Source organism: Vitis vinifera, chromosome 15 (genome assembly GCF_030704535.1).
Source record: "Vitis vinifera cultivar Pinot Noir 40024 chromosome 15, ASM3070453v1".
Lineage (NCBI taxonomy): Eukaryota > Viridiplantae > Streptophyta > Magnoliopsida > Vitales > Vitaceae > Vitis > Vitis vinifera.
The window spans coordinates 6,118,323-6,228,327 of record NC_081819.1 but is presented as its reverse complement, the minus strand read 5'-3'; the positions used below and the strand labels follow the sequence as shown (position 1 = coordinate 6,228,327).

At 35.6% G+C, this 110,005-nt stretch overlaps 1 protein-coding gene across 5 annotated transcripts; it reads right to left on the bottom strand.

The window, feature by feature from the left end:
- Positions 1–38,518: 38,518 nt before the first annotated feature.
- LOC100265532 (MADS-box protein JOINTLESS) lies at positions 38,519–70,970 on the bottom strand. 5 transcript variants are annotated; one of them, XM_010662992.2, is made up of 9 exons: positions 70,789–70,970; positions 70,100–70,302; positions 45,476–45,554; positions 44,480–44,541; positions 44,241–44,340; positions 44,126–44,167; positions 39,882–39,923; positions 39,661–39,752; positions 38,519–38,833 (listed from the first exon to the last, which is right to left on the bottom strand). In XM_010662992.2, exons 1-9 carry the CDS (start codon positions 70,957–70,959, stop codon positions 38,815–38,817), a joined length of 810 nt encoding a protein of 269 aa, XP_010661294.2. In that variant the 5' UTR covers positions 70,960–70,970; the 3' UTR covers positions 38,519–38,814. The 5 variants fall into 5 exon arrangements, with proteins under 5 accessions (XP_010661294.2, XP_010661297.2, XP_010661295.1 ...); XM_010662995.2 differs by having other exon boundaries at positions 39,661–39,714; XM_010662993.1 differs by lacking the exon at positions 70,789–70,970 and adding an exon at positions 70,597–70,770.
- Between the last annotated feature and the right edge of the window lie 39,035 nt (positions 70,971–110,005).

Sequence of the window (110,005 nt, the reverse complement as noted above, 5' to 3'; positions counted from 1 at the left end):
TCAAAGTATACGAAATAATCAATTATTATATAATTCTTTAAAAAATGTATAAATATGATTACAACAAATGGCAAAGGTGGCAACAAAGATGAGTTTTGAAAAACAGAGAGATTTTATGTAAGGGTTTCACCAACTCTCCAATTGATATACACAAATTTAGCCAAGGATTATCCCATTTACTTAGGATCACTAGCTTGGATTCGTGTCTTACTCAAACCATAGTTTTTATTGAAAATTGATAAAGATGTGAACGGATCAAAACATGGTTGCATATTATTTTAGGAAAATGAGATTTTTTATTCTAAGGACTCTAAATGAATTTTTGAAATGCACTTTAAGGGGGAACATTTTGAGTAAAGGTTTCTTTTTAAAAAGGAAAAGAATAAATTACAAAGGACAATATTCAAGGATCAAACATAGGCCACCCTAAAGAAAACAAAATCACAAAATAAAGTTGTAGACAACCAAACCGACTAAAGTGGTGAGAGTAGGGCCAACCTTCATGGGTTTCCAGTGGCCTTCAAAAAAAAGGATTTGACCAAGGATGACCAAAGTGATAAACCAAAACCTTTTAGATCTTACAAGAACTGGAATTTTAATAACATTTAAACTTAAGATAAAATCAATCAAGAGCTAATATTATTTAACCTTTAAAACAAAACCAACAACACATATCAACTAATATTGACGATTTTGAGTCATAAATCTAATCGACTAAACTCATAAACTAAATAAAATCAGTCAAAAACTAAAATTAACACTTTTTGAACACGAAATGATAACATGGGGATAGATTAAACTAATTGACTATAATTTTAAAGCATAGAATTAATAGAAAATTGAAATTAACAATCTTAAAATATGAACCAAATAGTATGAGACCAATCAAACAAATTAAAATTCTAGAACCAAAGGGGATGAGGTCAATCAAACTAATTAAAATTCTAAAAAAAAAAAAACTATCAACTAAAACAGGATCAATCAAAACTGGAGTCAACAAATTTTATTTTTTAAAAACATAAATACATCAACGCAAAATGAAATAAATTAACCAACTTAAATTCTAAAACTTATAAACTAAAAAAGATGAATCATGAATTAAAATTAACAAACTTAGGATATGAAAATAGCAGCATGGATTGAATTTTAAAAAGTAAAAAAAAAAAAAAAACTATAAATTAATGATTTTTTTTAGAATGAATCAAACTAAGAAAAAAAAATCAACCTAAAGACATCACTTGAATTTAAAAATAAGAACATGAGATGTTAAAGACATGAGACCAATTAAGAACATTAACAACTAAGGCAATTGTGTGGATTAAATTCAGAGCAAAATAATCTGAAACTCAGGGATTGAATAAAATTATCCAAACTAACAAAAAAAAAACCAATTTGGAACATGGCATGGATTTTATCTAAAACTAATAATTATAATTTAGTAATTAATAGGAACCAATTATATCAACAATTAATCAATTTAATGACATGACAAGGATTTTACAAAAATGAAATTCTAAAATTCTGAAAATCTTAAGAATTAAATGGAAGCAACCAAAATAAAATTTATCAACATTATAAAGAACTCATGTACATGAATAGGGCCAAAACCGAAACTAAACTAGAACCAAACTTTTTTTATCTAAACTCAAACTAAGTAAGCCAAACTCTATCAAACTGACACAATAAATTGAAGCTTCAACCCAATGACGATCACCACATTTTTTTTTATGTAATAAATCAAGATTTAAATAAAATGGAATTCCAACTCACCTTTCTTAGCAATGGCATGGGTCGTGGATTTCTAACACGTTTAGGTCATTTGCGTGAATCTTCTTTTGGAGATGCATGCTCAGAAGTGCCACCTATGGAGGCTCAATTGGTGCATGTTTGTTGTGGTGTTCAAGACAGATGGTGTTATGAGGTCTATGCGGAGTGCTCTAGCAGATGGGTCGCTTACAAAAGTTGGTGGTGATGTTCTTGGAGATGGCGTCCTATTCTCCTCCTTCCAGCCGTGATCTCCTTCTATCCAAACTGTTCACCGCCACTTCAAGCTCTCTTAACGTATACGACCATTTAAGTACGCCGCCGCAGCCACTGTCGCCGATGCCAATCCCGACTCCGAACTCCTGCACAAACGAGCACAAGAGCACGCCTTTCTCAATGAACCCCCACTTCCCAAAACCCTACCAATTCAAACAGTTGCTATCATCGACAACCACCGTTCTCCAAAAATAAGAGGTTGAAACTCCGAGGCCGACTGTTTCAAAGTTCGCAGATATAGAGAGAGAGAGAGAACTAGAGAAACGGAGAAAGAGCTGAGTGTGCGTATGTGGATGGAAATCTCCAATGACGGAAGCGCCCTCTCTCTCTTCACCAAACACACACAGTGACAGTCATCATCATCGTCATCTTCAACCAATTCTTCGGGTATCGTAGAGAACCTCTCTCCATCACATCCATCTCCGCACAGATTGTCGTGGTCCCACTCGGTCACCTCATGGTGTCGGTGATTACCAATCAAGAGTTCTTCAAGGGTTGGGTGGGAGTCCACGCTGAATTCAGGGTCCTCCTCTTTGTGTGGCTGCAAATCTCTTCCCTCTAATGGTGTTCCTTCTTCCCTCTCTGATGCGTTTTTTTTTTCTTTCTTCACCGGTACGACTGATCTCTTCAAAGCGTGCCCCCTCCATGCCAAGAATGGTGCGACTTCCAATCTTGCACCCATCTACCCATAGAAGAAACCCACCTTTCCCTCTTTATTCGTCTCATTTTTTTCTTTTCTTTTTTCTTTTTTTTCTGGATACGTGTTTTGTCAACCTTCCTTTTGTACAACTGCCAATCTCTCCCTCTAATGGTGCGATTTTTTTTTTTTTTTAATTTCAGACCACCATCTTCCTTTTCTTCTCAATCCATCTCACTCACACTCCATCTTCCTTTTCTGGCTGAATTTTCCTTTCTCATGCATCCATCAGTCGGCTACCCATAAGAGTCCTCTTGACTCACACTCAGAGTTTTTCTTTTCCATACCTGGACACAGGCCTCCTTCCCATCCAGATACATGTTGCATCATTTTCTTTCCACTTGCCAAAACCGACTATGGAAACTTTTCTTTCATAAGGAAAAGTGTCGCTCTCTCCAATATCAGCCTCGATTTAATTTTTTGAGCCAAAAAAAAAAAATTGTATGGATATCCTCCTCCCCCGATATGGAGCATGTGGAATCCCATGCAAAACAAATAATGTAGAAAAAAAACTAAGGGTTGGAATAATAATAAAAAAAAAAACATGTAACTAAGAATTAAAAATCCAAAATATGTAATTTTAAACGAAATTAAAAATACAGATCACCTACATATCTAGAATGAATTATCGACTAAATTAATTCTCTATCAAAATAGACAAATGAAAATGAAATGAATATAATTATTAAACTCATGTAATTTTCTAAAATGAATAAAACTAACAAATAATAAAATAAAATAAAATAAATAAAGCACATGAAAGCCATATGAGCCATGCAAGCCATGCAAACCATGCATCCATGCAAAAATTATCTAAAAGATGACTTAGGTAAGCTCAGGTAAGCCTAAATAGGTCAGGGTGTGCCTAAATAGGTCAAGTGTACCTAAATGGGCCTAAGGTGCCTAAGTGGGCCTAAGGTGGTGCCTAATGGGCCAAGTGTACCTAAGTGGGCCTAATGCGGTGCTTAATGGGCCAAGTGTATCTAAATGGGCCTAGGGTGCCTAAGTGGGCCTAAAGTGGTGTATAATGGGCCGAGTGTATCTAAATGGGCCTAGAGTACCTAAGTGGGCCTAAGGTGGTGCCTAATGGGCCAAGTGTATCTAAATGGGCCTAGGGTGCCTAAGTGGGCCTAAGGTGGGGCCTAATGGGCCAAGCGAATCTAAATGGTCTAAGGTGCCTAAGTGGGCCTAAAGTGGTGCCTAATGGGCCGAAGTGTATCTAAATGGGCCTAGGGTGCATAAGTGGGCTTAAGGTGGTGCCTAATGGGCCAAGTGTATCTAAATGGTCTAAGGTGCCTAAGTGGGCAACGAGTGTATCTAAATGGGCCTAAGGTGCCAAAGTGGTGGTGCCTAATGGATCGAGTGTATCTAAATGGGCCTAGGGTGCCTAAGTGGGCCTATGGTGCCTAAGTGGGGGCTAAGTCTAAACTAGGGCTGCCTAGAGTCACAATGGAGTTAGATAAATCCCTTAACCAAAGTCCCTAAGGTGGCTTAGAAAAGATAGGCTACACGAGTAGTAATGGGCCACCGGGGAATTGCTGTAAAGTACCGAACAAATACCTAATAGGACATGTGCTAGGAAGACAAAATGGAGGGTCTACACATATGCCCCTCTTCGGTAGAGATCACGAGTGTAGGGAATGTAAGTAAAAATACAAATAATGAGTGGAACAAAATGAACTATACCGAAGAACTAAAAGAAAAAGACTAGAGATTTTGTCCTAGCACATGACGAGAGTAAGCTCGGAACATAAGATCGCAATCACAAAAATGGAACAACTCTATCTCATGAGATCAAGGCTCTACATGGAAATGATGACTCTGAGCCATAGATGAGAAAACGACTCTAGGTTGTGAGCTCAGGGCTCTAAAAGTAAAAAAATAATGACTCTGGGTCATAAATGAAAAACGACTGTAGGTCAAGAGCTCTAGGCTCTAAATAGAAAAGAAACGACTCTGGGTCATAAATGAAAAACAACTCTAGGCTGTGAGCTATGGGCTCTAAATGGAAAAAAAATTACTCTCGGCCATAAATGAAAAATGACTCTAGGTCGACAGCTCCGGACTTTAAATGGAAAAGAAATGACTATAAGTCATAAATGAAAAACGACTCTAGGTCGAGAGCTCTAGGCTCTAAATAAAGAAGAAACGACTCTGGGTCATTAATTAAAAACGACTTTGGGTCATGAGCTCTGTGCTTTAAATGGAAAAGAAATGACTCTGGGTCATAAATGAAAAATGACTCTAGGTCGATAGCTCCAAGCTCTCAATGGAAAAGAAATGACTCTGGGTCGTAAATGAAAATCAACTCTGGGTTGTGAGCTCTGGGCTCTAAATGGAAACTAAACTACTCTAGGTAATAAATGAAAAACGACACTAGGTCGAGAGCTCTACACTCCAAGTGGAAAAGAAATGACTCTAGGTCATAAATGAAAAATGACTCTCGGTCGAGAGCTTCGGGCTCTAAATGGAAAAGAAATCATCATAAGTCATAAATGAAAAATGACTCTAGGTCGAGAGCTCTAGGCTCATAATGGCAAAGAAATGACTTTAGGTCATCAATGAAAAACAACTCAAGGTCGAGAGCTCTGAGCTCTAAATGGAAAAGAAATTACTCTGGGCCATAAATGAAAAACGACTCTAGGTCGAGAGCTCTGGGCTTTAAATGGAAAAGAAATGACTCTGGTTCATAAGCAAAAAATGACTCTGGGTCGAGAGCTCTAAGCTCTAAATGGAAAAGAAATGACTATAGGTCATAAATAAAAAATGACTCTGGGTCGACAGCTCTAGGCTCCAAATGGTAAAGAAATAACTCTAGGTCATAAATGAAAAATGACTCTGGGTCAAGAGCTCTAGGCTCTAAATGGAAAAGAAACAACTCTGGGTCATAAATGAAAAATGACTTTGGGTTGTGAGCTATGGGCTCTAAATGGAAAAGAAACGACATTGGGTCATAAATAAAAAACCACTCTAGGTTAGGAGCACTACGTTCTAAGTGGAAAAGAAATTACTCTGGGTCATAAATGAAAAACTATTCTCAATCGAGACCTCTGAGCTCTAAATGGAAAAGAATTACTCTGAGTAATAAATGAAAAATGACTCTAGGTTGTGAGCTCTGGGCTCTAATTGGAAAAGAAATGATTGTGGGTCATAAATAAAAAAAACGACTCTAGATCGAGAACTCTGGGCTTTAAATGAAAAATAAATGACTCTAGGTCGAGAGCTCTGCGCTCTAAATGGAAAAGAAATGACTCTAGGTCATAAATGAAAAACGACTCTAGGTCGAGAGCTCTATGCTCTAAAAGGAAAAGAAATGAGTATGGGTCAAATGAAAAATGACTCTGGATCGAGAGCTCTGGGTTTTAAATGGAAAAGAAACAACTTTAAGTCATAAATTAAAAACAACTCTGGGTCGTGAGCTCTGGGCTCTAAATGGAAAAGAAACGACATTGGGTCTTAAATAAAAAACCACTCTAGGTCATGAGCTCTGCACTCTAAGTGGAAAAGAAATGACTATGTGTCATAAATGAAAAACGATTCTCGGTTGAGACCTCCGAGCTCTAAATTGAAAAGAAATTACTCTGAGTCATAAATGAAAAACGACTCTAGGTCGACAGCTCTAAGTCATAAATGACAAACGAATCTAGGTCGAGAGCTCTGGGCACAAAATGGAAGAGAAATGACTTTGGTTCATCAATGTAAAACAACTCAGGATCGAGAGCTCAAGGCTTTAAATGGAAAAGAAATGACTCTGGGTCATAAATAAAAAATTACTTTGGGTTGAGAGCTCTGGGCTTCAAATGGAAATGAAATGACTCTGGGTCATAAATGAAAACCGGCTCTAGGTCGACAACTTTAAGCTCTAAATGGAAAAAAGATGACTATGGGTCATAAATGAAAAATAACTCTGGTTCTAGTACTCTAGGCTCTAAATGGAAAAGAAACGACTCTAGGTCATAAATTAAAAACAACTCTGGGTCATAAATGAAAACCGACTTTAGGTCATGAGGTTTCGGCTCTAAATGGAAAAGAATCGACTCTAGGTCATAAATGAAAAATGACTCTAGGTCGAGATCTCTACATTCTAAGTGGAAAAGAAATGACTCTGGGTCATAAATGAAAAATGACTCTAGGTCGAGAGTTTCGGGCTCAAAAAGGAAAAGAAATTACTCTGAGTTATAAATGAAAAACGACTCTAGGTCAAGAGCTCTTGGCTCAAAATCGAGAAGAAATGACTTTGGGTCATCAATGAAAAACGACTCTGGGTCAAGAAATCTAGGCTCTAAATGGAAGAGAAATGACATTAGGCCATAAATGAAAAACGACTCTAGGTCGAGAGCTCTAGGCTCTAAATGGAAAAGAAATGACTTTGGGACATAAATAAAAAAAGACTCTAGGTAAAGAGCTCTACGCTTTAAATAGAAAAGAAATTACTTTGGGTCATCAATAAAAAATGAATCTGGGTCGAGCGCTCTGGGTTCTAAATAGTAAAGAAATGGCTCTAGGACATAAATGAAAAACGAGTCAGAGTTGAAAATGAAAAACGACTCTAGGTTGAGAGCTTTGGGCTCTAAATAGAAAATAAACGACTCTAGGTCGAGAGCTCTAGGCTTTAAATAGAAAAGAAATTACTTTGGATCACCAATAAAAAATGAATCTGGGTCGAGCGCTCTAGGTTCTAAATGGTAAAGAAATGGCTCTAGGCCATAAATGAAAAACGACTCAGGGTCAACAACTTTGGGCTTTAAATGGAAAAGAAACGACTATGGGTCATCAATAAAAAATGACCCTAGGTCAAGAGCTCTAAGCTCTAAATCAAAAGGAAATGACTTGGATCATAAATAAGAAACGAATCTAGGTCGAGAGCTGTGGGCTCTAAATAGAAAAGAAATGACTTTGGGTCATAAATGAAAAACGACTCTAGGTCGAGAGCTTTGGGCTCTAAATAGAAAAGAAATGACTCTGGGTTATAAATAAATAAAAACAATTTGGGTTGAGAGTCTAGGCTCTAAATGGAAAAGAAATTACTTTGGGTAATCAATGAAAAATGAAATGGGTCGAGCGCTCTCGGTTCTAAATGGAAAACAAATGGTTCTAGGCCATAAATGAAAAACGACTTAGGATCGACAGCTCTAGGCTCTAAATGGAAAATAAATGACTCTGGGTCATAAATAAGAAAAGACTCTAGGTCGAGAGCTCTGAGCTCTAAATAGAAAAGAAATGACTCTAGGTCATAAAGGAAAAACGACTCTAGGTCTAGAGCGCTAGGCTCTAAATGGAAAAGAAATGACTTTAGGTCATCAGTGAAAAACGACTCTAGGTCGAGACTTTTGGGCTCTAAATGGAAAAGAAATGACTCTGGGTTATAAATGAGAAAATGAATCTAGGTCGAGAGCTTTTGTCTTTAAATGGAAAATAAATAACTCTACATCATAAATAAAAAATGACTCTAGTTTACTTTGGGTCATACACAAAAAAAAAAAAAAAAATTCTCTAGGTCGAGAGCACTAGGCTCTAAATGGAAAAGAAATGACTCTCGGTCTTAAATGAAAAATGACTAAAGGTCGAGAGCTCTAAGCTATAAATGGAAAAGAAATGACCCTGGGTCATAAATGAATATCGACTCTGGGTCGAGAGCTCTAGGTTCTAAATAGAAAATAAATGACTTTATGGCATAAATGAAAATCAACTCTAGGTCTAGAGCTTTGGGTTCTAATTGGAAAATAAATGACTCTAGGTCATAAATGAGAAATGAATCTAAGTCGAGAGCCCTGGGCTCTATATAGAAAAGTAATGACTCATGTCATGAATGAAAAACGACTCTGGGTCTAGAGCTCTAGGCTCTAAATGGAAAAGAAATGACTCTATGTCATAAGTGAAAAACGACTCTAGGTCGAGAGCTCTGGGCTCTAAATGGAAAAGAAATGACTATGGGTCATAAATGAGAAAACGAATCTAGGTCGAGAGCTTTTGGATCTAAATGGAAAAGAAATAAATCTACGTCATAAATAAAAAACGACTTTAGGTCGAGAACTCTGGGCTCTAAATGGAAAAGAATGACTATGGGTCATAAATGAGAAAACGAATCTAGGTCGAGAGCTTTTGGCTCTAAATGGAAAAGAAATAACTCTACGTCATAAATAAAAAATGACTCTGGTTTGAGAGCTCTGGGCTCTAAATGGAAAAAAAATGACTTTGGGTCATACATAAAAAATAAAAATAAAAAACATACTCTGGGTCGAGAGCTCTTGGCTCTAAATGGAAAAGAAATGAATCTCGATAATAAATGAAAAGTGACTAAAGGTCGAGAGCTATAGACTCTAAATGGAAAAGAAATGACTCTGGGTCATAAATGAAAATCGACTCTAGGTCGAGAGCTCTAGGTTCTAAATAGAAAAGAAATAACTCTGTGGCATAAATGAAAATCGACTCTGGGTCAAGAGCTTTGGGTTATAACTAGAAAAGTAATGACTTTGGGTCATAAATGAGAAACGACTCTGAGTCGAGAGCCCTGGGCTCTAAATGGAAAAGAAATGACTCTGGGCCATAAATTAAAAACGACTTTGGGTCGAGAACTCTGGGCCCTAAATGGAAAAGAAATCACTCTGGGTCATAAATAAAAAATGACTCTAGGTCGAGAGCTCTAGGCTTCAAATGGAAAAGAAATGACTCTTGGTCATAAATTAAAAACGACACTAGGTCGAGAGCTCTAGGCTCGAAGTGGAAAAGAAATGACTCTCGGTCCTGAACAAGAAATGACTTTAGGTCAAGAGCTTTGAGAACTAAATGGAAAAGAAATTAGTCTCGGTCATAAATAAAAAATGACTCTGGGTTGAGAGCTCTAGGCTTTAAATGGAAAAGAAATGACTCTCGATCAGAAATGAAAAGGGACTCAAGGTCGAGACCTCTGGGCTCTAAATGGAAAAGAAATGACTCTTGGTCATAAATTAAAATCAAGTCTTGGTCGAGACTTCTAGGCTCTAAATGGAAAAGAAATGATAGTGGGGCATAAATGAAAATCGACTATGGGCAGAGAGCTCTAAGTTCTAAATGGAAAAGGAATGACTCTTGATCATAAATGAGAATCAACTCTAGGTCAAGAGTCCTGGGCTCTAAATGGAAAAGAAATTACTTTGGCCATAAATGAAAAATGACTTTGGGTCGAGAGCTATGGGCTCTAATGGAAAAGCAATGACTTTGGGTCATAAATAAAAAATGACTCTGTGTCGAGAGCTCTGAGCTCCAAAAGGAAAAGAAATGACTTTGGGTCATAAATGAAAAACTACTCTAGGTCGTGAGCTTTGGGCTCTAAATAAAAAAGAAATGACTCTGGGTCATAAACGAAAAAAGACTGTTGAGAGCTCCGAGCTCTAAATAGAAAAGAAATTACTTTAGGCCACAAATGAAAAACGACTCTAGGTCGAGAGCTCTGGGCTCTAAATGCAAAAGAAATGACTCTGGGTCATAAATGAAAAACGACTCTAGGTGGAGAGCTCTAGGCTCTAAATGGAAAAGAAATGACTATGGGTCATAAATAAAAAAATGAATCTAGGTCAACAGCTCTGAGCACCAAATGGAAAAGAGATTACTTTGGGTCATAAATTAAAAATGACTCTAGGTCAATAGCTCTAGGTCCTAAGTGGAAACGAAATGATTCTGAATCGTAAATGAAAAATGACTCTGGGTCGAGAGCTCCACGCTCTAAATGGAAAAGAAATTACTTTAGGTTATAAATGAAAAATGACTTTGGGTTGAAAGCTTTGGGATCTAAATAGAAAAGAAATAACTCTAAGTCATAAATGAAATATGACTCTAGGTCGAGAGCTTTGGGCTCTAAATGCAAAAGAAATGACTTTGGGTCATAAATGAAAAACGACTCTAGGTCGAGAGCTCTAGGCTCTAAATGGAAAAGAAATTACTCTGGGCCATAAATTAAAAATGACTCTAGGTCGAGAGCTTTAGGCTCTAAATGTAAAAGAAATGACTATGGGTCATAAATAAAAAACGACTTTATGTTGAGAGCTCTGGGCTCTATATGGAAAAGAAATATCTCTTGGTCATAAATAGAAAAGGACTCTAGGTCGAGAGTTGAGGGCTCAAAATGAAAAAGAAATGACTTTGGGTCATAAATGAAAATCGACTATGGGTCGAGAGCTTTGGGCTTTAAATGGAAAAGAAATGACTTTGGGTCATAAATAAAAAAAAAAAGACTCTAGCTCAAGAGCTCTGGGATCTAAATGGCAAGGAAATCAGTCTGGGTCATAAATAAAAAATGACTCTAGGTCATAAATGAAAATTGAGTCTGGGTAAAGAGCTCTAGGCTCCGAATGGAAAAGAAATGACTCTAGGTCATAAATGAAAAACGAATCTAGGTTGAGAGCTCTGGGCTCTAAATGGAAAAGAAATGACTCTAGGTCATAAAAAAAATGACTCTTGGTCATAAATAAAAAAATGACTTTAGGTCGAGAGCTTTGGTCTCTAAATGGAAAAGAAATTACTCTGGGTCATAAATAAAAAAAAAACGACTCTAGGTTGAGAGCTCTAGGCTCTAAATGGAAAATAAATGACTATGGGACATAAATAAAAAGTGATTATGGGTCGAGAGGTTTGGGCTTTAAATGGAAAAGAAATGATTTTGGGTCATAAATGAAAAAAGAATCTGGGTCGAGAGCTTTGAGCTCTGAATGGAAAAGAAATGACTATGGGTCATAAATGAAAATTGACTCTAGGTCGAGAGCTTTAGGCTCTAAATGGAAAAGAAATGACTTCGGGTCAAAAATGAAAATCGACTCTGGGTCGAAAGCTCTAGGCTCTAAATGGAAAGGAAATGCCTTTGGGTCATAAATAAAAAATGACTCTAGGTCGAGAGCTCTAGGCTCTAAACGGAAAAAAATGACTATGGGTCATAAATAAAAAACAACTCTAGGTTGAGAGCTCTGGGCTCTAAATGAAAAAATAAATTACTTTGGGTCATAAATAAAAAACGACTTTGGGTCAAGAGGTCTACGCTCCAAATGGAAAAGAAATGACTCTGGGTCATAAAAGAAAAACGACTCTAGGTCGAGAGCTCTGGGCTTTAGGTGGAAAAGAAATTACTCTAGGTCATAAGTGAAAAATGACTCTGGGTCATAAATGAAAAACGACTCTAGGTTGAGAGCTCTAGGTAGAGCTCTGGGCTCTAAATGGAAAAGAAATGACTCTAGACCATTAATGAAAAATTACTCATGGTCGAGAGCTTTGGGCTTTAAATGGAAAAGAAATGACTCTGGGTGATAAATAAAAAACAACTCTGGGTCGAGAGCTTTAGGCTCTAAATGGAAAAGAAATGACTTTGGGTCATAAATAAAAAATGACTCTTGGGCAAGAGCTCTAGGCTCTAAATAGAAAAGAAATGACTCTGGGTCATAAATGAAAAATGACTCTTGGTCGAGAGCTTTGAGCTCTAAATGGAAAAGAAATGACTTTGGGTCATAAATGAAAAACAACTATGGGTCGAGAACTCTAGGCTCTAATTGGAAAAGAAATGACTCTAGTCATAAATAAAAAATGACTCTATGTTTAGAGCTCTGGGCTCTAAATGGAAAAGAAATATCTCTGGGTCATAAATAGAAAAAGACTCTAGGTCGAGAGGTGAGGGCTCCAAATGGAAAAGAAATGACTTTGGGTCATAAATGAAAAATGACTCCTGGTCGAGAGCTCTAGGCTCTAAATAGAAAAGAAATGACTCTGGGTCATAAATGAAAAACAATTATGGGTCGAGAGCTCTAGGCTCTAAATTGAAAAGAAATGACTCTGGGTCATAAATAAAAAATGACTCTTGGTCGAGAACTCTAGGCTCTAAATAGAAAAGAAATGACTCTAGGTCATAAATAAATAAATAAAAAACGACTCTGGGTTAAGAGCTCTAGGCTTTAAATGGAAAATAAATGACTCTGGATCGAGAGCTTTGGGCTCTAAATGGAAGAAAAATGACTCTAGGTCATAAATGAAAAACGACTCTAGGTCGAGAGCTTTGGGCTCTAAATGGAAAAGAAATGACTTCCGGTCATAAATGAGAAAATGACTCTTGGTTGAGATATTTGGGCTCTAAATGGAAAAAGAAATGACTTTGGGTCATAAATAAAAAACGACTCTAGGTCGAGAGCTTTGGGCTCTAAATTGAAAAGAAATGACTCTGAGTCATAAATGAAAAACGAATCTGAGTCGAGAGCTCTAGGATGTAAATGGAAAAGAAATTACTATGGGTCATAAATGAGAAAACGACTCTGGGTCGAGAGCTCTAGGCTTTAAATGGAAAAGAAATTACTTTAGGTCATAAATAAAAAATGAATCTGGGTCAAGAGCTTTGGGCTCAAAATGGAAAAGAAATGACTCTAGGTCATAAATAAAAAATGAATTTGGGTCGAGAGGTCTATGCTCTAAATGGAAAAGAAATGACTCTGGGTCATAAATGAAAAACAACTCTAAGCTCTAAATGGAAAAGAAATTACTCTGGGTCATAAATGAGAAAAACAACTCTGTGTGAAGAGAGATAATATATCTGAAAATTTCATAGATTGAATCTTCAAGTGTGTACATCCCAACTCATCTGAGAACAAGTCTCAAAGTATATAAGATATTGCTCATCTGGATAACCTGATCTGCAATGTAAATATGATGGATACAAACTATAACATAAACACCCGACTGAAGAACCCATCAATGTTCCTCAGATGAAACCTAATGCGATCCATCTCTATCTCAACAAGACCATATAGAAAGGTCTTGATATCATAAATCATCAGAAGTCCCAGACTAAATGCTCAATCCAAAATGAAGCTGGCAGTCGCCTCAATCCCAAGAATACGTAAAGAAGATGGGCGAAATATGCCCCAATACAAGGTTTGATGTCAAAGTCATGAGGTAAATAACCAACACCTATCATCCATCCTCGTACTACTGCCTAATCAAACCTCATCGATGAAAAAGTGGGAATATGCCCCAGTATGGATATCTGGTACACAACAAAGAACATGACATTGTCAACCAAACATCTATCAATGTCAATCAATCACCTGATAACATCAATCAAACATCTCAATAATCAAGATCAAGGATAACCACACAACCCAACCACGACTAAGGATCTCAGAGCAAAGGGAAAATATGCCCTAGTGTGGATATCTGATGCATAACAAAAGGATGAATCTAATATTCTCAATGGATCTCTAAGCTCAAAAATCCATCAAACATCGATATACCAAGCAGGAGAGAGAAACCAAATGCTTCTAAAGGTATTTCCTATAAGTGACAACATAGTAACGACTATACTTCAACCAATCTACGCAAGCCTGTCCAAGTGAAAACTGTCAAAGATAACGTTTGATCTCGTGGCCTCAGGGTGGTCTTAAGACATGGGACATAACATAGGCCAGGGTGATAGGGTGAAAGAAATGAAGAGAAACTAGGCTCAAATTCCCAATGATCAAACCCGTACCCTCATCTATAGTGTACAACACGTGGAAAAAATCTCACGAGCCTTGGAACTTAAGAGGAGTCCTTGGGAATGTCAGTAGTGAAATGAGAAAGAAGGAAATGTGGTCAAGCCATCAATGGATCGTGAAGAAAGGTGTCTAATTAGGATGGTGTATAAGCGTCAGAATAAGACAAAAAAGGGAATAAATAGCAAGAGATAAATGATGGGAAATCGAATGAAGGTGTGAGAAAGTAAAAAGGAATAATGAGCAACGCATATCAGTACAACAAGGTAAATCATATCACCCATGATGGAGTAGTAGAGAAGACACTGATTCAGAGACCTTAGTGAAAGGTTACTTAACTCTCATACCTATAAAGTACAACAACTCTGATCCAAGAAACAAAGGATCACACAAAACTCAAAAATCTCATGAAAAACTCTCATCCCTTCGACTGCATAATGAAAGTGACTCAAGGAGCGAGAAGTCTTCATGGAAAACTCGCATAAACCCTGAATGATAAACCCAATAAACCGTTAAATCAAGATGACTCTGAGTTTTTTTTTTTTTTTTTTTGCTGCATGTGCCCTAGTCATCAATAAATCTGACTCTAATGAGAAACTAAAAGGAATGAATAAACCCTCCTCAAATTACTGACGAACACATGAAACCCTATCCCATGAAACAAACTCTCAAGCTAAAGTCTCTGAATCAATGTTAAATGATGGAATGAAAGGGGTGATACGACTACTCTCTATGCACCAATATGTGAAAAATCTACATTCCAAGTGAAAAGAATATGAAGTGTACTGACCAATAATGAAAGCCAAGATAGAGATGAAAATATGAAAATAACGGAATGCAGCAGACAGGGTAATGAGGTTATAATATCAAGGATGAGGAAGATAAGCCTATAAGTCCAAAGCTCATGAGACTTTGCTAGCAAAGCAAAACTATACAACAAAGGGTCCCAACCCGGGTATAGAAATGATAAGCAGGGCTACATAAAAGAGAAGGCTATAGCATACCATGTGAGGCTCAATGGGCTAGCAACGATCTAATATATCAATAAAGGTGATAAGGTGTAAGGCTAACCAAAATGATAGCCACCCATCCTGCAACCATAATCTCAAACGTAATACTTCTTCAGCTGATCCACATTGGTAGGCTCTGAAAACTGGTTTCCATCTAGGTCGGTCAACCATGCAGCCCCTTCTGGAGTCAACTCTTGAATAACATAAGGCCCACTCCATCTAGGTTTGAACTTGCCTCTGAGGTCTCCAACTAAACCTCTGAGAATCCTCAAAACCAAATCCCCTTTCTAGAATGGTCTAGGCTTAACTCATTTCCTGAAAGCATGAACCATCTTTCTTTGATAGGCCTGAACATGATCTGCTGCTCTCAACTTTTTCTCATCTAAAAGGTTAAGCTGATCGAATCAAGCCTGAGCCCACTCCGTCTCAGAAATCTGTTTCTCGAGAGTTATTCTCAATGAGCCCATCTCTGTCTCGAGTGGCAAAACAACCTCCATATAATACGTTAGAGAGTAAGGTGTAGCTTCTGCAGAGGTGCGAAAAGAGGTACGGTATGCCCACAACGCAAAATGAAGTTTCTCTGACCAATCTCGAGAAATCTCAACCATTTTCCTCAAAATATTCTTAATGTTCTTATTTGCGGCCTCTATTGCCACATTAGTCTGTGGCCTATATGTAGAAGATCTATGATGTTGGATGCCATATTTCTGCAACAAAGTGTCAACCTTAGCTCGAAAGTGTACCCCTCTGTCTGAAATCAACTCATGCGTCACCCCATAACGACAGATGATGTGTGATATGATGAAACTGGCGACTCTAGCATATGTCAACCTCGCATATGATGCAGCTTCCACCCACTTGGTGAAATAATCTATGGCAACTAAGATAAACTCATGACCACTGGAATATTTCGATGAAATCTTCCCAATAATATCAATACCCCATACTGAAAACGACCATGGTGAGGTCAAAGCATGTAACTCTGATGGCGGTAGATGAATGAGATCACCATGAATTTGACATTCTGGGCATCTTTGAACAAACTGAAAATAATCTCTCTTCATAGTTAACCAAAAGTAACATGTCCTCATAATCTTACGGGCTAGCATGTGTCCTCCCATGTGTGGGTCGCAAACTCCCACATGAACCTTTCTCATCACGTGATCTGTAAAGGCTCGATCTATACATAATAAAAGCATACCATCAGCTGATCGCCTATATAAAGTCTTTCAACAAATCACAAATCTAGTGGCCAACTACCTTAATGCCCTCCGATCCTTGGTTGTGGCAGCCTCTGGGTATGTGCCAAATCTAAGAAGCTAATAAATGTCATGATACCAAGGTAGATCATCCTGGACCTCTGTCTTGCCAATCAAACAACAGTAAGCGGGTGCAAACCTCGACTCAATCAGCAACGGACGTATAACCACACCAATCGAAAAGTCCATAAAAGAAGCTAAGGTAGCTAAGGCATCAGCAAACTGGTTTTGCGCTCTAGGTAGACAAGTGTATCTCAAGTCATCAAATCTCCCAACTAGTAACTCTAAATAAGCATAATACAACCTAAGCTTTACGTCTCTAGTTCTCCAATCACCTTGAATCTGTTTAAGTACCAAATTGGAGTCACCGAATACTTCCATCTGTCTAATGCCAAGCTCCAATGCAGTCTCTAGACCAAGGATACAGGCTTCATACTCAACTATATTGTTCGTGGCAAGATGTCAATCTGAAAACGCCAAACAAACTGACCTCGGAATATGACCAACCTAGGGGGATATCAACAAAATACCTATCCCAAACCCTGAGTGGTTGGCTGCACCATCAGAGTACATGTGTCAACCTGATAAGCTAGTCATAACAATGAACTCCTCATCTAGAAAATCATCACCAACTGGTCTACCCTCAGATATCAGTAATAAGGCTAAGTGATCAGTGACGATGCTTCCCTTAATAGACTTCTGAGAAACATACTGAATATCAAACTCTGTCAAAAGCACAAGCCATCTTATTAATCTACCAGTTAGTGCAGGTTTGTCAAACAAATACCTCAACGGATCTAGTCGAGAAATCAAGTGTACTAAATACTCAATCATAAGTAATGCTTCAATCTCCTGGTGGCCCACACTAACGCTAAGCAGAGGCGCTCAATCATAACATATCTCATCTCATACTCCAACATCCTCTTACTCATATAGTAAATAGCTCGCTCCTTCCCAGAATCATCAAGCTGAGCTAGCATACATCCCAAGGTCATGTATGAAACTGAAAAATACAAAAGAAGTGGACATCCTAGCATAGAAGGCACTAAAACAGGAGAAGAAATCAAGTACCCCTTGATATTCTCGAATGCAATCCGGCAATCATCATTCCAAACTATTAGTTGGTTCTTCCTCAAAAGATAAAAGATGGGCTCACATATGTTTGTCAATCTGGCTATGAAACGACTGATATACTGTAACCTGCCCAGAAAACCCCTGATCTCTTTCTCAGTCCTCAGTACAGGCATGTCAAGTATGGCTTTGATCTTATCTGGGTCGACCTCTATGCCCCGCTCACTAACTATATGCCCCAACAATTTCCCAAAAGTCACTCCAAAGGTGCATTTCTTGGGGTTCAATCTCAATATGAATGTTTGAATCCTCTTAAAGAATCTCTCTAGAGTCGCTAGTTGATCTGCTCTGCCTCGGGATTTCACAATCATATCATCCACATAAACTTCCACATCCATATGCATCATGTCATGAAACAAAGTAGTAACGGCTCTCTGATAAGGAGCTTCTGCATTCTTCAACCCAAATGGCATAACTCTGTAACAATAGGTACCCCACTCGGTAATGAAGGTTGTCTTCTCCATATTCTCTGGAGCCATCAAAATTTGATTATACCTCAAAAATCCATCCATGAAAGACAACATCGAATGACCTATAGTGCTATCGACAAGAAAATCAATATGTGGGAGAGGAAGATCATCCCTAAAGATGGCTTTATTAAGGTCTCTAAAATTAACACAAACTCTAACTTTACCATCCTTTTTGGGAGCAGGGACGACATTAGGCAACCACTCTAGATACTCAACCACTGATATAAATCCAACACTAAGTTGTTTTTTAATCTCCTCTTTCACCTGTAGACTCCAACATGGGTGCAATCGCCTCAGTTTCTACTTAACTAGTCTGACATATGGCAAGATAGGCAAATGGTGCTAGACTATAGAGGGATCGAGACTCGACATGTCCTCATAAGACCATGCAAAGACATCCAAATATGACCTGGTTAAATGAATAAGTCTATCACTCTCATTTGTAGATAGAGGTGAACCAATCTTCAGCTCTCTAGGATAATCCTCTATGCCAAAATCAACAGTCTCAACATCCCCTATAGTAAGTGAAACTCTCTCATCTATGGGATGTGAGTCGTGATCAAAAGAGTCTCTATCTGAATCAGGTTGTGCAATCTCATCATCTATATCAAATATATGTGGAGTAGGTGAGTGGAATACAGATATACAAATACTATCACAAGAGATAGGCAGATTCTCGAAAATACTCAAATCCATATATGCGGAATCATAAACATTGTCAGGACGGGAAATGAATCTCGATAAAATGTCAAATGAAATAGGTGGGTCCACAAAGTCAGACGCTTCCTCAATAGAGCTAAAAGCATCCTCAAACAAATCATCACCAATTGCAATATCCTTTATAAGCTCTAGAGCAAGAACTGTCTGGATCTCCTAGACAACCTCGATAGCAAACACCCCAAACAGGTCGAATGGCGAAGCAGGCTCAAGCTGAACCATCTTGACAATCTGACTCCTACTCATCGTATCCATCTCATCTTGATACTCGTCATGAGGAACAACTCCATTAGTCACCCCAATAGGCTCAACATCTACTCCACAATTAGTAGTCTCCTCTAGAAAGCACAAAGATAAGAAGTTGGCTCGATTTGGTGATGAAGAAGCAATCATCACTGAAATTGGTGCACCAAAAGTCTCATCTCCTAACTGTAAATAGTGAAACTGATGTTGAAGCTCATCCACTCCATCTATATTAGTCACAACACCAAAATCCCCCATATGAGGATAAACCTCTGATCCTCTGACAAAGTAGTCTGCCAAGCTCATCCTATCAGGACGAACAGGATAAATGAATGGTGTGCAAGTCAGACGGGTTCTCACTCTCTTCCTATGCAGTCATGCCATATACCTATAGTCAACCTCTGTGGGAACAAACCCAAGCCCAAATAGGGTATCATGATCGACAGTAGTTACAAACTCCATAGGCCCATGCTATCGTCGTTCTAGTCCCATGCCAAGCATAAAAGACATACCCCTCATCATGTTGAGTACCACTGTACTGCTATGATGACCAAATGACATAGCTACGAAATATGTACAGAAGTCCTCAACCTCAAGAGTTTGCACCTCATCAAATGTAAACCCGGTAAAAAATAGGTCAACTTCACTATGATTAATTTGAAGCACCGGCTCGGAAGAGGTAAACATATCTTTAAGAGACTGTACCGTGATGACCTGCCTGTCATGTATAAACTTCACCTTTTGATGAAGGGAATATTGAATAGCCCTGGCCCTATGAATCTAAGGTCGGCCCAGTAACAGGTTAAAGAACGTGGGAATCCTCAAAACTTGGAATAGTGTGGGGAATGTAGTCGGACCAATCAACAACTCTATCATCAAAGTACCCATGACTTCCCTTTTAGTATTGTCATATGCTCTCACCGTCTATGTAGAGGGACCAAAGTCTGCAGGTGCATGACCAAGGGTGATAGCAGTAACTAATGGGTAGACGTTCAAGGCCAAGCCATTGTCCAGTAAGACAGATGGAACTCTGTGACCTGAACAACCAATTGTAATATATAAAGGCGTGTATGGTTTGAACCCTCAGGTGGCAAGTCATCATCTGAAAACACAATACATGTGGCCCTATCGGCCGTCATCATATGAATCAACCCCTCCGAAGTAGTGGTGCTCTCAGCGGATCTAGCTCAAAGCTCAAATCAATGCATCTCTATGAGTACTAGAAGATGCTAGCAAGCTTCAAATAGATATGCGGGCTTGTGTACTCTGTAACTACCTTAGTAGCTCATCATCCTCTCTCTTGACCTCCTCATGAGAGACTACACCATCAAATGGCTTGGCTACTAGAGGTGGGGCTTGAGCTACTCTTCCACTTCAGGTCACAATCTGTATATCTCTTCCATTTGAATCATCATCCTCTGGGCATAGGATAAATGGGACTGATGGGCCTTGATGTGTCGTAGCCAACTGTGAAGTAGGAGTCAACTCAAATGGTACCCAATCTGAAATCAAACTAAACAATGTAGAAGTCTAAGAACCCACTGTGTCAACCTCATAACCATCATCCAAAACAATCAGCTCTGGTAATCCATCATCAAAACTCAACATGTGTATGTCGTTATCCTCTACAAAATCTATGTGATGGATACCACCCAGGGGTGGTGGAACTACATGCATAGAGTGAGCTGGTAGAGGGTTCGTGGTTACACTTGGCTGCCCCAAGTTAACTAGACCTTGATCTATCAAGTCCTGTATAGCATGTCTCAAGGCAGCGCAATGATCTGTCTCATGCCCTGGACCTTGATGGTAGGAACAATGCAAATCCATCCTGAAGTGAGGTGGCATGGGCTAGGGTACAGGCCTAAGAGCTAACTAAGTCAACAAACCACCCTCCATGAGCTTATGGAAAGCTTGGCTCAAAGGCATATCTAGTTGGGAGAATTCTCGTGTCGGCCTCTATGCAAAAGGAATAGTAGTCTATAGGGCTCAAGGCCGAGGGTATAAGGCAGGAGGTCTCTTTGAGACCTGTGTAGCAAAAACAGGCTCTAGGGTCAAGTGTAGGAATGTAGGAGCCATGGGCGGTCTATACTGAACATAACGTTGTGGGTAATAGACTCATGAAGTCTGCCCAAATGTCTAATAGCGCTTAGGAGATCTCAATCCTACTAAACTGATAGTACTCATATCTCTTGGTATCTGTCCTCTTGAGGGCTTCTTCCCCTTTGAATCAGAAGGGGGAGACTTGGGCCACAATCCTTTAGCAATGCCCTCCTCTATACCATACAAAGCCTGTACCAAGGATCTAAAATCTGTATGAGGAAATCCCATCAAATGTCTGGCAAATTTAGGCTATAAGCTCCTTAAAATCCGGATAGCCTTACCCGCTCTGTGTCATCCAGGAAAGGGGTCCCTACACCTTGCACACGAGGAAGAATTCTATCCGACTGGCATTCCACCTCATCCGGATATCTCACATCCGGATGGGAAAGGAGGGTGTTCCGTGCGCCGACATTTTACATCCGGATGTGAGCCGTGCGTCGACATTTCATATCCGGAATTCCGTGCGCCTACATTTTACAAAAGGAAGATGAATCTATTATGTAATCAAGGGAAGAAAGAAATATATTTCCAAAGCACTTGCTCTGTTTTTCCTTCTTATATTTGTTTTCTCATTAGTTTTCTTACTAGCCAAACAAGCTCTGAGGAAGTTTCCTCAGAGAATGAGTGGCTAGACTTTTAGTTCCTTGGAGTTAAGGTTGCAGGGAAAGGTTCCAAGTGCAAGAATTGGTAGTTTTGTGGTTTCAGTCATTAATGAAGAGAAAGTGTGATCCTTTAATGATTTCTATGTTTTTAGTTAACTTAAAACACCTTCAAGTCACTTGAGCCAACACTTGGTAAGGCACGTGATCTCTGTCTATGGAGATGCACTTGTTTATCTCTTGCGAGCTTTTGGGAAGTGACTTGAAGGTAGGATTTTCTAGAATTGCCAACACTTGGTAAGCTTTTAGACTCCAAGGAGACATCCATTAGTTATCTCTTGCGAGCTTGAGAAGGGAAGTCCAAAGTTAAAGATCACCTTGAATGGAAAATGCTAGGTGAGAGACACGAGCCATTGCAAGTTGCATCAGTGAGAGTGAATTAGAGCTGGAATCCATTTAAAGGTTACATCTATACAACACCGGTTAGAGAATTGACTATATGTTAATTCTCTAATGCGAGGAAATAAACCAAATGATCGGAGCTCTGTTTTTGCATAAGGAACCTCCCCTATGAACCTAAACCTCCAAGGAATGTTTTTCTTCATAAGTAATTTCCATTACTTTCTTTTTGGTTAGTTAAGACCAAACCCTTTTCACTCAAACAACTTTATGTTTTCTTTTAAAGCTAACCTTGAAATGAAAAAGCACCAACTCAGCTTTGAATTGGTATCGGTTGTGAGTTGAAAACCCTTCCCAGTGAACGATCCTAGAGCCACTATGCTATAGTAGCTTTGTCTTTGCTACCCTAGTTCATGGTGTAATAGGTTATAAATTTTGTTGATTACTCCCTCAATCAAGGAGCACCAGCTGGACATGAATCAGCTGATACACCAATTAGGCATGAATCAGGAACCGACTAAAAGGTATTCAAGCATATAGCCCAGGTATAATCTCAAACTGATACTAGTATCTAATCACACCAAAATGAGACTATGGAAAGGGTATCCGAACCCAACTATGACCAAGGTAGCTCTGAAGGTCCATAGATGCACCCACGTGTAAGAATGAAATCCTAATTGGGTCTAGGCTAACCTACAAGGTTGAGGTGGCTCTATAAGATAAAATGGGTGGGTTGAAGGATCCCTAGCAGAAGCGATCGTACCTTCCGATGGTACGCAACCCTCTACACACCTCCAAGGAGACGAGTTGCTTCCATGCAAGGTGGTCATTACCTCCACACATGCACTTCCTCGCGTTCCCAGGGGGTTTCTTAATGGTGAAGACTCTCTCATCTCTCAACACTCAGGGATAATCTAAAGTGCACAGTGAAGGATGTGGGTGCATCCGAAAAACCTAAGATCTAAAGTGAGATAGTGAACAAAGACAAGCAATCATACAATCATGTAAGAGAAAGGGTTGTCATGCAACAAGCAGTCATGCGAAGCAAATAAGTATCATACAAACAAAGTCTTATCTAGCATATGTGAGAGTGAATCATGCTGAAGTAAGCAAGCAATCAAGCGATCATGCAAGGATATCAAACATGTTAAGATAGCAAACCAAACAAGCAAGCAAATCGGATCACTTTGCCTAAAAAAAAATGTACCCTCTAATCGACCAATTAAACGCCACATTTTCCTCAACTGGTGTTCAAGCTTGACCCTAAAGATCCCCAATGGAGACGCCAATTTGTGGACCTGCATTTTTCACATGCATCCCCACTCGATCGGCGAGACTCGCTTTTATTGGTGAAAAATTTAGTTTTGGAAAAGTTGGAGTCACCACTTATTTTATTTTATTTTAGAAGGAAAAATAAAACAAGAAAGAAAACCTTAAAAAAGTGACTCTATAATTTTTGGAAAAACATGTCTTTGAAAAACCCGAGTCTAAGTTCGGGGATCATGTTACTTATTGGGAAGGTACCTCTAAGAGGTTGCACCCCTCTAAGCCCTACAAAGGTCTCTACTAACTAAGTTGAAGGAATTGGGGCAATTAATTGGTTGATTGAGGGTACCTAGGTAGACTAAGGTGATTTCAAAAAATAACATGCTAAACAAGAAAACCAATCACAAATCATAAAAAAGATTTTGGGTACGTACCTGAACTGCTTCTTAAGCGCAATCATAAGACATCAAAGTTAGTTCAAATAGTATATCATCCAACGTGCACTTAATTAGAAATAATCGAACAATGAAACAATATATCCAGACACCCAAGCACTATCAAACATAGGTGCAGTTCATAGTGACAAGCATATTCACAGAATTTAGAAGGTGGGTGTTAGGGGGTGTACCTGGATAGCATAAGTAACTGGTAACGTGCTTCCACAAGACATAAGGGGTCAGAAAACAAATAATAAAATAAAGAAAAAAATGCTAGCATGCTTGTTATCTAATTATCATAGCAAAGATGATCAAAGTATACGAAATAATCAATTATTATATAATTCTTTAAAAAATGTATAAATATGATTACAACAAATGGCAAAGGTGGCAACAAAGATGAGTTTTGAAAAACGGAGAGATTTTATGTAGGGGTTTCACCAACTCTCCAATTGATATACACAAATTTAGCCAAGGATTATCCCATTTATTTAGGATCATTAGCTTGGATTCGTGTCTTACTCAAAATCGTAGTTTTTATTGAAAACTCATAAAAATGCTAACGGATCAAAACATGGTTGCATATTATTTTAGGAAAATGAGATTTTTTATTCTAAGGACTCTAAATGAATTTTTGAACTGCACTTTAAGGAGGAACATTTTGAGAAAAGGTTTCTTTTAAAAAAGGAAAAGAATAATTTACAAAGGACAATATTCAAGGATCAAACATAGGCCACCCAAAAGAAAACAAAATCACAAAATAAAGTTGTAGACAACCAAGCCAACTAAGTGGTGAGAGTAGGGCCAACCTTCATGGGTTTCCAGTGGCCTTCAAAAAAAGGGATTTGACCAAAGTGATAAACCAAAACCTTTTAGATCTTACAAGCACTAGAATTTTAATAACATTTAAATTTAAGATAAAATCAATCAAAAGCTAATATTATTTGACCTTTAAAACAAAACCAACAACACATATCAACTAATATTGATGATTTTGAGTCATAAATCTAATCGACTAAACTCATAAACTAAATAAAATAAGTCAAAAACTAAAATTAACACTTTTTGAACACAAAATGATAACATGGGGATAGATTAAACTAATTGACTACAATTTTAAAGCATGGAATTAATAGAAAATTGAAATTAACAATCTTAAAATATGAACCAAATTGTATGAGACCAATCAAACCAATTAAAATTCTAGAAGCAAAGGGAATGAGGTCAATCAAACTAATTAAAATTCTAAAAAAAAAACTATCAACTAAAACAGGATCAATCAAAACTGGAGTCAACAAATTTTTTTTTTAAACATGAATACATCAATGCAAAATAGAATGGTGTGGCTGCCAATCTTGCACTCATCTACCCACAGAAGAAACCCACATTTCCCTTTTTATTCCTCTCATTTTTTTTATTTTTTTCTTTTTTCCTGGATACATGTTTTGTCAACCTTCCTTCTGTGCAGCTGCCAATCTCTCCCTCTAATGGTGCGTTTTTCTTTTTCTTTCAGATCACCATCTTCCTTTTCTTCTCAATCCATCTCACTCACGTTCCATCTTCCTTTTCTAGCTAAATTTTCCTTTCTCATCCATCCACCAGTCGGCTACCCATAAGAGTCCTCTTGACTCACGCTCAGATTTTTTCTTTTCCATACCTAAACACAGCCCTCCTTCCCATCCAGATACATGTTGCATCCTTTTCTTTCCACTTGCCAAAACCGACTATGGAAACTTTTCTTTCATAAGGAAAAGTGTCGCTCTCTCCAATATCAGCCTCGATTTAATATTTTGAGCCCAAAAAAAAATGGTATGGATATCCTCCTCCCCCGATATGGAGCATGTGGAATCCCATGCAAAACAAATAATGAAAAAAATAAAATAAAATAAAATAAAAACTAAGGGTTAGAATAATAATAATAAAAAACATGTAACTAAGAATTAAAAATCCAAAATATGTGAGTTTAAACAAAATTAAAAATATAGATCACCGGCATATCTAGAATTCATTATCGACTAAATCAATTCTCTATCAAAATAGACAAATGAAAATGAAATGAATATAATTATTAACTCATGTAATTTTCTAAAATGAATAAAACTAACAAATAATAAAAATAAATAAAATAAATAAAGCACATGCAAGCCATATGAGCCATATAAGCCATGAAAACCATGCATCCATGCAAAAATTATCTAGAAAGTGACTTAGGTAAGCTCAAGTAAGCCTAAATAGGTCAAGGTGTGCCTAAATAGGTCAAGTGTACCTAAATGGGCCTAAGGTGGTGCCTAATGGGCCAAGTGTACCAAAATGAGCTTATGGTGCCTAAGTGGGCCTAATGTGGTGCTTAATGGGCCAAGTGTATCTAAATGGGCCTAGGGTGTCTAAGTGGGCCTAAAGTGGTGCCTAATGGGCCGAGTGTATCTAAATGGGCCTAGGGTGCCTAAGTGGGCCTAAGGTGGTGCCTAATGGGCCAAGTGTATCTAAATGGGCCTAGGGTGCCTAAGTGGGCCTAAGGTGGTGCCTAATGGGCCAAGTGTATCTAAATGGTCTAAGGTGCCTAAGTGGGCCTAAAGTGGTGCCTAATGGATTGAGTGTATCTAAATGGGCCTAAAGTGCCTAAGTAGTGGTGCCTAATGGGCCGAGTGCATCTAAATGGGCCTAGGGTGCCTTAGTGGGCCTAAGGTGGTGCCTAATGAGCCAAGTGTATCTAAATGGTCTAAGGTGCCTAAGTGGGCCTAAAGTGGTGTCTAATGGGCCGAGTGTATCTAAATGGGCCTAGGGTGCCTAAGTGGACCTAAGGTGGTGCCTAATGGGCCAAGTGTATCTAAATGGTCTAAGATACCTAAGTGGACCCAAAGTGGTGCCTAATGGGCTAAGTGTATCTAAATGGTCCTAGGGTGCCTAAGTGGGCCTAAGGTGGTGCCTAATGGGCCAAGTGTATCTAAATGGTCTAAGGTGCCTAAGTGGGCGACGAGTGTATCTAAATGGGCCTAAGGTGCCTGAGTGGTCATGCCTAATGGGGCGAGTGTATCTAAATGGGCCTAGGGTGCCTAAGTGGGCCTATGGTGCCTAAGTGGGCCTAAGTCTAAACTAGGGCTGCCTAGAGTCACAATAGAGTTAGATAAATCCCTCAACCAAAGTCCCTAAGGTGGCTTAGAAAAGATAGGCTACACAAGTAGTAATGGGCCATCAGGGAATTGTTGTAAAGTACCGAACAAATACCTAATAGGACATGTGCTAGGAGGACAAAATGGAGGGTCACAAAGTCACTATCTAAAAAGCTTCCTAAGCTAAAAAAATAATTGGAACAAAATTGCCAACATACAATGTAGGCTCATTGTCCTAACAATCTCCCCCTTTGGCAATTTTGTAACAAAACATCATTACATAAACCCTTCCAAACTCTCATAATGGAGTTTACATAACACTTAAGTACACTCATCTAGAAAAGATTCGATGGAAGGCAATGCATCAACTTGTAGTACACATCTCCCAATCCTATATCTTACACACATAGAAACAACTATACCAAAGGTAAAGCATTGTGTGGGATAAAATATAATCAAGAAAGCAAAACAAGATAGTGAGAAGCTATACTTAATGCATTAAAGGAAGCAAAACAGTAATATAAGGAAAAAAAATTTCCCTCTAAAATGAAAATTCTCACCCTTTTTAAACTTATATATATATATATGACTACTTGGGAGTGTCCGAACCTGGATAAAAGGCTTTATGAAGGAATAATGACACTAAAGAATAGTAAAGAAGCAAAAAGACCAAAGAGATAGCAGTTAAAGACATGAAGAGAATTCAAGAGGTCAACTTAGAGCAAGATTAAATCCTAGAGCTAGCTCACAAAATTAGAATGAAAGAGTAATAAAACAAGTAGAATACCCAGAAAATACAATTTAACCAAAACAAGAATGATATCCCAAATCAAAATAACAGAATAAATCCTCATCTCAACTCAGAAACTTGATGCATAACTATAAGAGCATAAGAGGATCAACATAGAAACATAAGCATTGATGTTCAAGGGAAAAATAACTTATTGCCTAATTCTATTATAGACTCTCCATTTTGTCCTCTTAGAACATACCTTTCTAAGTCGTTTTCAAGCCTCCATTAATGGTTCATTGTAACTCACTTTGTCATTGTTTTTGGATCCCTTTTGGAGATATGCCTTGGAGAAGTTTTATGGTTTCCTAATGTGATTTTAGTTACCTTCAAATTTAGTTTAAGATCTTGTTTTTTTTTTTTTTTTAGTGAATTTTCTTTATTTTGTTTTGTTTTTAGCTTGGTCTTTGTTTTTTTAGGATAGTTCTTTCTTTCTTTCTTTCTTTCTTTCTTTCTTTCTTTCTTTTTTTTTGTAGGATTGCCTTTATTTTAGATTAATTCACTTAGTCTTATTTTAGAAGAATTCGTTTGGTATTGTTTTAATTAGATTAATTTTGTTTTAAATTAAATCATTTTAATTTTTTTATTATAAAATTCATTTCATGGTTTTGAGAGTTTTCAGTTGGTCTCATTGTTTCTATTTGGGAGTGCAGGAGGATACCATCAGTGGATGACCATCTTATCAGGACAGAAGAATCACCTGTCTTCTACAGAATTCCCATCACCATGCATCGAGATTCCAGAAAACCGACATATGGAGGACCTCCATGAGCAGTTTCTAAACCATTATCGACTTGGAGAGAGGACTATCTACATTTCTTTTGAAAACTGGAGATCGCCTCAACCTTGGGAATTTTATAGTTCCATGCACCTGATACCTCCATTGGAGAACAGCAGAAGCCTCGCCACTCATCAGTTCGCTCATTACAATCACCCGTTCACCACTAGAACAAGAAGCACCTGTGCACCACACCAATTAGAAACTTCCTTTACTTTGGTGCATCATCTGATCATCAGGAGAGCATTTATTAGTTTTGGACTCTTCCTTGATGGGCAAACACCATACTCCTGAAATTATTTTCTCACGAACAGGACATTAGCAGCATCACACAGGAATTGACTGCATGATCAGCATCATGTCTGATAATCAACTCCTCCATGATCGTCGTCTTCATCACCAATAACTTGAGATCATCCCATCATCACACACGAGAGGTTCCTTTCTGTAATACCCGAGTTTTTTTAAGAACACGTCAGATTCTAGGAGCATAAAGTCTTTCATAAAATTGTGAGTCAAATGGTCAAAAAGAGAGGTAAAGATCCATGTGTTACTATCTAATTGGAAGAGATTTTGGAAAACTTGGTCAAAAGTCAATAGTTTGAAACATTTGCCACGTCAGATGTAAAGAGTAGGAATTTTAGAAATTAAATTTAGACTTAGAGAAAACTTTACCCATCAAATAATTGAGATTAGGTTTTGAAAATTTGAATATTAAGTACATTACGGGAATTAATTTAATTACTATAAGGTAATTATAAAAATAAAAATAAAAAGAAAAAAAAAGTGTTTGGAGAACACGTGTTAATTCAGGATTGGTGAAATTCGATTTATTGTGTTGGTCAATTAGGCGAGTTGAAAATTGATGCCACGTCAGTCTTATGGTAGAAAATTTCTTAAGATTTTAGAAATTGAAAATTTCCGGAAACGAAAAACGAAAACAAAAGTGAAAAGTGAATTAATTAAAATTAATTAAATAAAAATTAAATTAAATTGCTTATCAATAAAATAGAGAAAAATTAAAATTTTGGGTTGGTGTTTAATAAATTAATTTATGTGTTATAAAAAAAATGAAAAATGAAATTGGAAATGGAAAATAACCAAATGAAAATAAAGAAAAGAAAAGAAATAAAAAAATAAAAAAATAAAAAGATTAATTGGAGCCTTTGGATTTGGGCCGTGGGCAGTGGCTGTGAGTGGATGAAAGTGGGCTTTTAAAAACAAAATTAAAAAGGAATTGATTTGGGCTTGATGAGTTGGGTTTTAAAAGAAAAAGAGAATTGATTTGGGCCTTGGATATTGGGTCGTGGACTTGGTGGTGGCTGGTGGATTAAAATAACAAAATGATATGGGCTTTGTAGAAGAAAGGAAAAAAATGGCAGAAGCGGGAAGGAGCTACAGTGACTGTGAGAAGGGTGTTGTCGCCGGAACTTTGACCGGCCATTTGGACAGACAAACGACCTCCGTTTTGACTCAAATTTTGAAGAGGTGCTCTACTCAATGAGAGGAACAATCCTACGATGGTCGATTGTGATTTTAACGGTCGAATCCTTAGACCTGTGGTAGGGAACCTAACCTTAAAACTTAAATTTAATGTGTTTTTTCTTTTTTTAAAAAAAATTGTAAATCTTGTCATTATGAGTTAAGTAGGTAATATTGGTGTTGTATGAATTTTTCTGGATTTTTTGGAATTTTTGTAATTTTGAGAATTTTCTTTTGGTTGATAAATAATTTTTCTAAGTTGTTAAAAATTATTAGAAGTGTTGGAAAATTCTGAAATTAGGGTTTAATTTCAAATCTAGTGATATATGATTTTTTGTTTGGAGTTGGTTGGAATATTTTCGGAATTTGTATGGTGGAAAATCAGTTAATTTCGAATATTGGAAATTATTAGAATGGTTGAAAAATTCTGAAAATGTGGTATATTTTCAAGTTTATTGATATGCGAATTTTTGAAAATTTGTTGGGATATTTTTGGAAATTTTATTTTATTAAATTATTGGGGAATGTTGGAATTGTTGAAATTATTGATAAATTTTGGAATGGTGGCATTCATTAGCATCATGGTTGTATGAAGAAAGGATTAAAATTGTGGAAAGTGTATGAAATGGAAAAAAAAATGAAATAGTGATGAAAAGTAAAAGCCCGTATGAGGCGAATAAAGAAGGGAGAGAGATCCCTAGGGTGAAAGACCCAAAAGTTTACCCCGGGAAGACTCTGAATGGGGAGTGTATTTGGGTGCGAACGTGTATCCTTCGGTGAAAGCCCGAGAACGATAGTGTATTGTATGACTGTGTGTCACACGTTCATGTGCATCCATTTAATTGTTGAATGTTGTGAAATTGTGTATAATATTAGTTATTAAATTATGTGGCTTGATTTATATTGTTAAAATGTTTCGTTGGTGTTCTTTGAAACTTAGTAATTCCCCTTAACCCCTTGGGTGTTAGGCACCCTACTGAGCAATGTGGAAATGCTCACCCCTTCCTTTTTACATCTTTTTAGATGCAGATATCACTCCTGAGGATCCACAAGTGGGGCAGGGAGGACTTGAGGATGCCCCTGGAGCGGCCTAGTGGAGCGTGGCATTTTTTATTGTGTTTGTGGTTTTAGGTTTTGTTTTAGTAACTATGAACTATGGATTTGTAATGAAACCCTATTTTGATTAAGTTGCTTAATTGTGAACATTTATTTTTGGACTTGATTACTACCAAAAAGTGCTATTTTGTAGACCTAATTATAATGGTTTTAAGCACCTTTGAGTAGTAATCATATTCATTTAACCCAATTAATTCATTAAGGTCCTTAGTAATTGGTTTTAACCATTTTGTGGCAAGTTTACATGTTTATATCAGCTTATGAATCAATTCAAGCATGCCAAATGATGGAGGAGCTATTTGGACAAGTTAAAGCAAGCTTTTAGCTACACCAAAGCAAGCCAACAAAAGGAGAAAAGCAAAGAGAAGCAAAGAGAAGCAAAAAGAAGCAAAGAGGAAAACAGGGGTCACAGCTGCAGTCTTTCATTGCACTTTTGGAGCACTTCCTGAAGTTCATTTTCTACATTCTATATACCATTTCAAAGCTCAGAAAGTCAAGAATCCAACGCTTCAAACCGTGTACGATTTGGAGCTGAAATGAGGAAGATATGGCCTTCGGAAGACAACTGCTCCAGGCTTGTGCGAAAATTTCGCACAACACCTTCCAAATTCGCACACCCCCTTGCATGGTGTGAATTTTCCCCTGTTTCTGCCGACTCCATACGAGATCTTTTCTTTTGGATATTTTTGTATAAATTTCCATTCTTCTCCTTGTAATCCACCAATCATAAGATTTCTTAGCTATGAAGGTTGGAAAAACTTCTCTATTTATATCCCCTTGCATCCGTTGTAACAAATAATATTGAGATATTGATATATAGATATAGAATACATATTACGTTTGACACTTAGAATATTTACATAGCTCTCCCGTTTCTATTTTCTTAGTAGCCAAACAGCCTTTGAGGGTTTTTCCTCAAAGGATGATTGGCTAAAACTTTTAGTTTCTCAAAGTATGGATGTTATGTGATGACTTGGATGCAATCCCATGGAAATTTCTCGCACCTGGAAGGTAAGGTAGTCGTTTTTCATTAAAGGTTCATTAATGCAAAGTTTGGTTTTTATTTCCTTTGGACAACTTCCAACGGCCAATACTTGATAAGCTTTTGGATTTCTATCCATTAGTTATCTCCTACGAGCTATTGGAAGGTGAGGTTTTCAATTCCAAGTTTTACATTAATCCATTAGAACCAATTTCAATGGCCATTGAAAGGTGAGTTTATCACCTGGAATGACTTTGAGTTGCCAATATTTGGTAAGCTTTTGGCTTTAGACCATTAGTTATCTCTTACGAGCCATTCAAAGGAAGTCTAAGGTGAATAACCATTGATGAAATTCACTACCATCTGTTTTTCCATTTTAAAGGATTAAAACTTGATTTGCTAAATCCATACCGGTTCGGGAAGCAAGCATCACCATAGTTGCAACCCCAACGCGAGGAGCCTATCCTGAGATTTCCAATTTGCATAAGAGCCAGAGCATAGCTATCCTATCTTTGAGAAACTTGTTTTTACACCCTTTCATTTTAGTCTTTAATGTTAGTTTAGATTAGTTTAGATTTTTCTAAAACATTTACATCTTCTTTTAAAGCTAACATCCATAAGAAAATCACCTATTTTCCTAATTTGAATATCACTTGTGTTTGCGAAAACCCTTCCCAGTGAACGATCCTAGAACCACTATGCTACAGTAGCTTGGCTACTTTAGTAATAGTATTCAAGGTATAAATTTTGTTGATACGCCTTTAAAGCTAAGCTACCATGAGTCGAATCAGGACTATAATGAAAATCATTTAATCTTGTTGTTTATGAGTAATGTTTTGGATATTGTTAGTTGGTGAGAACTCTAGTGGGACGTATGTATGGAAAAAGAAAGACAGAAAAAATTCAGAGTGTTTTGGTTGACTGCCAGCGTGGAATTGGTTGACTACCAGCGTGGAATAGGAGGAGCCCTTAGAGTCAAACCTTTGACCTGGGGTCATGGGCAAAGTTTTGGGTCGCCCAAAATTTGGGTCGTGACAACGTGGTATCAGAGCTCAAGGTTGCAATAATACATGAGCTTGTGTGTTATGTGTGCTTGCTTTCTTATGTTTTCTTTTTTTTTTTAACACTTTGATATGTCCTATTAGTTGTCAGTGGATTTCAATTTATATGTTTAAGAAATAGTATGGGAACAAGTATTGGAAATAAGTTGAGCATGCAAATTACATGTAATGGGTACATAAATTGTTTGTAATTAATATTGTTGATAATGATTGAATAGAGTATGACTTGTTGTTGTTATTACTTGTTGATATTAAATTCCAATCATGTTGTTATGCCTTATTATAATTTTGATTATATTGTGATAGATTGATTGAAATGTTCCATTAACTTTAAGTTGAATGATTAAAGTAAGTGAAGGATTTGGACATGGGATTGAGATATTCTAGAGACTCAGATGAGGTGATATGATGTGGAAAAAAAAGAGGTAGAATTGCACGTCTTAACATTTGTACGATTTTAGACTTTTCCAAATGCGAGTAGTATTGTAATTTCATATATATAGATGTTCTTGGATGATCCAGATCCCAGTGATTACTACTTTAATAATGTTTATGTGGTTAATAGTTATTGAATTCAAAAACGACATGTATTTTGTATTAATTATGAAGCACGTTTGTATATGATTTGAAGAGTTGCCTAGGTTGAAGAGAGATGTGATTAGATTCGAGATAGAGTTGGAGATTGAGTTTCTTTCAGACCCTAAGTGGTCAACTGGCAGGCCAACCAGTTTACCAACTAAGGACTATGAGGCCTTATTTTTGTTTTATCTCATTTATCACATCTCCCTTGCCTTTTCATTGCGAAATTTAGTGTGATTGTTTGTATCATATGCATCTTACTGGGAGATATGATGTGTTCTTGAATGACAAAAATAAATAAATAAATTTAAAAAAAAATGTTGAAGGTGATGTAGGGAAATTAATTCATTAAGAGTACTGAAGAAATATAAGACATTCAAACTAAGGGGTTCTAATAGGAAATAAATAAAATCAAGTGACATTACAATTATTGAGCCTTTTGGGACTGCATAAATGAAATATTTAAAAATATTACTGCATTTGAGTTATAAGATATATGACACTAGTAAATTGTTAGTCTATCAAATCATGAAAAACAAAAAGAAAACAAATAGTGATGAAAAGTAAAAAGCCCATATGAGGCGAATAAAGAAGGGAGAAAGATCCCTAGGGTAAAAGACCCAAAAGTTTACCCCGGGAAGACTCCAAATGGGGAGTGTATTTGGGTGCGAATGCGTATCCTTCGGTGAAATCCTAAGAACGATAGTGCATTGTATGACTGTGTGTCACACGTTCATGTGCATCCATTTAATTGTTGAATGTTGTGAAATTGTGTATAATATTAGTTATTAAATTATGTGGCTTGATTTATATTGTTAAAATGTTCTATTGGTGTTCTTTGAAACTTAGTAATTCCCCTTAACCCCTTGGGTGTTAAGCACCCTATTGAGCAATGTGGAAATGCTCACCCCTTCCTTTTTACATCTTTTTAGATGCATATATCACTTCTGAGGATCCACAAGTGAGGCAGAGAGGACTTTAAGATGCTCCTGGAGCGACCTAGTGGAGCATGGCATTTTTTATTGTGTTTGTGGTTTTGGGTTTTGTTTTAGTAACTATGAACTATGGATTTGTAATGAAACCCTATTTTGCTTAAGTTGCTTAATTGTGAACATTTATTTTTGGACTATAATGAAAATTATTTAATCTTGTTGTTTATGAGTAATGTTTGGGATATTGTTAGTTGGTGAGAACTCTAGTGGGATGTATGTATGGAAAAAGAAAGAAAAAAAAATTCAGAGTGTTTTGGTTTACTGCCAGCGTGGAATTAGTTGACTGCCAGCATGAAATAGGAGCAACCCTTAGGGTCAAACCTTTGACCTAGGGTCATGGGCCAAGTTTTGGGTCACCCAAAATTTGGGTCGTGACACTTTCCACTAGTTTTGCTTGTCACCCATCCTTAACGGTGCATCATTCCTTGACAATTTGCAGGACCTGTAATATCAGTTCATAGGCATGACATCATTTAGATGTCGGATTGATCACTCCATGGATCAGATCATAATGCAACATATCATTTTCACCAAAACAACCTGATTTCCATTTTCTTCTGATGTTACAACACCGACACCATGATTGTTACAGGCACACATTCTCACATAAGCATCACATGATTTAGAAGCTTTGCATCTCCATGGACACACAACACACTGACAATATTCCTCCATTAATTCCAATAGAGCATGCATTAGTTTCTGCTTTTCTCATCAAATCATCATTTACAATACTCACTTGTAGATTGCATCAACTATAGCACGCGCTAATGGCTTCTTTCTCTTCATCAGCACACACTACCAGTTGATTGCCATTACGCCAGCTTCCATACCTCATTCAGAGCACGTGCACTCCAACTTCTGAATTTCCATATTCATCGTGCATTAATGTATGAGAGGAAATTGCCTTGGAGAAGTCTAATGGTCAAGATGATTTAGGAGACATGGTTTCTAATTTCTACATGGATATTGCTCCCTTTGATACATGGCAGGAAATCACCTATGATTAATCTAATGCCCTAGATGATGAGTAGCAGATAACAATGGAATGGGAAGATGTCAGAGAGAATTTGGAATCTTTTAGTATTTCATAGATGGATGATGATGGTAGATTGGAACCAAGTATATAGTCTGCAAGCAATCCATTATCCTTGAAGTAGCTAGAGGTAATTCATGGCTGATTCTCATGGAAATAATGAAGATATAGCAGTTGCATATTGGAAAAATACTTTATCAGCTTTGGAAGAAGATTAAGGTAAGTTTGCTGAACTTTAGTCTTAATTTTGTTTTTCTTCTATTATAAATTTTCATTGATTTCAAATACCTTAGATTAGGTTTGGCTGTGGACAAATTGGGCCACATGAGTGTTGTTAGAATTTGACATTTAGGAAATTACGTGATTGAATGATGATTGTTTGATAAATTAAAGTTGTAGTTAGAGTAATTTTCCTTTAGGAATGAAATTTCGATTTTCCAAACGAAAATGCAACCTTATTTTATTCGGTATGCATACTAAAAAAAGGTTTTAAAATGAATTTTGATCTTGAATGATACATGAATTAAAATTTATAGCTCCAATTAGTGAAGTCACTCTTAACCTTTGTGAACTTATAATGATCATTCAAGGAAAAGAATTATGGATGAATTCGTGGAAATTAAAAAAAGGGATTTGATAGATACCTATATACAAAGTTTTCCAAAAATCGGTTTCCTATTGCCACTGTTGAATGCCCACTACACCATTGATCTTGTAAATTGGAATTCAATAACCTAGAGACCCTAAAATTATTTCAATTCTTGGATATTGCTCTAGACTCATCAAATTTATGAAACATTTGTTTTTTTTTTTAACCTAAAACACTTCTCCAATCAATAAATTTAATTTAGTTTTCCAATAGATATAGTTTAAGCACTATTTTGGATACTCAAAATGCCTTTACAAAATTAAATTATTAAATAATCTCTTTAATTTCTTTAGATCTTTTTATTTGATTCTAGACATCTTCAAATTAATTTTTGACACATAAAATATTGGAAAATATTTTCCCAATTGGAAGATATAATTTTCCTTTTTTTCACCCACTACACTATCCCAATTTTGAACCAAGGGGAAGTCTGGTTGTTTATAAAATTTATACATATGTTTTATTGCCTTACCAATATTTTTATTGTAAAATATACACTCTTAAATTGTCCATGATTTTTTATATGATCTTATCACATTTATGGAGTGGTTAAAAAAATTGATTTATGAATGTTATAGAATTTAGTCTTGTTTTGGACCTTTTAGGATATTTTGGTGAACTAGAATTAATTAGAGCTTTATTAAATTTTTTGGTCACTTGGATAATAAACTAAACATGTATGAGATATTCCCTAAAAAATTTTGTAATTAAATTCACACTATAGGTATTTTTTAAAGATTTATTTTGTGAACCTTTCTATTCTAACTGTATGCTGAAATTCTAGTACAATGCTTGCTTTGTTATTTAATTTGGTGTTGTTTAGCATACCTAAAATTTTTCATGATGAAATATTGCTTTTAGGTATTTATTTATGTTTTTCCTAAAGCAATTGACTATTCAGTCACTTTATTGCATATTTTGACTTAGGCACTAATTTTGGTATTTTTAAGCTCTCTTGTGAATTAGTTTATCTTTGATAATAAATTGTGTGTATATCTCATATGATAGTTGATATTTTTAAAGATTCTTTTCATTTCATTTGAGCCATACATATGCCATGTAATTTAAGGCTAACTATCTTAGTTATTTATTCTCATAATTTATTCTAATCGCTCTAGCTATATGCAAGCATATTAAAAGCTATAAATGTGATCAAGGTATGTCCTTTGTTTCCTTTATTTCTCTAACACTATAAATAGACATGCTGTGTTTGTAAACATCTTTATGCTTTATTATACTTTCCTATGCTTTAATCATTGCTTGGTTTTCTTGAATGATATGAATTGCATGTTGTATTATTTATTAAACTAGCTTTAGTGTTTTCATGAAAGCACTTTGGATTTCAGCTCAGGTACGCTAATATCCTTTTCTTTTACATGTGATTGATTTCCTTTGATATGTTTGATTTGGTGTGAATAGCATCCTATAAAGATTTAGGCATAATCACTTTTATTATCTTTGGTATCCACTGATTTACAAATCAATTATCATAGTTACCTTAACTTATTTAGTAGAGACCTATTTTAAGGCTTAAAGGGGTGCTACTTTCTAGTACCTTCCCAAAGAGTAACCTAACCCCTAGACTTGGACTCGGTTTTCAAAGACATATTTTCCAAAATAAGGAGTCATTTTTAGGGTTTTATTCTTCTTTTGTTTTCACTTTAAAATATGTATAAAATAAGTGACAACTTTAACTTTTTTATAAAAATTAGTTTTTCATTAAAAAGCCAACCTCGACATCAAGTGAGAAAGCATGTGAAAAATGCAGGTCCACATATATATTTCGATATAGAATTTTTAGAAGAAATCAAGTCATGCCTTTGGTTAAATTAAGAACATATTAATCGATTTGTTCTAAGATCGTCAGATTTCTATTGAATACGACATTGTTGATCTACATACAATATAACTTAACTCCCATTTAATTTGATATATTTTTTTTTAAGTGGAGGCATTGTACACCATGATTCTATATATTTTTCTTTATTTGTATTCATGGTTGCCTTTGTATCCTCTTTTAGAGGTGTTTCCAAATGTTGCAAGTGAGCAACATATATTTAAAGATTGAATCTAGGAAAGTATACAAGAGTTAATCTTAGCTAAGAACTCAATTTTGCATTAACTCACTTTGGAAATAGTAATTATAAAAAGGCAATTCTGACACGCGTCTAAAAATATACAACAAGGCAATTCTGACTTCTGAGTAGCATGGGATGAGGTAGTTGCGGATTACATAGAGCATAAATATTAGAAATAGAGATGCAATCAAATTGTATGTCTTTAATTTCAAAATGATTAAGCTCCGCCGTTTATCCCCCATGCCTCTCCACTCTTTATTCTTCGCTTCTCTCAGGCATCCATTCCTCTTGCTTCTCTCCATCCCCTTCAGATTCAGTTGGAGAATGGTAACCTGACAGACAGTGAAAGCAGCTCTTAGGCCAGAAAAGACATAAACCATGTTTGGTTCAGGGAAATTTTGAGGAAAAATTCAAAGGAAAGAAAATAAAGACTAAACTTAAAATCACTAAATTATTTTTATATGTTTCTTCAAATTCGTTTTACTTATTTTAATTCTAAAATTTAGGTTATATTCGGTTTCCAAAAAATACTAAGGAAAGAAAAAAAACATAAAGAAAAATTATTTTTTCATGTTTGATTATACTATAAAAAAATATATAAAAAAATCAAATATAATTAAAGCTGGTTAAAAATTTATGTATTTTAAAATTATTTAATCTTTATATTGGTGAGTTAAAATAAGTAAATTGAGTTTGAATTAATAAATAAAAATAATTTATCGACTTTTAATCTATTTTTTATTTCCCTTTACTTTTTCTTTCCTTTTACTTTTCTTTGTATTTTTTTCCCCTTACATTGTACCTCAAATTTTTCAAGAACCAAACATAGCCTTAGAAATTAAATAATTTAAAAATACATAAGTTTTTAACTGATTTTAATTGTATTTAATTTTTTTCATATTTTTTATAGTATAATCAAACACACAAAAAATCATTTTTTTGGTATTTTTTTTCTTTCCTTGGTAATTTCCTGGAACCAAACATAACATTAATCTCAAAAATTTAAATTTCCAAAGTATTTCACGGTGCAGTCAAGTTACATGCATGGGCACATGTCCCTTTACCTATAAAACATGCATCTGCATAGGTAATACTACTGATTGTTTTGAATTGAAATAAGATCTCAGATTTGACATGCAAATACATCAAATAAACATACCCCAGCTTGAGAGAAGTATCAGAGTTGTGATGGCCTTGATTAGGACCTAATAAGCTGCAAATATTATTTGTGATTGATTCAGATGAGTGGCCCTGTTAAAGAAGAGGTTGTGCTTCAAAAATATTCTCCATCTACAAAAGGAAAGTTTAGCATTCTTGTAAACATGATGCACAAAAGACAAAAAATAAAAAGCAAAAAGAAGGTATAGTTAAAGTTCTTACCTCCTTTCTCAACCTTTCATTCTCTTCCTGCAGTAGGTCTCCCTGCATGAAAATTAAATATAAAGAAAATAAGAGAAATTAACAAGCGTGGAAGAATAAAATTAGGAAAACCATAATTTTGTAATTGATAAGAAAATTAGGCAATTTTAAATCAAAGGGATCTAGTGTAATTAGGTTTAAAAAGTTCCTAATTTTGTAGCTAGGAATTTTTGTATATATGTGGGTCATTGTACAGGCTAAAAATGAAACAAAAGAATTTTATACCTTTTATTCCTTTCATCTCTCTTCTTCTACATAATATTAGAGCCCTAAGCTCGTGAATCTGGGAAGATAAGAATATTTTTTGTTTTGGCCTTCATTGCCAAGTTGGAGATCATAGTCGATATTTATTGTTGACCTTAAGAATTTGCCTCTCGTTTGCATTGTGCCATTGTTGCAAACAAAGCCTTAGAAAAACTTATCGTGAAAATAGTCAGAGACCTCAACAAAACCCTCATTGTCACCCCGTTGTCTCTACCAACAATGAGGATTCTTGTGTGTAACGTCTCCACCTCACACTAAATCTCTTTCTCACTATTGCTGCAAATGAAGATTTTTCCTTCTAAAGGCATTCCTTGCATTGTAAATATAGTCGAAAATCAAGGGTGTTAGACCTTCGACGTACTTTCGTGACCGTCGAGAGTGCTAGACCTCCGACATAGCTGCTGCGGCCACCGATATCCCACATCAACGCCAATGGGATTGCTAACATGGTTCTTTGAGCCCTATGGGTAGTCTTTAGTGAGGTTTTTTTTTTTTTTTTTTTTTTTTTTTTTTTTTTTTTTACCTGAGAGTTCTTTTATATTTTCCCTAATGGAAAGAATTATTTAAAATGACCACCTTCTCAATACAACATGAGCATTTTTGTTCCAAAAACATATGCCTAAATCTTATTATGGTGAAACTGTTCTAACCACCACATTTCATAAACTAATTACCTTCTAGAGTTTTAGGTTTCAAAAGTCTCATGGAAATACTCTCATTATTTTATCCTCATATGAGAACCACGAACCATCTCCTTCTTAAAGTATTTGGGTGTATGTCCTTTGTGCATATTCATAGTTCAAACGAGAGGAAATTAGACCTAAGAGCAATCAAATGTATTTTTATGGGATATTATTCAACTCAAAAAGGATATAAGTGTTACCATCCACTATCTAAAAAGTTTTTTGTCTCAGTTGATGTTACTTTCAATGAAAGTGAGTCTTATTTTCCCCAACCTTATCTTTAGGTGGAGGATTCCATCAAGGAAGACAATCATCGAGATTCCTATTTCATTGATCCCTTTCTCATTGACCCTCCTAAAGTATTTGATTCAATATTTGTACCCTCCTCCGAACCTGAGTCATCGTCCATTGAACCTGCACCTAAGAATCAAATGACTAGCAATGCGTACTCAAGGAAGAAAGTTGCAATCCCTAGACTTATACAAGTCCAAGAATCTAAATCAGCTTCTAGAAATGAGGTAACAGTATCTCATCCTCCCTTACAAACTGAGTTAGAACTTTAGCCTGAAAAACTCATACATCAAAATCTCTTTATTGCCATCAAGAATGGAACAAGGGAATGCACTAAACATCCTTTGTATCTACTTTCCCATATTGTATCATTCGAAAAGTTGTCTCCATCCCCTAAAATTTTTCTTACAAGTTTGAACCATATTCATATTCCTACCACTCTATCCGAGGCTTTATCTAATGAAAATTGGAGATGAACCATGAATGTAGAAATGGAGGCCCTGGAGAAGAATAAAACTTGTAAGATGGTACATTTGCTTGTAGGAAAAAGGCTAATGGGATGTAAATGGGTTTATACTGTTAAGTATAGAGCAGTTGGGACATTAGAGAGGTATAAGGCAAGATTGGTGGTTAAAAGATACACTCAGACATATAACGTGGATTATATGGACATTTGCTTCGATTTCCAAGATGAACACAGTCATAATTTTGTTATCATTGACAACAAATTATAATTGGGATCTACAATAGCTCGACATAAAAAATGCATTTCTCAATGGAGATCTTGAAGAAGAGATTTATATGAAAGTCCTTCTAGGATTTGGATGTAACCTAACCACTGAAAACGTGTATAAACTGAAGAAAGCTCTACACAAGCTGAAACAGTCTCCAATGGTGTAGTTTGGAAGGTTTGCTAAAGTGATGAAAAACATGGGATACAGACAAAGTCAAGAAAATCATACATTGTTCGTAAAGCATTCAAATTTAGGAGTTACAACCCTTCTGGTATATGTAGACAACATCATCATGACAGGAAATGATGGAAATGAGAGACAAACTTTGAGGCAATGCTTGACCAAGGAATTTGTGATTAAAGAGTTAAGAATGTTGAAATACTTTCTAGGAATCGAGATTGTACATTCTAAGTAAAAAATTTTTTTTCCAAATAGGGAGTTTTTATTTTTCAACAAAAATATATAACAGACATTCTCAAGCAAATAGAGAAGTTGGCGTGTAAACCAACAGACACACCAATAGATCTTAATCATAAGCTTGGAGAGGCTAAGATAGAGAGGTGTATCAACATCCAATAAGAAGACTCATTTATCTCTCACACAAGATTGGATATAGCATATGCTATGAGTATGATTAGTCAATTCATACACATCCAAAAAAGGTTCTACAAACTGCTAATCCAATGCTACAGTACCTTAAAGGGAGGGCCTCCAAGAAAGGGCATTCTATTTAAATGAAGATCGGGACTAGTACTTGAAACATTCACATATGCAAATTATGTTGAACTTGTGGTTGAAAAAAGATCAACCACTAGGTATTACACCTTTCTTAGTGGGAATTTGGTGACATGGAGTAAGAAATAGAGTTTGGTGGCAAGGTCAGTGCAGAAACAGAATTTCATGCAATGGCTTAAGGAGTTTGTGAACTACTATGGTTAAAGATCACTTTGGAAGCTTTGAAGATTAAATAGGATGACCCAATGAGATTTTATTGCAACAACAAATCTGCAATTAGTCAATCAACATGACACATAATTTAGTGCAACACAGTCAAACGAAAGACATAGAGATAGATAGACATTTTATTAAAGCAAAACTAGATAGTGGATTGATCTGTACTCCTTATGATCTATCAATCGCCAACTTGCAGATATACTCACAAAAGGCTTAAGAAGTACAATGTTTCAAGTAAGTGTATCCAAGTTGGGAATGAAAAACATCTATTCACCAGCTTTGAGGGGAAGTGTGGAAGAATGAAATTAGGAAAACCATAATTTTGTAATTGAGAAGAAAATTAAGCAATACCCTAATCAAAGAGATCTAGTTTAATTACGTTAGGAAAGTTCCTAATTTTTTTGTTAGGAATTTTTGTATATATGTGGGTCATTTTATAGGCTGAAAACGAAAAAAGAAAAGAAAAGAATTTTATAATTTTTATAATTTTTATTCCTTCCATATCTCTTCTTCTACAAAAAGCACAGTGAAAGCATAAAGCATGCATCTTGACCCTAACTGCATAAAATCTAAAAAAAGTGCAGAAACTTTACCTTGTTTCTTAAGATGTTCATTAACCAAAGCATCTAACTAAATTTTATCAGGTACTTTTCAACAATTATTGTCAACAAATTAAAATTATTAAGGGGAGGCCCTCATGTGCTGATCCCTTTCACTTGGGAACCCTTTGAGGTGTCAAACTAGCAAACCCCGGGCTTGGGAAAGCTTGTGTACACAGACAAGCAAGACATCCCAAAAAAAATGTTTGTGTAATCTAATTACGTCTTGAGCCTTCCTAGAGCTATTGTCAAAACAATCAGAGTGTGCGTAATCCAACAAGTCCCAAGTCCCTCCTGAGTTTTATTGGTCTCATCGTTGTTGAATTTGTCGTAGTTTCCAGGTTCAAACCTTCTTTTTGCAAATTTCCTTGAAATATTTATTTCAAATAGCAAACTTGATCTTTATAGACTTATTGCAACTTGTATTGGCACTACTTCAGTTGCAATTGTAATTAATTTTTTTCCATAAACAAATGCATTGGTTAAGACTTTTAACAAAAGGTTAGAAGAGTCAGGAAGCATCATAAATGGTGGAAATCATTGCTTAAGAACCAATCACAAAGTCAAACTTTTCAATGTAAACCTGATACTAGCTAGTCTCCATTTTCTTTGGTTTTCTCTTTTACTCTAAAAATTTGTATATGGAATGCTTTGGAAAATTTAGAAGTTAGGTTCTTGACCTTTCTCTGGAGATCACTGATCTCTGTTCGAATTCTTTCTTCCTGAAACCAAAAGAAAGTTCAACAAGTTAAAGTATGTCAGAAAATGTCATAATCATAATTCAATAAAACAGACCTTTTCTTCCACGACGTTGCACAGACCAGCTTCAAGTAATTCCTCTAGTTCAGTCAATTCTTCTATTTTTAATACCTGGAGCTCTTCTCCTTTCATTTGCCTGTTGCAGATGGGATTATGTCTCTGAATTACAATGTGGTACGTAATGGACAAAGTGAATGGAAGTATGATAATATCAAATATATCCCCTGCATCTTTTTACTGTACATCCCAGTAATGTAATAGTTGTACTGTTATACCTCAGCCTCTGAGTCTGCTGGGCAATTTCTTTGCTCAAGGCTGCACAGGTGCTGTTCTCCAGCTAGAAAAAGTTCCAATCGAAAATTCTTTAGTATTTATATACACTATGAATATAAATTAGGGTGCATGCAAGTAACTCCCATGAAAAACCAATTCCAAATGGTCTTACGCAAGCTAAAGATCATGTTCCCACTTTAGTTGGTCCAGTACAGAACTTAAAGTTCTTGCAAGTAACCCCCAAGAAAATGACTTTTAATTGATCTTACAAAAGTAGGATCATGTACCACTCCAGTCAAGTTTGGAATGGATGTGTCCCTGTTTAAAGAAAGGCATTACCTGCCGTTAGGAAGAAATTTTAAGGGCTTTTCTGGATGTCACTTGTCATAGAATCAGGGTCTGAAGTTGCAATTTCAGGTGCATTATATTTGCAGTCACTGTTCCTTTCTCACAAGAAAGGCATCTGCAGTACCATGTTGTAATATGATTGCAGGGACAATTAGAAGTCATCTCCCTAAAATTGCTTCAGATATCAATGAACCAAACTTCAGACAAAAAATATTGGTTTGCATTGGACTTTTCAAATCGCCCTGTTAGGTGCATGCATGTATTGGATCATTTTGTTAAGAAAATTGTAAAATGAACTCTTTTATTAGAATTTAATCCAAACACACCAAGACCTAATATTTAGGAAGTAAAACTCAAAAACATTTGAATGAAAAATAACCAAGAAGTGTAAAGATACAAATCAAAGATATGAGATTATGTGAGGTACTATTTACCTGACAAGTATACATATGAGACTAATAAACATTAGGAAAAAGTACTTTTCGAATGCCTTCCATAATGAAATGTTAAAGGGAACACTGTCGATGATATTAGAATTTTTTTTATCCAGAAAGTTAGGTTTCCCTTTGTTTCGGTTCATTTATTTATTTTGTCCAAACACAGAGAACACTTTAATATACACAAGGACTATAGAAGAGGCCACATCTTACCTGCAGCTCCAGAGATGGTGGTTCTGGTTTCCCTGGAGTCTGTGGATGCTGATTGTGCCTTCCAATCACCTGGCTCACACTTCAAAACAAAAAGCATGGCACATTCACTTGATAAATAAAATGAATAGAACATATATGAAGGTGAACTTGCAAGTAATATCGGGAAGTACCCACCACTAGCCATTTTGTATGTCTGCTTATCTCTATCTATTCTTTTGCTTTAAAAACACCATGTGCTGATGTTGTTTTCAATTATAATTTCTATACAATACTTCCATTTCCTTTTTAGTATAAGAAAAGAATACAAAACAGACATTGTCTAAAACTCGAAATGCAGGTGTGAGAGAGCCTGATATTACAGAGCCAAATCTTTGCATGCAGTACCATATTTATCATGGACCAGAGCAAAAGAAGGCTTCTGATGCAACTTCTACATATGGTGGGCAGTGAGAGTTGCATAATCTCTTTCATCACAAGGCTGTTGAGGAAATACAGTTATCGTGTCCAGATCCCATGATCATCAAATTGCTTGGCTGCTTCCCTATAGCCCGATATTGGGTGGGAATACTCTAGTTTGATTTTCTCTACTAGCACCAAGAGTTTTGTTTTCAATTAGATGTTGAAATGGGTGAAGAGATTATTAATTTCGACGATGTTTTTTATGAGACCCTTATATTTGCTACATGCTTATGACCATAGCACAGTAGAGCACAGAGAAAGAAAAAACAGAAGGAGAAAAAAGGTAAATATTAGGCACCCTTTGAAAGATGGTTAATAGTCCAAGTTATTAAGGCTTGGTAAATATCCTTTTTCATGTTTTGCAATTAATCAATCAATTTGGCTTTGAGATAGTAAGTTCCTTAGTTTACCAATAAGAAAACGTCACTGAAACCACATAAAGTAAGCCTATTCCTCATGGGAACGATTAAATTTTCCTCTATAGAATAAGAATCACGCAGCATAACACTATCCACACAACCTCAAGGATTTTGAAAATTGTCTTCCATTAGTCAGATAGTTTGACCCATGATGAATTTCAAAACCAGGAAGACTTAGATCTCTAGAAAGCATGCAAACCTATCATATAATCTCAGAATCAGAAACTATAAACTGTAAAACCGCCTAATTGCACAACTACCACCACAACTATCTTGTTCTTTGCAAAGTTCAAAGTGTCCAAGTCAGATGCAACTTGGCCTTTCTGCACCGAGTATGATACCTAATACCATTTTAAACAAAGATTCAATCAAAAATCAATTAAACTTGGGTAGACTCGGTACTCGGCCAAGTTGACTCGGCCATGCCATCCGAGTGGACTCGGCCAAGTCGTCCGAGTTGCCAAATCATTACTAAAAAATTAAATTTTTCCTTCAAAATAACAGCAAAAGAACACGAGATAACAACCAAAATTGAGAAATATCTGAAAAATCAATGATTCTCTTCAAAAGGGAAAATTTCTCAGAATCCATGATTGAAAACAGGTGATGAAAAAGATGGTCCTATGAAGGCTTTAAAAAGTTTTTCGATCCAACCTATGGTTGTCTTTGAGGTGTATAAGAAGGAAAGGTTGAGAGTGTTTCATCCCTAACCTCACAACGGATGGACTACAATGCCTTCGTGTCAGTGGTGCCATTGTGGTAACTGGCGAGAAATATCATATCCTTCCTCTTCCATTGACAACCTGGTCTCCCATCTCTCTATCTCTTTGCTTCATTGTATGCAGTAGAGGTAGCCCTCTGCCTCTGCCAAGTCGGGGTGCTCCTCTCTCTCTCTCTCTCTCATGTGGGAATGTTGAGAGTACTTCATCGCTAACCTCACAACGAATGGACTGCAATGCCTTCACCTGGTCTCCCATCTCTCCATCTCTTTGCTTCATTGGATGCTGCAGAGGTATCCCTCTGCCTCTGCCAAGCCGGGGTGCTCCTCTCTCTCTCTCTCTCTCTCTCTTATATGGGTTTCACAATTAGGGATTTGAATACATGGACTCTTACCGTTTTAAATGTTGATTGGTGTGATATATATTGAATATTACTAATGTGTTATAAATCCTAATGAATATTTGTGGTATAAAATTCCAACTTTTTCTTTTTTTTTAATTGAATTTTGTAAATGAAGAGTTGGGTTTGTTTTCAATTTTAATATTAAATATTGAACAATTTTAAATTTCATAATATTTTTTATTAATTTTAAAACAATATATATATATATATAATATTTTTTATAATTTTTAAATTTTATTTATCTTATTTTACATATCATCCAATATTCAATTGAGATGATGATACAGATAATGTATCTCAATCTTCCAAATCAATAATCTCCTATCACAACTTTGAATCATGATTATTTGAAAATCTTATACTCTATTAATTGAGTTGATCGTGTTATTTTGCACTCATTTGAAGAATAGACTCATGGAAATCATATCAATTTGATGTTGGATGACTCATATAGGAGGATGCTCGATTGGTAGTTGATGATGTTCCTAAATTCTTACAAAAAAGGCTCTATCTACTCCAGCATGTTCATAGGTTGATCATCTTAATTATTTCAATTTGATGATAAAAACAAGCTACTAGGCAGGCATAGAGTACTACTAGCGATCATCATAGTTAAGAAAAAGAAAGGCTAAAAACCAAAGAAAACCGCACAACTAATTAAATACATGTCATCCAAGAAACAAAAATGTATACGGTGATCTCAATCTACTACAAAATATTGAAATATAAGAAAATCAAAAAGGAAAATCAAATGTGTGTTATATAGGATAAAACTAACAAAAATCACAAAATCATCAACAAAAATGATACGATTTGTCAACACGATTTGAACCCAACATGATTGTTACGAGTTTGAGTTGATTAGAAATGGGTTTTTGTCAAATTCATGTTGACTTGTATAACTCATTTAATAAATAAGTAGTTTTTTTATCAACCTATATGATACAAATTTGACCTGAAATGATCCATTTAATAATCTTATTAATTAACCTAATTATATTTTTAAACTATGTAATTCATATTTACCTCATTTTAAATTTGTTTTTAAATAAATATGTCAATTAAGTTATAAACAAATTTGATTAAGACATAAATCATATAGATATATATGAGACCTAACTTTACCTAATTATTAAATAGGACCTGATTATCAAATGGGTTAAATGAATTATACAAACATGTTACCTGTTTAATAATTAGATAACATTTGGGTCTATATTTTTTATACAATCATTATTCATGTTAGGTTTAGATTGACCTATGTAATAGAATACCTAAGTTTTGACATGACATAAATACAACCCACAAACACGAATCACTACCCCTAGACTAAGACTATATTTGGTTATTGAAAAGTATTAAGAAAAGAAAAAATGATAAAAAAAAAAAAATTTCTCATATTTCCTTTCATTATGAAAAATACGAAAAAAAATCAAATATAATTAAAATTAATTAGAAATTCATATATTTTTAATTATTTAATCTTTATATAATAGAGAAAAATAAGTTAAATGAGTTTGAAAAAACACATAAAAATAATTTATCGACTTTAAATCTATTTTTTCTTTTTCTTTCTTTCTACTTTTCCTCTTTATTTTATTTTTCTTATATTTTACCTCAAATTTTTCAAAACCAAACATATTGTAAAAGTTACTTTTAAAAGAAAATTAAAGAAATGGGTCAATCAAACACATAGATTTCCTTGTTGCATCTTTTTCCCAGAATTCTCCTCATTGCTTGTTGATATAGATATAACAATAGAAGAAAAATAAACATTTATTCTCAATAGAAAATTGGATTCAGATAAAAGATTTTCTCTACTATATTGAGGAGAGAACATGAAGAAGAAGTAGGCGAAAAAACCTTATACATGAAGTGGTTGAGATCACCTAGAACATTTGCTATATGTGCAGTGGCTCCTTTGTTAAGATATCATTCTCCATCAATCAGGTCATTAATTGTTATTAAGGCCAATTCTCAACTTTTCTCCAATTGAATATACATACAAACAATCTAAGTGATTAAAACATACAAGGATACAAAGTATTTCACAATTTTGATATCTTGAATCAATTCCAGAAATGTTCATTAGAATAAGATCCCCTGATTGTTTTTAAAATGAGCTTGAGAAATGATGAATTTCCCTTTTCCCTTTTAGTCTCATTTGAGGAGTTAAAATTTTGGTTGTACCAATTGTGTAGGCTATAGTTTTAATACCAACATATTGATACAAAAAAAAAAAAAAGATAAAATAATATATATGCAAAGATACAGAAGGTTTTTCAACTTTTCCTACATGCATGGATGAAAGTGATAATTCCACTCTATTATAAAGGATAAAAACTAAACAACAATAATATTGGGTTTGAAACATCCCATGTTTTTCTACTCCTTGAATCTACACCTTGAACCATGAGCTCATTGCTTTATAATATAATCTTCATAAATATATCTCCATCTCATAACCTAAAATATTTATATAAATATACCTAATAACTTTATAACATTTTCATACTAATATTTGAGACATTATATAACATTTTCATGCTAATATTTTTCTAGGCAAAAAAAAATAAAAAAAATGATAGGTAAAGTAATTTCATTAAAGGCCAAAAGGCAAAGGAAAGAGTATACACGAAGTATACCAAGATATAAAGAAGTAAAACACCAAAGGGCAAACAAGCCTCACCCTTAATTGGTGGCTAGCCAATCTACAAAATCTATCAAAGAGAAGTGTGTTCCTTTATATATACCCTAGCCCAATTCACAAAAGTGTACAAAAAAATGGACTTAATATCTTGGTCATTCCTCTAAATGTCATCGAAGGCCCTCCTATTCCTTTCTTTCCAAATGGTCCACATCAGGCAAAGGGAGGCCGCTCTCCAAGCTTTCTCTCTTTTCTTGCCCACAAAAGAACCATGCCAACCCAGGAGGTTCCTTTTCACAGAGGAGTGCATCACCCATTGCACCCCAAAGAGGGAGAGAATCAAAAGCCATAACATTCTGGTCTTTTCACAAAACAAAAGAAGGTGATCTATGATTTCCTCCTCATTTTTACACAAAAAGCACCTATTGGGAATGCTCCAACTGAATCTCTTTAGATGGTCATTGGTGAGCGGCCTACTCCAAGCCGCCTCCCAACCAAAGAAGCTAGCTCTAATTGGGACCTAAGGCGTCCAAATAGTTCTGGTCGGGAAGGGGGTTTTGATGCCCCTTGAGAGAGAGCTATAAAATGATTTAACTGAAAAGGTTCCATTCTTGTTCTCTTTCCACTGGAGCGAATCATTCACACCTCTTCTAATGGTCATAGGGAGGAGCTTGCCTAACAAGCTTTCAACTTCTCCCACCTCCCAATCATTAAGGTGTCTATTAAAACGAGGCGCCCAGCTTCCCCCAACTCTGTCTTCCTCCCAAGCCTCAGCAACCCATCTATCTTTGTTGATAGAGAGGTTAAACAAGGTGGGGAAAGCTTCTTCCAAGGATTGGTTTTCACACCACAAGTCTTTCCAAAACTTCACTCTAGTGTCATCCCCTACAATGAAGCGGGAGTGAGAACGGAAGTTCTCCCAACCATTTCTGATGGCCTTCCAAACCCCCACCCCATAATGATCTCTTACACCTTTGGAGCACCATCCCCCATCTTGAAGGTCATACTTACTAGACATAATTTGCTTCCATGGGGACTCATTCTCATTAGCAAATCTCCACAACCACTTCCCAAGAAGGGCCTTGTTAAAAATAGCTAGATTGCAAATGCCCAAGCCTCCATCCTTTTTAGTAGCATAGATAACCTTCCAACTTACTAAGTGAGGCTTGTTCTCTAAGGCACCACTGCCCCATATGAAATCCCTTTGGATCTTTTCAAGCCTTGCACACACCCTCTTAGGGATCACAAATAGGGAGTAGGTTGGGAGGTTGGAGAGGGTGCTTTTTAACAAGGTAAGACGACCACCTTTGGAGAGGTACTACCTTTTCCAGAGAGACAACCTTTTTCTGAATCTTTCTTCCACTGTATCCCATACCCTGGTGGATTTGTAAGGGGCTCCAAGGGGGAAACCCAAATAGGTGGTAGGAAGACTCTCTATCTTGCATCCCAGAACCGAGGCAAGGGTCTCCATAGGAATGCCTTCCCCCACTAGAAAGGCCTCAGTTTTGCTCAGATTGACTTTTAATCCTGAAATCGCCTCAAATCACATGAAGGTCCAGCTAAGATATTACAACTGATCTGCTTCGGCGTCACAAAAGATCAAGGTGTCATCGGCAAACAAGAAATGGGAGACAATCAGTCCCTTTCTTCCTCTTCCTCCCACTCTGAAGCCAGAAATAAAGCCCCCGTTTCTTGCACAAGACAACAGTTGGCTAAGGGCTTCCATGGCGAAAAGGAAAAGATAGGGAGAAAGGGGGTCCTCCTGTCTCAATCCCCTAGAGCTACAAAAGAAGCCCGAAGGGCTCCCATTGATGAGGATCGAGAAGGTTGCCGTAGAGCAGCACCATTTCATCCAATTAATCCATCTATGCCCAAATCCCATCTTGGACATCACCTCCATGAGAAAGTCCCAATTGACATGGTCAAAAGCTTTCTCGATGTCCATCTTAAGGAGACCCGGTTTGTTGTCTTTCAATCTAGAATCAAGGGTTTCGTTAGCAATAAGAACGACGTCTAAAATCTGTCTCCCTTGGACGAAAGCTTGCTAAGAATAAAAAATCACCTCCCCCATCACTGATTTCAGCCTATTTGCTAGGACTTTGGCCAGCAATTTGTACATACTCTCTACCAGGCTGATTGGTCTAAAATCTCTTAGGTCTTCCGCACCCTCCTTTTTAGGAATGAGCAAGAGGAACGTGGAGTTTAAGCTTCTCTGGAAGGTTCCATGGAGGTAAAACTCCCTAAAGAGACCCAAAATTTCTGCTCTAACAACGTCCCAACAATACAACCAGAATGCCATTGAGAAGCCGTCCGAGCTTGGGGATTTGTCCCCACAACAATTGCTAAGGGCTGCAAATATTTCTTCCTCAGAGAACAAAACTTCCAAGCTGCTAACCACTCCTTCTCCTAACTCCTTGAAATTAAGGCCATTGATACTAGGCCTTCAATCCCCAGATTCTGAGATGAGAGACTAGTAGGTTCTGCAAACACTATCTTTTATATCTTCAATGGAAGAGAGAGTCACCCCATTCACTCTAATTTTAGACAGGGAAGTTCCTCCTTGCCCTAGCATTAGCCATTTTGTGGAAATATTTGGTATTTTTGTCACTTTCTCTTAACTAGATTTCTCTTGACTTCTGCCTCTAAGAAGTTTCTTTCATAAGGGCCCATTTCTTATAGTCCTCAAGAGCCAGATTTTTAGCCTCCATATCTCCAAGATTAAGAGGGTTCTCCTTCTCCTTGGCTTCCCAACACTGCAGGCGGGCGAAGTCCTCTGCTCTATTGGAAGAGACGTTGCCTAGCACCTCTTGTGCCAGATTTTCAAGTCCTTCTTAAGTGCTTTGAGTTTCTTAGCAATGCAGTGGCTGCTATAGCCTTCAACAGAATACCCATTCCACTAGCTTCTTACTAGGTCTTTGAATCCATCTATTTTCAACCACATTTTCAAAACGGAATGGGATTTTTCATGAAGAGAAACCTCCAGTTTCTAGGACTATGGGGCTATGATCAGAGACCATACAAGGTAAAGTTGATTGTGTGATGGCTGAAAAGTGGTCCTCCCATTGATCCGAAATCAGGAAATGGTCTAACCTAGAGGCAGCTTGAGAGTTCAAACCCCCTATCCAAGTGAAGGGACCTCCAGTCAGTGGAGAATCCCTTAGCCCCAGCTCCCCTATCACCTCTGAAAATCTCCTCATTTCAGCTGTGAGGCTAGAGGCATTCCTTCTTTCCTCTGGGAATCTTACAGAGTTAAAGTCCCCTCCTACGCACCAAAGGTCATCCCAGAGGCCACGGATGGCTCCAAGTTCCTCCCAAAAATCTTCCTTTTCGCTGCCAATCACTGGCCCATACACTCTAGAGAAAATCCAAGAGAAGCCATTAGCACAATTTCTAAATCGAACAGAGATGGAGTACCCTTCGCTTTCAACCTCCAAATTCTCCAGAACTCTGTTATCCCAGAAGAGAAGGAGGCCTCCTGCCGCACCCCTAGCGTCCACTAACACCCAATTAAGAAATCTTCCTACGCCCACACTTTTAACCATTTGTAGAGACATTTCTTTTACCTTCGTCTCTAAGAGGCAAACCAAATCTGGTTTTTGATTCCTCACCACTCCCTTGATTAGCGTTCTTTTCTCAAAATCATTAAGCCCACGGACATTCCAACAGAGAATTTTGATTCTCATTAATCAACTGGAATCAAAACCCTGGAGCTCTGACCTGATTTTTTGGTTATCCCTGATATCCCCCCATAGCTAACAGAGCATTCCAATATTTTTAACTCTCTTTCGAAGCGGGTGATACAAGATTTTTTTTTCCTTCTCTTGCTAAGGGTGCTACTTCCAGTTCTTAGCTTCAATTTCTTGAGTAGGGCTAGGATTTCAACTTCATGCCCTTCGACAGGCATTCCCAAGACTTTACTGAAGTGGAAAAGTTTGGAAAGCTCCTATTCTGACCATTCTTTTGCACACGGAGGAGCAGCCGATAGGTTTCTTTATTTCGAGCACGTCTTTTTCCAGATCACGGTTTGGGATCTCTGTCAACCCATCCTTCATCGGCGTCACTTCCACCTCTCTAAGCGTCGGCTCCAGTAGACCAAGGCAAGAACCCCTTTCCCTTTCAAGCCCCGAACCCTAGAAAGGAGTAGAAGAAGAGGACTCCCCTCTCGGGGAGATTGGAGGCAGAGAGAGCGTACCTTGAGGGTTGCGAGCTTTGACGGGGGGAAGACCCATTTGTAGGGGGCAGCGCATCCATTTGGGGCGACGCTTCCCTCAGGGGGTTCCTGTCGGGGACGGAAGATGAAGCAGGGGCTGGAGAAGGAGCGGGGGCTCCTCTCCTCCGGCGCGGCGAGCAGATGAGGCTTCCATGCCTTAATTCAATTGAAAGGGTTGGGTCGAGAGGATTAAAAGCTCCCAAAGAGGCAGAGACTTGGGCCTTCCTAAGCCCAGGCCTAAAAGGGAAGGCACAGGCCAAGCCCGAATAGGCCATGGTGTCCTTACGTCGGCCTGTGACCACATCGCAGGCATGAGAGGGGGGGCTGTTGCACCAGTCATGTCCGAGGGAGGGGCACGACTTCCCATGACCAGGGGGAGTAGCTTTTCAAGCTGCGGAGAGACTAAAGGTGAGGGCTGGGCGCCTACGCTCCACTTAGCGCATAACGAGGCCGCCTCGCCTTCCTCGAGCTTCCAAGCATCGACTCCATAAGAGAGGAGCATAGTGGAGATGCAGGCCTCGTCTTCCCACCAGAGCTGCAAGGCGAAGCAAAAGGGACCAGCTACAACCTGCAGCGAACTTGGGTGCTCCCACCCTCTGATTTCAACGAGGATTCTGGCCCACTTAAGGTTCCGACGCTAGGCTGTGTTTTCGTCCACAGCCATGAACCTCCTGCAAGAGTCTCCAAACTTTCTGAAGAGACTTCTTCCCCAAAGATGCAGAGGGAGGCCAAGAATTCTGACCCAAACAAGGCACAGGTTCCCTAAGTCTCCCTCAAAACAACCCACAGAAGGCTTCCACTTTTCTAGGCAGAAGCTTCTTCCTCTGAAGCGTCTCGCTCTTGATTGAAACACCCTCTCTACTTCATCCGCAAATTCGAATTCCAGAAGTAAGAGATTTTCTCTCACATTTGATAGCCAAAGGTCCCTTCCAAGAACCAAGAGCTTTTTGCCCACGACCCGAAGGAAGCAAGGTCAAGGAGATGATCAGAGTCTCCCTCCCAAAAGCCCACAAGGCACCTACCCAACAACTCCTCATTTCTATCGAGTGCTTCTTTCTCAGCTTTTATCCAGACGACGTCACGAGGCGCGGGACAATCCCGCAGAGAAGAAGAGTCTCTGATTATACTACTACTAAGGGCTTGAGCAGGAGTGTGGTTTTCCATCAGAGCTCCATTCCACTGCAAGGGAGAGACTCCCAAGCTTCTCAGCTTACTAGCAAGAACTTTCCATCCTCTTACAAGCTATCTTCCTTCAGGGAAAGCCAAGGAGAATCTCTTGTTCTCTACATCTCTTACAACGCAAAACAAGAATCTCCCTGCATTATTCCTACGGAGCTCCAGACTGTAGCCTCTATTTCCTTTCGACCAAAACTTCCTGAAATGAGTTCTTTCCTTTAGCCCACGACATGACTCAACCCCTTCTAACAATAGGGACAAACCTTTCCCTCCAAATTTGATCCATGAAGAAAACTTAGGGCCTCTTTCACAGATCTTCCCATGCACTTTTTCTTTGTGCTCCTCTATGCTAATCTCAAACGTCTTCAACTCGACACCGAACCAGCACCTACCTTCAAGGGAGGATACCGGCATCCTTGGAACTTCTTACTCACAGTTCTTTCCCAGAATGGGAATGGTTCAAAGATCCTTAGGATGTTTCAATTTTTTCAAACACACAGGGCTGCTTCCAAATCGATATTCCTTTAGCCCACAGCATGACTCAACCCCTTCTAACAATAGGAACAGACCTTTCCCTCAAAATCTGATCCATGAAGAAAACTTAAGGCCTCTTTCACAGATCTTCCCATGCATTTTTCCTTTGTGCTCCTCTATGCTAATAAAAAAGAAAAAATTAATAACAACATTTAGTAAATAAGACAAATACAATGGTGCCAAAAAAAAACCCTACTCCATTTGCTAAGTAACAAATCAATCAACAAAATTTATCATAGACAATAAAGTCTCATCTATAAGCTTTCTTGTACTTTCTTGCCTAGAGTAAAAGGGTAGAAAAAAAATTAGAGTTTGTGAGCTTGGTTCATTGGATCCACACTTTCAAATAATTTGCTTTCTCTCCTTTCAAAATGTCCAAATTAAGCACAAAAATTGCAGCCCTCCATGCCTTCATTTGCTTCTTCCCTAGAAAAGTTCTATACCGATTTAAAAGATCAATCTCTCTTACAAGAGAAGGCAACAACTACTTTCTGCCCAATAAAGAGAATACGAGTTTTCATAAGAATCTTGGTTCAATACATTGAATGAGATTGTGATAAAATGATTTTTCTTCATATTGGCAAAGATAAAACTTATTCTAATTAAGGTCCCTTGTCTTTTATTTTTTTTATTGATCCTAGGTCACAATCTTCCCCCAAGCTATTTCCTAATTGAAGAACCCTATTTTCATCTGAACCTTAGAATTCCAAACTATTTAATATGAAAACTCTATTTTGCCTTAAACTCAAAAAAAGAATATGAGGCTTTGATTGAGAATTTTCTGCTCTTTGAATTTATCCCAACGACCTTTTTCTCACTATCCCTTCAAATTGATCTCCGTTGTAAGACCAAAATAAATGTCTTTGATACTTTCCCAACTTTCAATCATGGAATTATTTCAAGCAACAAATTCTTCAACATCTCCACATACCTGAAATCCATGAATCATTTGAGTTGGTTATGGGATATAGTGAGAAAAAATAAGGGCTCAAAGCTGAATCACCACACCACATATCCTTCTAATACTCCGCAATAAAACAAGTTGTATTTTTAAAATATCCTACTCGTCCTAATTGCCTTCTATAACCCTACTTCAAACTCATCCCTCACTTTACATGAATACAAACAACCAACTTCTTCCTAGACTTCCTAATAATAACTCATCTCCATATGGGCTCTATTTCTGAAGTAAACTACGAGCTCCACTCACTAGGAAGAGTCTTGCTAAGGACAAATATGTTTGATTTTGAGTCTATCCTCCTTTTCATGCAAGCAATCGACTATTTTATCAAGTGACTTTTTCTCAAGGGCTCCTCCTTTTCAAAGAAAATCTCTTTGAATTTTCCCAAGTCTCAACTTACCTTTCTTGGAATTTCAAACTATGACATAAGTAAATTAGCATGCTAGATAAGAATTTTTGTTTATGCATAGCTAGTCTTTTGTGAAATCTCTCTTGTAGCACAGGAGATTTATCCCTAAACAACTAGGATAAAGTGAAAGAAGGCATCTTTATTTGATCATGAAAAGACAGCTATAACCCCTTGAATCCTCTATCCATAAAGTATCGAAGGACGTCCCATTGATACTAGGTCCCTAATTCCCTAGATTAGATAAGAGACTTTGAAAGGAATTAGACACCTCCTTAATTTCACCATCCTCTATGAGCCAAAAACCATTCACTCTTGTTCTAGTCATATAATTGCTTCCTCTGTGAACATCAGCCATTTTGGGGAAAAATTTGGTCTTTCTATTCTCCTCCTTCAACCAAACTCTCCAGACTTCTACCTATGAGAAGTTTTTTTCTTTTTCTTTTTTTCCCAGCATAGCCAGCTTATTCTTCCACTACCACCCTTCTAGCCTCATCCTCTTCAACAAAGCGCGTAGCTTACCTCTCCTTTCAATTCAAAAAACATCAATTCCTTCCTAACTATGAAACTACCAAAAACCTCTTTGTTCCAAGCTTTTAGGTCCATCTCCAAGGCTTTGAGTTTAGAGGCCAGAATATAGCTAAAAAAAAACCCTTGAAGCTTCCCAGCATGTGTTTTAGTGCTATCTCATTGCAGCTCTTCTCTTAATTGTAGTTTACTTATGAATAATGCATGAAAAAATTGTTCAGCAAAGGTCCTATCCAGCCCTTGTCTATATGTTCTATTAAAAGACTCTTTATACCAAAGTGTGAAAACTAATTTGTTTGCATGTAAGAGTTCATTGCTGCAGGCTAGGTTTTGGAGATGATTCCATCTATAAGTTAAAAGATCAAAAATGATGGTGGACTTGTGCTACCAGTACAGCCAACTACATTGACTGAAGTAATGTGATCTTTTTGCAGTACATATTCTTCTGATTAACCTAAGGTTACTAAGGTTCATTATACATACAAAAGACTAGTAGTGACACAAGTCATGTCTCGGCAAGCACTTATGTAGGAAACAATTCAATTCTCCATTAAGAGGCCTGTTAAGAGAAGAAATTGCTGACAACCTTAACCTTTTCTTGATGTAATAAACAAATTTTAGGCATACAACCAAAAAACTCAATTCTCCATTCAAAACTTCAAAAAAATTCAATAAACCTTGCTATGATGTTATAGACAATTTTCACATCCTCAAAAACATACAACATTTACAATAAAAAACAAACATCATATTTAGATGGGCTATTACAATTTCCTACAGAAAATTTGAACAAGAATATCAAAAGCAAGTACAAATTAAGAAGATAATATTGGAAGATACACATGTGATCACTTTGACATTTATCTAATCTGTTGGGACAAAAGATAAGTCTCTAACAGCTACAGGTCTTAATGTACACTTGTTATGGAACTAACTATGACTTCCTTGACAATGTCAAAGCATATGTACAAGTAGTTAGTTTGCATGCAATCTTTGCAAGTGTCAGTCTGATACTCTAACAAATGGTAGCAGTAAATACAAATCTTAAAAAGTGGTCAACATAAGCAAGCTTGATGTTTTATGAAATAACATTTGTCTGGGGGCATTTTATGTTGGCAAGTTCATCTGACTTAGTTGGTGTACTTGGTTTGGGATGAAATAGGATCACCAAAAGAGCTAGACCTCCAATCCCCAAGGGAAAAAGGTTATGTCTCCAAGATGAGTCATTGCAAACTTCTGTAATAAGTTGAGACGCTTGATCAAAACTGGAAGGGCTCAACGTTTGATTCACAGTGAAGTAAGTGGTGTTTGTGGAAGTGCCCATCAAGAACTATAGAAGGGGTAACAACTAAATTGAAGGTTTCTGTAGAATTGAGGCCTGGAGGGATATATATTCATCTGCATCCAGACAAAATATTTTCATCCAAGGATGAGCTAGGACAAACATCAATGTTATTTTAATACAAAGGATGGTCTTGAAATTCAAATCATGCATGGAAGACATCATCCAGGAAATACAAGCTGTGGGTTAATCATACAAATGAACAGAAATGCAAAAGGAGTATATAGTATGTTTGATAGAAAAATAGCCTTTGGCTTACAACCTGTCTTGTGGCCTACTGGTGAGGGGGCTAACAACAAGAGTGATAGCAGAGAGCCCCCGCAAATTACTAATCATTGTTCAGAATGATCATGCATGAGTGTTAAATAGAAGATAGGGTATTTCTACAATCTGACCGAGGTAATTTTAAGGAATGTTAAATAGAAAATATTTTTATTTCTATTATAGATTCAAATTCAAGTATCACATAAAACCCTAGCTCATATAAATCATGGTGAGATAGATGTAAATTATAAAATATTAGAACAACTGCGAATATTTTTATCCCCAAGCATAAGCATTTAAATCATATAAATTACATGTAATGCCATCCAAATTTAATCATATTCTTCTACACATAGATCTACACTACATTATCTTTGGTGAGATAGATGAAAAGTGAATGCCATTATATAAGATTGAACACCTTTTTTTTTTAGATGCTTTAATTAATAGAACTCAAAATATTAACATACTAGCCTCTTTGTAATGAAATAAATCCACTATATATGAACTCATTTATGTACTTGGTCTCACTAAAATAGCATTATTCACACTATTTGCACAAATCAATTATGTGAATATTCGATTTAATTAATTAAATTTTTTGGGAAGTCAAATAAGAATTAAGCAAAGCATAATTTCTCTCCTTCAATAAGCAATTAAAAATAATAATAAATAAAATCAGACAAATTGGAAATTATGATTAAGAGAAGACAAAATTTTATTTAGAATTAATTTAATCCAAATTGAAAATGTGAACATGGAACCAAATTATAACATCTCATGAGACTCATCAGTTTAAAGAATAAAAGCAGTAGGAGCCATAACATGAAGACATGGTAATTAGCAGACACCTTAAAGCGCAGCATGGGCAGTACCCATAGGACAAATGCAAAATGGGATAAGGAATTTCACATGCAATGAAAGAGCAATAGTTCACAGCACCATCATCTTGAAAAGGATTTGCAAAAGATGCTTTCAGCCTTTGTGTTTAAACAACAAAAGCATGTGGAAGCATCTGAATTGTGTCTTCCAGTGGATGAAACCAAGAGATGTATGAGTAATATTGTTCAATAAAATGATACAATATTAAAAACAATACATATCATAAGGGGTGCCCCCCAGGTTCCACAATGAATAAGATTAGCACTTTTAGTAGAAAATTAATAGACCAGAAAAAGCTTCTTAATTATCACCTTTCCTCATGGATTGAATACTCATTCTGTATAAGAATGTTTAGACAAACAATTGTGGTGCCATGCCTAATTCTTGTGACATTTTTTCAAATAACTTCTCTATGAAATCTTAGATAATTGTCACAAGTGGCTACTGCATCAACTAATTCACATGCCAAAGTAGTGTAAGAAAGTTAAATTTGATTTAAGAAGTTTCTAAAAGCTAAAATTAGATTTAGATTCTGAAAGTTAAAAAGAAAGTTTTAATTTTAGTGATTGATTTGGTTTTTATATTTAAGTAGTTGAATCTTAAAAGGTTTTTATTTTTATTTAGAAATTTTATATTTTTATTATTTGGAGTTTTTATTTTGTTAAACTTGAGTATATATAAACAAAAGGTTATGTAACATTTAAACAAAAGTGGTAGAAGGCGGTAAATTTGTAATTCTCCTTGATTTTTTATCTTCCTTTATGTAATTGTTTGTTTTTCTCTTTCAACACTATTACTTCAAGAGACTGGTATCAGTCATACAAAAAAGATAGCTAGTGGAATATATCCGTTTCAAGCCCCCACCTCATAAAAAACAATTAAGATAATTAGAGTATCAAGATGAAAGTTTTGTTTGGTTTACAAGATGTATGGGAGGTTGTGGAGAAAAGTTACAAAGAGTCATCAAATGAAACCACTCTATCCCTAAATCAAATGAATTTTTTGAAAAATATAAGAAAGAGAGACAAGAAAGCTCTCACCATCATCTATGAAGCAATGGATAAAGTTACTTCTAAGAAGATTTTAAGTATAAGCATCTCCAAAGAAGCAAGAGAGATGTTACAAAATATAGTTGATAAGTGTGAAAAGTTTGTGCTCAAATTGCTAAAGGAGAACTTAAAGGTTTGTACATGAAAGTATCATAATTAATCTCCAATTATTTTTTCTAAAGTATTGACTATTGTAAATTTATTAAAAGGAAAATTAAAGTGAAAGTTTAAACGACATTCGTGTGATTGAAAAAATACCTTAATCTTTAGATTTGAAGTTTGATCATATATATTATTATGGCCATTGAGCAATTGGCCTTTTTAAGTTGGTTACTCTTGTGGTTTGAAGCCATCTCTGGATTGCGCATTAATCTGAACAAAAGTGAAATTTTGCCGGTGGGTAGAGTGGAGAACGCTGAATTACTAGCTGCTGAATTGGGCTGCAAAGTGGGATCTCTTCCTTCTACCTATTTGGGGCTCCCTTTGGGTGCTTCGCATAAGTCGGTGATGGTTTGGGACGGAATGGAAGAGAGGATGCGCAAGAGGCTAGCCTTATGGAAGAGGCAATTCATTTCGAAGGGTGGAAGAATCACTCTTATTCGGAGCACTTTGGCGAGCATGCCAACCTACCTCATGTCCTTAATGCGTATGCCAAGAGTGGTTAAATTAAGGCTTGAGAAAATTCAAAGGGATTTCCTTTGGGGAGGGGGTGCGTTGGAGAAGAAGCCACACCTAATAAAATGGGGTATTGTTTGTTCTCATAAAAAGAAGGGTGGGTTGGGGATTAGAGACCTCACTATTCTCAATAGGGCCCTTTTGTGCAAATGGAGTTGGCGGTTTGCGGTCGAAAGGGAATCCTATTGGAAGCTTATAATTGGCACGAAGTTTGGGGTTGGTAGTGGAGGTTGGTGCACTTGCGGGGGTAGGGAGGGCTATGGGGTGGGGCTTTGGAAAGAAATCAGCAAGGAAGGGTTGTTGTTGCTCAACAATGTTTCTTTTTCGGTGGGGGATGGTAAAAGGGTGAGGTTTTGGAAAGATAATTGGTACGGGAACACTCCTCTTTGTGAGGCCTATCCCTCCTTGTTTGAATTAGCGGTTTCTAAAGACGCGAAGGTTGCGGACTGTTGGGACTCAATGGGGGAAGTGGGCGGGTGGAATCCCCGCTTCCTTAGACCTTTCAATGATTGGGAGGTGGAGGAGGTGGAGAGTTTCCTTCTGATCATTCAAGGAAAGAGGTTGAATGCTGATTTGGAGGATTGGATGGTGTGGAAGGAGACGAAGGAGGGAATTTTCTCTGTAAAATCCTGTTTCAATTCTCTTGACCACAGCAGTGCAGTCCTGTTTCCTTGGAGAATTATTTGGAGTTCGTTTGTTCCTACCAAGGTGGGCTTTTTTGCTTGGGAAGCCTCTTGGGGGAAGGTGCTAACTCAAGACCAACTAAAGAGGAGGGGCTGGAAATTAGCTAACAGGTGCCCCTTGTGTTGTGATGAAGAAGAGAAGATAAATCACATCCTTATTCACTGTTCTAAGGCGAAGGTCTTGTGGGATCTCTTGTTCTCCTTATTTGGTGTTAATTGGGTTATCCCTTTTTCGGTTAGAGACACTCTTTTAGGTTGGCTTGCTCCCTTAAAGGATAAGAAGCGTAGTAAGGTTTGGAGGGCAGCTCCTCTTTGCTTATTTTGGACGGTTTGGAAGGAAAGAAATAGGATAGTTTTTGAAAATGAAGTCCTATCAATTCAAAGATTGAAAAATTCCTTCATGTGTAATCTCTTATCTTGGGCTAATTCTTCCATAGTTGAAGGCCCCTTTTCCTTGTTTAATTTTGTGGACTGGGTGGGTTCTTGTTGAGGGTTGGTAAGGGTTTGTCCTTTTTGTTTCTGGTTTTTTTTGTAGGTGATGCTTGTATACTCCCTGTATACTCTGGGTCGCCTTTTATGCCCCTTATTAATATATTTCTGTGCGTTTATCTATCAAAAAAAAAAAAAAAATTATTATGGCCATTGAAGAATCTAAAGATTTAGATTCTATGACCATTGATCAACTTATAATATCATTACAAGCCTATGAAGAGAGATTGAAAAAGAAGAACCAAGAAAAATTAGACCAGGTTCTCCAAAAAAAACTTATAATAAAAGAGAATGAAGTAAATTTTAATAAAAGAAGTCAAAATAATCATGGACGTAGTTGTGGATGTGGTCAAGGCAATTGAGGAAGAGATGGTTTCAATTCATCAAACAATAAAGGAACAAACCAAAACTCATATCGCTTAAAAGGGAGTGAAAGATGGCACAACTCAAGACAAATGAGATGAGAAGATATTATAAGTCCTAAATTTAATATTATAACTGTAATAACAAAAAATATGTTCATAATACTTATAAATATAAAAGTGCCACTAACAATAAGGAAGGGCAAGCCAACCATGTTGAAAAGAAAAATCAAGAAGAACCTACTGTATTGTTGGCATATTAAAGAGAAAATGAGAAGAAAAACACATAGTATCTTGACATTAAAGCAAACAATCATACGTGTGGATTCAAAAATAGATTTGTGGAATTTAATGAATCAGAAAGTGACCAACTTTTGGAGATGCATCCAAAATTTCAATAAAAGGTAAAGATAAAATTTTAATTCATTTGAAAATAGAAGATATCAATTTATCTCAAATATTTACCATGTGCCTAACAAGAAAAATAATATATTAAGTTTATATCAACTCTTAATAAAAGAATTCAATAAAAGAGCATGAAGAAAATATTAATAAAAGAAGTCAAAATAATTGTGGACGTGATGTGGACATGATCAAGGCAATAGAGGAAGAGATGGTTTCAATTCATCAAACATGAAGGAACAAACCAAAACTCATATTCCTCGAGAGAGAATACTCAAGATAAAATGAAAGGCAATAGTATGATAAATCCGAAATTCAATGTTATAATGATAAAAAATAAGGTCATTATGCTTATGAATATAGAAGTGCCACTAACAATAAGGAAAGGCAAATCAACTATATTGAAAAGAAAAATCAACAAGAAGCTATTGTATTATTGGCATATAAAAGAGAAAGTGAGGAGAAAAACACATGATATCTTGACATCAGAGCAAACAATCATAAGCGTGGATTCAAAAATATGTTTGCGGAACTTAATGAATCAAAAAGTTGCCATGTTTATTTTGGAGATGCATCCAAAATTTTGGTAAACAGTAAAGATAAAATCTTAATTCGTTTGAAACATAAAAAACATCAATTTATCTCAAATGTTTACCATGTGCCCAACATGAAAAATAATATACTAAGTTTAGGTCAACTCTTTCAAAAATGAATATAATATTCATGTGAAAAATCAAAGTCTCTCGATAAGAAATCAACATGCCAATTTAATTATGAATGTGTCTATGATTTAAAAAAATAAAATATTTTTATTAAACATTCAAAATGATGTAAAATATCTAAAATCCTATGTCAATGATTCTTCTAGAATTTGATACTTAAGATTTGAAAATCTAATTTTGGAGGTTTAAAATTGTTGAACAAGGAAAATATAGTGAAAGGATTGACCTCAATATATCACCTGAATCAATTAGGTGAAGGATGCTTACTTGGAAAACGTCCCTAAAAAGGTTTTTCAAAGGAAGCAATGATGAGAAAAGGACCTCAAAGCTCATTCATTAGATGTATGGACCCAATTCATCCAAACACTTTTGGTAAGAAGAAACATTTTTTTACTTTTTATTAATGATTTTAGAAGAAAAACATGAGTACATTTTTTCAAGGAAAAATCTTAAGTATTTAATGCTTTTAAGGAATTTAAAACACTTGTAGAAAAGGAAAGTGACTATAATATAAAGACATTGAGATGTGATAAAGGAGTTAAATTGACATTAAAAGAATTTGAAGAATATTGTGAAAATCATGAGATTTGTCAACCTTTAACGGTTCCATAATCTCCACAACAAAGTGATGTAGTTGAATGAAAAATAAGAAGATGACTAAAGAATTTTACACTAAAGTGGTTTATTTATTAAATCATTTTCCTAATTGAAGTGTAAGGAATAAAACATCATAACAAGCTTGAAATGAAAGAAAGTCGAGTATTTCACATTTGAGAGAGTTTGAAGGTATTGCATATGCTCATGTTCTAGATCAAAAGCAACTTACATCAAATGACAAGAGTGAAAAAACATTTTCATTGATTATGACTAAAGCTCCAAAGACTACATGTTATACAATCCAAACAATGGAAATATTATTATTAGTTGAGATATCATGTTTAATGAAAATGAAACATAAAATTAGGGTGCTCAAGAAGATAACTACGATATTCCTCCCCTCTATGAAGAAGAAGAATAAATTAGAGAAAGCTTGCAAGAGATTGTCACTCCTCCTTCATCAACACCTCTATCATTGAAGTTCTAACAATAGCGCCTTCATTGAAAAACTCAAACGAAAGGAAAACGCATTTTGGAAGTTTACAAGAGATTTGAAGTAACAAAAAATCAAAACAATCTAATCCTCTTTTGTCTTTTTGCAAATTGTGAACCAATATGTTTTGAAAAAATAATTCAAAATAAAAGATGAAAAGAGGCTATGGATGAGAAAATATAAACAATAAAGACGAATGTCAATGAGAAATAATACCTCTTCCAAAAGGGAAAAAGGCAAATTAGATGAATATAATAGACAGAAGAATGTAAAGGGAGAAGTAGATAGATACAAAGAAAAATTGGTGGCTAAGAGTCATGAGCAATAACAAGGCATTGATTATGTGAACAAGAAATCATTTATTGCAATGTACAAAAAAATCCTAATTTCCATGATTGAAGCAAGCTCATCAATACAAGATATTATTTTAGTGAAAGATGAAGTGCAATTAAAATTTTCAAAGTTTTAAGATCAAATTGTGGATATGTTACAAATCTTCTCAAGTTTAAAAATTTTAGAAGACTAAGGATCTTACTTGGAATTATAAATCAAGTTTAAGGGAGCATGTTGGAAAGTTAAACTTGATTTAGGAAGCTTCTAAATATCTTAATTAGATTTACTTTCTAAAAGTCAAAGAAAACATTTTATTTCGAGTAGTTGATTTAGTTTCTATATTTAAGTAGTTGAGTACTAAAAGATTTCTATATTTTATTAATAGGAGTTTCTATATTTTTGCTGTTACAAGTTTCTGCCTTGTTAAGTGTTAATATCTACAATGTAATTTTTGAATACGGATGGTGAAAGACAACAATTGTGGTGCCATGCCTAATTTTATGACATTTTTTCAAATAACTTCTCTATGAAATGTTGGATAATTGTGACAAGTGGCTACTCCATCAACTGATTCACATGTGACAGTAGTAGTGTCCCTTTTTGCATCTATATGGTATTTTAAGAGTTTCAAAAGGCAACTGAAATTTTAATAGATGCAGAAAAGGAACCCCTTCTTTTGTTGTTAACAGCTATCAGGTCAAAGTTTTCTGGGTAAGCAAAGAAGTTTGTAATAAGAACAAAGACACGCAGCATGCTAATTACTTCTTAATGCTCTAAAAAGTGTAATAAGTCAGAAAAGATAAAGAGCGGTTGCCTTAGTGTAGGAGTTTTGGATTGGCAATACTTAACAAAAGATCATGTAGAAGAGCTTTCAGCAAAATAGCTGTTATCACATGTATGTTTTGGAATATATCTAGTAGGTTTGAGCTGCCAACAAAAACAACATTTGGAAGAGCAAGCATGAATGATTGTTACCGAATAACGGCAAAGTTGAAAGTTGAAGGCCAGCATCATCCCCTTTCATCAGATTTTCTAATTTATTATAAAGAGAGGGTTTCGAGGCTACGGATTGTTGGTATAACAGCTGAAAGGACGACTAATTGATTACCTCTTTTGCCATAGGGATGCTGAAGGTATTTGAGTTCCCAAGTACTCTAGATCAAGTTCATGCAACTCTTCACAAACTAATTTTTATCAAGTCGTTTGTTGATTGATTCGATGAAATATGTTGGCAATGTAGTTGGCAATGGTGAAAAGGAGGCTGTACATTAGATATGTTCTCAAAAGATTTTCTTGATGCCATCACTCTAAACTATGTGGATATGCTATTCAAGTTTGATGGAGATGTGACTGAGAAATATTTTTCAAGGCAAGGGAGAATGAAGAAATTTTGGGGTTAGAATCCAAAGCATTGGTTTAGGAGAAGAAATTAAGATGAGTAAACTACAAGAACAGAAAATGAAGGTAGGGTATGCATAGTTTTGGCTACAATGACATACAAGTGATGAAGCCCTTTGGGATAAATATTGAAATGGAAGTCAGAGGCTGTAATGACTTAATGACTGATCAGATAACAGAAGCAGCCAAGTTTGGCATGATTTTATGGATTTTGAGAATGACTTTGTGACTGGTCAGGTAACAGAATCAGCCAAGCTTGGCATGATTTTCTGGATTTGAGGTTTCCTGCAATAGCTGTATGCTTCAATACAAAGTGATTGCTAGAAGCTTAATGATTAAAATCATAAAACTATTACCAAGTTATTTTCTCAAGAACTTTATGATTATTTATTAGAGACTGTTTGCAAGCTCGTTAATCATCAGTTGTTAGAGGGCTGTACACACATGATTTTGATGGTCTATATAGTTTCTCAATACAGTTTACAGAATGGTAGTACTCTATGTTGTCCTTTTGTATAAATTTCTTATAATCTAAATGAAAATATTTGTCATTGTTTGAAAATTTTGGTTCATAACTAAATAAGGGAAAGAAAAGGAAAATGAAAGAGGAACAAAAACAAAGAAAGAGGAGATTATTCCTTTATTTTTCTTTGTTTGTGTAAGCAGGCATTTCTGCATATATACCTTATGCTAATTAACTATGGTGCTTAAATTGTCTAGGGAAAATTTTCCCTTCAAATTTGAGTTGAACTTCTTTTCTGAATCTCTTCACTCATCAACTAAACAACAGGAAAGCTTCAAACTTCCTGTTACCTTCACCGATCTTCTCTGCTAAATCAACCAAATGAGAAAAGACAAGAAATTAAACTTCACAAATGGCACCTAGGCTTTTAGCACACTCCAATCTATATATACACACAACAAAAATGCATGTAATTGGATATATGCAGTACTTACTGTCTGATTTTGTTTTGGAATGATTTTTCCATGCATGTGTGGCCAAATTTTGAAGCTATTTTCAGTATTTTTCATACATCCTAGTTTCAAAGCAATCCAAGGTAGTACAATGAAGTAATGAGATTTAATGCAATGATATGTTGTAATCTCACTGTTGAGCATTTGTAGTACTTTCTGTTTTGTAAGGAGACTGACTACCTTTACAAAAACAAAAGTTCATAGATCAAAAGCTGAGAGAACTGTATGTAAATGTTCATAAATGTATATATCTCTTCTCCATGTGGTAGATCACCTTGGATGTAAAACTCCTTTTTCAAAGCCCTACAGTATCTAATATGGCATTGATTTCCCAAGCTTTTACCTCTCACAGTGCTCAAACTCGGATTAGGTTCATACAAAAATAATAGGTTTCTTAAAGTCAAGTCAAACCCAAGCTAATCATGGGACCAATTCAAACCTAAGCTTAGCCAACTAATTATTCTGTGACATCTACCCAACAAAGGATGCTCTTTCAAGCTCCATCTGTCTCCCTAATCCCTCTTATTCCTTACAAAATCATCTTAATGATTGTCAGTAGGAAGAAAACCAGCACCTTGTCAAAATGAAGGACAATATACAAAACACAAAGATGATAGTTAGAAAAAAAAAAAACCATATCTTCAGTCTAGGATAATTAGATATATGCCTAATTTAATTAAAAGCAAGAAGAAACCTCAATTATTGATTATGATTAATTATTAAGGAATATTAATTCATAGCTCATACTTCACTAGAGTATCATATCTAATAGTACTACAGTACATGCATGTGATTCACAAATCATATATTATCACATGCTTACAGTAGGCAAGAAATAGAACCACTGTGTAAGGAAAACTGAAAGATCTGAAAAAGTTTGAGCCTTCAAATGAACCCAAGAACAATGGATCAAACACTGCCCTAAGCTAAATAATATTTCACAGAAAACGTACCATGCATAGTTATTTTCCAATGTGTATATCTAGGAAAGAAAATTATACATTATTATTTCTTGGTTGTAAAGCTTTGATTGCTCCAATGGAGTGGGAAAAAAATGCTTCTGAGGTTACATTTTCTTCTCTTTTCTGTCAGGTGATCTTGGGAAACCAGCTGAGAAAATGATATATAAAACATGAGGGGAAATTAAGCTAAGCAGAAGACAATCAGGATAGCACAATCACCATAACAAGCAGCTACATCATAGAGAATGATGTTGAACTTAATTTTTTATACGTAACATAACACAGTGTAAAATAGTAGAATACTCTCCACTCTGACAAAACAATTCAGACATTAGTGTGCATTTGGGAGGGTATCCATTTGTTTATTAGATTTGATGATGCTTTTCCAAATGCATAGGCCAACTAGGGTTTGAGCTTGATAAAAAAAAAAATTGCGAACAAATAAAGAAAGGGTACTAGGATTGCCTGCAAAATGCACTGAGATTCATATATCTATGTATAAAAAGAAGGAATGGGAGAGATGAGAAAACTAACCTTGAGCTTGAATACTCAAAGAGCTTTCCTGCTGCTGAGAAGACAATAAGCGCTATCTCGGCATCACACAGTATTGAGAGCTCCTGTGCTTTCTTAAAAAGCCCTCTTCTCCTCTTTGAGAAGGTCACTTGCCTTGCTGCTGTGTTGTCAATCTTCTTGATCTGAATCTTCTGCCGTGCCATTGGAAAATTTTCAACCAAACCCTTCACAGAAAAAATCAACACAAATCCGTATCAGACCAAAGAACCATTTTACTCCTTATATGTAGCGAGAGAGAGAGAGAGAGAGAGAGGAAGAGAACAAATAAGGAAAAAAATCAGACCCTTCACAGATCAAACTGGTACTTCAAAGAGAATTCAATAGAGTGAGAGAGAGAGAAATGGGGGTTTGGAAAGAGAAAAAAATGTGGGTGTGAGATAAGAGAAAAAATAAACAAACGACCATACATGAAAAGAGAGAAGCGCATTTCCAAATTAAGCAAAGAATCTAAAACCAACCCTAAAGAGAGAAAAAGAATGCCAAAGATATGACTTGGATGAGAAACCAAGGTTGAAGGAGCCAGGCGGTAGCTGAAGGAAAAAGAAAAATCCTAGCAATATTCCAAAGACATTGTGCTGATCAGCACTGCAATTTTCACAGATGGAGCTAGCATAGTGGATTGGCTATCTAGATTTCCATTCCATTTTTACCTTTCTATGTTGCTTCCAGTTGTGTGGACAGGTCACAAACCCCACACTCCCAGCCACCAATTGTTCGGAAGATAGAAAAAGAAAGATAGAGAAAGAGAAGTGACCACTGTTGGAGAAGAGAAGATTCCCTTTTATAGCCAAACAAGGTCTCCTCCTTTTACTCTCTCTCATATGTTTGGTCCTTGTTGTGAAGTAATATTTGACAACAGCATTAAATCTAGTATTTGCCCTTATATGCCCATACCTTTTTCTTTCCTTTTTTAAATCATACAGAAATTATCCACCAACATAAAATAGTTTTAAGCATCCAACCCTTTTTGGTAATACCTAAATCTCAACTTTTTATAACTTTACAGCATTAGTACAATAAAATATTAAATTCTATATATAATAATTTGGAGGAACTATAAAATAAAATTTTATTGTACTTTATTTTTTCAAGAATTCAACATCTGTTTTTTCTAGATGCTTTATTTCCTAAAATTTTTTATATTAATCCGATTAAGCAAATTATTGAGTGAATTAAAAGGGTGTTTGTTTTTTTAGTGTTTTTATGGAAAATAATTTGCTTTTAGACTTTAAGTTGTTTGTTTTTCTATTTTTTATAATTTATTATAAATTTTCTACTAAATAAAAAAATCAAAATATTTTACCTTTTTTAATTAAAAAATAATATATTGATTTTTTTTACTTTTAAATATTTATTAAAATAAAATATTACAAAAACAAACAAACTAATACTTAACGTTATTAAATACTATTTAGTTTTAAATTCTATTTATATCTAAGTAAAACAAAAAACAAACAAATGCCACCTAAGAGTTGTAAATTTCTTATTTTTTTCAAGAATCTTCTTTTAATTGTCATTTTTTTATCATTACTGTCATATAGTATGAAATTTATGTGATATATGTTAAAATGGTAACACTAGGTAGATTTTGAAGGATAATTAAATAGTTTTAATGACGTATTTATGCTAATTTTTATATGAAAAGTTCATCATTATTTTTACCACAAAAATATTTTGATACATGGTATGCGATTTTCTCATATAAATTTTTGGATTCAAATAGAAAAAAAAAATACTAAGTCCATTAAAAATAATAATATTAAAGGATATAACTAAAACTTTATATTTTCATAATATATATATATATATATAGTAGCTTGTCAATCTTGGAAATTATATTAATTTAAACAATAATCTTCTGATACTAATTTGATATTATACTAAATTTTAATATAAAAAAATCATTAAATAGGAACTTAAAGATTATAAAATATAAATTTCAAAAATGAGAGCTAAATGTTAAAAAAGAAAATAAAAAATAAAATATGAGACTATACCAAAAAATAGAAAATAAAACTTTTTTTAAAGGAAACTTTAGGGCAGGGCTGGCATACAAAATGCTTCAAACACTATCTTAATATATCCGATTCTATCTTAGGTTGAATGATTACTTCGTAGTTAAGTTAAAAAACTTCTTCTTTTTTTTGGTCTTTTTTATTCTGGAAGTGTGCTTTTTCGTACAATTAACCATACCACATTACAGCCGTGAATAATAATGGCACGTTGTCCCCTCGTACTCGTGATGTCCCCCACAGTGTAGGACTCGTTCAATTTCTCGTGACGCAACAAATTGGGGGAAGAAGTGGCCTGTGGGCAGAAAATATCTGGTGTGTTTAGGGTTTTGGAGCGGCGGTCATCTAATCAATCCCATCGTGTCATTCGTCATTGAGTCATTGTGGGATTGGCAAAACCAGAGTCATCATCTCCTCTAATCAGGTAGGTATGATATGATCTATCATTCAATGCCTCTGGGCATGGAGGAAAGTTTATTTTTCAATAATTATAAATATCAACTTGATTTTAGAATTTTAAACACCAACTTTATTGGTTCGGTTTCTTGTTATAAATAAATCTCCATCCATATTCTAATATTTATATATAATTATTTAATATTTAATAAAAAATTTTAATGATTTACTAAGATAATTTACTATTCAAATCAATTTAAAATATTTTTTATTTAAAAATTCAAATATATTTTGAATTAGGAGAAACATGTTGTATCAATTTTGTTCCAAATATTTATATTTCATCCTACAAATAACAAAAATCTTCGTCTTATTATGATATTATAGACATAAAAAAATTAGTAGATTAAATTACCACTAATTTGATTTTCAAAATGAATAAATTAAAAAAAAAATCATCTCATGGATAAATTTTCCTAATTTCCAATTATAAAAAGGATAATAATAATAATAATAATAAAATTATTATTATTATTATTATTATTATTATCTTGTTGGTAAAACCTTCGAGAAAAGAAAATTTGCTAAAATCAAGGAACTAAATCCCTTGAATTAAATAACTAAAATTCGGGAATTTGAAATTCAAATTCTCTATCTTCACTTATAAATAAAGGTGTTTTTTCTATAAAGAAGAGGGAAAGGAAATTCAGAAATCAGAAAAATCTAAAAAGGAAAGTCCTAAGGAGAAAATCCAAATATAACTTTGTATAGGAAAAGGGGCTTCACAAAAAAAAGAAAAAAAAAAAAGAGTTTCATCAAATCTCCTTACAAGTTCGATAAACGACAAAAAATCTCCTTACATGCATTCTTTGCCATTCAACAAGATCATTCGAGAATAAGCCACTTGTGGCCCTCGATTGATCTTCAAAATCAAGAAAACGTCATCGTTGTCTTCCAAAATATGATCAAGGCAAAAGAATCAAAGGGAAAATATTCTTTTAGAAATAATATTATTTTTTGAGATTGTACCCACAATATTTTTAATTTCAATAAAAACTTTGTTCGCATTATTTTCCTATTTGTTTTACTAATTTTGCAGGACCAAAATTTTACCAAATTTGTGCGTACAAATTTATGGCACACCCGGTGGGACATCTCTGCCTCTCATCTCTTTTGTTAGAAGATTGATTTCTACTACGTCGATAGCACCTAAAAGAACTCAAGTTGTGCATGTTAACAAGGGCAATGACAAGATCGTCATTGCACAATCAACACATGACACCGCTATGGGCCCCATGACTCGTAGCAAAGCAAAATCAACATCTTCACTCTCAACAAAACAAAGAAGTGAGTCTACTTGTTTGCTAAAACATGTAAGAACACGTGATAAGCACCAACCACTCATCCCTTTGGTCTCTTTGGGGGCAAAGAGCCATAGTCCTCATAGCAAGGGAAAACTACCTTAAACACTACAAGACTTTAGGGATAAATCTCCTTGCTCTATTACCGATACCAACTTTAGCACTGACTCACACCCCAGATCACCAATTGGAATGTCAAAGGAGGAAAACTACTCCAATCGTTCAAACTCTTTTACTTCTCCCTTCTCGATGACCATGTCGGTAATGGCAACGGGCACTACATCCATAGAGGAACAATTAGCAGAGATGGCTCACGCCATCGCTAAACTCACCAAGACAATTGAGGAGAAGGATATGCAGATAGCCTCCCTCATAAACAAGGTTGAGGCACAAGTACAAAATACGGGTGAGTCAAGTCAAAGACTCAACCACCTTCCGAATGTTGCATCTCATCTTGATGATGCACCACATGTGTATAGGACAATGCAAGTTGAGAAACAAACGGCGAAATCTGCCTCAGTGGCGTCATTATTTGTCCAACAACTTCAGGACATGATAACTAACACCATTAGAGCACAGTACGGTGGACCCTCACAAAGTACGCTCATGTACTCTAAACCTTACACTAAGAGGATTGATAACCTACATATGCCTGTGAGTTATCAACCTCTAAAATTTCAATCATTTGAAGGGAAGAAAAATCCAAAACAACATGTTGCCCATTTTGTTGAAACTTGTAACAATGCAGGTACAAATGGTGACTTATTAGTTAAACAATTCGTTCGTTCTCTCTAAGGAAATGCTTTCGATTGGTACATAGACCTTGCGCTTGAGTTTATCGATAGTTGGGACAAAATGGAACATGAATTCCTCAACCATTTCTATAGCACCAGACGAACTGTAAGCATGATGGAGCTTACTAACACTAAGTAATGGAAAGACGAGCCGCTTGTAAACTGTATCAATCGTTGGCGTTCCTTAAGTCTTGACTGCAAAGATAGATTATCTGAGGTATCAACCATGGAGATGTGCATACAAGGAATGCATTGGGGTCTCCTATACATCCTCCAAGGGATATGACCTTGTACCTTTGAATAATTAGCTACTCGAGCACATGAAATGGAGCTCAATATAGCCAATCATGGTGCTAAAAAAGACATTATCGTTGACTAGTAAAGAGAAAGACACAATGGGTGAGCAAATGATAAGAATTCAATAAAACTCATCCATAAGTCAATGATAGTAAATACGACTCCTATCAAAGTCTTAGCGCAATATAAAAAGAATGAAGTAAAAGAGGCTAAACCAATCCAGGAAAATGAGAGGTGTCGATTCACCTTGAAGGAATTATAGAAGAAGATGTATCCTTTTTTCGACTTTGATGTGCCTAGCATGTTGGAAGACCTGCTCCAGAAGAAGGTTATTAAGCTATCTGAATGCAAGCGTCTAGAAGAAATGGGTTGTATTAATGATCCGAACAATTTTCATTACCATCGAATTGTCAATCACCCAATGGAGAAATGTTTCATCTTAAAAGATCTTATAATGAAACTTGCAAAACAAGGAAGAATTCATCTCGATCTGGATGAAGTAGTAGAGTCAAATCATGCTACAATAACATTTAGGTCCCTCAATCCTATTTTGTTACATGTTCCACCTAAGACACTGGGGGCATGTGCTGATACTATCCAATGCGAGTCACTGAAACCAAAGCAAACATAAGTGTCATGTCAAGACATTGTTCGTCACTTCTATTTTGATAATGAATCAATGTCGTATAACGAAGAATGTTGGACATTGGTGACACGAAGAAGACCTCACAAGAAGCAAGAATCTCATCCCTACCTAAATCTTCCTAGGAAGGAACAACGTAAGCAAAATATTCATCGATATGTGAAGAAGAAAGAAGAAAAGAAACCTAAAAGAAAACAAGCGATTGTACAGGTTGATGACCTCTTGGTACAAAATCTCATCACTCCTATCACCTTAGGAGAATACTTACCTCCGAAGTTCTTCAATAGAGGGATGGTGACATAAACTCATATGGTCTCTTATCATGAGATTTCAGAAGAAGATGAGTCAGGTAAAGATGAAGAAAACGCATTCAGTGTAGAGCCAATCAAAACCAAGGAAGATGATGAGGTAGTAGCAAACCTACAATGCTTACCCTCGCTCTTTAGTATCCATGAAATGCTACAACTTCTTGAGGAAACACAAATTACACTAATCCAGGTACTTAAGAATTCATCACTTCATGCCACAAAAATAAAGAGGGCAAAACGATTTGAGGACAAAGGCCACGATTGTGCCAAATATTGTGCAAACATCACCTACACCAACGATGATGAAAAGGACATGACATCAAATTTTACCACATTTGTTTTCAAACCTCGGCATTCCAGTGATGCTCCTTAAAGCATGAGCCTAAACTGCATATTGCTCCTATCCTACAAGAGCTTAAATTGTAGTAAAAAAAAAAAAAATCATTTTGGCAAACTTCTTAAACTGAGGAACAAACTCTTTGTATTAAAGAAGTCAAATTCAGATATTCCAAACTAAAATCTCCAACTTCTCTACATACAAGTGTTCTTTTCTTTCAGCATGACAAGTTCTCGAAAGGGCGATGCAACAACCTAAAAGCTAAATCTAAAAATGAAGCTTCAAAATTCAAAATCAAACTCCAAACATTCTTCAACAAGCTCATGGAAGAATATCAAACACAAACAAAAGTGTCATTCATCCACCTTCAAAGCTAAAGAAGACAAGGTTGGGTTTTTCAAAACACTTGAGAAAATTGTTGATAAGTTTACTTGAGATCAAGTCATCATTGACCCTCATTTAAATTTTACTCCAAGAACACATGTTTACCACCCTTGGATTAAAATTAAGTTCAAGCTTGACACATTCTTCAACAAGCTCGTGGAAGAATATCAGACACAATACAAAATTATCATTCATCCACTTTTAAGGCTGAAGAAAATCAAGACGAATTCAAAGGACTTCTTTTGTTCTCCAAAATGCTTAAGAAATGTCTTCACAAGTTTGGTTGAGAATAAGTCATCTTTGACCCTCAATTAAACTTTGTTCCAAGAACATGAATTTATCATCCTTTAAGACAAGTGATGTTCTTGGCCCGCATGAATATAAATTGCGTATGACGCACAAAAAAATAAAAATAAAAATAAAAGGTCCACGAAGTTGAAAACCTGAAAAGACGACTTAGGCAAAAGTTAGGACATATGCTCGCAAAATTAAATCTTTATTTTAGTCTTGGCAAAAGTTAGAGTGTAAAAAAAAAGGTCCGCTAAGTTGAAAACCTGAAAAGGTGACCTAGGCAAAAGTTAAGACATATGCTCGCAAGATTAAATCTTTCTTTTAGTCTTGGCAAAAGTTAGAGCGTAAAAAAAAAAAAGAAAAAAAAAGAAAGAAAAAAAAAAGAGGTCCGCTAAGTTGAAAACCTGAAAATGAAACTTAGGCAAAAGTTAGGATATATGCTCGCAAGATTAAGTCTTTCTTTTAGTCTTGAAAAATTTAGGGCGTAATTAAAAAAAAAAATGAAACTACGTTTGACACTTGATCCCCTCTCTTTGAAGGGTACGTGGGTAACTCAGGGAAACCACTTGAGTTTAGTCACTACAAAAAAAAAAAAGTCTCATTTTTATTAATAAATAAATATGGCTAACAAATATTAGACTTTATTACATCTTAATAAAAATAAAATAATGAATGAAGGAAAAAAATGCGAGCTAAACTAAGTAAAAAGGTACAATGATCACATCCACACCAAGCATGCAAGCTCGTCACGTTGAGTCCTTAAGGCTTCTTGAAGTGTCTCTAAAGTCTTGATATCGAAATAAGTAAGCACGGGGGTTTAGGCGATAATGACGTGTTCTTTCCTCAAGCGAGAAACATGACTCTGTTTATTGGTTATAATCTCATCGATCTCCAAGATTGAGTTCTAAAGGCACTCCTTTTGTATATCTAGTTGCTCCAATTCCTTCTTAAGTGCTTCTTGTTTAGCATCAAGAATAGCTAAGTCAACCTTTAATGATTGACGACGGTTTGCCTGTGCACCTTCAGAGTTTAGAGCATCCACAATCTGAGACGCAACAATAGCTAGACATTCACTTTGTACTTCCAGAGATACCTTCATAAAATGGGTGCATTGCACTACATCGAGGTGATCTACACGTTCCATGTACTTCTCAATATGAGACTTCAATGGTGAAGGGTCCACTCCAATCTTTGTGATAGCATTGAAAAGCTCATCAATTTTTTCTCTCAATAATGGGAGACACTCATTGGAAGTTTTGATAATCATCTCCTTAATGCCTTCTCCTATCATAAGTGCTGCTTGGCGTTGGGCATTAAGGATGATTTTTTCGATGTCGAATGTGTGAGTGGAAGTAGAAGGAGCAACCATAGTAGGGCATGGAGATTGTTGTTCAACAATTAAACCTACAACGGCTAAAAGTGTCAATTCATCATATGTTGTATCTCCAATTATGTTCTTATGACCTTGAGATTTAGTCAAAACATCACTTAACATGTTAGTAATACCTTCATCACCAAAACGAGAATGAGGCAAAGGTAATGGAATGATAGAGTGATTATTTCATTACATAGTCAATGTAAAAGGTGTTGACTCCCTAGTAGCAACAACATTTTTGAACCGATCCTTAGGAGAGGACTCATCCGCTTCATCGACAAATTGGTTGTCACCCGCCACCTAAGGCAAATGTTTATTTTTGTTAGTATCAATGCTTAAAAAAAAAGTACCTCTTCACCATCAAGTTCTATCGATTGAGTAGAAGTTGGGACGTTAGCAAAGAAGACATCTGCATCAAGAGGATGAGAGTTAGTCTCATCATAGTACGTAGGGTTGGGTCTAATCTTTCGACGTTTGAAATGACATTCACTTGTATTTCAAAGTCATCATCTGATACATAAAGACCCTGTGCATTGTTATTTTGCTTAAAAGTCTTGTGACAATGAGTACTACCACCATTGAAAATAGTTTCCTCATGCTCTGAGTGTGTAGAGGTATTAGTTTGATGTCCACCCATTGAACGCTTAGACAAAGCTCTTGAATCATCAGGTAAATCATCAAAATCATTCTCAACATTGTCTTTAACATTCTCTTTAGTAGAAACACTTGAGTCATCCTTGCGCATTCTACTCTTTAAAGATTTTGAGGGTATTTGCCGAGAAGAATCAAGAGGGGGCTCTATACAAGTAGTAGTAAGAATTTCCTTACTAGGATTACACACTCTGATCCACCAATCCGCATAAGCCTTGGTGACTGAAAACTCTTCAAGACTATGATAATCTGGTATAGTAACTTTGGAGTAGGTACCAAGCCTGGTGCATGACTCCCAATGTTGATACATCGCCTCTAAAGTTCTAATGCGAAAAATCTTTAGCAAACCCCTTGGAAGGTCTTGAGGATAATACAGTTGGATCACCTGATGGTTACCTTGTCGCAAAGATAAATAGCTAGAGTGAAGACTTATGAGATAAGAAGCTTTGGTAACACTAATAGATTCATTATCAGTCCAGTGCACACACTCCTTGTGGCGTAATGCTAAGTGGTCCAACATTACGCCTTTGCAAGACATTATCAAAGCTTGACCTTGTAAATCATCAAAACACTTAGCAGAAAACTCGCCAATGTAATAAGTCATCGTGGGGGATGGTTCCAAGAAGGAGAAATGAAATGGGTGTCGAAATATTCACCTAACCATCCGTATAAATAATGAATAGGGAAAATAGATGCATTAGTACCAGGTTTCGAAGAACAAGCGATTTCATTTAAGCCGTTGTAAATGCTTGCCAACACCGGAACAACAAGGCTAAATGTCTCACCTTGAGCCATTCTACTAGCTACCTTTTTAGACTTTAGGATGAATCAAATTAACACCCCCCCCCCCCCCCCCAAGGAAGAACAAACTTACATAACTAACATGCTAAGAAAGCGGCCAAGTAAGTCTCTTTAACATCTGTCTCAGCTACGCCAAGGTTGTCAAAAACTTCCATCTCCGATTGAGTATGAGATTTAATTGGATCAATTTCTCCGGAAGGGTTATGAGTCTCCTTAGGCCTCTATGCCTTATTCCTTGCACTTTTCTTTGGAGGTTTTGCATACTTCATAGAGCCTTTGTACCAAAATGACACCCAAGAGGCTAACTTAACTGAAGACTTCCCTTTCGTCTTAGAGCAAATTCGATGATATGCAAAGAATAAGTTTCAACAACTTGGTGGGAGTGAGGACTTTGTTGCATCATTAGATAACTCTTCCATGCTCAGTGCCATCTTATCATAAAAAGATCAACTGATGGGTAGTCTAGCAATACGATACAAGTCCTAAAGAGAGATGGAAACCTCTCCAATGGAAGAGTGAAAGGTGTTAGTGGTAGGACACCAACGTTCGCAAAAGGCCCTAATCATAGAGGCATGACAATCATAGCTGAATAAGGATGTAAAAATAGCTTCATAAAGCTTACATCCTTTAAGAAATGGTCCATGCCTATCCAATACCTCCTCAACCCATTCCCAATATCCTTCGGTAAAGAAAATTTTCCTAAGTACTTTGAATGAGCTTTCCCATTTGGCTTATCCGTCACGAACACGAGAACCTAACAATCCAAATTCATCATGAACTTTAGTAGTAGTTGGGTGAGAAGAATTCAACAGCAGAACATCAGAAACAAGTTTCACCTTATTAAGTTTCGAATTGCTGATATTTGTAAGCTTACAAGATGTAACTCAGGACTAAGAAGAAATGTGTAATGGGTCCTTTGTCATTGGCACTTACAAAGATTGAAGGTCAGTAAGTGACTTATGCACTAACAAGGTAGTCCCTTCCTCAAAATCTTCACTATCATCCTCAAGAATGGTTACGATCTTCTCCTTGAAACATTTGAAGAACGCCATCCTACAAAAAAAAAAAAAAAAAAAAAAAAGGTAGAAAGAGAGATGAATAAAATATGGGTCTAAGTTTTTAGATGCCACTATGCATTTAAGTCAGGCCAATTCGCATGGGTGAAGACCTTAGCACTCAAGTAGTATTAAGTGCTGAAAGTACAACACCGTGTAGCATTAGGGTCATAACTTGTTTGCATAGATACCAATTATTATTCTGGTTTTAATTAAATGTTAAAACTTGAATATCACTATGCATTCAAGTCAAGCTAATTTGATTGAGTGAAGACTTTTGCACATAAGTGCCGAAAATACAACACCACGTACCATCAAGGCTATAACTTGTTTGCATAGATACCAATTAATATTTTGGTTTTAATTAAATATTAAAACTTGAATATCACTATGCATTCAAGTCAAGCCAATTTGCATGAGTGAAGACTTTAGCACATAAATGCCGAAAATACAACATCGCTTAGCATCAGGACTATAACTTATTTGCATAGATACCAAGTATTATTCCAGGTTTTAATTAAATATTAAAACTTGAATACCACTATGCATTCAAGTCAAACGAATTTGCATGAGTGAAAACTTTAGCACATAAGTGTCGAAAATACAACACTGCTTAGCATCAGAGCTATAACTTGTTTGCATAGATACCAAGTATTATTCCAAGTTTTAATTAAATATTAAAACTTGAATACCACTATGCATTCAAGTCAAGCCAATTTGCATGATTGAAGACTTTAGCACATAAGTGTCGAAAATATGACATCGCTTCACGTCAGGGTTAAGACTTGATTACATAAGGGTCAAATTTTAAATATTCATTTTTTATGAATATTTAATTTTATTAAAAAAATTCCCCTCAAATATTAAGGTAATTAAAAAAAATAATTAATTAAATAAAATTACTTGAAACCAAATTCGTCTTTGCAAATGATGAAGGTTGACACGTGTTCGAAAAAGGTAAGTCTTTTTCTTCCTTGAAAAAAAATATGTTAGCCAAAAAAAAAAAAAAAAAAAGAGAACACGTGTCAACATATATATATATATATATATATATATATATACACGGAAATCATTATGGAGGGTTTGACTTTTTTCATGCATGTTATATATATTAAAAAAAAAATCTCCATTCACTTTTGAGGAGATCACGTGAATGGTTGTACACCACTTACATTGTGGCTTCGTACCTGTTGACTTCGGCATGCACCCACCAAATATATATATATATACGAAAAAAAAACTTACAAGTGAAGAGGTGAAGATTTCTTGCAGTGAATTCAAGTTGGGTTGAAGAACACCCAAAGATCAAAAGAGCTCTTTGAAAAAAGTTCAAGTCAAGTTTCTCAACTATTGTCCCCTTTATATATATATATATATATATATATATATATATATATATATATAATGTATATAGGGATGACAAATTAGAAGGGATTGAAAGTGTAAAGCAAGAAGGAAAACGAAGTGGAGTTTGAAAAAAAGTGGGAAAAAATATATTTTCTTTGAAGAAAAAAAAAAAAACCAAATTACTTCAAGACTCACCTCATCCACGTAACAATGCATGTACGTGATGTGTCTTGAAGTGGGGACATTTGTAGACATAAAAAAATTAGTGGATTAAATTACCACTAATTTGGTCATCAAAATGAATAAATTAAAAAAAAAATCCTCTTATGGATAAGTTTCCCTAATCTCCAACTATAAAAAAGATAATAATAATAATAAGAAAATTATTATTATTATTATTATCTTGTTGGTAAAACCTTGGGGAAAAGAAAAATTGCTAAAATCAAGGAACTAAATCCCTTGAATTAAGCAACTAAAATTCGAGAATTTGAAATTCAAATTCTCTATCTTCACCTATAAATAGAGGTCTCTTCTATAAAGAAGAGGGAAAGGAAATTTAGAAATCAGAAAAATCCAAAAAGGAAAATCCTAAGGAGAAAATCCAAAGGTAACTTTGTACGGGAAAAGGGGCTTCACAACAAAAGAAAGAGTTTCATCAAATCTCCTTGAAAGTTCTATAAATGGCAAAAGAACTGCTACACGCGTTCTTTGCCATTTAACAAGGTCATTCAGGAATAAGCTACTTGTGACCCTCGATTGATCTTCGAAATCAAAAAAACGTCATTGTCGTCTTCCAAAATGTCATCAAGGCAAAAGAATCAGAGAGAAAATAGTCTTTTGGAAATAATATTATTTTTTGAGATTGTATCTACAATATTTTTAATTTCAATAAATACTTTGTTCGCATTGTTTTTCTATTTGTTTTGCTAATTTTGTAGGACCAAAATTTTACCAAATTTGTGTGTACAGATATGTGTTATTTTCAAATCAATATTATTTATAAAAAAAATATTAAAAAAATGTCTTTTAAGCCTAATATTGAATGGAGCAAATTAGAATGAAAAATTATAAAAGTCAGAACTGCCTTTATATCCACTTTTAGGGGTGTTTCCAAATATAATTGTTTCAATCATCCAATGTAATTATTAAAATCACAACCGAAACTTGAAAAGAAAAAAGATAATAATAAAATATTTATTTAAGTAAAACATGCACCTTATTATATTCATTTAATTAGTAAAAATTAAATTATCAAAATTTGATGAATTGCAACCATTACTCACACTTTCTAGGGCACCAATATTAAGGAGGCAACTGTACACACTATATATTTCAGCAACTAGTAGTAATAATTGCGATTATATTCACAATCATTGACATCACAACATTTGATGATTTTTTAACTGAATAGAAATCTATAGAAAAATTTACATTGGATATACAACCTCTATGCCTGCACCATCACCACATACCACAAGTACAAATTGGCCTTCATGGATTACAGGGGGGGCAATCGTGCTGCCAAATCAACATATAGATATCAAAGAGAAAATGAATTAATTTTTGAAATATATAAATCCTTACTATTCTCCACCCAAGCCAGTTTCCACATGAAGTACAGTAGACAGAAAGCGCATCCACATGACTCCCTGTAGGATGTTCACTAACATATAGACGATCTTGCATCACACCAATACTGCACACTTGGAACATCAGAAATCTTATAATTAAAACAATCAACAACATTTAATTCTGATAGCATTGGAACCTTACACGCCGCCATCAAAGAGGAGCTGAGTCATGGAAAATGGAAAAAGATCCTACAAGAACAGCAAAGAAATTAATTAATTAATTAATTAAGCATCAAATCTTAATTAAAATCACAAATCATGTATATAACAGAAAAGAAACACTAACTGAATAAAATTGTTGTCAAAAGCAATGTAACTATGGCAACGGATGCAGCGAGAGTTAGCAAGAAAGTGGTGGGGCATCCAGAAAGGCTTCAAGAGCACTAAGCATACGTGCAGTTTCTGGTGGAAGCGCCATTGGAACTTGGAATATCAAAGATTAACAGCTACTCTTCTTGACGGATCCTGCAGTATCATTCAGACAAATTAAGAAAAAAAAAGAATAATCTTGAGGTTGCCAGATTGCAACTTTGATACAAGAGATTCCGGGTGAGAAAATACCAGATATTTATGAAGAAGGCTTCAAGGTGAAAGCTCCTAACAACTTAGTTCCAAGTGAAAAAGACCACCATCACCTTAGATTTTCCCAAGAAAGTGAGAAAAACCTGTGTACACTTTATGTGCAACACAGAACACAGAAATTGTCAGCGCGTTCTCATATTTTTAATTATTTATCAAAATAGTTTTTAAAAACAACTAATTAACCTGTGAAGAGGGAATCTGATTAGAAAAAAGAAATTAACTACTCCCAAGTGAAATTGAGTTTCAGATTCTTGACCAAGAAACTGAGAAAGAAACAGTTGTGGATCATACTTGTCAATCACAGCTAATTAACCTATCAAGGATATCCAGAAAAAGAAACACAGGATTAAAGAATTTGTACCTGATAGATGGTGAAGACTGAGAAAAAATGGATGAATGTGAAATCAGCAATTTCTCATTGGGCAATTTCTTCTGCGTCTTCTTCATCATCAATCAGGTACAAAATCAGTACAAAATCATACTTTGGAGATTCTTTTCCAAAGTATGTGTAGATTTTCCCATCAGAAAATATTTATAGAGATAATTTTAATATTTTTTTTATATTATAAGAAAATATAATATCAAAATGATCGATTCTCAACACATGAACAATTCAAAAAATTGATAATAGAGTTCAAGTACTTTTTCTTTTCTGGTCTTATCTTAATTTATATGTAACTTGTAATGAAATCTTAGCTTGCAAGATTTCGTGCTTTCTCTGCTACTCTTATAGATGTCGCCTCCAATAGCCATTCCAACACCATCCAATGTCACATCAATAATGAGTAAGTTTTACTTTTTTTTCTTGTAAGATTGACCTTTTTGCAAATCTCTAGGTATTGGCTTTATGCCAAAAATTCAAAACTATGTGACATTTAGATTAAGAAGAAGAAAAGTGACTTGTATAAATTTTGATTTGCTGTATTTGTAGAGGTAATGTGACCTTTGGACTAATCCTAAAACAAACTTTGGGTATACTTATTGATGGTAACCTAAAAACTAAAGTGGATATTGTCCATCTCTACTGCATTTCATGTCAAACTTTTATTAGGTGGAGTATCATATATGTTGCTTTATATCTCACAAATTAATTAATTTTATTTCATACATATGAGTTCTAATTTTTTAATATATTAATAAACTATATATCAAACTTTTTTATTTATCTGAAATTTAAAAAATGATAAAAAAGAAAAAACCCTAAAGATTAGTTATCTTATTATAAGGATTTAGTTTTTCCGTAAATTATAATTTTTTAAAAACTTCTTATCATCTTAATAAATCAAGTGGTTTTTAATTAAAAAAAAGAAAAATAAAAGTTGGGCAAGTAATTTTTTTACTAGAGCATACATTTACCAATATTTGTACTTTTTGTACCTAAATGTCTTCAATTTAACACATACCTACTTTTATATGATCCAAAGTGGGTTTTATATGATTTCAATTAATAAGTAATCGATAATTTATATATGCCATCAATAAAATGAATTTATAAGACTCCCAACTTTTGAGGAAATATCACCTAAAATATATTCAAAGAATATTTTGTGGTTATTTAGATGAAGTATTGGATATGATGAATTTCTCAAATAATCTAATTTATCTTTAACAATAGGATAATGATTTAACCTTTTTTTTAAAAAAAAATGTTAATTTCCATTATTGAATTTTTTCTCTTTCTCTAGTATATTAAAGCAAAAAAAAAAAAAAACTTATTCATATAAATAGTACTACCTTTAGGACTATATTCAAATTTTTAGTGGACCCAAATCATATCAAAATACATTCTCCATGTCATATGTGCCAACATCAAGAGCAAGTTTGTAATTAAAGCATTCCAATTTTAAATTTTAAATTTTAAAAAGAATTTCAAATATCAAATAAGTAAAATCCTCTCTAAATTTTCCTATCAATAGAGGAGCTTTCTTTTACTTCAAAAGGTGGGAAGGGAATTGGGCAAATTGAGGCAAACCTCATTATTGATTAGAAGGTTTCCTTATACTCTACATCCTCTCTTTGAATGTAATCTTTGGCCACGAGTCAAGCATTATACCTCTCTATTGAGCCATATATCTTGCATTTGACCTTGAGAAGCCACTTGCTCCTAATTATCTTAAGCTGAAAATGGAAGTTCAACCAACTTCCAAATGGAGTTGGTTGTAGCTTTTCACATTTCACAAGTAAAGGAGAGCTTCCTTGAAGTTCCTTGGCATATCATCATCATCATGCAAAGCATACATGAAAACTCCCCTCTTAGAACAACTCCACCTTTGGTTTTACCCAATACTCGTCTAATGCAATTTTTTTAGTCAATAAAATTAGAAATGACAATTGAAATCAAATTCCTTAGTGACTAAATTATTAAAATCAAATGAAATCTAATGGTGAAAATGTTTCACATCTCCAAGTTATGTGGAAAATTATTCAAACCTTAACCATGTAATTTGAGTATAAGGTAACAATAATTGAAGAATTGAACGATCATAGTACCATGACATCAAATGAATTGATAGGTTCCTTGCAAGCTCATGAACAACACTTGGATGAAGGTCTTAGATTGAGGCGAAAGAAGCACTAAAAAGCCAAGTAAGTCTTAGAAGAAAAAAAATGAGTCTCAAAATAATTCTAAATCAAGTAAGAAAGGTTAGAATTGAAAAATAGAAAAGGAAATTCCAAATTAGGCTAAAAATGAGGACGAGGTAATATTTCAACTAAAAATAATAATAAGTCTCATATATGATATTATAATTGAAAAAAATATGGTCATTGCAAGTTAAAACATAGGGCTTGGAGATCGAATGAAAGGAGTTTTTAGGTTAATGCTATAAAAGGTAAAAGTGAAAATTCAGAGACCTTATTATTAGCTTATAGTGTTGGAAAGAATGAAAACAAAAGTACATGGTTTTTGGATTCAATCTATAGTAGTCATATGTGTGGTAGGGAAGAGATGCTTTCAAGTTAGATAAGACTTTTGATTTAGAGGTAAAATTTGGAAATGATATAATAGTACCAGTTAAGGATAAAGGTAAGATTTTCATTCAATTAAATAATGGATCTTAAAATTTTATCTCTAATTTTTTGTATGTTAATCCATGTTTTCATGTCTTCATCAAAATCTGTTAAGTATAAGGCAACTTAAAAAAAAAGGGTTTGATATGTGGATCTATATGGGGGTTTGTACCATCAACAATAATTAGAAAGGACTAGTAGCAAAGCTAAATATGATACAAAATCATTTATTTTCGTTAAATATTAATTGTGGATAATTGATCACTTTCTTTAGCTTTATAATTGATGATAAAATTTAGTTATTATACTCATGTATTGGATATTTAAATTTTGGAACTCTAAAATTACTTGCTACTAAGAAGGTTTTTGGGTTGCCTTCTATTAATTCTCTAAATGAGGTTTGTGAAACATGCGTTAGAGCTGTTTCAAAGATTGGCAATCCACCTAAAGCAGAGAAGTTAGAGCTGGTTCACACAAACGTGTGGAGGCCATCACTGGTTTCATCTCTTGGAAGCTCATTGTACTACATCACCTTCATCGATGACTCTACTAAGAAGGTATGGTTTTGTTTTTTGAAAAAAGAAATCAAAAGTTTATGATGTTTTCAAAAAATGGAAAACCTTGGTAGAGAACAAGATGGGCTTGAAAGAGAAGCAATTGAAATTTGACAATGTGATGAGGTATTTGGTGTGTTTTGTGCATTTCATGTCATGATTCAAAATCAATTCTTAGCTGAAGTTCAAATTCTTTGATCAGATAATGGAGACGATTATCTCAACCAATAATTTCAAGCTATTTCAATTAAATGACTGTCTTCATGAAACTTCTTATACTCACACTCCACAACAAAATGACATGGTTGAGCAAAAGGACAAACACATTTTAAAAATGGCACATGCTTTGTTAATTGGAGCAAAACTACCTGGTCGACATTAGGATGATGCTATTGTTATTGTTGTACATTTATTGAATTGACTACCCTAGAAGGTATTGAAGTTTCAAACTCCATTATAGGCTTTATCTAACCTTGTTACCTTACTGTCCATACTATTTATTCCACCACACATGTGGATGTATTACGTTTGTTCATTTGCATAAAAATCAATGAACAAAACTCGATCATTGTGTCTTTCATTGCATTTTTTTGGGGTATGCTACAAATAAAAAGGGCTACCATTGCTACAATTCTACTAACAAATTTACCTATCTCATGATAGATGTCACATTTTTGGAAGTTGAATTTTTTTTACTTTTCATTAGAATCCACTTATGATCTTTAAGGGGAGACATAGGATGAAGAATAGTAGTGGAATGGTTTTAAGGAAGTTAAGGAAATTGATCAAGAACTTAGATCTAGCAAGATAATAAGGGGAGGAAATGAGGTTGTAGCAATAAAAGAACATAAGGAGAATAGTGTAGAAAATATGGATAAAAGAAATGGAAATGGAAATGGAAATGGTGGCAACAATGTGGAGGAAGGTGAATCTGGACCCTTTAGCAAAAAAACCCCTCTCCCTCATGTACCTAACAATTGTTCTCCAAATAATATTCTTGAAGTAAGTTCCCTTTCATCATCTTCTAGTCATGCTTTGGATACTCCAACTAGTTATCACTTACCTTTCAAGCATAATAGAGGTAAACCTCTAGTTTGATACTCACCAAATGTTGAAGAGAAAGAATCAAAGTACCTGATTGTTAATCACGTAACCACCTAGAGACTATTTGAGCTTCTTAAAGCCTTTATGCACAAGTTGTTCTCTTGTCATGTTCCTTGTGGAGTACATGAAGCCTTAGTAGTTTCAAAATGGGCCTAAACAATTTAAGAGGAAATGAAGGCACTACAAAAGAATAAGATATGGGATCTTGTTCCACTACCGAAAGAAAAGAAAATAGTAGGGTGTAAATCAGTGTTCTCCATTAACCATAAGGCAGATAGGTTCATTGAGCGATACAAGGCAAGGCTTGTAGCCAAGGGATATACACAAACATATGACATATACTATCAGGAGACATTCTCACCAGTGGCAAAACTAAACATTGTTAGAGTTTTACTATCTCTAGTAGCAAATTTAGATTGGCTTTTACACCAATTCGACTTGAAATGAGACATATACCCTAATTTAATCAGTATAAACATTGCAACATCTTTCATAGTTCACATTTCAATTTTGCTAATTATAGACTGTTTTTAAATATTAAGTTTGAGCCATGATTTTCAAATCTTGGGGTGTGACAACCTAGGCATATACCTTCTCCTATCTATTTGATTTTGATTATAATAGAGTAGGATGGAATTTCAATTTTGTTTTTAAAAGATTTTATCATAAATCATTTGTCAATAGTAAGTAAAACTACAGAATAATTTTATTTTCAAATTCCAAAGTTGTTGTTTTAGGGTATGTGTTATACATTTCAGTAGGACTTCATTAGATTGATTACTTAAAAGTTATAAATTAGATTTACCATATCTTTAAGCTGCTATATTTTTGTACAATTTTCATCTCGAGAAGATGTTGTAATGAGGATTAAATTATAAAATGATTTGAGTTTATGTATGAGTAAAATTCTAAAGAGACAGGTGATTAATAGTTAACAGGTTGTAATATATATCTTCAAAATCAAACACTATGATGCCTCAATTACAAAGATTGTATTTCATTGAGTAATGCTAAGTTGATTGGTAATATTGAATCCATGAGTGTTGTAGCTACATTTATTTGGAGTTTGATATTTATCTTTGGGGATATGAACATTTTCAACGATCATAAGAAAATGTAGATTTGACTTAAGGAATAGAGACTTAGTTTGAAAGGTAGATATCAATATCCTATTAGAATTATGAATGCCAATTCACAAGGAATACAATAAAATGGTATAATAGGCCTAAAAAAAGTGTTAATTATTTGTTTCAATTGATGGTAAAAGAATTTAGTGTTGTTAATCTTCTAAAGCGGAATAAAGATTAATAATGAAGTTTTAGAAAATTTAATTTAATTTATTTTATTTTACCAATCCCCAATGTCCCCATTTGACCCATTATTTGTGTATTATGTTAAATTAAGTGATAAATAGATAAGGGTGAATTATGAGGGTATAGGTTATAAATATTTCATTAGTGATAAAATTGTAATTTATTCAATAATGGTAAGATTGTAATTTTGTCAAACTTGGTTACTATAAAAGCGTCTCTATGCCTTAGGTTAGAGGAATGAAACCTAGTAGCCACCATATGTTCTCTTCTTCTCTTGTTTTTTTTATCCCACACAACCCTACACTAGTGTAATTTTATTTTAATCAAAACATTTTTTCTGATTTCACTATTAGATATAATCTATACATAGTTTGACAAAAACATATTTCAAGAGAAATGAACATTGATATTGAACCAAGATAAAAATAACTAAGAAATAATTGTATTTGGAAAGCTTCTAAATCCAATGTGCAAAAGATATTGCTTATGAGAAACCCACAAGGACAAGAGGGATGAGAGTTATAACACATGCATGATCAATATCAAAGGGCATATGAGGTAAAGAAACACATAAAAGGTTAGCCAATTGACTAGAGGTTATAAACATTAAAATAATCATTAGAATGAGGCATAACTAGTAGTATTTCATAATTGAAGTTCAAAAAATTGTAGGTTGTAGAAAAAATTTAAACATAGTGGATATCTCACTATATTTTTCTATGAGATCTTCTATTCCTAGCTAGAACATATCTATTCATCTACCGCCACATCAATAAGGTTTTAATAAGATTTCTAAAGCATAATTGTTAGATTAAAAGACAAAGATGATTAAATTTTAAATTTCTAGTATATTTTAGCTCTAAAATTTCATATGATACCAAAACATGTTTTACTTTGGAATTTCAATTCCACCAAACATCACCTTAGTTCTTAATAATAATAATAATAATAATAATAATAATAATAATAATAATAATAATAATAATAATAATAATAATAATAATAATAATAATAATAATAATAATAATAATAATAATAATAATAATAATAATAATAATAATAATAATAATAATAATAATAATAATAATAATAATAATAATAATAATAATAATAATAATAATAATAATAATAATAATAATAATAATAATAATAATAATAATAATAATAATAATAATAATAATAATAATAATAATAATAATAATAATAATAATAATAATAATAATAATAATAATAATAATAATAATAATAATAATAATAATAATAATAATAATAATAATAATAATAATAATAATAATAATAATAATAATAATAATAATAATAATAATAATAATAATAATAATAATAATAATAATAATAATAATAATAATAATAATAATAATAATAATAATAATAATAATAATAATAATAATAATAATAATAATAATAATAATAATAATAATAATAATAATAATAATAATAATAATAATAATAATAATAATAATAATAATAATAATAATAATAATAATAATAATAATAATAATAATAATAATAATAATAATAATTGTTCACAAAAATAATTGAAATATATGTTTTCTAAGATCAATAGTTTTTGTCTACCATGAATATCTTTATCAAGTTTGTTGATAGATGCTTCTAATATTGTGTATTCTTCATAATAATAATAATAAAAAAAAAACTAATAGACAACTTTATGGTGGTCTTCAATCTAGTCTTAAATTACACATAAGTTGTATAGCTTACAAATTATATATTTCATATGTGAACATTGTATCCCAAACAATTTAACAAGTTTTAGCTCTACACTAAATGCATAAATTTTTAATTGGTGAGCCATTGTTTTTATTATTATTATCTTCTTATAACTATATTTTATGTGTCAATATCCAATATTTCCTTTGTATATATATTCAAGCATGACAACATTACTACACTAGGTCAATGACAAATATCATTGGAAACATTAAAGTCTATTTCTTTACTTTTAAATTTTGGATGAGAAACTCACTGTTATATCCCCATGAATCACTCTTTGTTACATTCACAACCTATGCTATTGTAATTTCTTTTGCATCATCATCGATCTTCATCTGCACCTTCTATTTTATGCAATCCATTTATTTTTCCAAAATAGGATGAGTAACATTATGGACCTTTTTTTTTTCATTCACATAATAAACTTGCTTAGCATCTACACCTTCTATTTTATGCAATCCATTTTACTTCTTCAAAATAGAATGAGTACCATTATGGACTCTCTCTCTCTCTCTCTCTCTCTCTCTCTCTCTCTCTCTCTCTAATGTGTTTTCACATAATAAACTTGCTTAGAGCTTGTATAGTTATCATTAATGGTTTATAAGTTGGTTTCCTAACAAATAGGGTTTTCCTCATGATCAATAGGTAGATGGTGAAAAGAAATCTCAATAATAGATTGTGTAAAGGACCTTTCACTTTCTAGAGAAACAAAAATATTATCATTCAACAAACTAATAGAACAATTTTCAAGGAGATTTTCACTAGAAACTAACTCTATGTGGAAGTTTGTATTTACAGCATTTCATTAAATGAACTTTCAATTTCAAGTAGGGATCCATCTTTTAATTTGTTAGATTTTGAGCTTCTTTGTTTGATCTATAAAGTTCCTCAAGGTTGAGGTATCTTAAGAAACTAAAATTACTTTACTTTCATAGATTCTATCATGTATGAGTAATTTATTATTTTACTAAATCCCAAGAACACTCTTGCACCTAAATGATTTTTTTTCCCCATTTTAAAATAAGGAGCACAATACTTAAATTATTGAATAAAGTAAAAACTTTAGGCATTTAGGTTATAGGATGAGGGTAACAATCAAATTTAAGAATTTGAACACACTTTAAATTTTAACGTTACATTTGTAACTGAAACTGAAATATTTAGTAGTTGAATTGTTTAATATACATACATACATACATACATACATACATACATACATACATACATACATACATACATATATATATATATCATAAAGTTGTAAAATACTACGTGCAATTTTCTTAGATGGTAAGGCATTAGAATTTTCTTTTCCTAAAAGATCATCTTAAATTATATTCATAACTTAGAACATTTTCCCTTATGTTATGAAAGTTAAATTGTTCCTGGGACCTTTTATGTTTTAAAAAATGAACCTACAAAATTATTTTTTACCATGGGTAGTAATAGAAATATGAATTTATTTAAGATTGCAGTGAAAATGAACCAAAGACCCTAACATATTAAAGCATGAGTTGGTAATGTATGACATCCATACCACTTTTTTTTTTTTTTTTTTACGTCAATTGTTAACTTGCCATTTTCCTTTTTTTTCCTTTTTCCTTTTTTCCTTAAATGACAAAGTTGTTATCTTCTTTGTGTTTTTGTATTTTGTCCTTGGTTATCAATTTTTTAATGACCCTACAAAGTTACCAAGTTTACATCTGAATTGTTTTTTTAATGTAGCTTCACAAGGGGAGAATATTCATGGTATGAGAGGAGTTGGAAAAAGGTATGAATTTTACACATTTAATTTCAATGGTAATTCAAAATAATTTTAACTTAGAGTTTAACTAATAATAAAAACATATTATTCTATTGAACTCAATAAACTAATGTCTCATTGTAGTAAAAATTTATTGAATTATTCATTTCAATGTTATTTATAATTAAATTGGAAATTATACTAGTCAATTGTTTATAAAACTTGCAATTTTTTTTCTGAAAATTTATTTTAATTTGTGTATGTATAATTCACAGTTATAATTAGATAAGTCATTTAATGATTTGGAGATTTGGTAATTTAATTCATAGTTAGTCATAAGTAGGAAATCTTTTTGTCCTAGAGAGGTTCATTTTTTGTTGATTCATATTATTTTACATTATATTGGATTTACACACTAATAAATTTGCCAAAATTCATGTAGAAAACTAATAGTGGGTGAAACTTATGTAGTATTTGTTTTTAGTTGAAAGAACTTGTCTTAACATATAGAATTTTCTAGAGAAGTCGAATAGGCAATTTAAGTAAAAGATTTCTAAAGTTATAATCTATAACTTGATTTTTTATTTGTTATCATAGATACCTCAATAATAAAAATAGATCAATCCCATGCACAACAAAAATCAATTAGGTAATGAATATAAGATTTATGTTAACAAACTACCTAAAAATCCTTAGGTATAAAAACCTATGGATGGTCTATTGACCATAAATAATTCACTAAATATGAGAAGAAGATACATAGGTTTACCTAAGTAAATGTTGCTACTCAGTAGGATTTTATATCGTTAACACCTACTCTATTCTTTTAGATCATCGACATAACACTCCCTCATACTCCTTAATGGACTACCTCAAAAATAGTATTGATTCTTTAGTGAATCGAATTCTCAAACTTCTACTTTGCAAGAAGGTATTTAAAGAATGTTGTTGAAAGATTAATAAACTGAGTATTTATATTAAAAACCTAGTGTTAAGATTTGAAAAACAATTATTATGTTAAATTTTATAAAATCACCTCCAAAAACTATGAAATGCAAAATGAAAATAACATAAAATTAACCTACATTTGAATGCCTTGCAAGGAATGTTTGCATGATCACATGTCCTTTGGATCACCCAAGGGGGCACACTATCTCAATCCCATGAGATATCATGGTGCCTTTATTGAAAATACCTATTGCCACCAACCTCCATCAATAGTGGCCCAATCCATAAGGATATATGACCACTTTAGGGTCTCACCCATAGGTCATAGCCTCCTATTGATTTCAGCATAATCTCAATATCATCTCAAGGTTGAGAGTCCATGTAATATAGTACCTTGGTGAATGATGAAATTTGATAACCATGCATCATGATTCACCGTAGGTCCTTTCTAGTGTGTATCTTATACACTAGTGCACTCACCATGGGAAACTCATCCCAACGGCCTAGATAAACCATCCCTCTAATTAAGAGGTGGTACACTACAATTTCTATTGGATTGCCTAAATTCAAGAACCAATTGTGGATAACTTATCAACTTACAAAGGAACCCATGACTTGTATCTTCTATACAACTTCTAATGCACCTAAGTCATGTATAATGTAAGATAAATGGGTTGAATGCTCAAATCAATGTTAATACACCAAAGGGATGGCTAGGGGATAGTTAAGTCTAACATTGTTATATCATGTCTTACTTTTAAGGACTCAATCCCAACAATCGAGACTTATTTTCTTAGTGAAAAACTAATTATTATAAAATTAGAGTCGCCACTTATTTTTATTTATTTTTAAAAGGGAAAATAAAATATGAAATAAAACCCTTAAAAATGACTCCTTATTTTTGAAAAATTGTGCCTTTGAAAAACCTATGTCTAAGTTCAAAGGTTAAGCTACCTATTGGGAAGGGACCAGAAATGGTAGCACCCCTCTAAGCCCTGAAAACAAATCTCTACTAATTAGATTGAGGTAAGTATGGTGATTAATCGATGAATCAAGGGTACTAGAGATAACAAAGGTCATTCTATCTAAATCCAAACAACATGCTATTCATATCAAAACAAACATGTCAAAGAAATCAATCACATGAAAAGGGAACATGAGTGTACCTGAGCTAGCTACAACCCAAAGTGCTTTCATGAAAACATCAAGGTTAGCTTAAACAATAATATATACAACATACAACATGCATTCTATCCCATTCAAGGAAAACAATCATTAATAAAAGCACAACAAAATAATATCAAGAATGAAAAGATTCACACAATTAAAGAGATCAAAGATGTGAGGGACGTACCTGGATAACATGTATTATTTATAAAATGCTTCTATAAGGTTAAAAAGGGTTAGCTTATAAACAATCATAATTTGTAGAAGAATTTCATGAACAAAGCCTCAAAATATTACATGATGTATATACAACATAAATGAAATGCCAAGAAACCAAGAAAATGTTAAATATCACATAGGACATGCATACCAACTCATTGTACAAGAAAGCCAAAATACCAAAATGAGTGTCCAAATCAAAGTAAGTTGCAAGCAAGGATGAAAATATCAGTAAACATGAATATATAAATACTTGGATTTTACGTATACATCATAAATATCGATAAAATATCAATAGATATTTTGACAAAAATATTGGTAGGGTGGAAATTTCATAAAAATGATTGGAAAAAATTTAAATAAAAATGATAAAATAAGCAAGAATACACATATTAAAGTTATTTTGTGAGTATAATTTACATTGGTATGGTCAAGGATAATATTTATCAATTTTTTTATAGAAAAACATTGTCTTAAATTCCTTTAATATATTTATCTTCATTTATTTTTAATCATATTTTATTATATTTTAAATAAAAAATTAAATTGATTTATATAAAATATTTTATTTGAGATTTAAATTCTAAAATTTTATTATAAATTTGTAGTGTCAACTTTTTGCTATTAACATTAATTTATTTAAATAATTTTATATTAACAATTTATATTTATCAAATTAATTTTAATTTATAAAATATTAGAAGTTCATTAATTTTTTTATATTTTAGAAATTTTTTAATAAATTTATACTTTTAATATTTTAAAATAAAAAATTTTAAAATTAAATAATATTAAAATGATAAATATATAAATAAAAAAATTAAGAGTGAAGTGATAGTAATTTTTTAAAATATGAATAATGAGATGAATATGAAAAATAATTAAAAGTAAATGGATAATATATAGTAGAAGGGTAATTTAAATTTAAAATAAAAGATAAATTAGAAAAAAAATTAAAAAAATAACGGTTTTTAAAAAACAAGAATAAATATTAAAAAATTGGCATTTTTAAAAAATCAAATGATTTTTGGTGATTTGTATTAAAAAAAACATCGATTAATTGTCGATTTATCGTTCACATTTTGAAAATATCATTGATTAATCAACGCTTTTTTGTGGCCCCGTTGCAACTCGTTCCCTGTTGTTGATTTTTCAATGATTTTTTTGCCAAACGCCGATATTTCGGTGATATTCTTGATTTTTCCATGATTTTTTTTGCAACAGATAATCAATGGCTAATCTTGTTTTGACTTTTCCCAATATCCAAAATTTTACTGATTTTCGATGAAATTTCCCAACATTTTCATCTATTGAATAACTAGCCTTGAAATAAGACTATTAGAGTAGAAACTAAACCAAAAAGAGATGACCAATTTAAAAAGAACTTCTCTTAGGAATAAAATCAAACAGCTTACACACAATCAACCAAGATCAAGAACACAAGAAAATTATCATGGTTCGTTCAACTTAATCTACATCTACACTGAGTTCCTAAAGCCTTTATTAAACTATACCAACTAGAGTTTACACAAGAATAAAAAACAAAGAGATTATAGTTTTTCCCAAGAACCTTCCTCACCTTTGTTTCTTTCTTTACAAGAAAACTGAAACAGACATATGGTTATGGATTACAGAGCACTTTTATTTTCTTGTTCCCTATTTTGTATAGTTGAATGCCATTTTTAAGTTTTCCCGAGGATGAACTTTATATAATAGACAAAACCTCTAATTAACTAACAATACTCCTAAATAACCGTTATTTCTTACCCAGGTCAACAAGTTTTATTGTTGTTAGTTGAGCTTAGTCAGCAACCTTGCCACTTGTAACTTAATAGATGGCAAACTCTACAAAACTCCACCTTGACAACCTATTAAGTTGACAAGTATCTAAACTACCTTTAGGTCTCAATACCTTCCCTAATGGGAAGTCTTCAGTAGTCTCCCATGTTGACCAAATTCAAATAGTGTTTGAACTTAGTCACATTTAGAGACTTAGTCAACATGTCGTGTGCAGTCTTACATCAATATGTTTGGACCTTTTGTGGAAGAATTGATTCTTGGCTAAATGGATTGGACTTTGGTTATCACAGTATACAATAACTTTACCTCTGTACATGCCCAATTCTTCTATAATACCCTTAAGCCAAATTGCCTCCTTCACAACCTCTGTCATTGCCATGTATTCAACTTCAGTGGTTGAGATAGCTACCACTAACTGAAGGTTGGCCTTCCAGCTCATTACTCCTCCAAACACTATGAATACATACCCAGTAAGAGACTTTTTGGTGTCAATGTTCCTAGCATAATCAACATTTACAAACCCTTCTAACTAAGTTCCCAATTGACTATTACCCCTATAAACCAGCCCCAAGCTTTTAATACCATCTAAGTATTGAAAAAGCCACTTTATCGCTTGCTAATGTGGCTTTCTTGGGTAGCTCATGTATCTACTTATCATGCTAACTGCATATGCAATATTAGGCCGAGAACACACCATAGTGTACATCACACTACCCATCATGCTAGCATACGGTATCATTTCCATAAACTTTTTCTCTTCATGAGTCTCAGGTGCTTGTGTTATGGAAAGTCTAAAATGCTGTCCTAAAGGAGTACTCATTGTCTTTACATTATTCATCTCAAATCTACTTAGTACCTTTGAGATGTATGACTTTTGAGATAGCCTAAGTATCCTCTTGCTCCTATCTCTTTGTATCTCCATTCCCAAAATCCTCTTGTATCTAGAGCGTAGTGTCACAGACTTAGTCTTTTCATAAACTCGTGCGGCACTTAGACAAGTCAAGACACTTGATCTTGCTAAGTCAGCCTTACTCCCAATGCTTAGCTTGTTAGGCTAAGATGCTCACAACTTGGAAGCTTTGGAAGGTGATAAAACAAAGGCTATGCTTAGTTAAGAAAAACACCCAAAATGGGGGAGGGGGGGGGGTGAATTGGGTTTTTAAAATCTTTTCAATCACAACAAATTTAAACAAAATATAAGCAAAGTAAAGAGATAGAGTTTAGAGAATTCAAACTCGGGTTTATAGTGGTTCAGCACTTTCTTGCCTACGTCCACTCTCCTCAACCTCCTAACCGAGTGAGGGTTCCACTAACTTGAAGCTTCAACCAAGCTTCCAATCTTCTTACACTTGGATTCCAGATCCAATGGGCTCTTACACAACCTCTTCAAGATTCAACCCTCTTGGAGGCTTTAACACTCAGATTGTTACAAGATATAATCACTCAACCTAGCTTAAGGTTGGCTCAAATACAAGACAAAGCTAGGATGACACACAAGAGTGCACTAAAGGACATGCAAGTGGTGATTTAATTCACTATGAAGGAAATGAGAGCTTTTTGATCAAGAACAGGTAGGTAGACTATTGAATGCAAGTGTTCTCTTCTCAATAAATGAAGTGGAGCTCTCAATTTATAGGTTTCTAAGCTCGGGAGTCAAAAACAGCAAAAGGTAACCTCGTCTGGTCGAGCTAGGGGTCGACCGGTTCACTAGCCGTTGGAGCATTTAATGCATGATAGGTTACCGTTGCCTCAATTGGACCTCGACTGGTCCTCGACCAGACCTCGACTAGTAAGAGAAACACCTCATTCAGGAAGAGAAGGCTACTGGGAGAGAGAGAAGGTTTTTGACCTTCCTCTACTGGACGACCACAACCGGTTGACCGGTTCCTCAACCAGTCGACCGGTTCCTCAATTGGTTGAGCATAGCCTCGATCGGTTGAGCCTTTTTGGCCCCAAAAACCTATTTTGTTTATTCCTTTCTTTTCTAACACTTAGGCAAGGTCTTTAGGTAAATTATTGAGCCAATTATAAAACATTTTGCCTAAGGTACATTAGTTAAAAACTCGGGTTTCTAAGATGCATAAAATGTATGAAAATCCTAAGTGCACTCATGCATTCATCTTACATTAGTTTCCTATGATCACAAGTCTTCCAAGCGTCTCAATCTTGTATCCATTTGGTCCTTTGATGAATTTTCGAGTTTATAACTGAGATTCTTAAACATTTAAACTAATTAGTCACTTAACCATGGTTTGTTATCATCAAAACCCGATTAGGAGAACCCTTGGGCTAACAGAAGGCATAGTAGGCAACTCTTAAAGAATGGAAGCTTTATTGCTTAAAGGAAGCTTTACAAGTGCTTTTGGAACTCACTTGCTTGGTTTGGAAGTGATTTGGGTGGTGCCTTAGCCAAATGAGGGCCTCACCTATTTATAGGCACCTTAGGAAGTTTTTGGAATCTTGGAGGGTTCCTTCAAACTCAAGAATAATCTAGAACATCCTGCACTCCAGGTACAAGAATATACAAGAGATCCCTAGAATTATCTAGAAAGCCTTAGACTCCTCTCATGCCTTCCACCATAGTATAGAGATGTGTGGACATCTCTAGGCATCTCTAAACCTTCCACACTCTTCTCGCTAATGGCTTAGTGTAAATGGCTCCAGGAGTGTCCAGAAGCTTCTTGCTCTCTATATAACCCCCATGGGGAGGGTTATTTGAAGCATCTTGTGACAGTAGGCTTGCTTTGAGTACTCTAATTTCTTCAAGGTAACAACACTGAAGGCACGACCCGACTAGTTAACGCCAGGAGCACATCATTTGTAGAAGGGACGAGACGATAGGTGCACACTGATAAGGACCGGTTGACCCATCCCAAGGTCCAACTACGAGCTTTTTAAGTACAATAACTTAAATATACGCTATTAAAGCTATAACTACCATGGTTGTTGGCACTAGACTTGCCCTCCAATGGATCCTCGTTAAGGGATTTAGATTGTACTCATTCCAATTACCAGACTCAAAGAGCCTGGTATTATTATTTATTATCATTACCTCCTCTTGTCAGGATTGGGTAATTTGCGCACCTACTACCTTCCTTGGATGTGGTAGTCATTTCTCAGGTTCCTTTTTTGGAATTGAACCCTGATTCTTTGTCACCCATCAATACCATAGTAGGCCCTTATCCTACCATTGAAAGTTGATAGGGCATAAATTTGAATGATGTGTCGCCAACACGATGGTTGTGTGATCCATCGAGTTATCATGAATCATAAGAGCAATGGGCAAATCCTATGTTGGCCTTTTATGTAATAAATATATCCCTTATAGAAGTCGAGGTTTATGGCACGTATCAGCTCTAGAATTACTATGGTTATCCGAGTAGCAAATACTATCAAACAAACTATAGTTGATTTAATGAGCCATTTGTAGTTTCATAGTCTGAATTAGTTCATACTTACACATGCATGGCTTAATCTTTGAGACAAGCATATGACTACTGGCAAGATCAACCAGGTAGCATTCCAATGCAATGTCGGCACCGTATGCGCCTGACCGACGCTTCCTAAGTGGAGCGGGATGGGAGGGTAAAGACGGTGACTGCAGTCGTACCCGTTTAGCGATGAAAGCTTAGCTCGAGCAAGTACGGGATCCTAAGACCCCACACTCGTTTTAAGGTTCCATATCCAAGAGCACGAGCAACCATCGTGGGCCATGCTTGATCTCTCTCATGCGTGTATGTGTGGGGCGACCATGGGATGCAGCGATCGCTTTCGAGGTCCACCCGCACCGCATGAGTGGGAGTCCGGCAGAGATAGGCAACATTCGAGGAAAAATTCCATCCGTTATGAAGGCAACACAGGAACCACGGTATCCTGAGGCCCAAGGCTTGTTGCGGCGCTTGAGGCTTAGAATTAAGAGGAGAGTATGGCAACAATTCGTTACATAAGCAAGGAGCCTGCCAACCCACGCGACCCAAACACCACATGCTCTCCATCAGGTTCACTACGACACGACATCATACGTCGAACCGTGACTCGTCTAGAGGTGACTCCTAACAAGCACACGGGAGCAATGAGTGAAGCCTTCATAAGACCGATATAGGCATGGCGATGATGCATCTACTCTTTTTTTAGGTAACAAGCTCACTCGAGGGCTTCTTGTAGAGTCGAGATAGGAGGGACAAGGCCGATTGAGTAGGGAGGGCACTCATTGCATGTGGGGGAGGGACATTCGTGTGCCTTTCGATGGGCAACGTCGAACGGGAGGCATGGGTGAGCCCCCTTGGGGTGAGGCGCGACGTTGCCCATTGACATGTTTTTCTGAGGCAACATGCTCACGTGAGGACTCGAGGGCTCGTTGGCGAGCTAAGATGGGGTTGAACACGCAGGAAGGGCACTCGTTGCATGGGGGGAGGGACATCCATGTGCCTTTCAATGGGAAACATCTGGTGGGAGGCATGAGTGAGCCCCTGGGGTGAGCCATGACGTTGGCCATTGACACGTTTTTTAGAGGCAACATGCTCGCTTTAGGGTTTGAGGGCTCCTCGATGAGTTGAGACAGAGCCGAGTGCATGGGGAAGGCACTCGTTGCATTGGGGGGGGGGGGGGGGCGCATTCGTGTGCCTTTTGATGGGCAACGTCGGGCGAGAGACATGGGTGTGAGCCCCCGGGGTGAGCTACGACGTTGGCCATTGGCACGTTTTTCCAAGGCAATATGCTCATTTAAGGGTTTGAGGGCTCTTGGACGAGTTGAGATGTGGTCGAGTGTACGGGGAGGGCACTTGTTTCATGGGGGGAAGGGCATCCATGTGCTTTTTGATGGGCAACGTCGGACGAGAGGCATGGATGAACCCCTCGTGATGAGCTATGATGTTGGCCATTGACACATTTTTTCGAGGCAACATGCTCGCTCTAGGGCTTGAGGGCTTCTCAACGAGCCGAGACGAGGCTGAGTGCACGGGAAGGGCACTCATTGCATGGGGGGAGGGATATCCGTGTGCCTTTTGATGGGCAATGTCGGGAAGGAGGCATGGGTGAGTCCCCCATGCTGAGCCACGATGTTAGCCATTGACACCTTTTGTTGAGGTAACATGCTCACTTGAGGTCTTGAGCCAAGACGGATAGGGATGAGGTTGAGTACGCGAGGAGGGCACTCATTACATGAGGGGGATGCATGTCCGCATGGGCATGGGACGCATCAAGGGTGCAGCGTGTATGGGGCACAGGGTGACTGTTGTTTCATGCGAGGGCTCCCAATGGCGTTGTGGGCATGCTCTCTTCACATTAGCGTGTCGTGGGCTTGAGGGTGGCATATGCGGGTGCATGACCAAACTTCTCTATTGTACCAAAATACTTAGCCTTTTTATGTAGCAACTTTGGTAAAGAAAAACTAGAGAAAGAGTCACTATGGCTTTTGTAGTACTCCGGGTATCGTCCTCAAGGACTGGCTTATGAAAATTGTCAATACTAGAATAAATGAATTGCTTTTGTTTAAATCCTAAATTGAAAATCAATATGTGAATAATGTGAAACTAAGTAAAAGAAATTAAATTAATAACAAAATGAATATTGATTTTAAATTCAATTGATTCAAATTTAGGGTTTTCCATAATCCAACCTAGGGTATAGAAATTAGAGAAAACAAGGGTCTTATAAGTAATATGATCTTAGGGTTTTGGGATCATTGGCCACACGTGATCAAGTTGAGTTCTATAACTCGAAATTGCATCTAAAACCTAATTTTTCCTTTTTAAAACAGATTCCTAAAACCATCAAATGAGTGAGATTGATTACTAGTTTAAGATTTGGCTTTTTAACCCTTCTACTCCTTATAGCTTTGTTTTGGGGCAAATAACGATAGGGAAGACGAGGATAACTAATGATCAAGAATTAACAAGAATCACTAGTATCGGGTAATAACCTACCGTATCATTCCCTAAACTAACTCACAAGGATAGGATAAAAAAATTGATAAATTGTCACCCAACCAATAATTAATCTCATTGTTATAATAATTTACCTATTGTCCCTATAGGTTTCCTAGCCTTTAGGTTTTCATGCTTCAAGCCCCAAGTTGGATCTTAGCCTCTCATGGGGGTGATGTCACATTCACAATCCATAATAGGGTAAAAATCCATAAATTGAATCAAAAGAACCTAAAACAATATATTTAATAAAGAAGAAAAAAAAAACAAATCAAAGTTCTTGTCTTCTTCCACCTTCAATGTCAAACTCTCTAGAAAAAAATCCAAGATCCCTAAAACCTATAATTAAGACAGTTTATATAATATCATCAATTACCTAACATGTGGCACACTCTCATTGGCCACTTATTACAAAATAATTTCCTAAAAATGATTAAAAAAAATTGTGATTTCTAGTCGTGTGGGGTCCACTTAGGGTGGATGGGGTGCCCTAGATGTAATTACTGAGGTAAAGGAGGCAAAACATCAAAGTGGCAGTGGGTGAATTCAAAATTGATGTCATTTAGAAGTGGATTTCGAATTCATAAGTTAGATTTCAAAATCATTTCGAAATGACCCTTTAGCTTGGTGCAGATGTCTTCAAATGGCCATAACTTCTTCCTTTCATCTCCAATTTGTACACCATTTGAAGCGTTGGACTCTTGACTTCCCGAGCTTCGAAAGGATATATGCTATGTATAATATGGACTCCAGAAAGTGCTCCAAATTTGTCCTCAAAATCAGAGTATATATTACCATCAGATTTTTGAGTTCTAAATTTCCATACAGTTGAATCTTGCTTCATGCCTCATTTTCTATGTATTCTTGCCTTCTTTCTTACTCCATAATGGTAATTTCTTATCTTCCAAACTCATAATATCCTCTTCTTTCCTTTCCTTATGGTCCATGAGTCTTGATTCACTTATTTCCTTATTTAGTCATTTCTTGATCTTTCAAAATCTAAAGTGATTCAACTTACACCCTTTTCTTCCCTTGAACCTGAGATAAGTCTCCAAAGTACAAATTAAACTCATGGCTAGGGCCTTAGCATCAATTTAGGTTAAGTTGGTGATTTGAATATCCTTTGGTGCACAAATCATATCGAATACATGCCATTAGAGCACATGTTTTGGCTCCAATTAGTGCATGCCTAGGGTGGCATGGGCAGCCGCATTTTGAGCTTGGGCGGGTGGTGCTGCCAGCCCATAGAGGACAACAGCACCACCCCCGTCCCCCCTAAAAAGCATTTTCAACCATTTTGGAAATGCCTTGAGAAGACATCATCCATGCTTGAGGAGACATAATGTTTTTTTTTTTAAGTAAAAAAGAGTTTTTCATTCCATTTTTTTTTTAGAATCTCTTTATAATAATTATATGAACCCATGGGAAAAAAAATAAAAAATAAAATTGGGCCCATAAAATATTTATTTTAATTTTTTTGTCCAAAAAATAGAGAAAAATAGTAAAAAATAGTGAAAATATTTTTAAAAATTGTATTTCACATGGGAAAAACATCTAGAATAACAATCCATTAATTAATGCAACTTATCTCTCAAAAATTATTTTTTTCTTCAAAATTTTTACTAAAAAAAAATAGTAAAAAAATAATGTAAATATTTAAAAAAATGTATTTCACAAGGGAGAATTTTATGGAAGACAAATTCAAGGATTGGTGAAGCACTCTTGATGAAAAAAATATTTATTTTTAGTTTTTTTACCTAGAAAAATGGGGGAAAAAAAGTAAAAATTGCATTTGAGATAGGAAAAAAAATTCTTAAACACGAATCCAAGGATTGTCCAAAAAAAAATTATTTTAAATTTATTTTACTTAAAAAAACAAATTAAAAAAATAGGAAAAAACATTTGCAACATGAATCCATGGATTAATAACATTCCGTGATTAGTAATAGACCATAATTCGGAAACTTATCAAGGCATCAGGATCGAAAGTCAAATAGGGCACGCACCATGGCACAGGCCACGTGTCTTAACACAAACTCTACCACCATGGAATGAGTCATTGCAGGTGTCGTGGCATGGGCGATGGCATGCGAGATGTGTCGTGGCACCATGGCATGGGGGTCATGGCATTCATCATGGCATGGGTCACGTGTCCTAGCACAACCTTTAGCACCATGTTGTGGGTCATTGTAGGTGTCGTGGCATGGGCAATGGCACGCGTTACATTTCTTCACTTGGCTCGAGGGCACCATGTAAGGGGTCATGGCACGCATCATGGCATAGGAGGTGGCAAGCATCATGTGTCTTAGCTCGACCCGTGGGCACCATGCAAGGGGCCGTGGTACGTGTCATGGCACAGGCGGTGGCAAGCGTCATATGTCTTGGCTCGATTCGTGGGCACCATGCAAGGAGTCGTGGCACATGTCATGGCACAGGCTGTGGCATGCATGATGTCTTTTGGCTCGGCTCGTAGGCACCATGCAAGAGGTTGTGGCACGCGTCATGGCACGAGTGGTGGTATGCGTCACGTGTCTTGGCTCGGCCCATGGGCACCATGCAAGGGGTTGTGGCACGCGTCATGGCATAGGTGGTGGCACGCGTCACGTGTCTTAGCTCGGCTCATGGGCACCATGCAAGGGCCCGTGGCACGTATCATGGCACAAGCGATGGAACACGTCACATGTCTTTGCTCGGTTTGTGGGCACCATGCAAAGGGTCATGGCACGCGTCATGGCACGAGCGCTAGCACATGTCACGTGTCTTGGCTCGGTTTGTGGGCACCATGCAAGGGCCTGTGGCACGTGTCATGGCACGAGAGGTGGCACGGGTCACGTGTCTTGGCTCGACTTGTTGCACCATGCAAGGGCCCGTGGCACGTGTCATGGCACGGGAGGTGGCACGAGTCATGTGTCATGGCTAGGCTCGTGGAACCATGCAAGGACCCGTGGCACGTGTCATGGCACGGGAAGTGGCACATGTCACCTGTCTTGGCTCAACCCGTGGCACCATGTAAGGGCTCATGGCACGTGTCATGGCACGGGCAGTGACATGCGTCATGTGTCTTGGCTCCACCCATGGGCACCATGCAAGGGGTTGTGGCATGTGTCATAGCAGGAGTGGTGGCATGCGTCACGTGTTTTGGCTCGGCCCACGGGCACCATGCAAGGAGTCATGGCACGTGTCAGGGCACGAGCGGTGGCATGAGTCACGTGTCTTAGCTCTACTCATGGGTGCCATGCAAGGGCCTGTGGCAAGTGTCATGGCATAGGTAGTGGCAAACGTCACGAGCGGTGGAACGCGTCACGTGTCTTTGCTATGCTTGTGGGCACCATGCAAGAGGTGATGGCATGGGCGTTGGCACATGTCACATGTCTTGGCTCGGTTCATGGGCACCATGTAAGGGCCCACAACACGTGTCATGGCACGAGAGGTGGCACACGTCATGTGTCTTGGCTCGATCATGACACCATGCAAGGGATCGTGGCAAGCGTCATGGCATGGGAGGTGGCACGAGTCATGTGTCATGACTTGGCCCGTGGAAAGGGCCCATGGCACGGAAAGTGGGACACGTCACCTGTCTTAGCTCAACCCGTGGCACCATGCAAGGGCTCGTGGCACATGTCATGGCATGGGCGGTGACATGTGTCATATGTTTTCGCTTGGCCCGTGGACACCATGCAAGGGGTTGTGGCACGCATCATGGCATGAGCACTGGCATGCGTCACGTGTCTTGGCTAGGCCCATGGGCACCATGCAAGGGGTCGTGGCACGTGTCAGGGCATGGGCGGTGGCACGCGTCACGTTTCTTAGCTCAGCTCATGGGCACCATGCAAGGGCCCGTGGGACACGTTATGGTAGAGGCAGTGGAAAATGTCACGTATCTTGGCTCGGTTCATGGGCTCCATGAAAGGGGTTGTGGCACGCGTCATGGCACAAGCGGTGGAACATGTCATGTGTCTTTGCTCTACTTGTGGGCACCATGCAAGGGGTCATGGCACGCATCAAGGCATGAGCATTGGCACGTGTCACGTGTCTTGGCTCAGTTCATGGGCACCATGCAAGGGCCTGTGGCACGTGTCATGGCATGAGAAATGGCACATGTCACATGTCTTGGCTTGGCCTGTGGCACCATGCAAGGGCCCATGGCACGCGTCATGGCATGAGAGGTGGCACGCCTCATGTGTCTTGGCTCAGCCCGTGGAACCATGCAAGGGCCCATGGCACTTGTCATGGCACAAGAAGTGGTACGCATCACCTACTTGGCTCGACCCATGGCACTATACAAGGGCCCGTGGCACATGTCATGGAACAAGCGGTGACATGCGTCACATATCTTGGCTCGCCTTGTAGCACCATGCAAGGGGTCGTGGCATGCGTCATGGCACGGGTGGTGGCATGCATCACGTGTCTTGACTTGGTCCATGCGTAGACCCTCCATTTTCTCCTCCTAGCACATGTCCTATTAGGTATTTGCTCAATACTTTACAACAATTCTTTGGTGGCCCATTACTACTTGTGTAGCCTCTCTTTTCTAAGTCACCGTGAGGACTTTGGTTAAGGGACTTATCTAACTCTATTGTGACACTTGGCAACCCTATTTTAGACTTAGACACCTTAGGCCCACTTAGACTTAGGCCCACTTAAGCACCCTAGGCCCATTTAGGCACCCTAGGCCTATTTAGATGCATTTGGCCCACTTAGGCTAACTTAGGCCCACTTAGGTCACTTTTTAGGTAATTTTTTGCATGTTTTCATGATTGCATTTTTTGTATGGCTTGCATGACTTGCATGGTTTGTTTATTTTAAAGTTGCATGACTTGAATTTTAATTATTTTATTTTTATTTATTTTATTTATTATCTTGTCTATTTCTTCATTTATTTTATTTCCTTATTATTTTGTCACTTTTCCGTAATGCTTGTCCTTACTTATCTATTTTAATTTAATAATTTTGTGTAAATGTTTTTTATTTTATTTTATTTTTATTTTTTAGTACTATTATTATTATTATTATTATTTTATTACTTGTCCTTACTTATTTATTTGAAATTTTGTAGGAAATGTATAGAAGGTGTGCATGGCATTAATATTTGGAATGTGGGATTTCCTTGGATGCATGATCATTGGAGATGGAATGGATACCATATTGAGTTTAGAAGATACGTTTTGGGAGAGTTTAAGGAAAGGTGGCTCTAGGAGATAAGGAAACAATTGAAGACTGACACGGCTTGGAGAAGAAGATTCAAGTTTGAGGTTTTTCTTTAGATATGGAGACAATTAAAAAAATAAATAACAAAAAGGAAGAATACCAATTTGGTTTTGGAGGAATTATAAGGTTGTGCGTTTAATGAAGAAAGTGAAAGGGTTCTTTAGAGAAAAGTGAGATTTTTCCTTAGAAGAAAATAAAAGTCAGCACTTGGGAAGGTTTTTTGGCACATTTTTGGAGGATATGGTCCAACATGTATCTGGATGGGAATGGAGGATGTGTCCATGTATGAAAAAGAAAAAAATTATGGGCGTGATGAGGAGTGGATTAAATGAGAGACTTGGTTTTAAGAAGGCAACGAGAGAGAGGATGGCAGAGAAGATCCTTTCTGATATCTCCATCGTGCCTGCAAAAGGAGTTAGGGGGGGGGGGGGGGGGAGGGCACATTCTAGAGGAAATAATTGAAGGAAGATTGGAGTAAAAAAGGAATAACAAGATTTTTTTTTAGAGAAGATCTACCACTTAAAATATAGAAGCACCATAATTTCTCAAAGGGGATCCGAGGCACACAAGTTTGAGACACCGCCAAGAAGAAATCTTCAAGCACAGCTGCACATGGGAGTAGAGGGTAGCAGTTCCACATAGGGAGGAATGAAGGCCACTTGATGCTTAGAAAACATTGATGATCGTGTGCTTGAACTTTGAAGATGCAACCATCATAGAAAGCGAACTGCTACATGGAAAAAATGAGGACTTTTTGAGAGAGGATGATTCACAGTTTGGGTATTCAAGGGAGGAATGACAACCACTTGATGCTTAGAAAACATGGATGATCGTGTGCCTGAACTTTGAAGAGGCAGCCA

Excerpts from the sequence above, each read along its gene's own strand:
- LOC100265532 (XM_010662992.2), bottom strand. The coding sequence starts at position 70,959 with ATGAGAGAGAGTAAAAGGAGGAGACCTTGTTTGGCTATAAAAGGGAAT. Across the intron at positions 44,341-44,479 it reads CAGCAGACTCAGAGGCTGAG|GCAAATGAAAGGAGAAGAGC; the intron begins GTATAACAGTAC and ends CATCTGCAACAG. Across the intron at positions 44,168-44,240 it reads GCAACGTCGTGGAAGAAAAG|GAAGAAAGAATTCGAACAGA; the intron begins GTCTGTTTTATT and ends TTTTGGTTTCAG.